At 41.5% G+C, this 110,575-nt stretch overlaps 4 protein-coding genes across 8 annotated transcripts; 1 reads left to right on the top strand and 3 right to left on the bottom strand.

The window, feature by feature from the left end:
* Positions 1-2,328: 2,328 nt before the first annotated feature.
* On the bottom strand, positions 2,329-17,313 carry LOC117762557 (AFG3-like protein 1). Its single transcript, XM_034586931.1, has 16 exons — positions 17,056-17,313; positions 13,341-13,425; positions 12,057-12,139; positions 11,106-11,255; positions 10,767-10,838; positions 10,208-10,332; positions 9,456-9,726; positions 8,774-8,911; positions 8,131-8,284; positions 7,934-8,041; positions 6,776-6,901; positions 6,323-6,433; positions 6,014-6,129; positions 4,014-4,214; positions 3,714-3,908; positions 2,329-2,687 (listed from the first exon to the last, which is right to left on the bottom strand). Exons 1-16 carry the CDS (start codon positions 17,185-17,187, stop codon positions 2,460-2,462), a joined length of 2,295 nt encoding a protein of 764 aa, XP_034442822.1. The 5' UTR covers positions 17,188-17,313; the 3' UTR covers positions 2,329-2,459.
* Positions 17,314-18,153: 840 nt separating this feature from the next.
* On the bottom strand, positions 18,154-22,038 carry LOC117762559 (5-hydroxyisourate hydrolase-like). The gene is made up of 4 exons (XM_034586934.1): positions 21,929-22,038; positions 20,565-20,701; positions 19,625-19,760; positions 18,154-19,036 (listed from the first exon to the last, which is right to left on the bottom strand). Exons 2-4 carry the CDS (start codon positions 20,696-20,698, stop codon positions 18,947-18,949), a joined length of 360 nt encoding a protein of 119 aa, XP_034442825.1. The 5' UTR covers positions 20,699-20,701; positions 21,929-22,038; the 3' UTR covers positions 18,154-18,946.
* Positions 22,039-25,205: 3,167 nt separating this feature from the next.
* Positions 25,206-64,974, top strand: mon2 (MON2 homolog, regulator of endosome-to-Golgi trafficking). 4 transcript variants are annotated; one of them, XM_034586924.1, is made up of 36 exons: positions 25,206-25,721; positions 33,595-33,658; positions 35,921-36,048; positions 39,299-39,430; positions 39,639-39,768; positions 40,630-40,727; positions 41,122-41,247; positions 41,518-41,712; positions 42,126-42,250; positions 42,900-43,039; positions 43,497-43,650; positions 44,589-44,779; positions 45,511-45,592; positions 45,943-46,124; positions 47,109-47,221; positions 47,360-47,464; positions 48,250-48,330; positions 48,438-48,511; positions 48,820-48,910; positions 49,171-49,272; positions 50,522-50,524; positions 51,349-51,459; positions 52,220-52,395; positions 52,564-52,726; positions 53,195-53,488; positions 53,820-54,018; positions 55,331-55,974; positions 56,822-56,965; positions 57,850-57,867; positions 58,407-58,535; positions 60,968-61,158; positions 61,271-61,331; positions 61,747-61,870; positions 62,153-62,360; positions 63,799-63,881; positions 64,295-64,974. In XM_034586924.1, exons 1-36 carry the CDS (start codon positions 25,614-25,616, stop codon positions 64,456-64,458), a joined length of 5,133 nt encoding a protein of 1,710 aa, XP_034442815.1. In that variant the 5' UTR covers positions 25,206-25,613; the 3' UTR covers positions 64,459-64,974. The 4 variants fall into 4 exon arrangements, with proteins under 4 accessions (XP_034442815.1, XP_034442816.1, XP_034442817.1 ...); XM_034586925.1 differs by lacking the exon at positions 50,522-50,524; XM_034586926.1 differs by lacking the exon at positions 57,850-57,867 and having other exon boundaries at positions 25,207-25,721.
* An 8,771-nt stretch (positions 64,975-73,745) lies between these two features.
* On the bottom strand, positions 73,746-108,934 carry ppm1h (protein phosphatase, Mg2+/Mn2+ dependent, 1H). Of its 2 annotated transcripts, XM_034587941.1 has the most exons (11): positions 108,488-108,934; positions 99,491-99,656; positions 98,368-98,415; positions 96,768-97,124; positions 88,047-88,159; positions 87,636-87,720; positions 87,303-87,421; positions 80,267-80,330; positions 78,427-78,534; positions 76,655-76,806; positions 73,746-76,329 (listed from the first exon to the last, which is right to left on the bottom strand). In XM_034587941.1, the coding sequence occupies exons 1-11, from the start codon at positions 108,727-108,729 to the stop codon at positions 76,182-76,184; spliced, it is 1,602 nt and encodes a 533-aa protein (XP_034443832.1). In that variant the 5' UTR covers positions 108,730-108,934; the 3' UTR covers positions 73,746-76,181. The 2 variants fall into 2 exon arrangements, with proteins under 2 accessions (XP_034443832.1, XP_034443831.1); XM_034587940.1 differs by lacking the exon at positions 98,368-98,415 and having other exon boundaries at positions 108,488-108,729.
* Positions 108,935-110,575: the final 1,641 nt, after the last annotated feature.

Here is a 110,575-nt window from a genome sequence, read left to right as displayed (position 1 = left end):
AATTGTCCCCGCTGGTTGTGTATGACTGATGTTAGAATGGGTCACAGGCTTCTAGTAGACCAGCATAATAAAGCTGTCATAGAAAGTCATGATAAGTTGTAACTAAAATTACCACACGGCGGTTGTTTGCTTCGCCAACCAGTGCAGTTTCCATGTATATATTTCTACACAACTTTGTTCCAGATTAAGTCCAAGTGACAACTGATCAAAAGTTGAAGAAATTTCCTCAAGCCGTCTCGAGATATATTCAAGAGGCCAAAAACACATTCTTTGAAACCACTTTGAACTTTGACCTCTGTAATCTAATCAGTTAATTGTGCCAGATGTGATGAAATTCCCTACGGCCAGAGAGAAGACAACATCAAAAGTGTCAAGGTTAAATATAACAAAGGAATTTATTTCAACAGTCATTTTGCTTTGACTAAGTTGACAGAAGTTACTCTTCTAATCAGACCTCAGCTCTTTGACACGGTTCATGCACGAGAGGGTGTGACTGATTCAGATTCTTGGAAACTCGATTAGTCATTAAAACATTTCACTTAAAACAAGACTAAGCAGCTGTTTAATGTCAGAATGTTCACGTGTCAGTCACACCCTCCTGCAGATAAAGTGAGGTCACCCCCTGCTGGACAGGTGTAGTAATGACAAAGATGACAATACATTCAGAAGGAGAAAAAAATCCCCCATAGTAACTTTTATTGATAATACTTATGCTGTGGGCCCTGATCGCAGTAATTTCTACTTCAGCCAAATATTTCCTAGACTTCCCAGAATGCCTATTGATAAAAGGCCTGCAACAGTAAGATTTGAACAGAAGTTCACGCAAACCTTTGTGTGATTTCATCCCTTTTGTAAAGGACGGGCCTCAACAAGTCTGTTAAAAATAAAATTTGAACGCCTTAAATTTTGTTAAACATCATGGATATATTTGTCATGTGGATTTGTCCTCCTGTAATATACCAAGTAGCTGCATTTAGATCCAATCAAGTCAAAAATGTGCAATACGTTTAAATTTAATTACTTTAGATCAGAAAATTATGAGGAAGATGTTTTTACGTATAACAGGTGATAACTCCGTTTTACATTTCTGTACACATTTAGGAGAAACTCCTAAGTAATAAAAGGCTTTAGTTACTAAATGCAGTGTTTAGAATTTCCTCTGGAGAACAGAGGCAGACATCAGGCTGAGAAGAGAAGTGTAATTGGTTATGCTCTCTTCAAGGGAAATGTTGTAAAAACACAAAAAACAAATACAGCAAGCCTTTTACTCCGATAGAGAAATCCATGTTGAAGATGAAGCAGTCACTATGCCTGAAGATGTTAGAAACAGATTTTTTGATCAATGTTTTCGGGGGATTTTTGTTTCAACAGCAAATGTTCCAGCAGAAATTCTTCGGCAAGCACTGAAAAATTAAAGCTGTTATTCACTGGGCTGATGTGATGTAGCAGCTTCCTGTCGAGTCATTATCACACAGAATTTATACAAACATTTACACATCATTTTACAGCATCGAGGTGTTTCTGTAGAAAATACATCCAAACTGACCTGTACACTGAAACATGTCAGTGTTAGGAGTTAACACAGGAAAACAGCCGCACCAACTTTGAAATGTTGTAAATACAACTGCAGGAAACAAAAAATAAAAATAAATAAAAACGTCAAATCAACTCGCAAGATATTGTAACCTGTAAAAAGGTTTTTGAAATTAGCTGCAGAAAGGTTGAACTTGGCTCCTCTCTCATTACAAGGAAGGCAGTCAGTCAGAAAGCAGAACTGCCTTTATGAAATAAATAAAAAGATATAATCAGTCTGTTATCACGCTGTAAATATGAATCATTTACAGTCCATTCAGGAAGATTAAAATCTGATCGTGGTTGGTCTCCTGTTTGATGGGTGTGTTAAGGCATTCTGGAGCAAATTCATGTCCAATAATGAAACATGTCATTTCATTTGCCCTGTTCCTTCATTTTATTTAGGGGAAAAAAAAAAAAAAAAAAAAAAAAAAACTGTTGAGGGGATACACTGGATGAAGCTGTGAACTTGCTGCTATCAGGAATTAGAGTTGTTCATTTGAGGGTTTGAATCATTAAAAAGGTCCAGTGTGTAAGATTTAGGTGAAAGGAATCTATACATAAAATAATCCTGTGTTTTCACTATTGTGTAATCATCTAAATTGTACGAATTGTTTTTTTCTTTACCCTACAATGAGCCCCTTATATTTAAATACTTTATATTAACACTGGGAGCGGGTCCTATCTATTCTTCCATGTTTGGAAGGGGAGGGTGAGGTCAGGGGTATTCAGCTGCAACATGCAACCTCACCACTAGATGTCCCTAAATTCTACACACTGGACCTTTGAACTTACTCATTTATGAATGAATCACCTCCCAGGCTCTGTAAAAGTAAATCCACACCGAGTTGAGTTTTTGCAGCTGAGATGAAAAATGACTTCCTGCTCTACACAGCATGCTGTTTTTCCTGAGCCGGGCTTGTCTCTTCGGCATTCCCTCCTCTGTCCTGGTTCCAGTCTCGGAGGCCCTCCGGCAAGCTTGTGTCCTCCTCAAAGCTCCCAGTCCCCTCCACAAAGTCCTCGTACGTTGACTTCTCTTCAAATGGCCGCGGGCCCAGCAGCTCCAACATGTCCCCCTTGTCCAGAACCTCTTTCTCCAGGAGACGCTGCCCCACCTGATGAGAAAAATCAGGATTGAATCTTGTGTTTTTTTGTCCCAAAAAAAATAATGATTATAATAATAATGTCATTATTAAGGCACTTTTCAACACAAGTAACAAAGTGCTTTACAATAATTTGAAACTCACAATCCGTATAATAATAATAATAATAATAATAATTACAATAAAGATACAGATAAAAAGAGCAATAGACATCACGTGATAAAAGCTTTTTTATAAAAATGTTTCTTTAGAAGTAAAATAAAACGGGTAAGAGATGCTATCTCTTCCGGCAGACTTTTCCAAAGTGTAGGGGACCTGACGGCAAAGGTTATGTCTCCTTTTGATTTCAGCCTAGAATCAAAATGAGTTCTGAAATATAGGGAGGGGCCAGTTCATGCCTGGCTTTAAAAGTTATTTAAAGAATCGTAATTATGTCTAAGCTAAAAAACACTGGTAATTGGTGACATTTATCATCTGTATTGTAAATTAGTTGAAAGGTCTATAGCAAAAGGTAATAAAGGTGAGCAACTACTTATTTTACTATCCTACTAATTATCAGAAATTGGTCTGTCCAGTTCTAGCTGACAACCTCAAGTTGAAATGAAACATGGAGGATGTTTGTGGAAAGATTTGGCTGTATCTTGAAATCACCACAGGAAACAGCAATGTAAAGTGTACAGTATAGTCATAAATAAAGAAGGAGATAAAGAGTTCTTATATATATTTTTGCTAAATAACTGTTAGACATGAAGTGAATGCAGAGCCTGACCATTACAGAAGATTTCAACCTTTTGTTAAGTTTAAATATTACAACAATACAAGGAAAACATGGAAATACTGCAATATTTCACAACATGTCGACGCTGAAGCTCTTGTATGTTTTTGTGTATTAAAATGTATTTTCCTTATTTGTACCTGGCCTGCATGGTGGCTGTTTGAATCTGGAAATCTTTTTATTGAATATAAATGATACAAATCCCACCGCTCTTATAATCCTACAACACTCCAGTATTAGCAGGTGTTGTATCAGAGTCTCACCATCTCTACCAGGTCCTTCTTTTCCAGAATGAGCTGCATCGTGTGCGCGTAAGCTCGATCCACCAGCTCTCTAACCTCCTGATCTATCAGCTCGGCTGTTGCCTCGCTGTACGGCTTCTCCAGGACCATCTCACCCTGCCGGGGCAGATCGAATGACACCTGCCCAACCTTCTCGCTCATCCCAAACTGCACCACCTGAGGAGCACAGAGGAGAACAAGACGTCATAGCAGGAAAAACCCTGTTCCACTGAATCAGGAGCCCAACAGGCCCAGCAGACCCTGCAGGTGTGTGCCGTGTACCTGAGCGTAGGCAGACTGTGTGATTTTCTTCAGGTCATCCTGAGCGCCGGTGGTGATCCGACCGAAGAACACCTGCTCGGCCACGCGGCCTCCCAGCATCATGCACATCCTGTCAAAGAGCTGCTCTTTGCTGTACAGGTACTGCTCCCTGGGCAGGTACTGAGCGTAACCCAGACCCTTCCCACGTGGAATAATCGACACCTGGACAAAAACAGAAGCATTTGAGCAGGACATTTTGGTTCTTCAAAGCACCAGAGGTAACACATTACCAGTACCATGATTTACACTTTCATCATGAGCAGTTTCAATTTAATGTGACTATTGCTTAAAAGGTTCAGTGTCTAGAGTCTAGTGACATCTACAGGTGAAGTTGCATGTTGCAGCTGAATACCCCTCACCTCACCCTCCCCTTCCAAACATGAAAGAGAACCTGTGCTAACCTTCAGTTGTCATAAAAACTCCAAAAGGTGTTTAGTTTGTCCAGTTTGGTCAACTGTAAAAAACATGGTGGCCTCAATGAATATAAAAGGACCCATTCTAAAGGTAAAGCTAATGTGGTCATTTATTTTTAGCACATCTGATATATGAATTACTCCTGATATGTTAATTGTTGCAGCCATGGTTATAAAATATAAACTTATTTCCACCTTTCTCTCATAAACTGATATCAAGGTTTGATTCCAACTATATCAATAAGGTCATATCTTGGTTGGTTTCAGGCTATAAACAGTGATTAATCTGATGATTGTTTCCTGGATTAATTGATTTATTTTTTGTTTATAAATTGTCAAAGAATTGTAAAATAAATAAAAGAAATTTAAGTCATTATAATTTCCCATAGCCTGTGTTGGTGTCTTCAAAAGTCTGGTTTTGGCTCAACTGTTATAACTGATAACAAACTTATTATGTTTAGCCTGAGGTTTGACAAAGAACCGCATAAAAGCTAGGGTTGGTAATCCTGGAAAACTAGCAAGAGCAGGCTACACTGCAGGCTGCCAATATGCAACTGATACTTATATAATTTTAAAGGCTGAAGATTTTCACCTTCCCACAAATGTAACAAATCCCTGCAAATGTAATAGCTACTGCGTTAGTGGGAAATATTACATTAAAACCTGCAGATTTGTATTACGTTTGTGGTTCATTTGGTTTGTTGGCTGTTATTACGTTGGCGGGTGTTGCAGACGCCATTGAAAAGATGTCAGATGGCAGTGAGTTACTGTGCCGCCTTCTTGTTTACTAGTCTGGTAACTGTTACATCAACAAATAGGGTTAGCCTTTGCTTGAAAAGGGTGGGCAGGAAAATAGTCAAATTCCCAGCCTGAATTATTATCCCTGTCCACCCATGACTACAGCAATTTTTTTTAATGGCGGAAAAATTAGGCGATTAATTATCTATCGATTAACACAATCGTTTCAACTTAAAAAAGCCAACAACAAGGCAACTATACTAGTAATTTTTTGGTTTGTTTGTTGTTGTTTTACTTTCCTGTTTCTTTTGACTTAAATTGCACATTTATCCAACTGAAGCTTTTTACTTGTTTAAATTATTTAGTGCAAACCTAATCTATGTTGAGTGTTTTCATGAACATTAATTCATTCTTTATTATTAAAATAAGATTTTATACAGACATTTGGATTTTATAATTGCACAATGGAAATATTCAGATTGACCCACGCTCAGCTTTGTTCAGGCAGTTTATCACTACAAGAATCACTTTATTAGATACAATTACCTAAAACAGACATGGGGATTTAACTTTATGATTATTCTGAGAACGCTAGTACTAATGTACTAGTATTTTGTCTGTAACACAATACAATTCAACAGCAGCACAAACTACATTCTCCAGAATAATTCCTCAGAGTTTGAACACACACTGGACATTATAACCCTCATGATGGAGGATTTACTGCTGGACTGTTGTGTTAGCCTGCATTGCTTTTAGCTTTTCATAACAACGCATGTGTAGGTGTGTGTAAGTATTGGTAAACTCTACCTTCAGCAGTGGGTCGGCGTGCTGCAGGAACCAGCCCACGATGGCATGGCCGGCCTCGTGATATGCCACAGTCTTCTTCTCTGTGGGCTGTAGGACCTGAGTCTTCTTTTCCAGACCTGAGGACAAACCCAAAATCCAGGACTGAGACTCAAGAGAAACATCAACTGTAATTTATCTACAATATCTACTGATATTAGAGCTGTAATGTCTGCTGGTGAACACTGTGCATATGAAAGGTATGGAAATTACAAAATAAATTGTTCAAATTTAAGCTAAATCTGATTTATCAAATTGTCACATGACACTGACCTCCAATGACTCGGTCGATGGCCTGTTCAAAGTGTTTGCCGTTGACGGATGGGCTCAGGTATCTGGCGGCAATCAGAGCCGCCTCATTGCAGACATTAGCGATGTCAGCTCCTGATTGATTCACAGGGAGAAATATATCCATCAAGACACATCTTAAACAAAAGTCACAGGAAGGTGGTGCTGTTTCCTCATCACCAATTTATCTGATTTATCTAGTTTCCTTAAAACTGAACACGTCAATTTACAATTTAGTCTTGAACTTGCTCGTTTATTGAAATAATACATTTGTATTTTTTGTTGTTTGCTTTCATCTGTTTACGTGTCTGCAACTTGGAAATTATGATTCAATGTAATGAAATAATTTCTAATAATATAACATGTATTTAGGCTGATAACTCTCATACAAAAACTTTGAATGATGGAAACATAAAATGGTTGTGAACTGTTACAGACCAGTGAATCCTGGTGTTGCAGCAGCCATCTTCCTGGCAAGATGGTTTTTGTCCATCGTTGGGTCCAGTTTGATTGGTGTAAGATGAACTTTAAAGATGGATGCCCTCCCCTTGATGTCTGGAGGACCTGAGACAGGAGACATTCATTTAACAAAAGAGTAAAGCCTCAGTCTCAGACAAACACTCACCAACCTTATATGTTAAGCTTAGTGTACCTGCATGGCTCTTCCTTTATGAATGTGTGTATGAATGGCTGAATGTGAATTGTAGTGTAAAGTGTCTTTACTGGTTGTTATGACTAGAAAAGCACGACATAAATGTAGTCCATTCATGTTTCAGCTGAAAGGAAACAAGCTGAAGAATTAAAAGGAAGCACTCTGATACTGTTGACGTGTTGCATTGTGTGCATTGGCTGCCTGAGACCACATTAACCTGCATTTTATCAAATATTTGAAAATGTTTGTGCCTCTGCACCAGCAACAGCCAATATGTTTTCGTATTGTCCGTCCATTTCTCATAAACATGTCATCTCAGGAATTCTCAAACTGAACTGATGACTAGACATGTAACTAAAAGTCAAGTAACATGGATGTTCACTGCATCTTGAAAAGTTGGTGGAGGCAAATGGCCCTAAGGCAGTAATACAAGTGATTAAACAACTTCGTCATTGTGTAACAAACTCATCATTCCAAAAAGCATTTTAATGATTTACTTGGGGGAATTTTTTATTCCTTGAAATCAGTTTATAATATTGGTTTCAAGAAAATATCTGATCGTAAAAGGAGTACATTTATGAAGCATTCTTCTGTTTCTGTTGATCACTCAAAGTGCTGGTGATGTGATACACATCATGATACAGGAGTTACAATTCAATATTTTGCAATATATTGTGATACTGTCAGCAAGGCATCATAGTGCCAATTTATTTGATCAAATTTTAGGAAAACAAGCCATTCAAGGTCAACTATTAATTAAAAGGAGAATTACATTAGCACAAAATCAAACTTTAAAGATATTCAAATGCATTGTTATTTTCTTATATTGCTTGAGACGCCAAGAAGTTAAGACAAACCAGAAATAGTCAAGTGACGTCAGCGGCTCAGTTAAGAAGCATTTTTCAAGTCTGTTCAGGATGTGTATTTGTCAATGCCTACTGTACCTATGTAGATCTGTCTGTCGAAGCGCCCCGGCCTCATCAGAGCAGGATCCAGGATGTCAGGTCTGTTGGTTCCAGCCAGGACCACTACATTAGTAGATGTGTTGAAACCTGCAAGTACATGAGATTCACATTTTAATGACCCCATCAAACTTCTGAGCTGAAATCAGGAATCGGACTCAAGTTATGATTCAGCCTACCGTCCATCTCCACCAGCAGCTGGTTCAGAGTGTTCTCCTGTTCACTCTGACCACCAAAGTTCCCTCCTCCTCTCTTTCTCCCAACAGCATCGATCTCATCGATGAAGAGGATGCAGGGGGCGTTCTTCCTCGCCATGGCAAACATGTCCCTCACCTTCAGTAGAGAAAATTCGTAATGAACTGTTTTTATAGTGTTTTTCTAGTCTTATCGACCAGATTCACCCATTCACACACACATTCACACAGCACAAGTATATGCTGCATTTTTTCTATCACACACAAGTCACACTCTGCTGGCACAGTCATCAGGAGCAATTTTGGGGTTTCAGTAACTTGCCCAAGGACACTTCAGCATGTAGAGATCAAACCACCGACCTTCTAATTAGTGGATGACCCGCTCTAGTTCCAGAGCCACACATGTTTTAACGATGTGATTCTCTTAATGGTAAAACATTTCAGGTGTTGTGGACATGCTGTCAAATTCATTTTGAAGCAACAGGAATCTGGGTTAATTTTTCTGTCTATCTATCCATCCATCACACCTAAACCAGAGAGTTATTAAGGAAAACTAAAAGAAACTTGACTACACATTCACCACAGTCGTCTGGTTCAGTACACGTCTGATGTGATTTCCTTCACTCACCCTGGCTGGACCGACGCCCACAAACATCTCCAGGAACTCAGAGCCGTTGACAGTGATGAAGGGAACGTTGGCTTCTCCAGCTGTGGCTTTGGCCAGCAGAGTCTTCCCCGTCCCAGGAGGACCAGATAGCACAGCACCCTGGGATACCACACACAACATGTCATTCATCATATGTCGTTTCACTGCTCTGGACATTGAACTGCACAAACAAATTTACAACTTCAAAACCACATTAGTTACCCAACAAAGACAAAAACATTATTATTAAAGCTTTGTTAAATTAAAGTAGCAAGATATATGGGTTTCACTTTACCTTATAATAGAAAATGTTTATTGCAAAATATAATGGCTCTAGATTAATGACACCTTCTGCATTCAGAATGGATCTGTATAAGCCATGCTTTCACTCCACAATTCTGTCCACCACATGACCAAGCTTTTCTTGATTTACAGCACAAAATAAGAGAACCCTAACCCCCCCCCCATACAATCTAAACATGAAAAGGAGAGCCTTTTTGTTTTCTCCAGTTTTCCCCAGGCTGCACAAATGGCAGAGGTTGAACAACTCGCATTGACTGTAGAAACTCAATACAAAACGAGACTTATTACATGAGGAGGCAAAGAAGGTGAAGCGCTAGAGTGATAGAAACTGAGCTAAAACAAGAGCCTCAGACAGGGATACCTTGGGGATCTTGGCTCCAAGGTCCAGGTACTGCTGTGGGTTTTTCAGGAAGTTGACAAACTCCAGGATCTCCAGTTTGGCCTCCTCGCAGCCGGCCACATCCTTAAACTTCACGTCAATGCTGTCCTTCATCATTTTGGCTGTTGACTCACTCATGCTGAAGGGCCCGCCCCTCCCGCCACCAGGGCCTCCTCCCATTGGTCCTCGTCGCAGAGTGAACAACAGGAAACCAATCAGCAGCAGGGTGGGGAGCATGCTCATCATAAAAGAGCTGAGAGAACAGAGAGGAATAGTTATTATTAGGGTGGTTCAATGAAAGGATGAACATTGTTGCCATGACAGGGATCAGTACCCACAACACCTGTGATTGTCTGTGTCAGTCCATTATGGTGAAATAAAAATAATACTAAATTATCCAAACAATTTGGTGGGGCATATGTTATTGGCTGCAGGCCGCCAGTTGCCGACCACAGCTGCAATTTATCTGAGGAGGTAGAGGAAGTTCAACTTCCACAGACTGCCTGTTCAGGCCCCACTCCCACAGAGGGAAAAAAATTACGGGGCAATTCTCTGTATGAACGGTATAATGTTATAAAACAGTAGTGGAATCATGACATGAAAAGAAGACTTCTCCAACAACAAAAGTGTGTCAAAGTGTTTCTCTCAAAAACAGATGTTGGGAAAGGGGGGTGGGGTCCATCCTACAGTATAATCAGACCCATACCGTAAACGGGTTCGTGTGTTGAACTCACCCATCGCTCTCAGTGCTGTAGACTACGGTGGCTCGGTGGGACGGCTCCAGGCCGAGCTCCGCGTGCGCCACCTCAAGGTTCCTCTCAAACGTGTCAACGCTGCCGATGTTGAACCAAACGTAGCTCTGCACAGATGATTTCATGTTACTTTTTGATGTCACATAGTTCATGTAATGTTATTTACGGCACAATAACATGTAGCATCATCCAATACCTTTTGATGGCGGATTGATTTTGGTGTGTAATTAATGGATAAATAAATGAATTCCAATTGCACAACATAATAATTCAAATACATGAACAACAAACAAAAGCATCTAGTGAGGCACAATGAACATGTGCTTGGGGCCTTGTGCTATTAATACAAGTCAGTTTCATGACCCCCCCCCCCCCCCATGCTTTGGTGGTCCCCTTGTTACACCAGATTCAATGTGATTTCAGATTTGCCAAAATGCAGCAGACATTCATAAATGTACCAAATATAATTTTGGGGGAGTTAAATTCACATCTCTTATTCAATCTCAGATTTCATTTCAACATGCATTTAGTTTTTTCTCACCGCATCAGCATCAGCTCCCGGCACCAGGATGACTCTGACATACTGTTTGTTGATGACCTCTAACCGGTCCACCTGGACATAAAAAAAGAAAATTATTTTAAAAATCGGTTTTCATTCTCTTCTTTTTTCTTAGAAACTATGCATTTGCTTCTGAGAAATCAAGTCTTTAGCTATAGATTTGTAGTAAATACAGGACCATTAGCATCAGAGCTCCAAGGTGATGTTTTATTTTATTTCTGGTCTGTGGATGTTCAGAATTGACCTGGATTCTAAATCCTGCCTGGCCTGAAGAGAATGATTGAGTACATCACAGTATAATTGTCCCAGAGTGCTCCTCACCAGGCCTCTGCCAAGGAATCGATGGACAAAATCCTTCCAGCTGATCTCTCTGCCACTGTCTCTGAAGAAGAAGTAGAGTAGAGCTGAACTGACACCGGCCACGGTGATCGCCATGTAACGGAAATCCTTCTCATCCCACGGGAAGTCACCCTAAAGAGACAGGTGTGAATGTTAGTGTTAGAAACAGGTTACAAGTTTCATTCCAGCGCCCCGTCCATCCTTAAGACATACTTTTATCTGAAAGTGTTCCTTGATCTTACCGAGGTCTAATTTCCCTACTTCTCTTTCCACATACCATATTGGGTTTTATGCAATTGTTTTTCATCTGTTCCATTTTAAAACTTTTATGACAGGCCTGTTTTAATTTGCTGCCATTGTAAAGCACATTGTAATATGGATTTAGAAAATTGCTCAATAAATAGGTTTATTACAATTAGAAGGAAACTTGATGTCATCACAGCTGTCATTTTAGATTCCACTTGCATATTGAAAAGATAAGTCTGGAGTGACTTGAATTACTGAATGTCTAGGGTTCGTTTCACCTGAGCTAGACACATCTCTTCCGACTACACCTTGGTTAAGAAGATGATGCCTAATAACCATCGTCAACTCTGGTGTTTATATATATATATTTTTTAATAAATAAAGTTTAGTTGCCCTTATATATGGAACTTATATGTAGCACTTGTAGTTTGGCGTTTTTTAAAGACTTACATGATTCTTGCTGTTCTAGGTTTGTACCCTCATGGTTGAATGCACTTATTGTAAGTCGCTTTGGATAAGAGCGTCAGCTAAATGATATGTAATGTAATGTAATGCATATGTCTTGAGCAGCAGGTCACTGGTTAGACGTCTGGCCGGCAAATGTTTTCTTTTTGACAAACAACCTGAGCTGTTGTTTTCACTGACAAGTGTATACATTAAATGTGATGAGATTTTGACTTCACAAACCTTCTGCATTCGGCTCCACCAGTCTTTTCCTGAACCTCCTCTATTCCCTCCTCCTGATCTTCCACCAGCTCCTCCTCCTCCATCTGAAACTCAGATTATTGGTTCTATTATACATCTGTCACACCCATCTCCAGCCTGGTTTCCAGTTCTGTGAATGATTCTATCCCAGCTCTTCTTTCAGTGAAGTAATCAATGTTATTTTTTCAACTGATTCCATCATTTGAAACATAAAGACCTCAACCTGCAGCCAGAACATCTATTAAGAATCAACAGCGTCACATCAAACAGTCTCACAACACAGAAAATGTCAATATTATACATCTTTGCTCTCATCTCTCAGTTGACATGTTTAACATCAGTGCTTGAAATGGTTAGATATTACATATTGTTCATTTAGTTGTTTGTGCTGCTGTCTTAAATGGATAGCTCACCGGGAAATTTTAATTCACTCATTATCTACTCAATATGCCGATGGCAGGGTGGGTGAAGTGTTTGAGTCCACAAAAAAACCTAACATGCCTCCATACTGCTGGTGTAGTGACCAGAAGCCCCGACATTCATATTCGACCCAAAGCGCTGTCATTTACCCCACACGTGACCTTGGGCAAGAGCTTGTGTGCAGTGTGTGTGTGCAGTGTGTGTGTGTGTGTGTGTGTGTGTGTGTGTGTGTGAGAACCTGAACGCTGCTGCAACGAGGATATCAGAGGACATTTCGGCTAAAAACACGGTGTAAATGACACCATTTCGACACAAATATGAATGTGGGGCCTTACGGACACTTGGATGACACCACACAAGCAGTATGTTATATTCTGTTGTTTTATTACTTTTGAAAAATTGATCACCAGTAATTCAATTGTTTTGGATTTGGCTGCAATGCTGGTCACCCCTGAGACTCCAAAAGTGTTTTGTGGACTCAAACACTTCACCCACCCCTCCATGGGCATAGTGGTGGGTAGATAATGGGTGAATTTCAGTGAACTATCCCTTTAAAGTAAATTTTAGTGAATCAACCTGCTGGAACTGATTTAAAAGCATGGTGAATGGTGGCCAATACATGCAAAACATATGTATACATTAAAAGGGAAATGTCCTACATGAAACAAAACCCTTACACTTTAGAAACAACAAATTAACATGCCATGGTAACTTTTCATAACAATTTGCACCAACATATATCCTGTGGGTCCATCTCATTTTCAAGACCTTTAATAATCAAAGATAAAACTTTTGGGATGTACACACTCCACCAGCTTTCTTTGTCTTGGACACAGCAGCTCTTACCTTTGGGTTCACTGGAGTACAGTCGTCGCTGTGCCGTCTGGAATCTGCGACTGAATGGGAAGTGAGCTGGAATCCGATAGCCGTTCTGCAAAAGACCACATTGCCTTTAGTGCAGCTCGTCTATTACTATATATACACAGTATGGCTGTGCAAATATGACCTCTGACAGTTAAACCAACTCTCTCTGAATTTCACTTCTATTTAAAACATCTGACCTCACCTCTGAACTGCATTAGACTCAGTGAGCAGTGGAATACTTAAAATGTAGGGAACAAGGTCAGAATTAGCTCAGAATTATTGATTCACTAGAGCCAAAGAAAAGTAAATAACCTCATTGACATCTATTGCACTTCTGTCCATCCTGGGAGAGGGATCCCTCACATGTGGCTCTCTCTGAGGTTTCTATGTTCTTTTTACCCTGTTAAAAGAATTTTTTTGTAGTTTTTCCTTACTCTTGTTGAGGGTTAAGGGCAGAGGATGTCACACCCTGTTAAAGCCCTATGAGACAAATTGTGATTTGTGAATATGGGCTATACAAATAAAATTTGATTGATTGATTGACAGACATTCTTTTGTAAGCTGGAGCTGTTTTGGTCTAAGTGGGTTTGTGAGGAAATCCTAAGGCTACAGCATGAACTGTTTTTCCAGTCAAAAAATACACAACATGCCGCTAGCATGGTGTTATCCAAGTGTCCGCAAGCCCCGACATTTATATTCAACTCGAAGCTGCGTCATTTACACTGTGTTTTAAGCCTAAAAGTCCAGTTTGTTTCGTGTCGAATATAAACGTCGGGCCTTTCTTCTGCAGTGACGGCTTTTCTAGCATGAAACACCTTGTGCTTTGAGCTGCAATAGAGGGAAACTAACATTATGAGGGAATCTGGTCCTGAAAAGAATGTTACACTGGAAAATATTGATCGATTCATCCTCCTCTTGAAACCACATATTAGCTTCAGTGATTTTAAAATGGATCGGGGAATTTGAACATCAATTATAATGAAATTGGCTTCAGTGACATTTATGTTTCGAGTATTGTCTATATGAAAAGTTCTAAACACCAATAACACTTCAAATCTAGAAATAATGTATATGATAATCATATAACCCCTGACATAAATAAACTGCCCAAAAAAAATTATGGGAACACATAAATCAAACATCAGATCTTGATAACAAATTATTCAAGTTGAAAATCTTTACTGATGTCCATTGTATAATTTGTTAAGAACAAAATGACATACCAACGGTCAATGGAAAACAAAATCATCGACCCATTGAGGGCTGGATGCAAAACCACACTGAAAATCAGAGTAAACAATTTGAATCAAAGGCTAATCCAACTTAAGTGAATTTCATCACGGCAACTCATAATGTGACTCAGTAGTGTGTATAGCCGCCGCGTGCCTGTATGCACTCATGAAAACGTCTGGGCACTCTGCTGGGGGATCTCCTCCCAGACCTGGATCAGGGCATCAGGGAGCTCCTGGACAGTCTGTGGTGGTAGGTGGCGGCGTCAGATACACCGATACAAAACATCCAATAGGTGCTCAATTGGATTTAGGTCAGGGGAACATGAGGACCAGTCAATGGCATCAATGCGTTTGTCATCTAGGAACTGCAGAAACAATCTGGCCACATGAGCCCACTGCACCAGCGTAAGGTCTGACAATCTCTCTGAGGATTTCATCCCAGTACCCAACCGCAGTCAGGGTACCGTTGGCTATGACATGGAGGTCTGTGCTACCCTCCAAGGATATGCCTCCCCAGAACATCACTGCCACCCACCGCCAATCTGGTCATGCTGGATGACGTTACAGGCACCATAACTTTCACCACCGCATCTCCAGACTCTTTCAGGCCTGTCACATGTGCCCAGTGTGAAACTGCTCTCATCTGTGAAGAAAACAGAGCGCAAGTGGCAACCTGCCAATTCTGGTGTTCTATGGTGAATGCCAATCGAGCTGCACGGTGCAGGGCACAGGTCCCACTAGAGGTCCTTGGGCCCTCATACAGTTTGGTTAGAAACATGCACACCAGTAGCCTGCTGAAGGGTCGTTTTGTAAGACTGGCAGTGCTCCTCCTGTTCCTCCTCGCACAAAGGAGCAGATACTGGTCCTGCTGCTGGGTTGATGCCCTTCTACAGCCCTGTCCAGCTCTCCTTGTCTCCTGGTATCTCCTCTATGCTCTTGAGACTGTGCTGGGAGTCACAGCAAACCTTCTTTAGTCCGCACGTATAAATGTGCCATCCTGGAGGAGCTGGACTACCTGTGCAACCTGATTGGACTGCAGGTACCACCTCATGCTACCAGTAGTGATAAGGACACTAGCAGAACACAAAGCTAGAGAAGAATCAGTCAGGAAGGATAAGGAAAGAGCAACCGTCTGTGGTCACCACATGTAAAACCATTCCCATGTTAGGGCTTGTCTTGCTTTTGCCTCTCCATTGTACCTGTTGTTACTTGCATTTGCACCAAAGCAGGTGAAATTGATTCACAATCACTTGTGCTTCCTAAATGGACAGATTGATATCCCTGAAGTTTAACTGACTTGGTGTTATACTGTGATGATTAAGTGTTCCCTTAATTTTGTGAGCATGTCAAGAGACACTAAAAAGACTAAAACAAATGGAACAGGGCTACGTCTTACACTTATTTTATTATAAGTGTGTAAAACAATTGTGAAAAAAAAACTGTTCATCCAAGGTCATCTATTTCAATAACTTGTTTATTATATATACATATATGTTTAGTTTATTTGGCAAAGAGTGAAGGTATCGCAAATACTTGTCAGCTTTTATTTAAGAAGCTCAGACCAACAAATAAGCAACTAAATCCACAAAGTGCTGGAATGGCAGTGGGGCTCACAAACAAGCCCCCTGCATCACACTGACTCTGCCCCCCCGCACATAATTTATAACTTATATATTATTGGCACTATCCCGGAACCAATCACTGCACCTTAGCACCGCACGTGCCCATAACATAACGTATTGTTCTTTCTGTATATATTGTTGTTTTATGTCCGATTTTTGTTTTTATGTCCAAATACACCAACCACACCAAGGCAATTTCCTGTATGTGTAAATATACTTGGCAAAAAAAAAATTCTGATTCTGATTCTGATTCTGAATGTGATACTATCACCCATCGGGACTTTAGAGGCTCTTCTAATGGTTGACTATGCTACTAGCTACTCATAGCTACTTTCTGTCAACACTGGTGTAAATTTCTTTGGCATCATATCCACGCTAAATACTGGTGTAAGTAGTTGTAGTAGTATTAGTAGTAGTAGACGTAGTAGTTGTACGACTACAAGTGACAGACACTTCGCAAGTCGCTTTAAAAGAAAGCTAACTATTGCGTCACAACAATGTCGCAGCATTAAGGTCAGCTAGAAGCGAGCAGTGTTTTCACATAGAAAACATCGGATTCTTCTGGTAACAGACGCTTTCTGATGAGTCAGACTTGTGCCGAATGGAAAACTAGGTTTTCTAAAAGGCATTAGGACTTAAATTGTTTCGTAAGGTTCGTCATATTGTTCTTAACTAAACAAACGTACACTAAACGGAATGGTTTTGTAACGAGGTTTGGCAGCACGCATTCGAACGTGCTACATTTCCCTTATTAAATCTAACTCCATGAGGACATTTAACTGCGGCCTTTTGGGCCGTTTCTCACTCAACATTCCCCCCCCCCAATCCTCCACCTTCACTTACCGGGGCAGCGGAGCTCCGATATGCTGCTGTGAAGAGCCGTCCTGCGCTCACCGCGAAGAGCCGAGCCCGGATTCCCCCAGGCCGGCAGAGAGGCAGAGCGACTGCCGAGAGGAGCCTCAGCACCTGAGACATCCTCCGTCTGTCGCCTGCCCAGCCGCTCAGTCACAAACCCCCGCGGTTCTGCTCGTTTAACTCCCGTCAGGAAGCTTCGCTGTGTCGCTGCTGCAAACGTTATTGAAGAAGAGCAACAGCGTGAAATGTCAACGGGATCATACGACGATGATGTAAAGGACCACGAGCCCGTCTCTGCGCGTGCCTGTCTGAAATGATTGTGACAATGCATGTTTCTTAGCGATTGAAAATTTATTTGGAATCACAAAATACAATTTTACCATTAGATAATATACCTAACTGACATGATGTACGTAAATCCATGTATTTTGTTTAAATATGACTTTATTACATTCAGGTATGAGATGGGCTAACACTGTGTGTCAGCCACAATACACCTTCACTCTGATTGGCTGAGACAGAGACGTTTTCTAATGCTCTTACATGTAACTGTTACAAAAACACGTGGTGACACTATTATCATTACATGTTTAAAAGTTATTGGAAACTTGCACCACTGAAATACTCAATATTCATCTGCAAGAGGTTCTCCATCCTCCATCTTGTTTGTATGTTTTTATGTGTGACACCACACAGTCACATTAAAACAGGATTTAACATGTTTATATTTTGCTCCTTTGTTTTAAAAGTTGTATTTTAAGAAACCTCTTCCACTATTTCTGTGTGTAAAACAATGATCAGAATTATTGTGAAGGGCCATATAATTCAATCACAGGAGAACTGTTAAGGATGCGACCTCTATTAATTGATTCAGAAAGTCAGAAAACAGTGAAAATGTCCTTGATAAATTTCCTGAAGCCCATGTTAGCATTCATGGGTCTTTGTCTGACCAAAAGTCCAAAACACATAATTTTTTATATCAAAGAAAACAAGGGAACTGCCTTAATTCACAGACCAATGGTATAATTTGGCATTTTCTATAAAAATCCTTTTTTTGATTTTTGATTTTTTATCAATCACATATAATTTTTATGTCAACTGATCATCTTAGCCCTTGGGTTCCACTTGATTTCTAGATACAATTGCACAGCCATGTGGAGTAAAGAGCCAACAATATATTTGTCATTACCTTGAAATATTGAAATACTCCCCAGATAAATTACCATTTTAGTGATAACATTGTATTTTCAGTGCCATGCTTTTAGACTGCAATATTGATTTGTCACTGTAATTTAAGTTGAACCATTATCCATGTCTAATTAGAATAATCAATCTAAAGTAGGGAAATTAAGTCAGCTAATGATTTCAGCTGTGGCAGATGCTTCACATTTTTTTACTCAATGAAAATTTTTATATCAATAAGAAATGAATAAATAGATGTAACTTTCCATCTATGTCCATGGCTGGGTCAGGGTGTTGAAGCTGCAGCCGCTTGTCCTCTGAGCTCTGCTTTGGAGCTACCAGTGCTCTAGGAGTTTTGGGAACAATCTGTCACTGAAAAGGGAAAATGTGTTGTTTGGTTTCCTGACTACAACAAAAATAATAAAGAAAAGTTCTACTCTGATGAATGAAATTAAAAAACGTATCTCACGGAATAGAAAAGCCGTCAACTGTAACGTAGGCTGTGTGTGTTGATGTTTCCATGTAAACATGGGCCTTGTTGGTAGTGTAGCCTACCAACTGCATAACTCTTATTTATTTACTTGTTTCTTCGTATTTATGTATGATATATGCTGCATGGCCATGATCTTGTTCTGTCTGCTGTTGTACACTTTTTTTGCACTTGAGAGAGAAAAAATAAAAAGTGAAATGTTCCCTTTCAGCTTCCTCTGTAGGTGCTGTAGGAGAACCGACTCATCAATAATGGGATGTGGAACCTCTGCTGGGGCTCAGTGATGGTGAATACAACCTGAAAACATACAAAAAAGTACTGATAGTAAAAATGTTAAATAAAAAGACACAAAATCACAGGACACATTTTTCTATTTATATTGAAACATGCCAAGTCAGTAAGTATTTGTGAACAGAAATGTCTGAGTGAGACACTCCAAAGTTCTTGCAGCCTTTCTCCACCTGGCCTCCTAGTGTAAGGTCCGTAGAAAGTCAGGAGAATCCTGCTGGGTTCATATATCACAGCGAGTGAGTGGGGGGGTTGATGGAGCTTCTAACACGTGACAGTGTTGTGCATGTGTGAAAGGTAATCTGCAGGTAAACTCCGGAACCAATTCTTTGGACTTTACCTGCAGGTCATGTCTGAAAACGGCTTATGATAAGTGGATCCTTTGTGAGTTATGTCTGTTTGTACACGGTTTGTACTAATAATCACTTAATAATAATAAAACATTTTATTTCTATCGTGCTTTTAAAAGGTACTCAAAGGCTCTTAACATGGTAAAAACAGTGACATTAAAAATAATAACAACAAGGTAACATAATAGCAGCACTGGACTATTTAACAATAACATATTGTTTATGAAAGTGAAATCCAGAAGCTCACCTCTACATACGGATAGAAGGAGGTCTGACCCAGACCCTCCCAGTATGAACCGGTCTCAAAGCGCAGCTTGTACATGCCGGAGGTGAAAGCCTCAGCGCTGATGAGTCCTGGGCAGCGGCCATCTTCATTTGTTGTCCTAAAAATCATTAAACTGCTGAGTCGTGAAGGTTGATTGAAACTCAGAAACTCTCATTAAACAAAGAAAAGCTTTGGCCTATATTCGTTCAGTTTTTTATATTGACAAACAACACATGGCACAACATTAATTATAATATTTAGCATCTTGAAACACAAGATTTAGTGTCAGAGTCATTCCATTGCCCTGTGGACCTTGAATTTCTGTACATCTACTGTGTTCTGCAGATGATACATGCTGTCACTTAGAAGGTAAACAATGACTGCTACTGTACATGCTGCTCAAAGAAAACTTAACAGAAGGACCCCCAAAACTGTTTCTCTAATAATGGATACCTTCTCATAATCATTTCAACAAATCCTTTCAAATGGTGTTTATTTGATTTCTACAAAAAAATATATTCTTTGCTACAAATATATGTGTAAATTTCGGTTTGTTCTTTTAATCAATTCTGGTATCTGTTTGGAGAATTTTTACTGAAATATGGAAAAACCAAGTGATGTCTGGAGTTGTTCCTTTTGGGATGCAGATATTACCTGGGGATGAAAAGGATATTGGCAGCCCTAACAGCCAAAACACTTCCCTGATCTACTCTGGATTATGGCAGCGGGATAGTGAGAGAATGAACCTCACATAAAGTGATTGAGACATGCCCCCTCATTCCCAGTTATATAGTAATGATAAGAACATTGACGATGAATTCAAAATTTAGATTTGAGGTTTAATTGTCTTTCACAAAATAATAAGTTCAGCTGTTAACTGTTCCCTTCAATTCAGTTTCAGCATCGCCCGTTCAAACCCTACCCGACACTCAGCATGTTCCAAATCATCAGCTCGGAGTCTAGGCGATGCAGGCTGACCGCCATCTTGGCTACGGGGATGCCATCTCCAGTGTTCAGCACGTGAGTCGTCAGAGGGTTGGATGCTGCTGCTGCCATGAGCTGTCAGAGAGGAGTGGACAGGTCAGCCTCACCTGTATATTCCTTTCTGTCACACATACAGTCACATCTGGCTTCACATTGAAGTCAGACAATGACGACATTTGATTGATTTCTCCTAACTGGATGATTGCAGCGTTTGCAGGAATGTGATTTAGTACATTTGCATGCACACTACTGTTCCACTATTTGACAAAATGTTACAGGTCATTCAAACAGCATATTTTCTATGACCATTATGAATTCATCTGTTGCACATTTATGGTCATCGTGTGTGTTTAAGTCTATGGTCTGTTCGTATGCATAGCTGGGTGAATGTAAATTCAAACACAGCAGATTTTCTGTAATGTCAAATTTATACTAAACTAATCAACAAAATGAGTTTCTTAATAAATCCCTGGTAAGATGCAGCCCCCTAGATACGAATTGTAGGAAAATTATTTTTTAACATCTGTATTAACTGCTTAGCCACGTTGTTAAAGGGCATTAAGAGCTCTCACTCTATTTATAAACTATTTAAGTTTCTTAGGATTTTCACCAACACCAACACACATTGTCCACATATCTACATCTTTACAAATTAAACATGTGCCCATGAGGGAAAATACAAGAGAAAACAGAAAAGAGACAACATTTCTACTATGCTGATAAACTTATACTATATTAAAATAAATTAATACTATACTAAAATAACTACCCACTACAAAATTCACAATTACACATATTTAAATCATGCTGTAGGAAATGATTCAATCTATTCCAAAACTTAAAAGAAAATCAATGGTTGACGAGTACATAAGCCCTGTGCTTCTCAGTCAAACAAACAAGTCCAAGGACTTTAACATTTGGCCCTTTACTTCCACTGACAAAAATCTCATGATCCAGCATTTAGAATCGTCAATTATTGTTCTATTTTCAAGAGGAGCTGCTTTCTATCTGTTCTGCATATGAAGACGAAGATGGTTCTCAACTTAAAGACTGATTAACTCTGAACTTTTTGGTCGCTGCAGGAGAACTGTGCTGAGTAATAACAACTTGCATCTGTACAGATAATGTGAGGAAAAATAAAAAAAATTGAAATTTTTAGATGTCAGAACACTATAATATACACTTATAGAGTATATACAGTCTATAATATACTGGTGAATAATAATAAAATGCCACGGCATAATGTGAAATAGAGAAACCCTAACGTCTGAGTTTCAGTGTTTGTTGTGAGAGAAGACTCACCTCTGCAGTGTGCTCCTCTCTGCTGCAGCGAATTCAGTTAGTCACCAAAACTCATCCAACCAGTTGCACAAGCCCACTGCCCAGATACACTTACCCAGCATGCACTGCAAACAGACCTCAAAGGTTGTCCTTAGTCAAATAAATCATTAAAACATGGGGGCAGTTTTCCTTCAGTCCACAGCATGTGATTAACTGACTGATGATGATTAACTGATTTAATTAGGACTGTGTAACATACAGTAAAGTCATTCTTTTATTATAGTCCTGTCATATATTGTATCTTCTCAGCAGTATTGCTGTTGTTTCAATAGACACCTCTACTGAGGAGGTTATGTATTCGTTGCTGTTTGTCTGCTGAACTGATTTTATTCAAACTTGAAAATGGGTGAGGTATGAGCCGAAGAGGGCCCACTCACTTTAAGAGTAGATTAAATTAAGGGGTCGGATCAAGGAATATTTTTTCACTTTCTTTAACATTGCGGTGATGGGACCATTAATACTGTTGCAAATGCAAAGATATGCAGAAGCACAAACCAGCTAGCTAAAACTGCAACCCAAAACAACTCTAATTCATATATATCACAATGAACATTTTAGGGTGGATTTCATGCAGGGCTGTTTCTTATGACTATCATTAGTTCAATAGATGAGCATCAGGGAGAATCTAGACCCTAGAACATTGGTTCATTTACCACAATAAGCAAACCCAGAAACAGTGAGAAATCCAAAGACAAAAAAATATGTATTATACACAAAATGAATTGAAATACAAGCTGTGATGTTGGAGACAATCACAATTCTGTGCATTTCACATTACAGCTCCTTGTCATATTTTTTATTATTGTCATTTTCTGTTGCAGTCTATTTTGGCAGGTTTGCAATTCCAAATTGATTTTTAACTACCAGCATAAACTTTGTTGGTAAATATTGTAAAGCCTCTCACTTCCACCTACTCATTCTTCTTCCTCCACAAAACTGTTTTTCAGATTTAACATTTAACAACACTGGTGTTCTTTAGATTCCAAAGCAGCTTTGAGCAAGAAACTAAATTCCCATGAAACACTGAGGAAAACAGAGTGTCTGAATCTGACCTCACTGTTCAGAGATTTCACTCCAGTCTGAAAACACTGAAGACATAAACAGAAGCAACTGTAATGTAGTGTTCTTCTTTCCTCTTCAAGGGAGCTGATCGGGATCAGGTACCAGTACACACAGGCGGACCGGGTCTTGAAGGACTTCCCCGATGAACCCGACAAGCCTGACGGGAGTGAGGGGCTGGATCTGGATGAGGAGGATGGTGGAGAGCAGAGGGAGCACATGGAGGATGTTGAGGAGGAATTTGATGAGTTGTTGGACTGGTTGGATCCCTCCCAGCAGCAGCAGCCCCAAGCCTCTTCCCAGGTCAACGCTGTCAGCAGCTCAACGGTTTGTTCAGCTCAAGCTTTTCCATGATGCCGGTTGATCAGGTTGTTGTTGTTGTTTGATGCGAAAGTTACGAATGGATGTAAATGGTAAATGGTCTGTAAATGGCCTGTATTTATATAGCGCTTTTCTAGTCTTGATGACCACTCAAAGCACTTTACATTAAAGTTTGCCATTCGCCCATTCACACACACAATCATACAGTGCATCTATTAGCAGCGTGTGTCATGTCTTATTTCTGTATATCACAGGAGAGCGTGGGCCCTGACTGTGCTCGTAGTTACCAGCATGTCGTCCATCTAGCCCACTGTCTCATCAAGCGCTGCACCAAGGTGGAGGAGATCGTGCAGGGCTACGGGAGAACCTCCCTTATGCCGACAAAGGCCCTGTGGTGAATCCATCAAGCTACAGTGACCAGTTGACAAAGAGGAGGTTCAAGAAGGACAAAACTGGCACTATCCCTGGCATGGAGAGCATAAAGCGGTGTGTTTGTAGAACCCTGTCATGTGCCTTGGCAACCTTTATATGTCAATTTCTATCATTTCTGTCAACATATCTGTCTTTACATGGTTACAGCTTGTATGGTCGGAACTGGCCACGGCTCAGCAACGTGGCCTGACACCAGCCGGCTGGTGGAGGCCATTTTCATACAGCTTGCAGCAGAACAGTGAGGGGTGTCCAGTGTCCGTGGACTACAACGCCATCCGTAATGCAGTCTGCTCCCACCCGGCACTCACAACCAGGACCAGCATCCAGCTGTTTTCCGTGAACCAGAACACCTTCTCTCAGTGGTGAGACTCTTCTTTATTCACAGTTTATTCACAGATTCAGACCTTTATCATCCTCACAAGTTGCTGACACATTAACGTCATTATGTCTAATGTTCAACACAACTGTTCTTTGTTCACTCTGCAGGAACAAAGGTTTCACAACCAGGCAGGAGTTCACCACACTGGTGGATGGCATCCCCACCATACAGCCCCCTGCTCGGGCTGCGGAGCTCCACCTGCCAGTGAGGACGGGAGGACAAAGGCCCGTCCTGCCACGGCCCATCACCACCATTTATGTTGACATTCCACAAGCTGAAACGTCATAGGCTTAAAACCCACTTCACTTTTATGCCACAAGTGTATTTATTTGTCAATCATAGAGTGCTGAAATTAATTTTCAGTTTAGATGAGGTTAAAACAGGTTCTATGTTCTGTTTCCTTCTCTTAGTGGCATGGCGTTGCAGGGCACATGAACTTCATAAGCTTCTATTAATTCAGTTTAATGTAGTTTATTGGTTTAAGTGTAGATAAGGAAATGCAAAAATGTATTCAATGGCTGTTTATGGCTATGCATGTTTATTGGTGGATTTACAAATGACCTAAACCAATAGTAGATGAAAGGGCCCTTTATTATTGTACTTGTACAATAGAACACCCCCAGTATACATGCACCCAGACATATATCCACGGGCGCTTAAACAACGGTTGGTACCATTCTTGTTTAAATCGTTTTTGCACCCTGTCAGCAAAGTGTTCTGTTTCACTATGGAAAAAATAAAAATGAGCCTCAGTCCTTAACTATCAATAATAATAATTCTTATTCTGCTTCTTTGTTAAATTACACTATATTCGTATACATATATATATATATATATATATATATATATATATTTTTTTTTTACACGTTTTCGCATGCGTACGTGTTGAACGGGGGCTGGACAGGGGCTCTCCGGCTCCGCGGGTCGGTGATACTGGGGTGCAGGGGGGAGCTGTATTGGAGGCTGTATGCAGCTCTTCCGGCAGGGGTCGCTGTAGCCACGACTCTGAATCAGCGGTCTCTGTTTACGGAAGTCCCCGTGACGTGTCACTGTGCACCGGAGCATTGTGGGAAGGGAAGCGGAGCTGACGGCATCTGATGACAGGCTGCTCAACCTGCCAGAGCCCCTCGATCAGTCAGCGCTCTTATAAAACACACATCCGACGGGACGATGCTGCTTCACGGAGCCGGTGTGAACGCGCCGTGACGGGGCCGAACATGTGCCGCTGTCAGCGCCGCTAAGCCGCGGACGGGCGCCCGAAGCAGAGAAGTGGGACACGGTGTCAATGGACCGCGGCGCTGCTCGTTTTCTCGCTCCAGGGAGAAAATAATATAACGTAGCGACGGATTATAATTCCCCCGCCGTGGATGGGCGGTTGGGGGGCGACTGCTCTCCCGCATTCACTCGTCGTGTGAAGTTCCTCGAGATCCAGAGTCGAAGGCGCCGCCGACCAAGATGTCGGTCAGCAGCCCCGAGGCGGTGAAGAAGCTGCTGGAGAACATGCAGACGGACCTGCGCTCCCTGTCCATGGAGTGCAAGAAGAAATTCCCCCCCGTCAAAGAGGTTAGCCCCCGGCTAGCTAGCTGCGCCGAGCCGCCACCTCGGTGCTGCGCCGCTGGTGTCGTTTGTGAATTAGACGTTAGACACGTCATGTGCATTTTCCACTGTAGCCTGTGTGAAGCGGCTCTTCTGTCATCGCTAGGCCTCTGGATGTGGACACCGAGCTGTCCTCACACTGTGTGGGGCGAATTCAAAGTTACATCCGCTGCTGCTCCTTCTGAGGCACCAGGAGTTCCAGTACAACAACATACCGGTGTTTTAATAGCCTGTATCACACGGTTTGGTCACTGGTGTCAGACTGGAGCCTCCATAGAGAGCAGGGAAACTAACGCGACCTCCACTGACTCACGTTTGATTCACATTTGAACTGCGAGGTTTATTCAATGTGAATATGCTTCTGCCGTTATTGAAATTGACTTGGAGCTGCAGTTCCTTAAATGTAATATCCTCCCCAAATTACCCAAAGGGGAAAAAAAGACCACACCTACTACTTAACATTATTTTTCAGAGACATAAGACTTATTTAGGTAAACCAAACCTTCAATGCAGACTTGTATCTTCATTTGAAATAGCGTATAGTGGGTTTTATTGATATAGTTGAAAGTCTGGCAATTTCAATTACATTTTTTTTCAGTGAACTTTATTGGCACGACTTTTACCTGTGTTGCCATAGCACAACGACAATATGGAACACAATCACAGGATCATACTCAAAATACCAGCCTGTCTGTCATTAGACAACAGTAGCTTGCAGCTTTATTTCCCACTTTATAATTATTTACTGCAAGAGACTTTGTGGTGGAGTCACATTATTGTTGAGCCCTGCAAATTTGCAAATGATACACCCCATCATGATCCTTGCTTAAGTAAGATATACACATACTGTTTGTGGACATGTACATAAGGTCTGTTGGTCATTCTGATTTCTGATTATTTTGGTATCGTCACTAGATATGTTGCTGTTATCTTCCACTGCTTTGGGTACCTCAGGCATATGTTCATTTTATTTGAGTGTCTGCAGAAATCAGAGATTAATACCTCAGAACTTCCCCAGCTAACACCACAACAATCATCATGGTTGGATCGATACCTTTAGTGAGAACTCTTCTTGTCATTTGTAAGAAGCAGCCCTTTATTTCTTTATTCTTATACTGTGGCAGTGTTGCATTGATTTCCTAAGACAAATTCCAATTAAGTTATTTTAGGAAACTTTATTGTTTCTAACTTCTGTTATAAAAATACAATGCTTAGCCTGAGGTTGTTTGTCAAGGATCTCATGTTGCACGTTGTGGGTGTATTGACAGAACCAAAGCCATGACTGACTAGTGTTTTTGTTTAATATATTCATTCGTCATAGTGACTTACTGTTTGTGTGAGCTCAGTGGCTTCCTTGTTTAGCAGTGCTGGTTACATTTTGTCGTGACATCATGGCTTGGTGGGCACAGAGTGGTGGGAGGGGGACGGATGCGATGTCTTTTATAGCGTATATGTGTGTTTTGTTAAGAGTGACACGCAGAAGACAGTAAACCCAGCTTTTATGACACCACTTTGCCTCAATCAACAACTTATTATGTGCTCGGCTCTCAGCTGCTTCCACAGGGCTGGGTCAGAGTTGATTAACATCTGGAGTTTTTTTCATTACCCCTGAATGAAAATACTAAAAGAGTAATAGATGTATGTATAAATATGAGGTTGGTGACATAGGATCTTGGGCACAACCTCCTTTCACTTTTTGTTGCTTAGTGGATTGACAGTGCTGCGGTTCCGAATCAGAAGGCTGCTGTTCGTTCATTTTCTTCTCACTAAAATGCACACAGGGTATAGCTTGTGTTTGCCAAAGTTATGTAGTTCAACCGACACCATCTCAGCCGGAGCCTCTTTACCCTAATTCCCTGTAATTCCCCATGTATAGCCTGCTCACTGTTAACTTGCCTATATGTAACAGAGGTCACACAGGTCTTAACATGAAATGTTCTTCTGTATTTGGGGCATTTGCGGTTTTGGAAATATGCATCAACTGCCAGCTTGGTTTGTTTTCTCTCAGGTCTCCACCTTGGATAAAGATAATATTAAAAATGAGAGAAATACCTCAGCGAAGGCTCCCTAGTGCCTTTGTGTTCCTCTCACTGCAAATTGATTCAATCCCTTGACTTGAGAGCTGGATGCTTCGAAATGAGGTGTCACACAGAACCTTGAAAAGCACACAGCTGGTCTCACGTCAAAAGGCTGCTTGCTGGCCCTGGCCTGGAGCCCTTAAGAAACATCTTCTTTAAATATCGATTTATCATCACCCAGGTTTCCTGGTCCGTACAAGCATCTCTCCCTCAAGGCTCACAGGAGGGCAGCGAACCACTTTGATGTCACCCACAACCTGAGCCCACCAGCGCTGTGGTTGATAGTGTTGTGTGATTGGAATGTCCTTTTTCCAATTTAGGCCATCATGATAATATATTAGCTTGGCTGTTACCCCAACAAAACAAGCTGAGGATCACAAGCTGTTGCTTGAATTGAAATTATTTGTACGGCTGTTACAGCACAACCGTGTGGTCCTCATTTACTTCAGTGCTGAAATGTAATATAATCAATCAAATATTTAATTTAAATGTATTAAATTTCTAGATTTAAATAAAGAATTTTAGGTTAAACTTGTTTGATCCTAAACTATCATAGTAATATATATATAGATATATAATATTAATACCAAAGCACTGTATCCCTGTTGCAAAAGAAGCCCAAGGAAGCCCTGTCCTCATTTCCCAGCCAATTTCCCAGTCCATCTCCCACAGTGTCATTGCACCACAGCCAATGTTTTCTCTGGGGTAAGAATGTCTCATAGATTTTTTTTCTTTTTCTTTTATCATAACTTCACACTCAGAACCTCCTTTTCATTGAGCAGCAGTCAGTGAAACCATCAGGGCTTTTGCATTTGGTTGTGCTCTGATGGCTTTTGCATAGTTGAAAAAAAAAAAAACGACCTATCAGACATCCCTCCGCTCTCTCTGTGGATGAGTCAGGTGCTGTCAACTGGATGCGTCTCACAGTGAAATGTGACTGCGTGCTTGTCAGAGGAAAACCTGCAGAATTAATGAAAGCACCACGGGGAACCTTTGTATGGCTCACTTAGCTCAACTCATTTGCTAGACAGGTCATGACGGCTGTACAGAGACAAAATTACAAGCAACACCCTGCAAGGATTTGGTGAACTGACACGTCTGCACTGAAGCTCTGAAACTGAATAATCCTTTTCCATTATATGCAACGTCAGTTCCAAAAAACTGCTGAGTTTAGAGACTCTTGCAGTGTTCTGAGGAAGTCAATCTGTGGTGGGCTTCCCTAATGTTGATTTGCGAAGAAATGAGCTGGCACTCAGACGTGGGTCAGTTCAGCTTTGAGCATCTCCACAAAATGAAGGTCTGGAGAAGAAGTGAATCTGCTGAGCATTTCCTGCTGCAGCCCGGTCCTGACACAATAATAACAATAATGAAACTTAATTTCTATAGCACTTATCTATCTCATCTTTCTATGGTATTTATCTAAACAAAATTACAAAATACATGGGGATACAACAACACAGAACAAAACAGAAAAAATAAGAGATTGCATAAAAGAGTCATTTGACTCAGGAGTGAAAGCCAGTTGTATCCATTCCCATTGAAGAGAGAAGCCTGGTGTTAGTGGGTGTTTTTGACCAGTGGAAAAGGGGCTTTAGTTACCAGCCTTGACTAAGGAAGTAGCATGTGCTGGTTGGAAGATTATTTAATGTCGCTATCGTCCGGTTTTTCAGATTTTCAAATCAAATTTGTTCAGTATTTAGCTAAATTGTTTGCATTTGTGGAATTATAGAAATATTGGCATGGGAAATACTTGAATAATTATTTTACTGTATGAAATAAGATCACCAAAATCATAAAACTGCCTGTTTTAAACAAAATGTACCATCGCTCTAGAACTATAAGCATGCTATGACAATTTTCTATACTTCTTACACCCGATTCTATGAATACATATTAGCTGGTACTGAACACATTTTCAAGCCCTATTGAGTTCATCCTTAGAGACTTAAAGTAAAAGTACAACCGTGTAAACATTCAGCTATAGCAACCATTGAGGCCTTGACAGCATGCCAGTTTCTAAACGTCACTGGTTAACTGGCTGTTTAATGCAAACACAATGATCGTCCTCCAAACTTGGTTAAAATAACGTTTTAAAATGTTACTATCTAGTGCAGTTATTACTGTAGCAACCCATCTACCCTTGAATATAGAAAAAAACCTTTTGACGCAGGTTTTAGCTTTTCAGAAAGACTGATTAGAGCAATCCATCTTCAGATATACCATTAACTGGATATGTCTGTTGTTCATGCTCTCTCTTAAAGTGACATCAGTAGGGGCGAGTGTTTCCCAACACATAGTGGTGACTTCACACTGCAGACAGGTTTCAGAGAGAAGTGAGGCCTATAATTTACAACGGAAAGCGTAAACAGTACTTTCTATGAGGAAGTAGATGGAAAGTGTTTTAACATGCAAAATGAGAGATTTCACTGCCTTTAGTCGTCATTGAACTCCATCAGCCAGTAGGCCAAGATGGATTTTCACTGTGGAGAGATGTTTGTGCACAAAACTTTTAATATGTGCCATATGCAGATATTTATTGTCACTGGATGATTGCTCCACTCGAGGCTGAAAGAAGAGGGAACTCAAACACTCAGCTTCTAATTTGAAGCATTTATAGGTTTCCTCGTTCTCTTATTGGACTGACACACAGTTTCTGCAGAAAAAACAGAAGGAGATGTGCAGTTCACATCCTCAGCCAATCAAAGAGGACTCAATCCCATTAAATCACCTTCATATATAAGAACATACTTGGGGCCAACCGTATCCTCAATGCCAATTGATTCTCGCTGTTTTTATAAAGAGATGGCCACTTAAGTACAAAGGAGGCTCTTGTCACAAGTATTTCAAGGGGACTTGAAACCCTATTTAGAACTTGATTATAAATAGTTTTATTTATAACACTGTGATTGGGAAAAAACATGCTCCTCTGTCCTGCTGCCCTTGGGACAGAGGCTGCAGATTGTCTGGTTGACTCCTCTCGTTTGACTAGATTGACACCTGAAAACCAGCAGCACCCAGCAGTAATTTCTTCAAATATAATGTTTAGTCTGACGAGCAGAGCCCAAACATATTGATTTAACAATGATGAAAAAGGAACAAAAAATTTAATTAAAATTTTTCACTCGATTAAAAATCAATTTAAATAATCCATTTATGCATCCCTAAACTCATCAAACAGCAGCTATAATCTAAATAGCATAAATTTATATGACCAGTGAGAGAGAAAACATTTCCCAGGCATTTATTATATAGTATTGTTTAAGTTGTTTGTTAAAAAATAAACTCACTTCTCTCCCAGACTCTGCAGTACTGCCACTTTATAGTCATTCATCATAGCTGCAGTATCTTAATGTCTCAATCTCTGTTTATATTAATAGCAGCCTCCACAGGGTGGCCGTTATTTGGGACTAAAAAGCTCTCTGTGTTCGCCTCATTGCCCTGTAATGAACTTGGCCTCTGTGAGGAACAATGGAGCAGAGGGAGCCTGGCATTTTTTTCAAGATTAACTTTTTAAGGAGCTGTATGGTAATAGGCCAGTTCTCAGTTTGTATTTGCCAGAGGCTGCTTGTGAACCAGCGATTCAGAAGGTTCTGAGTTGTTGACTTTTAAAGGGCCTTGACCTTGTGGCTCTTCGAATTACTTGTTAAAGCGACTGTTGCATTGTTGGCCAAATATTTTGGGCAGTATTTCTCACCATCAGGGCTGTTCAATCAAAAGTAGAATGATTTGCGCATAATTACATTATACTTTTATCTTATATACACAGAGAAGGGAGTGGTAAAATTGCCTTACAGCTTTGTTTTCCTCATGTTGAATTGGAAATTGTCACTCAGTGGTCATGAAGATAAAAGGGCTTGTAATTCAAAATGATGCTGTATTTATGTAACCACAGACCTTATATGACAATGGGATGGAAACAGTTATAGCACATTCATGCTTGAAATGCAGTCAGACCACATAGTGGCTGCCTGAATAAACACATCAAGGTAATATTTGCTCATTGACTGCGTGCTTGTTCGGTTGAGCAAACAGATGTCAGGTACTTTATATAACTGATGTGACTAGATGCTGCAATTTGCATATGAAGTAATATCTACAGTGGTGATGAATGTTGTTACATCTGCCAAGATAGTCTTGTTTTCATTGCTGCTTGTTTATTTGTCTTTGCAGGACTATGCAAAAAACCCTTTAAAATGTATTTAAACTTAGTGGAAGGGTGAGGTACAGGTCAAGGAAAAGACCACTAACTTCTGGAATCAGGCACATTTAGAAGACTGATATAGCCACTTTTTAACAATAACAAACCCCCACTAATAATTAGCTCCTGCAATGTGGCCACAATTAAGTCAAGTGACTCTGCAATAAACACATGTCTTTATCGGCTCAGGTTCCAATTGGCAGCCATGAAAACGTAACACCCAGGTGAAGGTGATCATTTCTTCTTTATTATTTCGGCGACATTATGACGTGTATTGAACTTCTGGGCGTAGGCATGTAAATAGCCATGAACGTTGGTTACTTACTGTTTACATCTTTGGAATGACGTGCAACGGTGATTTGTGTCGTGCAAGATGCAACACACGTGAACAAGACAGACAGTTTCCAACGCGTTGGTTCTGCTGCGCTTGTGACGCTGGTCATGAATCAAACAAAAAACAGAGAGGCAATTTAGGTTGGTTGAGTTTGAGGAGACTGTTAGGCCTTGGTGGAGGTATGTGCTCTACTGAGTGCCATTTTTATGGCAATGACAAAAACATAGTGAATACTTCATATTTACTTAAAGGGATAGTTCACAGAAAAAATGAAAATACACTCATTCACCACTATGCCGATGGATGGGTGGGTGAAGTGTCTGAGTCCACAAAACACTTTTGGAGTTTCAGGGCTAAACAGCATTGCAGCCACATCCAATACAATTGAAGTAACTTGCAACCACATAACAAAAAATAAACTGAAAAATAAACATAAAATGTCTAGTGCATAGTGGTAAATAGATAATGAGTGAATTTTCATTTTCGATGAGCTATCCCTTTAATTCCTTGCACACCGCCTTTGTTCACTGTAAGATTCATCAGATTAGATGTCAAGAAAAGTTCTCATCCAGTTATTCAATATTATGCTCTTTTAGTCTGCAGTTGTGAGTTCTTCGTCTCAGGGTAACACGTTGCATCTTTTAGATGAAAATTGACAGTTTCTGATACTTGTAGTAACAAGGAAAAAAAACGAGTCAGAAGAGAAGACTGTTTGGGGAGGGAAGAGCGAAAGTGGTTGAATCAGTTGAGACGGAGCCGTGATGGGGATTAATACTGAGGAGAGAAGAAGAGGTTCCAGAGATATGACAGGCTTGTGGTAGAAAGATAAGAGCTTCTATTTTGACTGGTAAATGCTGAAAATCTCTTTCTTTCACACACACTGATTCACATTTAGTCTGTGTCCATGTCATCCCCTCCTCCTACCCTTTCTCTCTCTCGCTCTCTCTTGACAATCCTCCTTTCCCCCTTTTCTAATTCTTAGCATCTTGCCCCTGCCAGACACCTCACTGGGGAAATCACTTTTCTACTGGTGCATCCCTCTCAAGTCGAAGCCCCTTCTTTGTAGATTCACCTGCCCCCCTCTGTCCTTTCTCTTTCTCCCCTGTTGCCATGTATTAGCACAAGTGGTGTCTACTACCTGTAGCATAGTGGTGCTTCACCATCAGCACCGCCTAATACGCATAATATTCATGAGTTAACCTAAATGTCTCCTCTCTCCCTCTCTTGCAGGCTGCAGAGTCTGGCATTGTGAAGATTAAGACCATTGCAGCCAGGAATACAGGCATACTGGCAGGTGAGTGAGAAAGAGAGAAGGGTGGTGGTCGGGCTGGGCGATAAAACGATTAACTATCGCAAGATAACTTGTCCTTGGTAGAAATTTAAGACATGGTCGATAGAACTCATTCCATCCTTGTTTTGACAGACAACACAAACAGCCAATGATAATGCGAATGAATCCTTGCCGAACCAATCATGTGTCTAGAATATAGTTAAACCCAGATCAGGTTAGGTTGACGCACACAGCGCAGAGTGTAGGAGCAGCAGCACACATGTTAATGTTTGGGCTCCTGCAGAGAGGAGGACGACTCTGCATCGATGCAGAGACAGAACATAATCGATTCATGTTTTCCACTACGTTCATTGTTTTAGCGATTTCCCGCCGCTGAATAATTATAACCACATCTGCTTCAGGATCAGACAGACACACATTAAAGGTCCGCTCGTCCTGTGTCAGAGTCTCTGTCGGAGTCTGGTTCCTCCTCACTCCCCCTCTGACCTGCACTCACATGACACTGTAACCATAAACATCATCACTGATCACAAGTTATTAGGACATGTACAGAACTGATGTTTACTTTGTGTTTGTTTGATTCGCTGTGGAGTTTATGAGACACATGTATCAACCTGCTACACAACACGAGACATAACGTGACGTAATGTCAGAACATCAGGGTTAAAGGGACCAGAACGATTCAGAGTCATGATCCGACACACACTCTCCTGCAGACAGAAGAGAAGTTCTTCCCGCAGATTATGACTCAATGCTGTGTTTTAACTTCATTGTTGCAGAAGAAGCGACGCCTCGTTTATCCAGGAACATAAATATTAACTCAACAGGTTTTTATAAAGATCAGTAGTACATGTGAGAGATGAGAAAACATCAGAGGAGCAGAGTCCCTTGTTAATGCACCTCAGTGCAGTTGCGCTGATTTGATATATATCGTGATATATATTAATATTGACTGATATTTAAAAAGATATCATGATAAAACATTTTTCCATATCGCCCAGCCCTAGGTGGTGGTTAACCACCACTGACTATATTGAGTAATTTTCATGAATTCCCCCTCAAGGTTATTGTATATATTTGAGTTGTTTGAATAGAATTTGAACATGTCAATGAGATTTTTATTGATACTGTTCATGTTTTTTTAGTTGGTTAATTAATACACACTATCCAATATGAATGAATATATACAAGCAAACAATAATATTAATGTGTTTATATATGTTTATTTACTTTGTTACTTAATGAAGTCAGTCTGTGGTGAGTCAAGCACATCTTACAGTAAGAACATTACCCTTTTGATTCCTTCACAACACAATATGATCATATTGGTTACTCACGCATTGAACTGTAAGATAACGAAGAGCTGCATATTCATGAATATTAGTGTTCAGGCCTCAGCTTTGTTTGTTAGTTGCCCTGATTGAGGCTATAGAGCCGTTTCAAGTGTGACTGGTCTCTCATCACTTGAATAGGAAATAGTGTCAGTGCTGCCTAGATAAACAAATTCCTGCTTTTTGTAACATTTGCAGAGTTGACAAAAAACCAAAATTTTCTGAATTCCACTGACGACTGTCCAGCTCCAGCTGCCCCCACAGTAACTGCACTGTTATTCACTGCAGCAGTTTTTGTCTATGTTTGCTTTTTGTTAGAAAAAGATTGGTGAAACTTGTTGTGCACATCTGAATCATTGAAGAGACTGAATCCTGTTCACTGTGTTCTGAATAGACGGACCACATGTACAAATACTACACTTTCATTTCATAGTCTTTACATGACATTGTGAACTAATAATAATAACATTATTATTGCTAATGATAATAATAATGATTTTAATAAAGTACGAATATATCTCATATTTTAGAGTAAAAGGTAATTGGATAATCTTTTTGCATAATCTATCAATCAATCAAATATTATTTTTATAGCCCATATTCACAAATCACAATTTGTAATAGTTGCCACTTGTAACTGAGAACATCAGCAAGTATGTGAGTAGGCGTATTGTATGTCAAGCAGTCTAATCATAGTAGCTGCCACTACGATCAGATGCCACCGCGATCCACAATCCATCTAGCCCGACTGATTTAGTTGTGCATTTACGTTTTCATTTTGCATGAATATAAATTGTTTATTTTCTTAATTTTCTGAATATGTTGTTTCAGAATACTGAAATGAAATGTGGTTTTATTCCCAAAATATATCCGTTTACAGATATCCAGAAAATGCATCGTGACATTCATCCTTATCTGTGTCCTTTCCCTGCAGCTCTGAAGGAGAACAGCTCAGAGGTGGTGCAGCCTTTCCTGATGGGCTGTGGCACCAAAGAGCCAAAGATCACCCAGTTGTGTCTGGCTGCCATCCAGAGACTCATGTCCCATGAAGTGGTATCTGAGGTGAGGACAGGGAGCTGGCTCGGTATTTTAAATGAACTCTGATGTATAAATGCAGCACCCTGTGGCCTATGTTCATAGTTGACTTATGTACACGCAAAAAATAGAGATCCATATATTAAAAGCCTAATGGAATATGGTAAAAGAAAAAAATAACATACAGTTGTGTAATTTGAAATATGAAACACTTTTAGGCCTTTCTTGATTCATGGTTGTAAAATACTATTAAACTTTCATAGCAACAAAATATGTTGTTATATAGCTTGAGTCAGAATGTGAATATTTGTCTAACCTGGTGATTATCATCTTCTGAGAGCCAAGTCAATACCTGTGTCCTTTGGGAAATGATTTTCCTGTGTAGTCCTGAAGGAAATGCATTTCTTGTTGAGCTGCCGAATGTTATCAGTGCAGGGGCGTCCTTCTCTGTCATCTCTCCTCAGAGCACCTCCTCTCACCTCGAACTCGCTTACATGTCTGACTAGTACTTACTTTGGTGCATTCCTCTACCTGATCTCCAACACTTTCTTATTAAATAGATTCAGCACTTTTGTTGTATGTGTTTCAAGGACTCCCTCTGTTCTCAAGTTTGAGTGTGGTCCCTCAGTTGTATGTCATTTAGCATAAAGTCATCTGCCATTAGGTTGTGTGATATGCTAAATTTGAGCAATTTGTGAAAATTTAAATTTCTGAAGAACATGAATACAGAGAAAACATCTTCAGACTCGATGTGGGCTAGCGATATTTTCATATCAGTCAAATAAGTCTTCACACACACACACGCACGCGCGCGCACACACACACAACTGACCCTCTGGTTAGTGGACGACCCTCTCTTCATCCTTACCCACAGCCACCCAGAAAACGTTTTTCAAAACTGAGGTAGAGCATTAAAACCAATTCTGTGTTATACTTCCTCATCATGCTTGCACAGTGCATACACAGTATATGTACTGCTATTGATAAAGAATATGTTGCTATAATTATTGCTGTTATTTTATCACCCAGCCCTACTGTGGGTTTGAAATGATAAAATCCACTAATCATTCAGAGTAGATCTTAATTTTTTCCAGCTATATTAGCTTTGTCTCAATCAAATATTGGTATTACTTGCATCTTATGGATTGTCACACTTAGTACAGGACCACTGTTTTTCAATCAGTTATCAATCGGACTGACTCCTGCTTACCAATTCTTGAATTATCAAATATTCCATATTGACATAGAACTCAATGTTCCCAAAGAAACATTCTGTGCACATCGGCTTGCAAATTGGCGTTGACCTACCATTTTAGGCTGGCTCATTCAGATCAATACAGAAATCAATGCAACTCATCAATACCCAATCAGCCATTTTAATATTTGAATGGTTAGTCTGAATGTATTGCTCACTGCTGGCTGTGCGCCTCCCCTCCTCCACTCCTCATTCTGTCCTGCAGTTGTCCATCCTCTAGATTTCCATGGGGTCATCTACAGAGTTTGTGTGTTCTGTGAAACCATTGGCCTAGAAAAATTGTATCTACAGGACATATGTAACTGTAATAATTTCTCAAACATCAGTGTGGTTCAATATAATTTTCACTTGATAAGTAAAGAGGTCTTGAACCTTTCAAACAACTCAGCTGGAGTCAGACCAGAGATCAGAGCTGTTTCAAAGCTGGTACCCTGGAGCTTCAGCACAAGCGCCTTGTTAATACACCATAAAAAGACTGTTATTAAAAGCTTTATTGAGCCATCCCATGCTCTCCACATTCTGATGTCAGGCATTTTTTTTTAATTAGGCTTGCATACGTGTCAAAGCTCCTGCCTTTTGGTGGGGGAGCCTAAGTGCTCACTCCCGGAATAAATACTCTCACAAGAGAAGTGTGACATGAAGGGCTGTGCTGTGAAATTTTTTTAACCACTGTCTTTCTTCTCTTCAGTCGATATTATGCACATTTGGGTAGCAGCTAATCATCATGACTAATTCATGCTGTGGACCATATCAGAAGCTCATTTAAAAAAAAAAAAGGCCCAATTTAAAATCTTCACGTTTTGCTTTGTTTGAGCAACAGTTCAAAACCTTATAATAATTGATTAACAACCATAGAGAAAAATATTTCAAATGTTAAAATAAATATATATATATATATACATATTTATGCCACTTTAACAGCAGCTCTGAAGGTTTAACAGCTACCTAAGGGCCTCACACTACCGTAGTATTGATTCTTGAGGTTTCACTGCAGAGAAACATCTCAGACAGAGAGAGACTTTGTTGATAGTTGATGTCATTTTGTTTCCTTGGGGAAGTTCAAATGTCTCGAAAGAACAAGTTGTAAAAGGACAGCAGAGACACTGAATTGTTGATGGCATCTTGTGGTAACAAGATTTGAAGAGGTTTCACCCTCTGCAGGGAAAACAGATGTGTGCTCCTGAACTACAACTACATAGTGAAATGTGTCTGGAAACATAATTGTTGGTCTTGATTCAATAAAATTCAGTAACTGAGTCGATGTTGAAGCAAATCGTGCACAAATTGCATCTAAACGCCTGTAGGACTGTTTGGGAGTGGTAATAAAGCTTAAACTCTTTGAACAGGGAAACATGCCATGTGAAATCCTGTAGTGTAGCTAAAAATAAAATCACCAGATGGAAAACAATAAGACATCAATTTGATAATCAATTGTTTGAGTGATAATTCATTATCAGTGTTTCATCCACTCAAACGTGAGAATTTTAAGTTTTTTTTTTTCCGAGTCTTGTAAATTTATTATCTTTTGGTTTTATAGTCTCAGTGATTTTTTATTTTATTTATTAATGCTAAAACAACAAAAAATGACATTTTAATCTTCATTGAAAAAAGATGCTGGTTGCAGTCCTAGCATGGACACAAACCGAACTTATATATATTTGTTTTTCCATTTTTTGGAGTAAAGCGTGCTCCTTTGTCTCCAGCCAGTCAGTCACCAAGACAGCTTGACCCAAGAAAGGAGACACAGCGTCACTTAAAGTCAGCATCAAGTGACATAATATCAACTGGCAGCTACATTTGGTGTTTTTGAACTCCGTGACCCCCAGAGCAGGCAGCACCAGCTGCTCCCTCAAGTGTGTTTTTGTGCATGTCTGGTATTATAAGCTGTGTGTGTGTGACCTCAGGTTGATATCTCATTGCTTTTTGTCTATTAAAAGCCTGTGACTGTGATACTGCCTCCTGATGTTCAACTATAAATCTGCGTGAGTGCTGTAATTGAAGTTTTTTTTGTGTGTGTAACAGGCAGCAGCGGGGAACATTATCAACATGTTGTGGCAGCTGATGGAAAATGGTTTGGAGGAGCTGAAACTTCTACAGACGGTCCTTGTCCTGCTGACCACCAACACAGTTGTACATGATGAAGTACTTTCCAAGGTACCAGGCCAACACACCCCTAAATCTCCCAACTCTTTACATGCACCACTCCGTTGAATCTATTCCTATGTACTGTACTGGTGGACTCATGTATTTAATATAGGATGTGCAGCATTATAACACGGTGCCAAATTTCATGATCTATCAAACTGTCCCACTGTGTTCACACAATGCCTTTTATGTTCCACGTCTGCCTTTGTCTGTCCAGGCCATTGTGCTGTGTTTCCGTCTCCACTTCACCAAGGACACCATCACCAACAACACAGCGGCCGCCACCGTCAGGCAGGTCGTCACTGTGGTGTTCGAAAGGATGGTGGCAGAGGACGAGCGTTTCAAAGGTTGGAGGCTGGCGCTGCTATTTGGGTGAAATGGGGAGAGAATATAAGCCTGGTATTAACATCCATCCTGAGAGATCCGATCACAAGTGGACAACATTAGGTTCTTCAGTGTGCACCTGAATGCATCCTGAACGTGTCTCCTGTGACCACTTGTGATCACATCTCACTTTCCCGCTCAAAATGCAATTAATCACTACGTCGTTTGTGTTCGTGATGATCAAGATATTTATTTAATTTTTAACCAATATGAGTACGGATCAGAGTGCGTCAGCTGGGCAGGCGGGTCTCATATTTAGCCCAGGACAGATATGTGTTCACACAGTAAAAAGATTTAGTCCAGACCATCTTCAAATGTGGTCTGAGTGATCAGATCTCACACCATGGGTGCGTTCCTGTACTTTGCGTTAAACATTTGTGATCGGATCACTCGGGACATTATGTACCAGGTCTGAACAGTGTATATAGTGATGGAAGTTCAGTGAGTCAATGCATACAAAATATTCAGAAACGGGAAGTTTGACATTTTCTAAAATTGAGGAATCATGGGACGTAAGACATCCTGAGCTCATCTATATAGAGACTACTGAGTGTGTCAGGATTCATGAGTTTAAATCCAGAGAAAGTTAGTAGCTACAATGAGTAAAGTTCTTTCTACTATTTAATAGAATATAAAATATGAGTACAATCCATGTATTTTGAAAGCATGGAATATGGAATAAAAGGTGGCTGTTATTTCCTTGTATACACTGAAGTTTAATCTGTAGTCTGATCTGACTTTGACTCTGTTAACAGAACTGCTTTACTGTTGTACTATCAATACATTTCTTAAATTCCTAAAATTATTATCCCCCTCCCCCTCAGGCATTGTGGAGCATCCTCCTCCAGTCCAGGGAAACACCAACAGACGGTCTGTTAGTACCCTGAGACCCAGTGCTAAAGATGCATACATGCTGTTCCAGGTAAGCCCACAAGGGGGCAGCAGCCTTCAACACAGCATTGCATTCTCCTTTCATTGGCCAAAGGGTAAAACCCTTGTCTGAGCTGGCTTTGAAACGTGGCTCATGACCTCATCGTGTGTGGACTACAGACAGGAAATCAGAGTAGTTCCCATTTCTGCTAAAAATATTCATCACTACCATGTAATTTCTTGAATCTGTGCTTTTAAATTAAATCTGCACAAAGTCAAAGGTCCCTTGTCCTCAAGTCCCTCGTCATTCCTCACCCACACTGTACTTTTCTGTGATGAGATTTGGTCTGCCAGCAGAACTCAGTGACTGCACTGTTTCAACCACTGTGATGAGTGTAGGACATAACATGCCATTGTTGTGAATGCTGCTCTGTGCCTCTGTGCAGGACTTGTGCCAGCTTGTCAACGCTGATGCCCCCTACTGGCTGGTGGGGATGACAGAGATGACACGGACATTTGGCCTTGAGCTGCTGGAGTCTGTTCTCAATGATTTCCCGGGTGTATTCTTACAGGTATGTACTGTGTCACATATTTGTTGTGGTGTTATTAGATAAGGAATTTGCCTTTTGTACAAACTGCCAGAATAGATGGATAATAAAAATACAGACCTACTCTTTATTTTTAATTAATCAGATATTTCTGTTATTTTATCCACCTCTTGTATATATTTAATATCTTAATGTCAGAGATTGTGTAGTGAAACAAATGTTTTGTAACTGTTGTGTGTCTTTGCATCTCACACCTGATCTTAACGTCCCTCTCTCTCTCTGTTCCATATCCAGCACCAGGAGTTCAGTTTCCTGTTGAAGGAACGAGTGTGTCCACTTGTGATCAAGCTCTTCTCCCCCAACATCAAGTTCCGTCAGGGCAGCAGCAGTGCTGCCTCGCCGGCACCTGTGGAGAAACCGTACTTTCCCATCTGCATGAGGCTCCTGCGTGTAGTGTCAGTCCTCATCAAGCACTTCTACACCCTACTGGTGAGGAACCGATCTGCGTGACGGTCGACTGGCCAGAGCTGCTGTCTGATGGATGGTTTATGAGCGAGGGATTTTCCCCAGAACAGAGCTGATACACTTAATTGATTTGGTCTGATTAGCATTGGATTAGCGTAGCTGTACTTTTTGTCTTAGTTCTGCTCCATGTACCTCAATGAGCATAGCTGCATCTGATTAATTCAGCACTGCAGCTGTTTTTATTTAGTGATATTGTAACAAACCCTGAGGTAAAAATGTGTCTTTTTGCCCATGTCAAGAGGCGTGTCCAGTCAACACCTTCATCAAAGCCTGAATCAGGGATGTTGCCAGAGGCAGTTTTCCAGTAACGGGACAGTCGGTCTATATAACAGGCCACTACTCTGCCCCAGTCTGATCTGTGTGTGTTTGTTTTGCAGGTGACTGAGTGTGAGATTTTTTTGTCTCTACTGGTGAAGTTTCTGGACGGGGAGAAGCCACAGTGGCTGAGAGCAGTGGCCGTAGAATCAGTCCACAGGCTGTGTGTGCAGCCACATTTGTTACGGTGAGGAATATTAAGATCTCAAAAACTCAATAACGAAAATACACCTTTTAGTCAATGAGCACCACAACTTGAAAATGACTTTCCCCTCTTCATGACATGCTAAATGTTTATGTAATTTCAGATTTATCTACCTCAAGAGGTCAAGAAACATGTCGCGCACACGTTCCACTATCATACGAATAACATAAATTATCTCTATGTTGGCAATCTCTACGTTTAATACAAATATACTGTCTTTGCTGTCAGGCAGCACGATAGGTTAAATAGTATAAATTATTTTTAGCAGTTTTATTGTCCAATTAATCTGCTGATCTCTTGCTTTAGAATGTAATGTCTTTACATGTCTTAGATTGCCATGAAATTTTATGAAAACATTTTTTGTTCCATAAAATGAGTTTATTTACATGTTCAAAAATTAATCAACGTTAACACATTAGAATGCTAACAGCTAATATGTACAGCTAAACCTAATGAAAGCTGAGCAAGGTCTAACAGCGTAGATCTGAGCCTGAACAAGTCGAACAAACTCTGAGATGTCCTGAAATTGCACTCTTCCCAGTATAGTTCTGAAGGGAACTATATCAACACCCAAATGTCCAGTTTCTAACTGGGACCTTATCAAATGTTCTGTGTTGTTTTCCTTTTCCAGTTCATTCTGCCAGTCATATGACATGAAGCAGCACTCCACCAAGGTATTCAGAGACATCGTCAATGCCCTGGGCTCCTTCATCCAGTCCCTCTTCATTGTCCCCAATGCAGGCAACACTCCTGTCGTCAGTGCACCTGCTGGTCAGTTCACTGAATTTACAAGTAACAAAGTTCTTATGTTGACCTGCTGAATATTCAGGAACAGATGATCATGAAGTTCTGTAGATCTCAAAGAAATGTGTTCAGATGCACCTGAAATTCAGATCTTGATAAATAAAATACAACATTCAACACATATTCTGTTTTGAAAAGGAAAACTATTTAAGATGAAATGCAAACTTCTGTACAGGTACAATAATTCTGTTTTCAGACATGAACTCCTGACATCTTTCTTCTCCAGAGTTTTTACTCGGGGCTACCAGGACAATCGTGAACAATTTCAGGAAACTCAGACATTTGCGCCCTCACATACAGACCCCTCCGGATAATAATATCTGGATAAAGTCATGAAGATGTTGTGGATATTTTGTGTTCTTCTATGTTATATATGTATATTTGTTATAATGGTTTGACTTATTTAATTTTACTTTATGTTAAGGAGCCTCTGGTTCAGGGGCCCAGGGCACCGCACAGGGCGGCCCAGGGACAGGAGGAGTCGGCGGCAACCTGACGACCCAGGCTGCATTTGAATACCGTGGCACCTGGATCCCCCTCATGACTGTTAGTGTCCAGGGAAGCGCCAAGGCCACTTAGTAAGTCATGATTCCACACATACTTAATAATTCACCTCTCGGCCCGTCCTCATTCATTGTCTTTCATGTGTAATTTAAGACTTTAGACAGAAAGAACAAATGAATATGTTAAGTTGTAGGAAACACCACCTCTGTGCTTCTAATGGGTATATGGAGTTTGCAGTATAATAATTGAGTTAGTTTCACCCTGGAAGCAGTGATCCAGCAGAACAAAATATTTTTCAAACCACAGATGATCAAGGTCTTTAACCTGCTCGAGGAGTGAAAACGCTGCTGTAATTAGTCTTTGATATTTCACAGGAAAGCGAGGTTTAAAATTCCGAGAGTTACGTTTGCCAGAGGCCTTCCTGTAACAAAGGGAGGTGTTCTCTAAATTGTCTTTTCCAACAGTAATAGTCAGTTTACTGTAATTAAGATTCTTGGTGGTGATTTTGGAGCAGACTCAGCATGAAGGAGAATTAGATAAACACTGCAGCAGCTTTTTCTGTACGAGACAAAGCAGCAGAATCCAGGTAAAAAGCTGCGGCCGTGATACAGCTTCAGGCATTTCTCCCGACATTAAGGTCAGACAGGAAGAGTCAGGCGATGCTGAGAGGCAACGGACATGTTCTGTACATGAACACAATCGACACGAATTGCTCAAATAACAGTGATGCACATCAGTATTATGAAATACATCTGGAAACTTGGGACATCTGGCGTACTCGAGTAATTATTGTAGGGGACGGTGGTGTTTAAATGTCAAACAGTAACTGATGTAAACCCATCAACACACAGGACAGGATATTTATGGCTAAACTAAAATGTTGTTTTTCTTTTAACATTTTTTTTCATACTAACATTTTAACAATTAATGCATACAATTCTGTTGATTCTAGCACATACACCCACTTCACCATTATCTTATTTGTCCTGTACCTCTTTTTTTCCTCCACCAGTCTAGAGATGCTGGACAAGGTGGAGCCTCCGTCCATCCCCGAGGGCTACGCCATGTCTGTGGCCTTCAGTGCCCTGCTGGACCTGGTCAGAGGCATTACTTCCATGATAGAGAGAGAACTGGCTGCGGAGGAGGGGGTGGCCGCTGAATTCAGGGAGGCTAACCCTGACCAGAAGTGGCAGCCACAACCTGGTGAGACAGAGCAAGAGGCACAGTGTCAGGCGGTAGACGAGCAAGCTCTCGTAATGCAGTGTAATGTTCAGAGGAGGGTACATACTAAATTTAATTAAGAGTCACATTAGCGTGGTGTGTTAAAGATATTAACTGTATGAATCAATAAGAGATACAGCATCTCACTCAAAAGCAAGATCTTAAGGAGAAATACGTGTTGTATTTTTACTCGACTGCATGATTCCCAAACCCTTTAAGATTGTGGGTGAGAACCATAGACTATTAAAAAAATGGACACAGACACTATATTCTCTTGAATGACCAGCAGAGGGCGACTCCACTGGTAGCAAAAACAAAAGAGTCTCTTAGAAGTCGAAGAGAAATTGAACTTTATTCTCACTTGATTTATAGCATCAGTTAACGTTTTCATTTTTTAGCTTATGGCCTCGATCACTAGCTTTAAGACTTCTTCGATACAGCATGATGTTCATCTTTAAACTTGGGTGGTGGATGTGCAGTGTCCCCAATCTCTCACTGAGGCTCCACCCTCTCCTCCAAATATGGTTACTTCTGCTTCCAGAAAAACAAGATGGCACCGGACAAAATTCCAAACTCGCAACCTCTAAATTGGTTCACAAACCAAGATTGCCACTTGTTCAAAACACTGTAATGACTGCTGGTGGCCATTATAGTGCCTCTGTGACTTTAACTTTTTCAAATAAGATCTCATGAAGCTTGTGTTTGTGTGTCAGGAGCCCACCTGGTGTGGGAGGAGATGGTCAGTGCCTGTTGGTGTGGTCTACTGGCTGCTCTCTCTCTGCTGCTGGACGCAAGGTAAATCTGCCTGTTGCCTTCTGATAGATGTGCTCTCTGTAGTCAGCAGTCATGTTACGTGTTCACGTCAGGGTTTCAAGTCGGGACAAATTTCCCCACTACAAAAATGTAATGTAGTAGAAATGTTATTGCACATATTGCTGTTGTTGACAGATAAGGATATCTTCCTTTTAATGATGATCAAAATCAGCCTTGATAACATTTTTTGGGACATTACCACTCAGTTAGTGTAAGTCAATGCTGATACATGATGAAGAAAGTTAAGCTGATACATCCCAAAAAATATTACAAATGTAATATGAGTATCAGACCACACTGTCTTCCATCCTCCTTTTCCTCTTGTCTCTCAGCACTGATGAGACAGCAACTGAGAACATCCTGAAGGCGGAGCTGACCATGGCCTCGCTGTGTGGTCGTCTGGGACTGGTGACGCCCCGAGATGCCTTCATCACAGCCATCTGCAAGGCCTCACTGCCGCCGCACTATGCTCTGACTCTTCTGAGCTGCAATGCCGCCAACCTCTCCAGTAAAGGTACCGTTCTGCATAGAGAACCAAAGATTTACTAAAAATACTTCATTGCCACTACACACAGAAGCAGAAATATCCCAGATGAGCTGAGTCAAGGGCAACTGGCTTCTAGTTTGTGTTTTAATGGCAAAGTCTACCCACAGGTGCCTCAGATGCCTCATACACAAATGCATTATATATATATACACACACACACACACACACACACACACACACACACACACACACACACACACACACACTGACTCCACTAGTCTCTCTCCCTCTATTCTTTTCTTTCCTTTTCTGGGAAACACTAAAAACTATTCAGGCCTAAGTTTTGTATTTCTGCATCACGACAGAAACAAAAATAATGCTAATACACCCACCCTTTCCAGTTCCCTCTCTCAGCCCTGAGAATGGCCTCTGGTCATGTATATTTATGTTAAATTAATGAGCACCTCTCGTCTCCCATATGGTTCGACGTGCATTCTGTTAAACTGAGCTTAACATGTAAACTGCTGGCACCCTGCCTGTCCCTATAGCCCTGCTCTTATTGCATTAATCCATAACTTTTCACTGTGGCTCCTAATTAGGAACACCAAGGAGAGTGTGTCTGGGGAATGTAGACACACACATACACTCTCTCACACACACACACACACACAGCTGCTCTCAAATCCACCACTTAGACATTCACTATTTGCATATTAGCTTGTAGAGATAAAGTCTGCAAATTGGGTCTCAACTTGTGATGGATGTTTGCCTTGGAGTTAATTAAGGAAGCTTTTCTTGCATGTCGTAAGCTTGTGTGTAGTACTGACTCTCTCAGAAAGACTTGACTCGTGTGTGTGTGTGTGTGTGTGTGTGTGTGTGTGTGTGTGTGTGTGTGTGTGTGTGTGTGTGTGTGTGTGTGTGTGTGTGTGTGTGTGTGTGTGTGTGTGTGTGTGTGTGTGTGTGTGTGTGTGTGTGTGTGTGTGTGTGTGTGTGTGTGTGTGTTCTCCGCAGCCTATTCTATCCAGGGCCAGACCGTGCAGATTATCAGCCCCTCCAGTGAATCTCATCAGCAGGTGGTGGCTGTGGGGCAGCCGCTCAACGCCCAGCCCCAGGGCACGGTGATGGTAAGGACACACATGCACACACAGTTATGAACACACTGTGGTTACACTTGAAATTTACTATTGCTCTTCTGTTTCACCTAACTTCTTGATGGCTTGTGCATCAAAATATAGCGTAACTGTTTGTTCCTGTGTTTGCAGCTGACTGCAAAGAACATCCAGTGTATGCGAACCCTGTTGAACCTCGCACACTGCCACGGGGCGGTGCTCGGCACGTCCTGGCAGCTGGTACTGGCTACACTGCAGGTACTACAATCACCACACACATGAATACACATCTTTATCTAACTAGAGAAGCCAGATTAGACACTAGGCAAAATATTAGGCATGAACTCCGGAAAATGTCCGTACAATCGGGTCTGTACTTTGACCGGAGTTTGCCCTTTACACATGAACAACGCAGCAGGAGATTCTCGCTCAGACCTGTTTACAACAACAGAAAGATCTCTGGAGAGTTCGGGCGATGGGTGAAGCAGGAGGAAGGACTTAACGTCTAAATTCCACCTCAGAGATTATAAACTCACATTTTTGTCAGTGTCTTCTCCGTGTTTAGCCCCTTTTTTGATCCTGAGATATTTTTATTCTTTTCCTTTTTTCTCTTTTGCGTCCGTCATGTGGTAGAAATGTCAGCAGCGTGCACACTCGCTCGTGAATCCTTCAGATTATATCCTTCTGTATTCTCACATGGGCTCATTCGGAGTTATAAGAATGGTGCTGGCAAGTGAAACTCTGGAGGAACTGACTTTTGTGTTCTCACGTACAGCCCCACATTTCAGGAGATTATCCAGAGTTTAGTGCATGTCTGAAAGCAGCTTCAGTATAAACAAGATGTCAAAACGTGTTACTTGACCTGTTTTGAAGCTTTTATTTAGTTTGTACTTTTATATGAAATAGACAAGAGGAGGTTTAGACTTCTATTTATATTTCTCCTAATTTAATTAGCAGTATCCACCAGTATTTCAGTGTACTTTTTTTTTTTTTTTTGATTATGTTGATGTAGTTTCCTTCAGCTTCTCACTTTTCTCACCCAGCATTTGGTGTGGATCCTGGGACTGAAGCCGGGGGTGGGCGGTGCCCTGAAGCCCGGCCGAGCTGTGGAGGGACCCAGCACAGTGAGTGTTTTTTAGAAACCTAACATGCATTACCCTGTGAGTTTCTCAACTCATTGTTGGCGATGAGCTAACTGTCAAGTTTGTGTTTGTGTCTTTTACCTCAACAGGTGCTGACCACAGCAGTGATGACAGACCTGCCCGTCATCTCCAACATCCTGTCCAGACTTTTTGAGAGCTCCCAGTAAGGACCAGTGCTTTATCTGTGAAAACAAACACTACAAACAAACTAAATGTCTAATTATTAATCTGAATAGAAATATCACCTGTGCTGTGATTCATATCTGGTGAATACAAATATTTCTGTGTTGTTTGCAAAGCAGTTTAATGAATGATCAAACAATAGTTTGAATATTTTGAAAAGATCTGTTCATTTACTTAAGAAAGTATTGGATTAAACTGAAGAATAACTACTGTGCTCTAAAAAAGAACTGTTTCCTGTTAAACATCTAAGTCTGTCTGTATAGAACATTTATTTTTTGTGTAATCCAGATACCTAGATGATGTGTCCCTGCATCACCTGATCAACGCTCTGTGTTCACTCTCCCTGGAAGCCATGGAAATGGCTTATGGAAACAACAAGGTAAAGACTTAGTGTAGTTCAGTGTTAAGTTAAACTTGGTTTGTTGATGTTTTGTATATTGCATAATTTTGCTTTGCTGAAATCATCTTGAGTAGTGATAATTCTCTATACTTTTTATGAACATTTAACATTGTGCCGATGCCTGTGACTGCAGTACTTGCACTTGACTTAAAGGAACATGTTAATAAACATGCACACAGCCTCTCCGTATGTATTCAACCAGTGTTCACCGACAGTTTCTATTTTCTTGTCTGATTAAGGAGCCGTCTCTTTTCGCGGTGGCCAAGCTCTTGGAGACTGGTCTCGTCAACATGGATCGTATAGAGATCTTGTGGAGGCCTCTGACTGGCCACTTACTTGAGGTAACATGTCAAGGACATTTTATTAATATAGCCCAACATCACAAAACACTGATTTACTCAAGGAGCTTATAAAGAAGTATGAAGCCCATTAAGTGTAGAGATAAAATATCTGTTCTAAAATCACTGTTTCCATCACTATACACTGTATTATACAAGATACAGTCCAAACAAGGTTTTACAGGAATATTATTGCAAACACTTAAAAAATACATTTTATAATTACTATATATTATATTACCTATAATTACTTAATTTGACCTTGAACAGTACGGTACCTTTTACCTTTACGGTACGGGCCTTTCAGTTCGGTGCAACAAGTCCACCTGCCGAACTTATCTGTGTGCGTACGTATCTCAAATTCCTGGGGACAACTTTAGTGAAGGATCGGATGTGCTGTCGGCTCGTGGTCATAACGACCGCAGACAAACGGGAGTGTGTGTCAAAAAATTTAAATACAATTAATAGTGATAATCATACAATACAATAATGGTGAAGTCTAAGTAGAGTTCATTTTCTACATGCTGCACCTTAATGGATATTTATTTTACTTTTGTAGTAAGGGTTGTATAAAAATAAATAAATCTGTTTCATATTTTCTGGTCCTTGTTTCTACTGTACCGAAAACGTACCGAACCGTGATGTTTTTGTACAGTTACACCCCTAATACATACTTAATTGATCTCAAGGGAAATTTAGGAATAATAAATAAATAAATTAGCACTAGAGACACATTTGTTTGAATTTAATTCTAAGAGCTGCAACAGAAATTGCCACTTTTTTCAACGGTGATGATTTCATGAATGATTTCAAATAATGAATGCTAGACGTTCAATGACTGTCAACATAATTGTCCTCTTCTGTTTGTTTACTTTACTCAGTACTGAGGCTCCAATGATAACTTTTTTCCATCGAATCTGTAGCTCATGAGCCCGTAGAGTAAAATTGTAATTATAGCTGCGTCTAACATTTAATATTGATGAATTTAACAGTTTCATTGTGGTTGCAGAGTATAAAATAGTTTTTTCTACATTTTGGAGAAGCTTGCTGTAGGATGGATAATACCGGCCCATACAGCAATTACTAACACTTACTGTTTTTTACTACACTCCATATTTGTTGTCCTCCTGTCTTCATTCAGTGGGGTTGTCTTTTTATATATTGTATGTGTGTGTGTAAAGGTGTGTTTCGAGGTTTCCTTCACATTTTCTCTGTCTGTCTCCCCTCTCTCTTTTGCAATCCTGTTTTACAGAAGGTAAGTTCAGATGTCTTCCTCCACAATCATCAGCTTACTCGTCCCTCTTTTTGTTCCAATCTGTTCTCTTTCCTGCGCAATCTGGCAACGAGGTTTTGGAATTGAGAGGTTGCTGTGTCAGAATGTGTCCACAGTGAATTTGCTTTGCTGTCAGTGTTTGATTTTTACGTTCTCGTGCGCAGAATGCAATATGAAGCTCTGATTTGTCACAGAAGCTAAAGCTGCACCCGCACAGTGAACTGCATGCTGAGATAAAATGCTGCTGCTTTTTCCTCGCAGGCTTTTTCGAATTCAAATAGTGTCTCTATGTACAGATGTAGATAGATAAAGATTAAAATATAAGGCATTTATTATTATGTAGATCTATGGATGAGAAATTATTGAATAGGTTTTCATTAACCATGTTGGTTCCTCTTAGAATTCAGTTTGACTCTCATAAAATAAGAGTTTGACAAACTTAGTTTACTAAATATGATTCATTATGATTGCAGATGTGCTAAAATATATAATTTTTATTGGGATTATTTAAGCCAAAGACAGGTTTTGTACCACACTAGTATTTAGTATGAGTATTTATTCTGCGGAGCCTCGTCTCTCTGTGTGTATACTTGCTCTCATGATTATACGGCCTGTCACGGCATATCCTGTTATCACAGGGGATCCCAGTCTCTAAAACACAGTCTATGGTTTATTTCACCCACTTGTTTCACACACCCACCCACTGTGACCACTGCTGGGAAACACTGTTGTGAACAGCCTCTGTATCATCTCCGTTGTTCCTGGCATGTGTGTGCATTTGTGTGCATGAATGTCATGTCCTGCAGGTGTGCCAGCACCCGAACTCCAGGATGAGAGAGTGGGGGGCTGAGGCGTTGACGGCGCTCATCAAAGCCGGACTGGCCTACAAACATGACCCCCCATTGGCCCAGAATCAGGTTGGTAACACTGTAAGTGGACGTGATCATGAACACAAAAAAAAGCTGAATAGCTTGCGGGCCAAATTCTTGCACTGAAAAGCTCAGTCACTTTATCTTGTCAATCACTGTTACAGGTTGACTTTTGTATTTACCTTATATATTTTGTATTTGGGGTTCCCGCCAGGCTACTCTCTCTTGGCATATAGGATTTGTCTCAACCCTCACAAAGGATAAAAACATGATATATACCCTTTACATTGAATGACAATTTTCAAAAATATGTGAAAAACCTAGATCTTCATGTATTTATAAATTGCATTGCATTTATTGTATTTATAAAAAGCCCCTTTAACCCCACAGTCCACAAAACAATCAACATAATATAATCCAACTCACAGTCTTTGACAAATAAAACATAAAAGAAATGATGTAGTGCTCATCTAGAACAAGCCAGAAGAACTGATGCTATTAGAACAGCTCATAGCCATTAAATCAATGGCTTTCTTGTAGAAAACAGTGAAATTATACAATAATTCAAGTAAACATTTGTTTTTTATGTCACAATAAGTTTATCTAATATGTACAGTATGTCCCCAAACCTTTTGTAATAAATTAGTTTATTTAACATTCAACTATTCTGAATTTCGAATATCTTAATCATATGTTATGTCTCTCATACTCTGCAATTTTGTAATAGTACAGTTTATAAAGTTAGAATGTGCAGATAGTTGTTTGACAGCTAACACATCAGTCACTATCACTATTCTTTATTCCCAAGCGGCTGCAGCTTCTGTTGCTGAACCCCTTGAAGGAGTTGTCCAACGTGCTCCATGCAGACATCCGCCAGAAACAGCTGGAGAGTGTCCTGCAGATCCTTCAGAGCCAGGGTGACAGCCTGGGGCCCGGCTGGCCCCTCGTGTTGGGGGTCATAGGAGCCATCCGCAATGATCAAGGGTAAGAGCCCGCACAAAAACAGAGCTTTATTCTCATTATATGGATGAAATAGTTTGTTTTTCAGGCAAATTGCTAATATTTTATTCATGTTGTAATCACAGTTGCAATAAAAGTAAATTAAGGAAACTAAACTCGACCAAAATGTCATGTTTTCTTCTTCTCCTTCAGCGAGTCATTGATCCGAACAGCCTTTCAGTGCCTGCAGTTGGTGGTGACAGACTTTTTGCCCACCATGCCTTGCACGTGCCTCCAGATAGTGGTGGATGTAGCCGGCAGCTTCGGCCTGCAGAACCAGGAGCTCAACATCAGCCTCACCTCCATCGGCCTACTGGTGAGATAATGTCTTGTGCCTTTTATTTTTTAAATGTGCGCTTAAACCCACAGGGAAGTTGTCCATTTTCAACATGTAGTCGCATATTAGGAGTTGCGACCAGTAGAAATTTTGTAATTGAACAATTCCAGTGTTCACTCTGGAGTCAGGTTGTGGTCAGGTTGCTGAAACATATTTTTGAATATGTTTTAACAGTTATAACATCATACAAGTCCTTGTTTTACATTGTTGTATCTAATTTAACAGCATTAAACTGCAGCTCTGACGTTTCATGATACTTTATTCAGTATTCAGGACATGCAAAGCCATTTATTGATCTGTTGTTTGCTGGATAATTTCTGTTGGTGTGTGTCAGCTCCTGTGAGATGACATGATTACATTATGATAATAGAAAAGCCAAACTACCAGAGGCATTTTACCAACCTCCCTCTCCACTCTCTGCCCCCTCATCCCTTTTTTTACCCACAGTGGAACATTTCAGACTACTTCTTCCAAAGAGGCGAAGTCATCACGCAGGAGTTGGAGAAGGAGGAAGAAGCGGTGCAGAAGCAGGCGCAAGAGAAAGGAGAGACCCTGAACAGGCCGTTTCACCCCGCCCCTCCCTTCGACTGCCTGTGGCTGTGCCTTTACGCCAAGCTGGGCGAGCTCTGCGTTGACCCACGGCCCGCTGTGCGGAAAAGCGCCGGGCAGACATTGTTCTCCACCATCGCTGCCCACGGGACCCTGCTGCAGCAGCCAACATGGCATATTGTTGTCTGGAAGGTAGCGTGCAGGAATTTTTTCTTATTTTAATTTGATTTAAATATACAAGAGGACGCCATCATCTACATTGTTACTTTGTTAAAATTTACAAAAAGGGTTTCATTTAGGATTTACGGTCTGACAAAATCTAGGATATATATTATTGTCTAATTTTCGTGTGAATGACAACTTTAAATCGATATTTGTGAATGCTATCCTTTTTTTAATTGTTCTCAAAAAATAGCTCTACTTATTCTGTGTTACTGTTTGAAGATGTCATTTACATCATGCACCAGTTTTCACTTTGTGGAAGAAATGGCTACTGGTTGAACTTTTCTGGTGTCTCCACTAGGTGCTGTTCCAACTGCTCGGCTGCGTGAGGACGTCCTCCACCACGGCGGACAAGGAGAAGATCGAGTCCGGAGGCGGCAACATCCTCATTCACCACTCACGCGACACGGCAGAGAAACAGTGGGCGGAAACGTGGGTGCTCACACTCGCCGGGGTGGCGCGCATTTTCAACACGCGGCGGTATCTCCTCCAGCAACTAGGTGAGCACTCATTATCTACACTGACACAGTGTCTAATGCTGCTGCACAGAAAGTAGACTGCGACACATGGCTGCACTTTATCACAGCTGTCAAAGAATGGTAAACAATGAAAATTACATATTGAATAATATTCATAAATCTGTGCCAAGTGTAGAAAAGGTCTACAAACGGCCTGACTGTTTGTACTAGTATATTACTAGCTATTAAGTCACATTAAGCCCCCTGCTGACAGGATTAATATTCCAGGGAGATAGAACTGATAGAACATGAGCTCCTTATTAATTACTCTCATTGCCCCGAACGTCATCTTAGCCGGTGCTAAATTACAAGGGGTGATTAATATCCAGCATATTTACAACCTGCTATACATAAAATCCAACCTGCCCTTCCTACTTACAACCCAGGTAAAATAAATAACCTGCTGGTGATATAATATCAGTGTTTGGGGGGGGACACATGTCCGCATGGAACGAGATAATAAGTCGTGGCCACGAGTTATGAATTTGTTCCTTAATAACAAGACCTGGCAAACTTGGAACTTGGAAGCCACAGCACACCGTGCAAAGCGCAGTAAAATGCTAACTGCGCATTTGGTATTTTGGTGACAGGATGCGCATCTGGAAACGGGGGGAGATTTAGATGAAGTCTCTCTCTCTCTCTCTTTGTCTTTCTCTCTCTCTCTCGCTCTCTCTCTCTTTCTTTCTTTCTCTCTCTCTCTCTCTCTCATACAATAATGTGCATTGAATCTAGTCATGCCATTTGTTGCAGAGACAATGCTTAACATGCTGGTGGTGGGAAAAAGTCATGATTATATTGTGATTGATTGTAAATACAGTAGATTTGTATCTTCTGACAATTGCACAATGTAATAATGACATCGTGTGGTCAGCATCAGGACCCAGTCATATACGAGTTCTTCAGGCAAACCTTCACCTTCCGTTCACTTCCAATCTGCGAGAGGGAGTCGGCTTTTAGTGAGTTTCCTCCTGTGGCAAATCAATGCGCTCGTTCGCATGTTCAACTTCGGTGAACTCTGGTCCCGCAATATTCGCTTCACTTTTGTGTAAACGTGACAGGGCCCTTAGACATACTTCAGAGGGGAGGAGCTTCACTTGGTGCAGAGAGGTGGAGCTGGATCAGCAGTAGATCCAGCCCCACCCATCTGACTCTGCAGTAAGCACCACTTGGGTACACCTGTGCAACTGGGCATGGTTCCGACTATGTGGTTAGTTAAGTTTGTCACATTTTATCTACAGCTGTTACACACTAGCTAACTGATAGTCGCATATTCTTCCGTCTTGTGTATCTACAGGTGATTTCTTTGAGGCGTGGGAGGTGCTGCTGAACCACATTCAGTCGGCTGCTCTGAGTAAAAACAACGAGGTCTCCCTGGCCGCCCTCAAGAGCTTTCAAGAGATCCTACAGATCGTTACACCTGTGAGAGACTCAGACAAAGTATGCGATGCACTCGCTGCTATGGGCGTTCCCCCAGTGCTCATAGACCCTCTCTCGGCGTCCGGTCCTGGCAGACCCCTGGTGCGTTCAGATTCGCTCGTCGAGCGGTTGACACGTTACAACGGTGCTGAACTGCAGGCCCCTCCCCCAGGGGAGGAGTCAGCCTTAGAGGACTCTGCGTTGTGGTGGTCAGCGTGGAACACGTGGTATCGAACGGGAACGGACTGCACGAGGCCGCCCAGTGGCCCGACAGAGAAGCTCTCCTTTATCCCCAGCCAGCCGTTCCTCACAGCGCTGATCCAGATTTTCCCAGCGCTCTACCAGCACATCAAGGCCAACTTCAGCATGGAGGATCTGAAGAAGCTGGGGGTCATCCTTCACGGGGCTGTGTCTGTGCCTATCAGCAGTGATGCCTCACCCTTCATCCTCCCCTCCTACACTGAGGCGGTGCTCACCAGCTTGCAGGAAGCTGTGCTCACCGCTCTGGATATTTTGCAAAAGGTGGGCAAAGGAAATGGAAAGTGAAAACAAAAAGATTTTACCAGAATTTCATATAGTAAATGTTTGACCTTATGCAGTATCTGAAAAAGCATTAAGATGAGAGTCAGTTGAGCTGTCTTGTGGCCAAGGAGTCAAATGCCCAGGCCACAATTGATGCCTGAGTGGAACATGTGCATTACAGACCCTCGTGCTTTTCATTTCGGCGCCATGTTATCAAGTTAGAGCAACCACAGTGCCAACATGAGCTGTGCAACACGTAAGACTTCCTGTACCTGTAAAATCACTCTAGTGTTTCTGTTGACTGGGTTTTTATTACTATTATTGCACACTAGAAGATGCACGGCTTTACATTGTAGAGTCCTGGCATTTAGTTCAGTACATAGGCTTAATCAAGGAAATACATTAGTCATACCAGAAACCTTAGTGTAGCAGCGCAGCAGCAAACACACTCTGCCTGTGAACAACAGACGCCTGTGAGACGCAGCAGATCAGCAACGCAGCTGTCACACAATTTCTCTTAAGATTAAAAATTTGGTTCTCAAATAATTTCAAACAGAGAAAAGCAGCAAATTGTGGAACCAGCAAACCTGCCAATGTTTTTCTTTCTTTTGACTTAAATACTTACTATAATTAGTACAGTTATTTTTTTACCTTTTAATCGACATCTAAATGGATACTGCAACTCCAGTCATAAATACTGTGTCTTTTAGAAATGAAGTTGTACGTGTAAGTTATTTTTGTGTCAGCTCAGCCCATGAAGCAGCGTGTCAGTCTGCTAAATTATGCAACACACAGTCGTGCGGTGGATGTCAGCAGTGTTTGTTCCTCTCTTTCCTCCCTGCTGCAGGCCATCTGTGTGGGCCCCGAGAACCTGCAGGTCATGTACCCAGCCATCTTTGAACAGCTGCTACTCTTCGTGGAGTTCTCCTGCAAGCCTCCTCAGTACGGCAGGATGGAAACCAAACACGTGGCCAATGCCAAATACAACCAGGTAGGGGGTGTAGACTTGGCCTTTCTAACAGCTCAGTTTTCATTTGCTATTTATTTATTTTATTAATGTTTGTTTCATTAAAATGTTGGTTGACGCTCACTGTTATTCATCATCCTTCTCTCCTCGGGTCATTCTCAACAAAATCATCCATTTTCTTTTATGTTCATGAAGCAACCCCCTCCTCCTCCTCCCCCCTACTGTCTGGGCCTTATAAAGCCCCATCATGGCGCCATATGAGATTGACAGGGTTTTCTGGACTCCCCCCCCATCAGCAGTCCTGGGCCATGTTGTCCTCATATTCCCCTTCTTCATGCTTCATCATGCTGGCCACACGGCAGAGAAATGTTTCACTACTTTACTGCTCAAACACCGTTTAACATTCACTCCACAAACAAGTGGAGAGGAGCCGACGTTTGCAACATCATTCTGATACCAGTGTCTTTCTCACTCCTTGTTGCTGTGTGCTCTGCCTTCAGGGGAATGTTTCGAATTATCTTGATCTAACCGGCAGCCTGGTACAATTATGCTAGGAAATGTTAGCGCTGCACACAACAAATCTCAAACCCTGACCCTCAGTCTGTGAGTCCTATATGTGGGCCTCAGACTCATTGAACTGTTTGTTTAGGGTCAAACTAAATCCCCAACAGATGTGATGTGTGGTATTTGCTGCCTTTTTGCATCTTATTTGCTGATGTCAGATCATCTCAAATGTCCTTGGTGCTGGGAGTGAGTGTTTCTGCCCTGAATCAGTCCTGATAATTGAGTCTAATTGAGCCAACATGCCACCAAATGCAAATTTAATCCAAAAAACAAACAAGCACATGTTTAATTGCAATCTTCTCTCGTTCTGTTTCTCGGGACGACTCATTGGATAACCATTTTAGATCCAGCTGTTTGCACCGGTGAGTTCCATCATCTCCTTCAGCCCCCTCTATAGTTGTACTAAACTGTGCTGAATGGTGACGACCTACCTACCCTCTGCGGTATATGAGATATCACATGGCATGGTAGGCTCTCATGTCTCATCTGCATCTCTCACTCACTCCATGCTCCCCCTCTCTGCCTGCCTAACTGGTGGTGATGCCTCTCTGTGCACAGCCCCTGTGCAGTTCCATTTTCAGTTGATTCTGTGTTTGTGGGATGTTCGTATACACGCGTGTGGTTTTGTTTTATCATTTCTTAAAGACACACTTTGTTGTTTTCACTCATTTGTTTGTCTATAATTTCTCAGCTGTACTCATGTACATATTAAAACTTTAACACGGACTTAATATGAATGTAACTTTTAAATGAACGTGTGGTACTTGTACAAAGTGTGTCTTTAAAAACTGCTTTCAGTGTGGCTCTGCCAAAAGGTATGGAAAGTGTTTTTATTAGATTTCCTTGACTAATGTCGATCCGTGTTTTCTTTTTCTTTTGTTAAATCTTCTTTCCTTTACAGGCGGAATGGGTTGCCTTAAACTATGTGCCCTTTGCTGAGCGCTCCCTGGAGGTAGTGGTGGACCTGTACCACAAAACAGCGTGCCACAAAGCTGTCATCAGTGAGAAGGTTCTGCAGAACATCATCAAGGTATGTTTTACTAGAATGGGCTTTTCACTGTTTCCAAGGTTAGAAAAATCTGAATGCCAGGAGTGAACTGTCGTAGACTCTGATTCAGACCTGGAGTTAACATCCATTCACAAGTGGACAACTCTGAGTTGTGGTGTGAACGCACCCGGGACGTATTGGGGACGTATTTGAGGTGCAATCACTCAGACCACATTCGGAGGTGGTCAGAGATGCATGTAGCCAAATTCTTATAGGAGTGTGAACGCAAATGTGCCCAGGGCCACATTGAAGGACCACTGACCGGACTGAACAGAAAGAATTACTTTTCAGTAATCATATAAAATCAGAGAAAATATCAACACTGATAACAAGACAATGATGTTCTTTTTCTTTCCAAAAGAGTTAAATCTTATATGTTTGATTCACTCAGGCCCTGTTGGCTCTGCTCTCTCCCCTCTTTGTAACTCTTTCCGAACATAAACGATGTACATGGATCACAAATGGTCACAGGAGACACATTTAGAAAACATTATGTTGCCAGGTGTGAACAAATGTGCTTGGGGCTGTCCACCTGTGTTCCGATCTCTCACGACGGATCAGGTTTGAAAAAGAAAGAGGCTTCTTCAGTTTATAATTACTTGTTGGGAGACCAACATCTATGGGACAGTTATCAAAACCAGGTGCTGGCGACAGCCAGTGGCCGGAGGCATTATATTTTCGGGTTGTCCGCCAGCGCGATATCTCCAGAATGCCCTGACAGAATTTCCTCACATTTGGTACAAATATTCACTTGTACTCAACGATGTACTGATTAGATTTTGGTGGTCAAAGGTCACTGTGACTTCACATATTACATTTTTTTGCCTTGTGAATGCAGTATTTCTGAAACGACTTGAAGGAATTCTTTCACAATTGGCACATTTACTTGAGCTTGGATTTCATCTTGGTAGCCTAAGGTCAAAGGTCAAGCTCAGAGCGGCATCAAGTATGTCCATGTGTTTCTTGAACATGATATCTTAAGATCAGTTGAGGGAATGTCTTCAAATTTAGTTCAAACTTTCACTTGAACTCAAAGATGAACTGATTCGATTTTGGTGCCTGGAGGTCAAAGGTCACAATGACCTCATGTTACTGTGTTTCAGTTGTCAGAGGTAAAGGTTACAGTGACCTGTGACAATCACAGTATTGTAATTGTAGTTGTGTCAATCATGTGCAGACGTATGAACCAGTTGAAGGGTAGATGTAGCCTCAGGTATTTCACTTTCTGGGCTCGTTGTCAAGACCAGTAATGTCACTTGGTTCATTAGTGCTCCTGGCTTTTCTAATGATGGTTGTAAGAGCTGTTAGAACTCTTAGTGTTTGGGTAAAGACAATATATAAGCATGATTACACATACTAATAAAACAACGCAATGATTATCAGTCAACTTTGGATTCATGTAAAATGGAAAGTAAAGTATTGATTGTCAATACATTACTTTCCGATTATTGATTAATCATTGAATTTAAAATGTTGATTAGCTGGACATACTGCGTTATATGGATTCACTTCTTTGTAAATGATAACCATATGTGAGAGCTGCACTAATCATAAGGCAACAGAGCCAAAGATCATTGTTTTTAGGCCGACAGATGAAGCTAACAGTTTTGAAGGAGGATTATTGTAGTGGGAGCACTGTGGTGTCGGGTGTGACTGTGGTTGTGGTAAATGGTTTAAACGGCTCGTTAGCAGAATTGTCCACAAGGCCCCAGAGAAGTTATTTAGTGAAAATAGGCTTTTCAAACTACATTTAGAAGCATGGGTTAGTGTTTTGTCCGTTTAGGGTACAGACAAGTTTGAAGTGCTTCCTTCAGGTGTTTGTGCTCCTTGTTGGCATATCATCAACTCTGTGTTGCAGGGTTCTGATAACTCAGTGCTTTTGTTCCAGTGAGTTGTGAAAGTCAGAGTATGACCTGGCCTCATGTGACTCCTCAAACAACAGTTGTTAACACATGATCTCCGGTGACTCCAATGCTTTTCAACAACCGTTTTAACAGCGAGAAACACTTTCAGACTAAGTGCCATCAATTGGTCTGGAAATTCATGTTTTTCAGAAGGTTTCCTAGTGGACAGACAACATTTCACCCCCATCTTTTTTTATTTGTCTCCGAAGAACAAAGTGATACTTGTAAAACGTCAGCCTTTGGGAACCCAGATGCTCTCTTAAATTTTCTGGTTTGGAGGAATGAAACCTGAACTGGACCTCTGCCCGATGCAAATACTCAAATACTGCTTCGATGTTAACTCTATGAATTCAAGTCTCTCCAAATTTCAATTTGAAAGAGGTGGTCAATGGCTTTCACGATAACCTCAATTAGTTGTATAGATTTTCACTTGAGGTCTCGCTCTGTGTTACAGGCTCATGATTTATAATTTCTGTCTCTTTCTTTCTGTTTATCCCCTTTATCCTCAAGACTTCAAAAATGCCCTTGGGTTTGAAGTATTCCTGTCCGTCAGAGAGCACCTGGAAGCTTGCTGTTTCGTCCCTGCTAAAGGTTTTGTCTATTGGACTGCCGGTGGCACGCCAGCATGCCTCATCTGGGAAGTTCGACACCATGTGGCCAGAACTGGCCAATGCCTTTGAAGACTTTCTTTTTACCAAAAGGTACAGATTTAGAACGCCTTAACATCAAGTCTATCTATCTATCTATCTATCTATCTATCTATATCATTTTATATGTACGAAGCTCATTGTTTTGGTTGTTTTGCTTCTATAGCACATCTCCAGACAACCTATCTATCCAGGAATTTCAGAAGAATGAAGCTGTGGATGTAGAGGTAAATACTCCTTCTGAACATCCAGTAAAGCAACATGTATTGTTTTATCTTATAATGAAAAAGCAGTGTCATACACGTCCAAGACACCGCCGAAGATGTCAAGAGAGCTTTTGGTGATAAGATCCCACACAAGTGTCCATATGATATAGACAAAAGCATGGGATCTCCGCAGCAGAATTAAAACATTACGTCCTGCCGCTGCCTGCTGCACCCCCCCTCACCTGAAGGGTCCGTAGTAAATGTCTGTGTTGTTTTGAACATGTCTGAGCGGAGAGTCTCCTGCTGTGCTGTCCATGTGGGAAAGGCAAACTCTGGAGAAAGTCCAGAGCCCATCCTCTGGTGTTGATATCTGAAAACGGCTATTGTTTTGTGAATTTATCTGATTTACTATTATTTTATGTTTTCTTCATTTCAGGTAGTCCAGCTGATCAGCACAGAGATTTTACCTTTTGCCAATTTCATCCCCAAAGACTTTGTTGGCCAGATCATGACTATGCTCAATAAAGGTTCCATTCACTCTCAGTCTCCCTCGTTCACAGGTAAGATGTGACTTTGGCAGCTCAAATTATTGCCGCTATGTTGTTTACTTGTATTTCTGCCATTACTGGGACACCAGGGAGACAGCAATTGTTAAAGTTTTTGGCTTCGTTGCAAAAGAGCTCCCTGGGACTCAGAACCAAAAATGTGTTGAGGAAGATAATAAACTTTATTTATATAGCACTTTTAAAAAACAGAGTAAAGTCTGTCCTGTCAATATAAATCACTCCAGAGAGTGGAATCTGCTAAATGTCTAAAAATTTTAATGTTTCCTCTTTCCTCAGAGGCAGAAATAGATGTGCGGATGAGGGAGGAGTTTTCCAAAGTGTGCTTTGAGACGCTGCTGCAGTTTTCCTTCAGCAACAAGGTGTCCACCCCGCAGGAGGGCTATATCTCTCGTATGGCGCTCTCTGTGCTCCTCAAGAGGTCCCAGGACGTCCTGCGGCGTTACGTGGAGGATGAGAGGCTGAGTGGACGCTGCCCCCTGCCCAGGTACACCTTTCCATAGAACTGTGACACTCGTGACTGTAAGCCTCATGATTTAAACACTAATATTTTGCAATGCTAAACAAAGATGATGAATCTTCATACATCTTCTCTTTTGTAAACAACCCCAAACCACTGTACCCCTCTATGTTTCAGTGTTGGTGTAGCTCTTAACTGCAGCACATTTTTTTCCTATTACACAGAGTTAAGTGATGTCCAGAGGGAAATAGCAGCATTAGGACAGAAAATGAGATGATGGGGGTTGTTCAGAAAATCACATAATTAGAATATATATATATATATATATATATATATATATATATATATATATATATATATTTTTTTTTTTAAATGTTGAGAGAGAGAAAATCAGAGAGAAAATCATTCTTACAGTGTAAAGCTCAACCCAAAGGGCATAATAAGTATAATAAGAAAATATGAAAACTAAAATAGTTTTACAATGATATTGGTAACATGAGTATTTATGTGGGGTCTTTAAAAGTCAAAAATGTGATTATCTGAATTTCAGGCCTTAAAAAGTCTTTATACTTTAAAGTATCATGTACTAGATTTTCAATGTATTCAGGTAGGTCTTACTTATGTTAATGTTCATTTAACCCTTCTTCCATCATCCTTTTAAAATTAGTTTATGTATAGTTTGTAATGACTCTGTGTGGTAGTTCTTTATTAATAACACAGATAATAGCATTGTAATAAAGCATTGAATTGATCTCAGTACAATCAGCTTGGCTGTGGGAAAGACTGTTGATACCGAATGCCTCGCCTGTAGTTTGAGAGATAACGTAACATCAATGCTTATTCTCAATGCTTATACTCTATCTTCAGTGATGGGGAAGTGTAAGTAATTCTGAGACTCAGATATTCCTTCTTATGTGTCGTACTTCACATTTGGTTCATTATGTCTTAAAAAGTCTTAAATTATTTAGCTTGTAGAAATGGAAATAACCCTGATTTATACAAATAATATTTTTGGTCACATAAATCAGATATCTTGTAAACACTGTGCTGATCTTAATATGGGCAGATTAATTTTCATTTTTAATTTCACCAGACCACTTTAATATAAATGTCATCTCTTATGTTAAATTATATTATATATTAAGTCATTATCTTCTCATTTAGTTCATTGAATCGTTTGAGCAACATGCTTTTCTCTGTCTGTTCTTTTTTCCTGCTCGTCAGAGCCAAATCCTCTGTGTTGTCAGTTTGTCAGTTTCCTCAGACATCTTTGCGTCAGCTTTTACAAACTGATGATTCTCTTATTCTTCCTAATGTATTCTGTCATTTCACTCATAAGAGTGTGTTGAAAAGAAACAATAAGAGATTTTGATGTTCACTCTCTCTTTGTTCTTTTACTGGTGCCCTTGTTGTAGCATCTACAGTTTTTATAAATGATATCTTTGTTTTTTATTTTGCATTTTAGGCAACAAGTGACAGAGATCATCTTCATCTTGAAAGCTATCAGCACTTTGATGGACTCGCTTAAAAAGACACAGCCAGAAAATGGTGAGTATCAAACTGTGTCAAGGATTAAATAGAAATTGGATAAAGGAGACGTAAAGGGAAAAAAAGTATTAAAACCACAATAATACCAGCGCATCCTATCATTCAGTTAAATGTGTCATAGTACAGTTGGGACTGTTTTTATTTCCAATCTGTGAAGAACTGTTTATATTTCCAGCGAGGTCAATTACAAGAAGTGATTTATTTATCCGGAGTAGATTGGAAGGAGACGTGGTGAAATTACATTTCTGAAGATTCATTTCCATTCGCCTGTGGGAATTTCATAAAGGAAATGATTTCTTTGATTGCCTTCTGTCACCGTTCATATTGTCTTTCTTCCTCTCTCTCCCATCCCCGCTCCTCCTTTCTATTTCTTGCTCCTCTTGTTCTGCGATTCTTTTGGTTACCACCTGCAGTGGATGGCAACACGTGGGCTCAGGTAATTGCCCTGTACCCCACCCTGGTGGAGTGCATCACATGTTCCTCATCTGAGGTGAGCTCGGCCCTGAAAGAGGCCCTTGGGCCGTTTAAAGACTTTATGCAGCCCCCGGTCTCCAGAGTCCAGAACGGGGAGTCCTGACCAGGCTGGCTCTGAGCTCTTTGGTCCTTTTTTATTATGAAGAAGTCTTTGAATGTGTCTTCTCGACCCACGTGCGTCACAAGTGCACGGACATGAACTCCATGCGAGACCCATCTACGGTGACATGAAGCTCCACACAGTGATGAGAGATCTGAGGTCCGCTCCCCGCCCTTCATATGCATCATCGTATGCTTCTCATGTGAGCTGATTATGCCTTTGCCCCCCCTCTCATACAGACTGGCTGCACTCTTGTGTTAACTACAGAGATTTAAAAATAAATTGCAGTGTTGCCTCTGGGTGTGTGGTGGTGATGTTGATGAAAACAAAAAAAAGACAAAAACTGGGGCTATATTGATCGTAAAAATAAATATTTAGACTTTTGCAACATTTTCAACAGTGAGGATTTTATGCAAGACAACAAATCTAACTGTAACATTCCATGTCACCTTTAGCCAGCCATCTGAGAGGGGATGTACTCGTCTGTGTAAAATAAATGGGACAATTCTACAATCAGCTGTGTGCTGTGAGTGTGCTCAATTAGTGTGTGTTAAGTTCCTCACGTACCACAAAAATGCATTAAAAATCGATTTATTCTTGACTGTCCTGATGAAAAAAGGATGATTTTATATCGAGGTCCCGCCGATACATGCTCCCAAGCAATGGCAGGTCCATTTCAGCTGTCATCATAATGTTAAACCCCATTTTTAAAACATCAAATAACTACATAACTAAAACCAAACATACCAGGAAGAAAAAAAACACTTGAATAAACATCAGTGTGATAAGAAAAACCTAAAATGACAGAAAATGAGGAAAATGTATTTGTTGTATACTTTCATTTTTTTTTGTTTGGTCCACGTCCCATCCTCTAACATGGAGGAGGCGCGTTTCTGACCTGTACTGCATCCAGAAGATATAGCTTCACTCTTGGGTAGCTGTCATGTCGTCCATCTTCATACAGAGTCTATGATTTGAATAATCAAATAATGATACAAGTAAAAAGCGTTTGTTGGATGCAGCTTCTCAAGTTTGATGATTTCCTGCTTTTTCTTCTCACACATGACCATAAACTGAATTCTATTTAATGTTTAAACATTACACTTTAGTCCCTGGGTCTTTATAGTTTATGGTGTAAATACTATACCGTAGGGGGGGGTTAGGGCCACTTAAATGGTGAAAATTCAACAAAGTAATATTACAAAAATAAAGTTGTAATGATAAGAGAATAAAATTGGAGTTTTTGGCTACTTGTCATGTTAGAAGGGGAATATCAGAAGATCGGCCGACGCCTGCATTGGAATGAGGAATGTGCAGCGTCTTGCTAACTAATATCAAAGTAAAGATGATGCAAGAAACAGTTTTTATTCTAAAGAAAGAAACAGACTTGGAGGAAGTTGCCTCTTTTGATGAGGAAATGTTTGGTAGTGGTCGACTGTGATGTGAGGGGGTTTCTCAAGAAGCAATGAGATGGGTTCAAGATATTGTTCCCAGAAGGGTGGAACTCCATCGAGCATGGGTTCTCCTTGCTGCTGATTTCCTACTTATGACTTTTCACATTAAATTACAAATCTATTTTTGAAATGTTATTTTTTTTTTCAATTATGACTTCATTCTCATAATATTGTTTTGGAAGATTGTCATTAAATAACAACTATCATAATATAATTACTTTTTTTATTAAATTATGAATCTTTTCTTGTAATATCACAAATGTATTATTTTATATATTGCAACTGTATTCTGCTAATATCTCAACTTAAAGCGTGTAATATTATAGTTTTTTAAAATTGAATAATGCCTTTATTCTGTTAATATTGCGAATTTAACCTTGTAATATTATGTCTTTATTCTTGTAATAATATTATGGCTTTTTTTGTCATTAGATTGCGATTTACTCTCATAGTATAAAGACTTTGTGCTGTTGATATTACGACTTTAATGTGGAAATCTCAATGTGTTTGTTCCTTTAATATGGCCCATATACTCCCTGGTGTGTGTAAGGACCCACCGGACCGCTCCGCGCGTCCCCCGGAGGCCCCCGGGCCGGGGTTTGGGCTCCTGCAGCGGGTCATACGAGGGGAGAGGGCTGGTTTGCTCTGAAGAGAAGGGGAGGGTGATGGAGGGAGGGAGGGAGAGAGAGAGAGGGGGGGGGGAGGGGGAGGTCTGCTTGGGCGGGGTTTCCCTCATATTTTAAGTCTGCACAGAAGACGAGTGAAGCGGGAGAAGGACGCACGGTCTCCGGCTGCCTGCCCCGGAATGTCGCGGTCGCGTCCGAGGCGCTGCGCATCTTCGTTTTTCTACCGTTTCTTCGTCGTCCCTGTCCGCCGGCCTCCTCGCTGTGTGGCCAGACACTGGCTGAGGTAGTAGTTTGTGCTGTTGGTTGGGTTGTGACACTGCCCGCTATGGAGATGACTGCGCAAGCTACTGCCTTGCTAGTGCTGGTGCCCCCGCGTCAGCCGAGGAGAAGAGAGCCCGGCTCGCAGCGCTCTGAACACGGACTCTGCAGGTAACCCGCACCGCTGATGTACAAACAACGCGAGACGGTGTAATGCTTTGCTTTTAAACGGTAAAAAAAAAATGTCCTGAACTGAAAGTGTTCCCGAACTGTATCGTGTGTCATGCAAATAAAACAATGACTATGAGGCGAACGTGGACTTTCTTTGTACGCAGTTTGTATTTTTTTGCACAGATCTAATGTGAGATTTTAGCCGTGTGGTTTCTCTGGTTCCCCTAAAGCCGTGTTTTCTCTTGCAGGGATCGTGCATGTGATAGATGCGCATGTGATATGCAAGTTTGAACCCTTTTGGTTTGCTCGTTTTCTTTTGAACATGCAGGAGGAAGTCGATATGTGCTGTGGATTTGCATCGTTTTCTCGCACCTCGGGCGGAGTGGGCTGCGTGGAGAGCATGTAGGTCAACAGTGCTGTTGCTATGAGGGAGAGGAGTGACGTGGCTCCTGCTGCCCACAGAACTATCCTACAATACATCTGCTCCCATGCACACAGGCTGCCTCTGTGCTTCGACTTCCTTTGTTGATAATGCTGCATACCATCACACACAGATTGTGTGTGTGTGTGTGTGTGTGAGAGAGAGAGAGAGAGAGAGAGAGAGACTGCTGCACCTATTCATCTCCGCTGGCCAGAGCTCAGACATTAATCTGTGCAGCGCTGTTGGTGCTGCTCACCCAATAATCTGATTATTATGCTAAATCTGGGTGGTGTGTGTGTGTGTGCGTGCGTGCGCCTCAGTATTTGGAAGGCAGACACACCACATGACTCGAACCCCCTGCTGAGTTTTCCAGCAGTGATGTCCTCTCTGGGGTCTGGGGGGGAAGCGGGAGCACCGATGTGGGTCATGCACTGTGAGTTAACCTTTTAGGAATCCTCCCTCCGCCGCCCCAACAGCATCTGGCGGCTCCGGTATCACATTAGCACGGCCTGTGGAGGGTTTCATTGATGGGGGGGGGGGGGGGGCTGCGGCCTGCGGCCGGAATGGATAATGAGCTTTGATAGGCTGTGGGTGCCAGGCTGCGCCGGCTGGGTCGATGAAACCATGCCGAGGCTGCAGTCTTGAGTTCAGACCCCCGTAGCTCAGATCGGAGCACGTCGCTCCGGTCACTGAGGATTGAATCCTGCGTTTGACCTTCCAAGGATGTTCCCATGAAATATGTATGAGTACACACTTGATAGTGTGTTAGGCAGAGTTATGTTCACTTCTTCCCACCAGCATTTGTTCAGATATTACACAATAAATCCTACTCCTGCTACTCATTGTAGAGAAAGGCGTGGGTTGAAAAGGAGTTCTGTTCCTTTTTTGCAGAAGAAGCTGGACCGGTAAACAAACTACAGAGGGGACTTTTAGTTCTCCTCAAACTTTTTGAGCAGCAGCCCAGAGGTCTGCATTAAATGCATTCAAACCAGTATCTGTTGTAAAAAAAAAAAAAAAGCCTCTAGGATAAAAACCAAACATCATTTATCATGTTGTGGCGGTAAAGAGAGTCAGCCTATGGACCAGTGAGCAGAGCAGAGGCAGCCCGTGTCCTGCTCATCCATCTTGTGTCAGAGCTCTCATTTGAGCCGGGCTGCAGATAAATCAAACTGGAGGCAGCCAAAGCCCTGGAGCAGTAAATTAAAGCCCCCTGTGGAAAATCTGTCCGCTCACGTGGGTATCACAGCTGCACGGCTGGAGCAGCCGCACCTTTGTCCTGACAGGACGTCAAAACTCATGTCTGTGTGAGTGCGTGTGTTCACCAAATTTTGCTGCTTCTGTAATGCAGCAAGTTTGGGAATGAATAGATCACAATTTTAATATTAACTTATTGAGCCAGAAGCCAAACATTGATGGTTTCTCAAATGTGGTTGTTTTCCTTCAACGGTAATTTTCATTATTGATGACTGCCAATTATTTTCTCAGTCGATCAATCAACACAGGCAGCTGACAAACTCAAGGGAGAACCAGAAAACCAGGTTAGAAACACAAGGACAGTGCCTCCGGGCATCAGGGGGTCACTGAACAGCTTCATATGAACATAATGTGAATCATCTTCTACTGTGGGACCTTCTCGTCTCAACCCAGTTGAGCACCTATGGGAGATTTAGGACCAAAGTGTGAGACAGCGCTCTCCACCTCCATCATCAATACGCCCAAAGGGATGGAATGGTGTTCAAACCCTCCTCCAGAGTGCAGAGACACCCTTACTAAGATCATTTATACTGAGTTCTCTGCTAATTCCTCAACCGTCCGTAGTTTGAAATATGAAACACAAGAAAGTGTTCCGTCAAACAATCCTGATGCACAGTGTGACGTCATTAAAAGTGTGGCTTTGTGTAACTTACAGAAACTCATAACTGTGACGTAGGACCAAGAAACTCAACAGATCAAGGTTGAGAAGCTGGAACCTTCACTTTGTTATTTATTCTGCTTGATTAATATAAATATTTGATCAGTTTTCACAAAAACTTACATTTTCTTTGAAATAATTGATCAATGGATTGTTGCAGCCCTTGGTTTGTTTTGGACTGTTTATAGTTGAGTTGAAACAAATACTTGAGTAAGCCAGTGACGTGATTTTCATCTTAAACTATTTAACTATCAATAATTCTTGTTTTTCCAAGCAAAAATATGAATAGTCTTTGGTACCATTTTCAAATGTAATTTATCCTGTTTTGAGGTTTGTGGTTCAGAGGATGTCGTGACTTGCTCTGAGGAAACTTGGGATTTGTGAATGAGTTCTATAAATGAAATTTGATTGGTTGATTGATTGCCGTTGGTAAAATAAAAATAAATTCACATTTGGTTCCAAGAAATTGTGATGGCGTTTTATTTTTTTGCACTCATCTTATAGACAAAATGGTTGACAGATAAACTGATAATGAAACTGTTAAGTGACAGAACTGCAGGAATCCTACTGGATTTCAACAAACAATATGAAACATCTTTTCACTTAATCCTCAGCTGAAAAGAGGTTTGAAGGCTGTGGCCTCCGCTCTCCCATGTTGCACTGCAGTTAAGAGACGGACTCATCCTTCCAGTGCAAGAGGTGAGTATCTCGCTGCCAGCCCACTCAGCATCTCCCTCAGATCTATCCACGGGTGGGGTGGGAGTGCTGCGACCTTGGAAAAAGCAAGCCACCCACAGGAATGACTGTGTCATCACTGCCGTCGTCCAATCTGGACCACACACACACACGCGGGTGGAGAGTGGGAGTGGAGTGCCAGATCGGTGCTTGCCTGACTGGAGGAGGACCTGTGGGACCAGATGGTCCTTCAGCTCCTGCAGAGGACCCAGGGGTGTGAGACTCCTACAATAACACCTCATGATCCTGTGTGTTTAGAGCTGTGTGTGTGTGTGTGTGTGTGTGTGTGTGTGTGTGTGTGTGTGTGTGTGTGTGTGTAACATGCTTATATTCTAATCATCGCCTGTTGATAGAAACCAAGAATTGAAAAATTATTCACGCAAGTTCTAAAAGGGATTATTTACAATGGTAGACATGATTAGTCAAACTTAGCTATTCAAAAGATTCCACATTCAACAAAAAACTAGAATGAGCACATACATCCAGAAAAACCAAACAGTCCTCTTAACGTCCCAGATTTGTTTCAAGTAGATCCATTCATTATTTTTTTGGGAAGATATCCCCCCCAAAAAAACAGTGTTAAAGAAAGTGAGAAAAACTATTTCTGGTTGGAAAACTAAATGGGTTCTTCCCACAACCCAGTCAACATCCTTTCACCACATTTTGTGTAATCCTGCTCCCAAACAAAGGGTGACAATATAACGTCCAACACAAGAATAAGGTCAACTGAGTCAAAATAACCTGGATATATTAACTTGTATTGTGTAGCAGTGCCTATGAATTGTTCTCTGGTTCAAACAGCCTCAGTGATGAGGCCCACGTATACAGCGGATGTGGAAGTGGTTAAAAGTTCAATACCATTGAAGTCCAACAGGGGCTGGCTCCATGGACTGCCATTCAGAGAACACCAACTGTTCCCTTGAAATACTAAGTCGAGATTAAATAATAATAAAAATAAAATAATATAATTGAGTCGATATTAGGTTTCAAGAGCAGTGAGTTGGGGGCGTGTCTTTTTGATTGACACACAGATGTCATGGATGATTTGGAGACAGCAGTTCAGATGGGATAGTCACACTAAAACAGCCAGTGTTAAAATTAATGTGTTTTTCATAGTATGACAGTTTAAACTGTCTGCTGTGAAAAGGCCATTTTTTACTTTTTATTGCCACCATTTCTGCGTTGTATGTTTGTTAGTTGGCAGGATTACGCAAAAACTACTCAACTGATTTACATTAAATGCAGTGGAGGGGTGGTGGTGAATAGCCCAAAGAAGAACCTGTTACCTTTTGGTGTGGATCTGGATCAAGGGGCAGATCAAACTTTATAAGTAAAAAAATGTATTTCCTTTTTTCAACATTGAGAGATTGGACGTTTTTCACAATTTTCATTGATTTCTCAGATAATCACTCATGGATCTTAATGAAAAGAAATCTGTCATGTTTAGTGGATTGATGTTTGTGAGTGTGTGAAATCTGATGCAGATTCAAATAAAAATCGATCTAATGAAGTTAAATGTCGTTTCATGAGGAGACTTTTGGGCCTTGACGAAGGTATTGTATGTGCCACTTTACTGAGGACTATCCTAGTTCCAACTAATCAGACAGTGGATAGTGTTTGACGTACAATTGTTGACTCAATTATAACAACATGATTCAAATCAAGCTATGTCTTGTGAAACTAAACTCGTTCTAACTACGAAAACTGCAGCTTTCACATTTTTAGTATTTTAGTTGAGTCTAGGGAAGAAACTAAATCTTGGCTTTTATCTGCGGCATCCAAAAATGATCCAGTGTGATCTTTCAAAGAAGGAAAAATATAAATCTTCAGGACACTGCAGCAAAGAGCACTAAAGAGTTGTCGAGTGTCAGAGGCCCAGCAGGTTCCTCTTTCCTTCTCACAACACCAGACTCTGGAATGCATCTCTTTTCACTTCACATACGATACCTCTGTCGTGTCATGAACTATACGACGGCTTAATTCTGCATTTGATTTACGTCTTTGTTCTCAGGAATGTGGTATCACATCACCAGGAAATTACTCCTCATTGTTTCACATCCATTCTAGTGAGAGAGCAGCTAAAAGTCAGGATGAACATCTCGTGCAGTTCTTCTTTTTTTTCGTTACTATCAGTTGTTCATTACTTAGGGCTGTATGTGCTCCAGTGTGGAATTACAGCCCCTCGCAGCAGCCTCCACCATGAAATCCTCTGTCAGGATACTCCATTGAACTGATACCCTTCATCCTTTATCCACATACTGCTTTGGGACTCACTTGACACAGTTCGTCTGACTGGTGTCGTCTTTATTCGATGTAGTTACTGGGGTGGAAGGGATTGAGTTTGTCCCAGTTCAAGCACAGAGCTCCTACAAAATAAAAGTCCTCTTGCTTACAGGACATCAACAAACATTGAGTCATCTTTCTGTTATTTATTACAATCGTCTGTTGACTCCTCTTGGGACCGGGTATTTGTGAACTACAGTTCGGCCTACATGTGTAGCCAAAGCCCTGAGCACATGTTCTTTGCTCTGGAGACAAACCAGAGCCTCCAGAACTCAGTCTCCCAGGGTGCTTCAACGTCCCACAGAGGTGTGAAAACTGACCGGGGACACAAGTTTCAACCACTATTGGTCACTCTGGGCCCCATGACCCATGAGGTCACCAGGCCAATATAAGCCCAGTTCTCCCTTCCTTCTGGCCTCTTTCTACTCAACTCTCCAAGGGGAGAAGTGTGGCTTCTCCAGCTCACATCTCTTTCTGCTCAACTTCAATGGAGGAGAGGTGCAGCTTGCAGCTCACCTCACCAGGGAAACCCCCTCCCAATCCAAGCTCTACCAACCTTCAAGCAGGCCTGCCTGGATCAGACTGCTAAAATCTTCCAAAAGGCAGCGACGCGAGGACCTGCCTAAGAACCAGCACAAGAGCTGCATTGCACAGCAGAACCACAACAGGAGCCATAAACCAGCAAGAGCACTTCACTGGACTTCGAACAGCACATCAACCTTTTTCCCCTTTTCATGGATGGGTAACACAACTGGGCTTAATAATTATACTAGGCTAAGCAAAGACTGTTTATTCGATTCTGTGTGATGTTTATAAGCTTGATTTGTGTTGCTGTGATATTTTGGTTATAAGTTATTTGAAAGTTAATGTTAGTTATGTTATGCTCTTCAGTCTTTCTTTGCACGCACTAGCTGCTTTCTCTAACCTGACACCAACACACACGCATATCTCTTCACACATCTGTTTTTCTTTCACAAATGTTTTAATGAATGTTGCATAAGTGTGAATTTTGCCAACCACTACTGTCAAGTACTCTCTATCCTTCAACTTAGCTAACTATCTATATGGTAATTTTGGTTATAGTAATTATAACCAAATTAATTTAATTGTTAATCAGAGTTCCAAATTTGTAGTTAGTACTTTCATGAGACTTAATCAATAAATTAGCTATCTTTTCCCTTCCTTTGAAGGGTGGTGCCCCGAGGTAACTTTAATCAATTAAAGTTATTATTGAATATTAATATTTGTAATATTAATATTCAATATTTTTTCTAACATTTATTGAATGCCCAAAGGCACACCATTTAATGGTGTCACGTTTAATGTATTATTGCACAACACTCCCTTAAACCTGAGTTAACATCCTGCACTGTGATTTCCAGTGTAAATCACTTTAACTTTTTATCAGTGACACAGCAGAATAATTTGAAAGAAAAGGTCAAGATGTTTTTTAATAAGAGCAGAAAAGGAAAATGTTTTACACTGTTCCCAGTTTTTCAAAACGTTACAAATGACTTCCTACGTTTTTGTTAGAGATGCAGCTTCACTTACAGTGAAGGAAAGGAGAAAAGAATCCACTGGAGAAAAGGATATTCACATTTTTTTACATTTAAATTAACTTACTCGTGTTTCACCAGCTTCAACAGCTCGTACAGCAGGTAAGACACAATCATACAGAAGCTGAAAAGTACAGATAAATGAAGGGAAATGTGGGAAACAACTGAATCAGGGACGGAATATCTTATCTATACTTCCTTTTAACAGACACGTTACAATCGGCATTTCTCACTGTTAAGCCGTTTTCAGACATGATGAGAACTGGCTACTGAATTTACCTGCAGTTTGCCTTTTACACAAGCACAACACAGCAGGAGGTTCTCTGCACAGACTCGTTCACAACAGCTTTTCAGGCGAGAGGTGGAGCAGCAGACAGAGACAGGAAGTGACATATTAACTCCGCTGCGGAGATCACGTCATAATGTTTACATCACCTCGACACCGGTGTCAGCTCTTATCACCACAAACTCTCTTGACATCTTTGTCTGTGTCGTCTCAGCTTTTTACTGGGAGATATTTGTTTTTTTTTGTGTTTTTTCATTTTTGCATCTGTCGCATGTTAGAAGTGTCATCAACCCCCCGACTCGCTCGCGGTGAAGCCAGCGGGGGGGTCCCCTGCTGTGTTCTCACATCGACTTCTCCTGGATTTCTACGGACATTATACTGCTGCGGAGCGTCTCACTCGTTTTCCTTCACACATGCTCCGGAGAAAATACGGAGGAACTGCGGAGTCCAGTGCATGTCTGAAAGCAGCTTTAGAGGGACCTTCATGACTTTATCTTCATAACAAGGGCTTTTTCCTCTTTGTATGCCTCATATGTTGCGTCCTTGTGAACACAATATAAAAAAAAACGCCTTGAGAGAATTTCTTCAAATTTGGTACAAATGTTCAGTTGCACTCATCAATGGACTGATTAGAATGTTTTGGTTGAAGGTCAAAGGCCAAGGTCACTGTGACCCCTACAACACACATATTAGATCTTGTGAATGCCATCAGCTCAGGAACATCTCCAGGAATTCTTTCAAATGTGGTACAAAAAGTCACTTGGACTCAGGGATTAAATCATGAATTTGGTGGTTGAAGATTGAAGTTCAAGGTGACATCACAGAACCCTTTTTGCCTTGTGAACGCTTCATCTCAGAACGCCTCTGGTGAATCCTTTCAACTTTGGCACAAACGTTCACTTTGACTTGATTGGTTGATTAGATTTGGGTGGTCAAAGGTCAAGGTCACAGTGGCCTCACAAAACATGTATTTGCCTCTTGAACATGACATCTGCCTTTAGGAATTTCTTCAAACTTTGACCAGTTATCACTCAACTCAAAGATTCATTGATTAGATTTCAGGGGTTAAAAGTTAAAGATCACTGTGACCTCATAGTATAGATGTCAGGAACACCTGGAGGGACTGAAACTGTACGGGGCAGCAGAGGCATACAACTGCAGGACAGTAATTGTAGTTTTTGCTTTACTGCTTTTCTGAATACATTTTGTTTCACAAAATATTGTAGCTACAGAAGCAAAAATGGGAATGTCAGTTAATAATGGCACAGGCAGCAGCTGAGGACGCAGCGGACGTAGTGTGCAAACAGCCACTGGAGGAGGTCGACAAGAACAGACGAACATTATGAGGTAGATGGCTGATGGTGAAAAAGTGCAACCGAAAAGACTTTGACATGTTTTTCCTTCTGAACTCAGAATGAATTTAAACGCAGGGCTACATTGAACAGTGCAACGAGATGATGGAAGCAGGGTAAACAGGACCCCTCTTGTTTGTTTTCTTCACAAACATGTTACTTCAGTCCTCAGGCTAGTTTTTTACACTGTACAGGTGCTCAACCAAATACACTTATCAAATGTGTTACATCGTCTGGGAGTATTTACAAGTTCACATTTATAAATATTGTGCATTAGTTAGTAACAGCGATCCTGAGATGTATATAACCATCTCGGTTTTCCAGATGGCTTCCTCGGTGAAATACAGAATTCCAAAGATTAGGGGAGAAATCTGTAGTTCAGATTTTCATGATTCAGCAGGTAGGCGTCCGGTAGTTTTTCTATCTATAAAAAGAAGAGAAAAAAAAAGAGGTGGTAAAATCATCCTCAGATGATTAACGGGGGAAAAAATGGCCTGGGCCGAAATCCCACCTCTGACCAGTGAAGTGTCGGATCCCTCAGCGAGAGAGAGGAAGTCCATACTTAAAGCACTTTTATAAACGGAGCACGAGGGAAACTGCAGAAGTGAAATTTGGGAGTTCAAGGCAGGATTTTGAATATTTTGGTGCCGTGTTGCAGTTTCAGTCGCTCTGCTAATTCGGCTTGTTGCCGTACATGAGGGGAATGATGTAGACGGAGATGTCGTCTCCGGAGCCTAATCTGTCGTTGGATATTCTCCAGCCGCGATCCTTCAGCACGCCGCGCGCTCTCATGATGAGGTCCTGAGCTGCCATCGTGTACCTGGCATGACACAGAGCCATAAATGATTAATGGTGATGTACAGTAAGGAACTGGTTGAATCTGAATATATCTGCCCACAGCCAGAGAAAAACATTTAGCAGAACTGTTGGTCTTAGCTCAGAGCAGAAGAAGAGTCAGAGCAGCTCCGTTAATGAAGTCTTACAAGCTTTTCCTTGACATCAGAGAAATGACTTATCTAAATGTTTGGAAATTTGCATAATTGCAACAAGATAACAGTGTTCATCCTGTCCGCATACGACAGGGGGGTGAGAGGAAGTTCAGCGCTGACTGGCGGCTGCTGCTGTGTGATTGAGTGCTAACTTGCCTGTGTTGGTCGTCGGGGTCACAGTTTGACAGGAAAGAGGTGACAGCTTCAGCTGCTTCCTGGTTGGAGAGGACGTCCCACAGACCGTCTGTCCCTAGAACCAGGACGTCGTCGGCTCCGTGCTCGCACTGTGTCATCGGGTAAACTTTGACCTGAAGGATAGAGCAGGGGGTGAGGGGACTTGGACTTATTTTTGTATAGGTTTTCCACTGATCCCCCCCAAAAAATATTTACACTTAAAAACCAAGTGTATACATGCTAATTATTAGAAGGGTGGGACTATGTGTAGAATGTTCACACTTGAACCAAACCACGAACGTCAATGGCTGCGTCCAAAATCACCCACTCACTCACTCACTATTCCCTGCTTCAATATATATTGACTTCTTTATAGAGAACTATAAAGTGAGCTTATCGAGAAAAGAACAAAAATATTTGGGACACTACTCGTAGGATTATAACTTACAACAACAACAACATCTGCCGGTGGAAAATCCCACATTTTAAATGTTTATTTTACACTTAGTATTAATAATTTAATGTAAAAAACATGTTAAATGATCATCTTTAAATGTAGAAATAATCTTGTTTGCCGCAGTCTGTGCTGTGATGCTCTGCTCGTATTTATATTTATAAGACGGGTCGGGCTGTTCCTGTTGCCCTCGCTCCTCTCGTCTCTGCCGCGAGTGCAATGCATGATGGTAGATATTGCTCAGTTAGTGACCATCGGTTGTGTACGTTTTTTCATGATACATTGTGGGAAACAGTGAGTGCACTATTTAGGGTATAACAAATTTCACTAAAAATGAAAGAAGTTGGTAGTTCCCAGAAGCCATTTCAAAATAGCAGCGTCAAAAAAAAACTCTAGACGACTCGATGGGTCACGCCCGCAGCATTTGTTTCTGACCCGGCGCCCACATATGATCGCTCATGTATGATCTGATGACTCCTAATGTCAGGGTCATGCTTTTTGTTTCTGAGCTTATTCATAACCTGAGAGGTCTCAGTATTTCTAACTTGACCTCTCGCAAAAAGGTTTTTTTCATGAACCCTGCAGGGTGAGATTTTTATTTTTTTGTAAATATAAAAGGGTTTTCTGCATTTAACACACAGCGGGACCTCAAATAATCAGGTTTACATATGCTAATAATGTGTTTATGTTCCGTGCTAAATAATAAACATGGATGGAAAAAGTTGGAAAATTAATTTGAAATCGAAACGGAGGCTGAACTACAACTGACCTCAGAGGGAAATAAGTTGAAGATCAAGAGAAGTCATGGGCTTCGTGTCCACTGCGATCATGCATGAATGTTCATGTGTTTTATGTTGACCGTGCAGTTCTCAGTGTGGACTGTGAATGGCCAAAGGCATTACACATTGTTACCTATAAGCTCTCATTTTACAAGGAGGTCGAGGTTATGAGGTAAAGAACAAAAAATAGCTTTCTGTATTTACTGCAGAAATGATAAACATGAGGTTCTGTCTCTTTAGTCTAATCTCTATAGACAGATTCTACAAGCGGATATAGAGATTTTATGGATTTTGAGGTTCGGGAGCCTTCTGGTTTCTGTGTCTAGTTTGACCAATCATGTTTGAGCAGGCTTTGGTGGTCATCTGTGTTTGTGTGGAAAAATGTTCGACCTCGTTGTCAGACGATAGCAGATGGGCTCAGGGATTGTCTTGACTTCACATAAATTTCACTTTTTTGGACAAGAACACACATGGATATATAAAAAGGACATGATGAAGGGTAATACTGAAACGGAGCTTACCTCAGGGCAGCAGGACAAGAAGGGTTTAATGTAGATGTTGGAGTCGTGCACTCTCAGATTGTGGTCGCCAAGACCTCTTGTGACGCCGATGGTCGCCAACACCCGAGCCTGCAGAAGATTGAAAGCATGTAAGACATAACCTTAGTATGAGTGAAATGAACTCAGCTCAGTGTGACAGGTTCAGCCTCTCTAATGGAGCGCTTTTTATTTAGATAAATCAAACGATTTTACATGTTATTATTTTATTTAAATGTTATGTTCTTAAATGAGCTAAGGTCTGTATTGTTTGCTTTAGACATCATTTCTATTAATTATGATGAGACTGAAATTACTCAAATGTCTGAAATTTGTGAGCGTGCCTCATAGCTACAAAAATGTCTGCAATGGAAATGGATACAAACAGCATTCTCTCCCGAGTTAAATGATCCTGCTCCGACTTCGGCTCCGATTGTCAGCGATAGAAACGTGACACCTGGTTAAACGCGCTAATTTGGCCAGATGGCTAGGTGAGAGAGCGCCTCAGTTTTCAGTGCATTCATGACGTCAAACACGAGTCACTGGGGGAAACGCAAACGAAAGGAGTCAAACGCCTTTTTTAAGCAGGTTTACCCGTGTTTAAAAAACCTGCATATGCCCACTAATTTCGGTGTAAGAGAGGTATAAACTGAAGCTGAACCAGACCAAACGATTGTTCTCCAAGCCCCAGACGCCTTCAGACTATTTCGTAAGCTGTGTGAAAATTCCTTTTGATTTCCTTTGTCTGCACAGATTGCCACCGTAGCCTCTAAAAATGGCTGCTGGCACTAAACTGGGGAACTGGGCTAAATTAATCTACTGTACAGTGTGTGACAAAGAGTGGCACAAAAGGACAGGGAGAGGAGCACGTGGTCGAGTGAGGCCTGATTCCGATTGAGTTTGGATCAGTATGCACTGCATACTATGCAGCACAGAGAGGCAGAGAAAAAGGGAGTGTGTGTTTCAAAGTGGCGGCGAAGCTCCTCCGGCGGAGAAGGGGAAACATCCTGGGATTAATTGTTGAGCGCTAGAGCCCAGCAGGCTGCGTGCCGGTCTTTGAAGTGCTCTGGCATTCCTCTCCCTCGCACAAAGCCCCCTCACTCTATCTAGCCATCCATCTCCGCGACGCACTTCAAAGGGAGAGGACGCGACGTGGGCAGGGCAGACCGCGCGGAGGTAAACCTGAACGTGGTTGCTGGCAGAGAGCACTGTGAGGTGACATCTACCCCAGTCATCAGTCAAACCCGGATCTATACTGTCTGTATTAAACAGAGAATCTGGAGAAGGCCACAGAGAAAACATACTCAGATCCATCATGTTTCCTCTCTGACCTTTTCAATGCATCAAGGACGAGACGCCGCACACGCACAGCACTGCTGACGGAGAGGAGAATGTCATGAACGGTGTGCACCGTGCTTTGACCTTTTCGTTTGCATTTCGTGTCAAAACACTGACAAGATTCTCCTGCGAGTCAGTGTTTTGTCGACGTTCTATTCCAATTAACTTATGTAACTTTTTGGGCGCTTTTCATCCGTCTTGTGTCATATTTTCATCATCTAACGTCCCACGACTGACCCCTCAGTGCTGCGTTTTATCTGCTAGGGGACATAAAAAGCACAAAGGCCATCAGAGAAGAGATATTTTCTGTGCCGTAGGTTGGTGCACGATATGAATCCCAGTGGAAAGAGAGGCTTTTTCCGTGAAAGGCTCCTCCACACAGTGATAGTGTTGGGGTTGCTGACTAATGGCGCCCTGGCGAGCTTTGATTACCGGCGAGGCGCACAAGGCCGTGGGAATAACTATCAGAGAGCGGAGCGCTTCTTACCTTCTTCCCTTCGCCGTATATCAGGGGAAACTTGAGGTCATCGTCCTCGATGGTTTTATATGCCCTGCGCAGGGGAGAGAAGACACTTTAATGGGTTTTTGGTTTATGCCAGGCAGTGCACACGTGCCCTGGAGATACATCGACGCCCCGCCCCTCCGCAGGCCTTACTGCCGAGGCGACGAGACAAAGAGTATGCTCGGAGGAAAAAGACAGACAATGAGGAAAGAAATTCACCCAGACGTCACACAGAGACTCAGCATAACACCCTCCTTATTTTTTCTTTCTAACTGATCTTATAAAAATCTTCCTATTGGCAAAAAGTGTGCTATCTATTGATATTTGAGACACTCTTGGTTTACCGTTGGTTTCTGTCTGGCGTGTGTGTGTGTGTGTGTGTGTGTATGTGTGTGTGTGTGTGGGTGTGGGCGTGTGTGCACGTATGCATCTGAATATTCTGGATGTAAAAGAGCTGAATGATGCAAGAGTATCCACGTTCACATTCCCCTGATCTCAGAGCGGTGTTTAAACTTCCCCAAATGATGAATAATTTACCATGTTCAGACTTGGACCAGACGGAGCTGCAGCGCGAGGAGAAAAAGAGAAGAAGCCTGTATAATATGCATTCATGCCAGATCTTACGATATAGACTTTTCACCTCTGCAGCTCCAAACTACTACTGAGTGAGTACAGTCTTTTTTTCATCCGTTTGCACCCAACGGTTTGACTTCAAAAGAAGCAGCTGTGTCTGTATACAGCCCCAGAAACATCACTGATGTGAGCCAATCCTCACTCCAGCTACCCGGACAAAGTTTTCCATTCACAACTCACACCAGGTGCTGTGAATATGAGAATCTGGCTTGTTATGAAGTCACAGTCCTGACCTGGGTCGACATTTATAAATGGATTATATTATTTATTTTAGCCTTTGGACTCCAGGAAATGAAGGAAAGACGTTCACAACTGTCATGAGATGGTTTTTAAAGTCTTTGGATCATAACAAATCAAATAAATTGCAGCTATTCAGCATGAAAGGTTGCTTCAGACAAACCTGACGTGTTATTTTGCAAATATCATGTGACCCGGGCCTGCCCCGCTCACCTTTAGCCGATGCGTTTCAGCTGCTGTGGAGCAGATTAGCAGCGGCCGGGATTGGTTTTTACATTACTGCTGGTTCCACTCAGAGAGACCATATGTTTCCACCTTAGGCGAGCGCTGCTGCTCTCAGCACTTTTTTAACAGTGTGCAGAGCGGAGGGCTATCACAGCGAACAAAAGCCACAACCGCGTGAAATACAGTCGAGTGCGGCCCGAGTCTCTGCTCTCAGCGAGACATAAACAGGCTTTTGAAGTGTTTCCTCACTAATGTTTGCGATGGTAATGATGTAAGAAAAAAAGCTCACTCAAGCGGCGGTTTGATGATGAAATTAAAACGAGTATTAAGAAAGACATTAATTAAACTGGTGCAGGTTTTACCTTCTCTATTTACAGAAAGGGAAGCACGATTTCTGCTGCCATATCTATCGCTTGAGTGCTTCACCTTCAATAAGTCTCCAAAAATAAAGGAACTACAACACAGAGACACACACTTGTCATTATTTCTGAGAGGTCTTGGATGAAATCCCCAGAGCCTGCTGCCGGGGACGGCCTCCCTCTCGAGATGTGTGTTTACAGCCAATGCCACGGCGATAATGAGTGGTGTGACAGAACGAGAAAGACACACATTAATCCTGTTCTGATACCTGATCCCTGCACTGGGACACAGAGTCCAACAAAAAACACAAGCGAGGAGAGAGCTGCTCGAGGGGCCGCGCTGTTTGACCATAATATTCCTGCTTTCATATCCAAGGGCTGTTTGGTCACGTTGCAGCGTCCGACTGACTCAGAGAGAGCGAGCGAGCGGGGGAGGGGAGAGGAGGAAAAGGGATGCAGGGGAGGAGGAGGACAGGGGGTGTTTGGATCATCCTCTCTGCAGGTGGAGGGACGGGCAGGAGAGGAGAAGGGTGATGTCATTTCAGCTGGGTGCAAAGAGGGGGTTAAAGAGAAATGTGAGCAGTGTGTGCTGAGTATCCTCGTCATCCACACACACACACACACACACACACACACACACACACACACACACACACACACACACACACACACACACACACACACACACACACACACACACACACACACACACACACACACACACACACACACACACACACACACACACACACACACACACCAGCTGCTTTCAAACAAGCACTGAAGTCCAGACATTTTCCTGAATTTTTCCAGAGAGGCTGTATGTGAGAATGCAAATAGTCAGTTGTGCGGGACATTTTCCAGAGAGTAAAATGTATGAGTGAAGGCCGCTTTATAGTCGCTGTAGTGTTGCGAGGGCGCATGGGCCAAAAAGGACATCATGGCGTCTTTTGCGATGAGTGCAATGGCTCCAAAACTGGTTGCAGCACTTGGTCATGCACCTCAGAATGTTTGTGTCTGCCATTTGCACGCCTTCGAGGGGAAGACTGGCTGAGTGGGTTTGCCTTTACAAGAATCTCGTCAACTCGTCCTGCAGAGACCACAGAGACAATCTTATGGTGCTGGAATCTTGGAAAGAGATTGCCACTCACTAGGGTTGGGTACCGAAATCCTGTGACAGCCAGGCACCTACACGGCCGGTATGGACTGAATCAAAGAGATTTCGGTACCTCATTTTGGCGCCTATTAACCTTACACTAACTCTGGTGGCAACAAACTCTCTACATGGCTCTGGCAGATCAGTAACGTTAGCCTCCAGTTAGTCGACAGTCGGGCTGTGTTTAATGCAAAGAGATCTGGAACTAGCTGCTGCTTCTGCCTTAGCAATAAAAATGGCCGCTTTTATCATAGACTGTTGTTTTGTGCTTTGTTTGAGAAAAAAAGTACAGGTTCTGGTACGATTTAGGCACCGGGGAAAAAAAACAAACGATACCCATCCCTACACTTCACTTGAGTGTGGAGGAACACGAGAGGTCCCTTTATTGAAACCAAAAATATGTGGCAACCCAGGGAGAAACAAAGCAGCCGCGCTGATTCCGGTGGAGCTGGAATGACTGCAGCCTTCTTTCCCTCATTTCCTGTATCTTTGTCCCCGGAGCATATTGCAACGCGTTAACCTATAAACACCTCTCTGCATGCTGGTAGTTTGCACCATCTATGGAGGTCACGGTGCCACTGAGTATAAACAAGGCTTGAGCTCATGTGAGAATACAGCAGGACAGTTCTGAGCAACTGGTGTCGTCTCTAACACGTTATTTTCTAAGACGTTTGTGTCTGAACACAACAGACACACTCACCTGTTGACAGGCTTTGAGAAGGACGTGGTGTCAGGAACGAATGAGTGAGACAAATTGCCGCAGGTGACGGCTGCGTACCAATAAACGGTATGCTCGACCTTGATGGGCCTTTCATCGAGTCACTGGTGCTTTCAGGGGCAGAGAAAGGCCAGGATTAATGGAAGTGACCCAGTGACTCTCCACATGTACTGTAAACTGTGGGCATCAGTCATGCTGCTACCAAGGCATGGTGGATAAAGAAAGGGCGAGAAGGAGGAGGGAAAGCAAGATAGGAAAAGGCAGAGAGGGGGTGTAAACGTACGACAGTGATGAAGGTATGTGTTAGTCTCCCTCCTCTCTCATGTATTGTCTGTAGGATCAGAGGGAGGACAGACCCTCCAGTGGGCGAAGGCATTAAAGAGACACAACTAAGGTGCTGTTCGTCGCTATTTATCACTTCCCTCCGCTGTGGCCAACACGCCATCATCTTTACATCTCACCAACCATTTTCTTCCTCAGTGTTCCCTCCCCCCTTTATCTCTTTTTCTACATTTGCAGCTTACCTCATTTTACTTACATTTCTCTCTGTCTTTGAAGAAATTTCCTTCTCATCTGTTCTTTTTCTTCCTCCCTCCCTTTCTCTTTCTCTCTCTCTCTCCCTCTGTACTCTCCAGCACTTTCTTGCACATCTTCCCTCGTCCTGGCTGGGCTGTGTTGCTATGGCATTTGGGTTGTGTCGTAAACGGCTGACTGCTCAACATCTATCACTCCTGGACGCCTCGCAAAACAAACAAAAAAATTTGCCCTGCACCCTTGACAACAACAACCATTACTGTTTGCTACACCAAAGCCGAAGCTCGCACTGTGGCCACACCGGCAGAGAGAGAGGGGAGGTAAAGAATGCGAGGGAGGGAGACAGAAAGAAGTGGGCTACAGGCCTGTATGCCTTCATTAGAGCGCGGCCTTGATCATGGATGCTGGATTACGCCCACACACACACACACGCAGCATGTGGGCACACAGGCTACAGGAGAGCATGAACATCCACTGACAGACAGCTGCAGAGACGTAAAAACATGATCATCTCTACCTATAGAGCATCTGAGGAGCACCTATAGGACGACACGGTTAAGTCACGCCCACGCACATCAGAGCAATCCTCCACGCCGAATGACAAGGTACTAATTTCAAGGCTAAGACTTAAGCCCGTGTGAGACTGAAACGGAACTGGGTTGTCGGTAGAACCTGATTAAAAATACATCACAGGCCGTTCGCGCTGCCGAGACAGTAAAGCAGGCGGGCGACTGGTGGCGTGTTCTGAGGAAGCCACCGACTGACCTACATCTGCTCAACCGAGCGGCGCCGCAAAAAAACACCCAGAGGGAGGTGGCGTCAGGAAACATACTGTTCAGTGTTCATCTGTCCTCAGTCACCTGCTCTGTCCTCAGGTTGCTCTCACCATCTTTCCTTCTTCCTCTAAAGCTTCATGCATAAACGCAAACATACACGTGACCCATTCGACAAGTGATGGACGTGATTAAAGCCCTTCATGAAAAAAAGAACATAGATCCAAAAATTTAAAAAACATCATAGCAAAAACAAGTTTGATAAGATTCACATTTACTCAAGTCATTTATTTATGTGCAGTTTTGAGGTACTTCTAGTATTTATACATTTTCTATTTTAATGTTGTGGCACAAGGATTAACAGGAACTAAAAACAAGAGATCACATGTCTACCATATAAGCTTCTCTGTAGCTGGAATTAAAATCCTTATCTTTACAAAAAAAACCTTAATCACCGAGCCCCATCTTATCTCAGAGAGTTCACGATACTGTATTTTACCAAGAGATCACTTCACTCTCCAAATACAGGTTCCTGGAGTCTGTAAGAGTAGAATGGGAGGAAGAGCCTTCTGATACCAGGTTCCTGTGGAACCAGCTCTCTTTCTGGGTTCGGGAGGCAGACACCATCTCTACATTTGAGTTAGACTTAAAAAGTTCCCTCTTGATAAAGCTTATAGTTAGTTCTGGATCAGGTGATCCCTGAACCTTTCCTTGGTTATGCTGCTATAGGCCTAGACTGCAGGGGGAACTCCCATCATGCACTGAGCTCTTCTCTCTCTCTCTGGCTCCAGAGCTGCAGGGTCCAGATCACACTACTTCTCAGTTATTATTACTAGTTAGTGCAAATATCATAGCTAGTGTTTTATTGATAACACAACTACACCTATAGCTACCGCTATTGTTGCTGCCCTTAAACCAGCTTGTCTGACAGAGCTAGAATACAGCTGTGTGTGTGTGCAGCTGTTCCCGGTCTCATGTCTCTCCGCCATTTCTTTGCTTTCAACCAAAGGCAAGATGGATGCGGGAGGGGAGTTCTGCTGGAGGTTTCTTCCTCTCTCCACACTGCCAGGTTTTTGCTCCCTGTGGGAACTGTTGGGGTTCTTTCTATAGGACTGTAAGTTCTTGGACTTACTCCATAAGGTGCCTTGAGATAATGTGTGTTGTAATGTGCACCATACAAATAAAATGTAAGTGAATTGAATCTGACAGCTGTAGCCACTATCTATCCATCCATCCATATGATGATATGAGATATTGCTCAGGATTAAACTACAGTTAGTATATGAATTATCTCCACTTTATCGGCTACAACATGAACATTTCTGCTCACATACGCCTAACGTGACTTGATTAGCTGTGTAGTGATGATTGCTTTACAGAATCTATCTGTGTAAAAATTGACACTTAAAGCTGTTCGTGTAATCGCTCTGTCCGTTTTTATCTCTTCGATGATGGAGTCTCCTCCTTTCCCTCCTTCTCCTCTCTTATTCTCACGTTTCTGTCTTTAAGTAGTCTCCCTTTTCTTCCTTCTTTATTCCCACACCATCCTCCTCAGTCTCTTTGACCTTTTTTTTTTTTTAACTCTCTCCACAGTAAGATAAAAAGTCGGGTCCTTGCGGTGCCCACAGATTCCTAATAGCATTCTTCTCACACACCAGCAGAAATGTCAAGGCCATTTCCTGGCCTCCATCTGACACTGAAGTGTTTGAATGACTTTTTCCATTCCTGTACAGAGAGATTGCTATTGTGGGCTATTTTCAAACTGGCTGCATTATGTGTTGCTCAAATATAAACACTAAGTTAGACGATGTAAAAAAAACTGAACAGGATATTTACCTACAGCAAAGAGGTTATGTTTTCACCCCAGTCCATTTGTTAATTGGTTGTTGTTTTTTTATTTGTGAGCAAGAACACAAACTTCTGGACAGATTTCCATATAACTTTGTGGAAGGATGCAGTATGGGTCAGGGAAGAACCCATTCAACTTTAGGGCATATCCAGGAATTTATTTTCACATTCTTCAAAATTGTGAGATAGGGTGTTTTTCACCATTTCTCAGAGAAAAATTCATAGATCTTGATAAATACAAATCTGACATTTTTAGGGGACTTTAGGGGAGTGTGTGAAATTTGGTGTAGATCCAAATAAAAATCAAGATCTAGTGAATTTAAATATGTTTTTTTAGGGGACTGTTGCCTTGGTGGAGGTATGAACTCCACTGAGTGTTATTCTAGTTAATGTGTGTTTGGAGTTAAATAATGTAACAGGAAGGAACACAATACAGCAATACAAAAAAAAATTCAGACATTGGCATCCTCACAGTTAGCATGCTCTGTCCCCTGTGCATTTTAGATTAAGTGGTGAAATAAATAGTAAAACAACTCACCATCCCGACATGGTGAAGTCACGGTACAACATCCTCTTGCCAACCTCTTTTCTTTGCACTCTCCTGGGGAATTCCAGATGTGTAAACTCGTTCCCTAATAAGTGGGGCTGCATGTACGCCTTTGATATGAAAAGAAAAAAATAAGATTGACATGCCTAGGGGATAGGAAAAACAATTCCATAGACTATAAAGCTTGCAAAGAGAGCAGGCAGTGTGAAGGAGACCGAGAGCAAAGCATGGCTGGTGTCTCAACAGGAGGGGAGGTCAGTGCTGCTAATATCTGACAGCTGTGCTCTCAGAGGAAACGTGCAGAGAAGAGATTTTTTTTCTTACCAGGAACTGGAGTCGCTGTCTCTCTGACTCTGGTGTGAACTCTGCTGACATGGGGATGACTTCCCCGGCTCGGATGATGATCGCTCTGAGGGTGACGAGCAGACAAACCAAATCTCTGTTACTTTAAGCTGGCAGGAGAAGTTGAGCAACAGCGAGAGAAAGAGTGAAAAAAGGCCTAGATGCACGGATGGATGGAAAGAATGGTGGTGATAGCATACTGATGAAATGACAATAAAGTTCATAGTTAACATAATGTTCATAATAATAACAATCTTCATAATTATAATACAGATGAAATATGTATACATACACTATGTGTGTTTTATTATGAGGGTGCACTCATTGTGTGTGTGTGTGTGTGTGTGTGTGTGTGTGTGTGTGTGTGTGTGTGTGTGTGAGGGTGTTTCTCACCTGCTGTCCCCAGCGTTCCCAACGAAGACCTTCCCAAGTACATACACGACCACCAGAGCAGTGCAGCCACCTGAGATGTTGTAGATTGCCTTCTCCTTTTCAATCTGTACATCCTAAACAAACACACATATTCCTTTTAATGATGGAACATAATACACTCATCCTCTGGAAATAATCATGTGTCTAATCAACACGGCCTATGATATAGTTTTTTTCTTCTCATCTTCATTCAAGAGTGTGGTCTTTCAGTTTGAGAGCAGAACTTATCGATTTCACGTTCAGATTTTGAAATGCTTTCACTCAAAACCATCACAGAAATAGCGCCTGCTTGTCCTTATCATATGTACTTCCCATGCTTCATTTAAAACTTTTGAAATAAAATTACATTTATTGTATGTACTACGAACAAAGTAACCACCTGCACAGGACTCTAAAAGAAGTAAAGCTAACACACCCACAACTGTTGAATGAAATTTAATTACATTTTCTTAGAAATGATTGTTGTAGGAATGAAAGGTGCTGCACTCAGGTGGTTTCAGTCCAACCTAACAGATAGACGTCTTTCTCTGTCTCTTTAAATATGTTGACCATCGCGTAAATTATTGAGAAATGTGATGTCTCTTTCCACTCTTTTGCGGACAATGTACAAATCCACTTGCCCTTGAATTTAAAAACGAAGGGTTCACTGCAGCCCCTGCTTTATTTTCTAAATGACATTAAATCATGGATGAGCTTGAACTTCCTCAACCTAAATGAAAACAAGACTGAGGTCATTGTGTTTGGACAAACCCTGAACTGCTGGATGTGGGCACCCTTGGCCTTATAGCCATTAATATTCACTCCTCTGTGAAGAGTCTTGGTGTTTATTTTGACAGTGTTTCAGATTTCCTCCCTTGTTAGGACTAGCTTCTTTCAGTTGAGACTCATAGCGAAGGTAAAGGCCTATCTCCCTCCTAAAGATCTAGAGAGGGTGATCCATGCCTTGATAACTTCTCGACTTGATTCCTGTAATTCTTTGTATGTGGGCTTAGACCAGTCATCCACTCAACGCCTGCAGCTCGTGCAAAATGCTGCTGCTCGCCTCCTGACAGGAAAGAAGAAGACAGACCATATTACACCTGTGTTGTGCTCCCTCCACTGGCTTCCTGTTCGTTACAGGATTGATTTGAAAATGTTGTTGTTAACTTTTAAATCTCTAAATGGACTGATACCGCCTTACCTAGATGAACTTCTTCATATTAGAGAGCTGAGATCAGCCACTCAGCTGCTACTGGATTTGCCTAAAACTAGTTTCATAACTAGAGGTGATCAAGCCTTTGGAGTAGCCGCCCCAAACTTGTGGAACATCTTACCACTCCACATTAGATCTGTTTCCTCTCTTGCACGCTTCTAATCATTGTTGAAGACACATCTCTTCTCTTTGGCCTTCTTTTCGAGTTGAGAACATTATTATCCAAGCAGATTTTATTATCTTTAGTATGATGATATATTGCATGTTGCTGTTTTCTTGTTATACCTTTAACTTGGTCAACCAAGTTGTTTAAATGTGCTTTATAAGTTGACATTGACATTAATAATAATAGTCATCTGGATCCTGCAGCTAATACAGAGGTACTAGAACAAGAGCGGGACATTTTAATTTGTCATCACTACACCTGGCATTCTATTGGCTGGGGAAATTTGACAGACTTGTCGCACAAAAAAATCCAAGAGCAGAGGACATGCAAACATAAGCTGCATGAGCACGAGAAGAAGAGCTCAACCTGGAGCACAAGAAATCAGTCCAAGTAACAAAATATCTGAGTGCAAGCTCATAGGTTGAGCACAAGCGGAGTAAATCTAAGCACAAGCAGGGGCTATTTAAGTGGGAGTGTTGGGTTTTGAGTGAAAGTATTGCAAAGTCTGACTCAAATCATTCTGGTCTCAAACTGAAAGACCACGGCGTTGAGAAACGATAAGACAAAAAAAAAAAAAAAACACATTTAAAAAAATGTTTTCCTATCACGCTGCAGCACATAGCATTTAAGCAAGAACCTGATACGGAGTAAAATATTACCCTGCTACTTAAAACCTGCCATGATGCCATTATTAATTAAAGCAACATAATGAATTCATTCATCAAGAGTGCCAAGGAGCAATAAAACAAAAAGGAAACCAAAAGGATACGAGAGAAAGTTTGGAAGGACTGCTGGTTATTACACCAGTTAATTAGCCCAGATTAATTTGGTGCTAATTAAACCAAAAGAGTGATCTGAAGAAGAAAAAAACCCATGCTATTAATTCATTAATTAGATGAATAATTAACCTGTCAGTGAATTAATCAAAATCCTCACATAAATTTGAACCTGGCTTCTCACACTGCTTGCTTTAACCTCTCCTCTCTCTCTCTCTCTCTCCATCTCTCTGGTTGTTGTTGCTCTGCTCTTAATTGCAGAACAGAAGAAGGAAGTTATACCGGAGAAAATTAATGACCTGCATGGCCTCTTCCCTCACGTCCTTCCATCACCATCAACAGAGTGAATGGCGTGAAAAATGGGTTAGTCCATCCGTGAGATATTTTCCCATGATGGATGCGACTGAAGCACATCGCCTTCTGCTCTGTTGCTGATGACCTCCATCTAATTACGCACTCTCTAAAGTTGTGTGTCTGTGTGTTTACAGCAAGTACAGTATATGCATGTTTTTATACCTCATAGGGAACAAAGGAGGACTGTAGAGTAGGTGTCCATTGTGTACGTGAATCCGACTGCATGGGTGTACAAATAGTTCTGTGTGTATGTGTGTGTGCTTTGTGTACGATTTCGTATGAGTCAGAAAGTCTGTGTGTCTTTGTGTGTGTATGCACACACTCTCAAATGTTGCAGCTGTCTGCTTGAAGAAGCAACACATTTCTCAGGAGCGAGAGGGCATGGAGGGGCATTGAGGACGGATAGACGTGTGTGTGTGTGTGTGTGTGTGTGTGTGTGTGTGTGTGTGTGTGTGGGAGGGAGGTGAACAAATGTGTCCTTCGCACGGGATGAATTATGAATCCATAGTGAGCCATACATATTTATCCTCACTGTACCTCTTGCTGCAGGCACAAGTCTTTAATAATGAAAATGTCTGCATAAACATCTACACCTTTCTCCTCTCCACTTCTGCCAGGAAGCATCCGACGTCTGAGGTAAATAAGAGACAGAGAGACTGAGGCCGTACATGCCACTGCTCAGACACACACATCTCATTCTACTAGACTGTCCTTACAATCTAATGCAAAATGCTTTCCCACATCACATCACATCAGCCATTAAAAATCAATTGACTTTACATATAGTTATCATCTTGTTGGAGCCGTAAAACTAATTTGGTATTATTTGATGGACAGGCAATTATTTTCTAAATTTTAAATTGTTTATGATCTTGAAATAATGGATCAAGATTATTTGAAATACCTGTAAATAATAATGATGGCAGGTTCTAATCCTCCCTCTGATTAGGTCATCCACGTGTGTATAATTAGGGAGGGATGACAGCCTGATACCTTTGTTGAAACTCAACCATGGAGAATATTTTGTTATTTTTGGCTCAATAAATCTAAGCTATTATACGGAAGTGAAGCATCTTCACGAGTGCTTTTATTTTTTAATATTGAATCACAAACGTCCTCCAAAAAGGCGACAAAAGAAGCTGGAAACGGAGTAAAGGAGCCGCTGTAACACATCCAGCTAACACAATTATAACAGCAAATCTGCCACTCTAGCAACAAGGATATAATATACTCAGGGAAAAGGAAAAGGTCAGGGACACACTAAAGTACAGCAAAGACATGCACAAAAAGTGTAATTATGCAGTACACGCCCACACATCTCACCCGATAAAACTAGATTAACTATATGTTAATGTAGTGAAAGTTTTATTTTAAAAAGCCTCAGGGAAACGTAAAAAACAAAAAAGTATCTCTCAACCGAACTATTATCGAAAAATAGTTTTAGTTCTTTGAGCTACTTCCTTAATGATAAGTTATGTGTTAGAAACACATAACTTATCTTAACATCTTGATCGCCACCTGATGGCTCGGTGCAGTATAGGTCATTTACGATGCCTTCTATCTTTATTGGCCATGGACCACATTATAATGTCGTTGTACAATTATGGTTTCTGTCATTTTAGGTTATGAAGGCTTATTTGTAACTTTTCACTGCCGCAAACAACAACACACCTCATGCTAAAAAAGCAGAAACATTTGGAAGAGTTGCTTATTTGCTTTCAGTCAGAGTGACAGAAAATTGATAAAACTGTCACGTCTGTCATAGCTGAAGCCAGGAGGCCAGACAGCAGCGTAACGTGACTCTTTCCTAATGTCCAGGAAAAACCACAACAACACATCTAAATATAGGAATAGTTTGACATTTTACAAGCCATTGTATGTTCAATGACAATATTGATCTCATGAATGTAAATGGGAAACTACATCCAGTGGCTGGTTATCTAAATTAGCACAAAGGCCGAGAAATAGCACAATCAGGGACAGTTAGCCTGGATTTGTCCAAAAATAAGACTTTAAGACTAAAATGGCAGCACCTTTGAAACTGATATACGTTATTTCATGTTTATTTAATCCAATAAACAAACTAAAATAGAGAGAATACACATTGTTTTACATTGTTTTGTACGCAGGGTTATGTGTTTTTGGTGACTAACACTGACTCTGCTCTGTGTGCTGTGAAACCACACTGTGAGCAGTTTGCTATTTTTACACTTTTACACATATAATTCAATTTATGTAGCATGTTAAATATTGAGCTTTATAGGCTATAGGCACACTGGCTGTTTCCCTCAACCTCAACACACACAGGGGCGACATGTGCTGCCCTGAGGAGGCCGAGGAGCTCCTCTCATTTCCCTCCTGGCCCAACAAACCCTCAGAGTGATAAGACTCTGGCTCTGAGCTACACGTTGTTTTTTTCTTTTTTTTCTGTTTATCCCTGAGTGTTTATCAGGCCGGAGCAGCCACTCCACACAAACCGGCCACTTTCACAGGAATGCAGCGAGTCCTGTCAGAGGCGGATTAAAGGTGGATCCCTCTGATAAGATACTGCGGGTGCGGTGAACTCGGACTGAGACTTTGAGCAACACACTTTTCAAAGATTCTTTGACATTTCCTTTTTTAAAATTTTTTTTAAATGAGCCTCAGGAAAAAAATATATAAAACACAAGGGGCTGTTGGTGATGTTAGTGTCGACTAGTAAACTGGAAAACTCTTACAGACACATTTTTATTGGTGTGCTTTCTTCTTGCTCAAATTGCTTTTACAATAATTGTTTCCTAATGGTACATTCCTACATTCCTACACCTTGTATCTGTGTTTTGAAAGTTTAATAATGTTTATTATATTATTATTAATTGTATTAATCACTCAATTTAACCTGATTATATACATTTTTTTATATAAATGACAGAGAATCATAAAGCCTTTAGATAAAAAACGCTGTAACCACCTGGTAAAACTAAGTATAACACTGATCAGTAGCTGTAAGGTTAGTGGTATGACAGTCAAAGAGGCTGTGACTGAAGTTGCAAAGCTTGAAATTGTGGATTTCAGTGCAATTCCCCTTTAAGAAAGAGGGGAGACACTGGGTGAAAAGTGCAGATTCAGAGCCGGATAAAGAGCTGGAGAGGCAAATGAGAGGAGAGAGGAGGAGCAGAGGGAAACGTGGATTCCTGCAGACTGCTTTGAGTCTTGTGCAACAGAGAAGGACAAAGAGAGAAACAGAAAGAGAAGTAATTGCAATGTGAGGGTAGATTATGTACTGTGGGTAAGAAGTGGGCCGTAATTTTTATATTCTATGACCTGAATCCTGTGCAAAATCAGGATTTCCGCCATGTTATTTTAACCAACGTTACTGTCCGACAGTAGTTCTATTATTATCCAAAGTATTTACATAAACACAAGCCTCATGACTCTGTGGAACAAACTGATCATTGACCCAAAATCCACAATAGATCCTTTATTGAATGATCCACAGACTCAAGTGCTCATTACTTATCCCTTTTTATGGCCAATGCAGCTTGGTACAAATAGCTAACTGAACACTTCCACCTAGTGGTTAAAAAGTGGAAGCACCAGCACTCACACAGAACAAATGTTGGCTTTTAGCAAAGACTTTGTGATGTGGACACATGGGTGAAGAATTACTGGAAGATCGTTCAGAGCGTCTGTGTGAAATCATTTACAAAGCCAGACAGGTTTGCAGCAGCAAAACAATGTAGAGTAGATACTTAATTGATTTTATTCAATTAATTATTCATAAATCTATAAATATTTTTTCATTTTATCACACAGGGCCTGTGTATTTGCCTTATTGCTTCAGTTTTTCACTTTGTACTCATTAATGCGTATTAGTATATGTGTTTTCAGCTGAAACTATTATTCGACTGATGGAAATGAGCAACTATTTCCTTTGGAGCAAATGTAATCTTTCACTGTAACAGTTGTTATTCTGTCGTGACCCGGCCCAGGGTAAACCCAGCAGGGACTGTTGATGGAAAACCCTGATGCTGAAACTGAGGCCGGTGACCTTTGACCTGTCCCCCTCAAAGACTGTCAGGCAAGTCCACACTGTTTTGATTGGCTCTGGTCTCGATCTTTTGGCCTCTGTATGAGTTAAGTCTCCTTCATCCACTTACAACACAGCCAGATGGTGAGTGTGTGTGTGTGTGTGTGTGTGTGTGTGTGTGTGTGTGTGTGTGTGTGTGTGTGTGTGTGTGTGTGTGTGTGAATGTGCATGTGTATGTGTGTGGAAGGGGTAGAGTGCACCATTTCCCCTGGCTGTTTGCTGGCTGGCTGACTTACTGACACTACATGCTTCCAGCTTGAGAGGAACAGTCATACATTATGAATTTGCAGAGGGTGGAGTGTGAGAGAAGAACGTGTGTATCTGTCCTCAGAGTGTTTGTACAGTCTCATGTGTGTGACCACACTTCACCCTGGTGCACCTCATCACCTTCGACCTTAACATTTCATTAGATAACATTTCATTTCAGCTGAAGCTTTTATACAAAGCGACTTACAATAAGTGCATTCAACCATGAGGGTACAAACCCAGGACTGCCAGAGGAGGGTGACACCCAAATCCTTATGTATACAACACTACCCATCTAATTTTAGCTTGATGGCTGTATAGACAACTAGAATTGCACTTTGAGTGCATATTACCTCTGACCCAACCGTCCCCTTATGAAACCACATTTACATTCACTAGATCTGTATTTATTTTTGGATCTGAATCAAATTGCAAACACTCATAGATATCAGTAAAAACAGTCATTTTAAAAAACGACACCCACAGCTCTCCCCTATAGATAATAAGTGTTTGATGCACAACATACAGAAACTCTGTTATTTTAAATACCATTTCCATAACAGGTTAGGACATGGTGATGATGATGATTACTACATGTGTCGGTTGTGTACTTTATGTATTCTGCATGTATAGGTCTAACTGAACATGTTTGATCTGATAACCAATCAGAGGACACTGGGATGTCTATGTGCATTTAGTTTGTCCTTCTAATTAAAGTGAATCAATAGAAATTGACTTAGGAAGCAATTAGTTGAATGGATGTTAAGTAAAACTGAATGATCCGTGTGTGCACAGTTACTGGTCAATGTTTAAATGATAATAAAAGATATAAAAGTTTCTATCATCATGAAAATGATTTAAAGCTGTGTTGGTAAGGTAAATAGAAAATTTAAAGGTTAACAGAATGTAGGAACTTCTCGCTACAAAAAAAACCCTTTTTCTTATTGTATTTTTCTTTTTCTACCACAATCTGTTTAGTGAAGGACTGTCCTGTGAAATATATTCAAAATATCCAAAGGGAGGATGCATAGTATAAAAAGGCCAGTCAAGGGAATAGTGTAAAACACATTTTGTCTTGTGAACTGATCATAAGTAGAAATATTTGCTTTCAACATGAATGACTTTCAAATTATTTAATTTAAACATTAAAGAAGACAATAATCATCTAGAAATTTCAAGCAAATATTGGAACCAATCTAAAGGAAATAAATTAGTGCAAACTAAATATATCTTATCCGTATGTGTTGACCCTTGATATGAAAAATTAGAAAACCATCCATTTATCCATTATCAATGACATCTATCCTTTTAGTGTCATGTGAGACCTGGAGCCAATCCAAGTTGACATTGGGCGAGAGGCAGGACACACCCTGGGCAGGTCGCCAGCGAATCATAGGGCTAATATAGAGACAAACAACCATTCACACCTATACTGTCAATTTAGAGTCCCCAATGAACCAAACCCAACCTACATGTCTTTGGCCTGTGGGAGGAAGCTGGTGTTCCCAGCTAAAATCCACACAGACACAAGAGGAACATTCAAACTTCAAACAGAAAGTCCCCAGGCGAAACAGGGAGCTTTGAGGCAACAGTGCTACAAACTGCACCAACATGCTGCCCTGATTTCTGTTCACACTGTACTGCAGAACACTTCTGTCAAATCTCTAAATGTCTTAAATGTTTTTTAAGATTGTCGGAAGTTGAATTGTTGGTTTTCTTTGTGCGAGAGGCTTAGCAGTCCCACAGGAACACGTTTTTTATATTCTGTCATTTGAATGGAGCGAGTAGTATTTGAATTTCACATTGGGGAGTTTATGTAAGACCTTATCACAGTGACAACTTTCACATGTCTCCTTTATACCCAGGACATGTCTCTTACCATGTCTTTGAAGGCATTCTCGATGGCTCCGATCACCAGGCTCTCGTGCAAAACTTTCTTCTCCGTGAAGAAGCGTGTAGGTGGCGTGCTGGGTGACCCCGGAGCCCCTGCAGCGCCCCGGAGAGACGCAGCCCTGGTGAGGGCGCGTTGGGATGTGGGGGTGAGATGGTGATTGATGGGCTCCTCGCCCAGGCATGTGGGTGGCAGCAGGTTCGGAGTGCAGAGGATCTCCATCACCTCCTGAAGGTGCAGGGCGATGTGGTGATGGAGCCGGCGGGAGGCCATGACAGCTGCCCCGGAGCCGGCGTGGCCATCGAACAACGCCCAGTAGTGGAAGGTCAGGTCTTCAGAGCCGTCCTGGATACAGACATCAGATACAGAGTCCAACCCAGTGTCAGTTATCAGAGGAGTCAACATTTTCATCTCTGAGCTGTTTTATCTGACAATATCTAAGTGGAGTTCTGTCTGTAGCTTAACGTTCTGTGGTCATAAGCAGTGTTTGCAGTTTCCTTGGTTCAAATATAGAATGGTTTCTCAACAGTTATTAAGAAGTTGTTTTCAGCAGGTTAATTATTCCAAATGGGACTCATGATAGTTACAATTATTCAGGATAATTAATGATCAATAACGTTTAATGACTTATCATCCATTATTATGTGTAAAAAAACAAAACAATTATCTTGCAGTCATATGATGAACAGCCGACCCAGAGACTTGGGACCCACTAACGACCCATAGGTCCTCACTCAAGATAACACAAGGACAAATTAACGTCCCTTGGAATCATTTGACAGCCATTATTTTTTTTACAATTCGACTTAGTTACGTGAATAACAACTTGAGATAAACTTTATTAAAAATATTTTCACCATGTCAACCTAGAAAACCCAGATATCATGATCATTTAAGAAGATGAATCTGGAAACTGTTCATGGTCTTGCGGGGGTCCATAGACTCCCATTTGAGGACCACTGCCGTAGGTGTTCAGTGGAAACGCTTTCAGGGGCTGCAGCTGTCACTTCAATGACAGCCTCTGATCTGAGCGTGTACTTCCTCTTGGTGGTGCAAGAGGTCCATGAATGGATGAACTCATTCTGCTTCCTCTGGCACCAATGCTTCAATCTACAGGCTTTAATAGATCTGACATGCATGTTCCTAAAGTCCATCTACAAAAGGCCTCCTCCCACATAACGTCATACATAAAGTCCCCTGTGATGTGGTTCATTCATCACACGCCTTTGAGCCCTCAAAAAGTGCCGCAACTGTCTCATCCTCCGCCCTCCTGCAACCAGTGATCATGCTTTTATTCTTTTCGATACTAATAACTCTTAAGCCCTGTGCATGAAGGTGCTCGGAAACATACAGTATGTAAGGGAGGGGCTGAGTTCAGCAGGGTCAGGGTTTACACAGTATATTGCATTTTTCTGGTCACTGAGTGTGGATCATTGCTTATTTCTGCACACACTAAAGCTCAGATTTTCTAAATATAGTGCATGCTGGAGCTACGGCGTGAGGCTATGAAGCAAAGAGCACTAGAAACAGCTCGACACTACTCTTATGGGTCTAGTATCACTGCAGCAGTGAGTCATGAGGTACTTGCATGGGTTTTCTGCAGGCTCTCGGTAGGGCTTGGTGAAGTACTGGTGGGCTGAGAGTAAACATTAGCAGCAGTGTTACTTATATAAATATGAGGAAATTAAATATATTACAAATCAAATTACAAAGTGTTTTAAGAGAACTATATAATGAGCAAACATAAATCACAGTGCGCTTGTAAAATCAGAAAGACAAAGTGAGATACACATCAGTATAAAGTGACAGAGTCAGTGACTGAGCTAAGTGTGTCATTATCCTGTGTAAGTGCACAGCTCCCCAAGACAAACAGAAGTGGCTTCACATTTTATAATCATGTAGTTTTCCTTCATGCATGACATTTTGTGTTGTGTGCGAGAACACAAAGTAAACTTGAATTCCCTCTTAGTGAGTAAATGTGCTCATGTTTGCCTTGGCTGTCACTGTATGCCCCAATAAACTGCTGATGGGACGGGATGAGGGGACAGTGGGTCCCAACAACAGGCCCCAGGGACATTCAAGGACTTTACATTCACTCTGAGCTCAAATGTAGAAGCTCTTGAAGAGTTTTAACACGTCATCAAAACGTAGGGTTACGACGTATCAGGGCCAACTCAAGGGAAAACACTAAACGAGTAAAGTAATAATACCAAAATAAAGTTTTTTTATTGCAAGAAATAGTAGAAAATCTATGGAAATAAAGTAATAATAATAAGTGTCAAGTTAGAGGGGGAATATCAGAAGATCAGCCTGTCGCAAGATTTAAAATGAGGAATGTGGAACATCTTGTGAAGTTATCATTTAGTATAGATTTCACAAATAACAATATATTTTCTTTTGGCTCTTTTTTGAAAAGATTCCTGTAATATTACAACTGTCTTATCAAGTGCAACAAAATTCTTATAATATTACGATTTTATTCTCATATTCTCAGAATTAACAAGCCAATACTCGTTCCCTGTTCTTTTAAGTTCTCAGGCTGAGGTATAGAACTGAGGTCTTATTTGTTCTTGTTTAAATGTTTTGTCTATAACTATAAGTACTTGAAGGATAATACGACTTGTTAACCTATATTTTTTGAGTTGTTAAGATGGATAAGGTGGAATGGTTGATTACTTCCCAATGGATCCAGACACATTCGTTTGACTCACCAGGTTCTCCCGGGGACCCGGGGCCTCTCCGTTGGGCAGGGAGGACCTCCTGCGGGTCTGGGGGGTCCGGTTGGGTGTGCTGCTTCCTGCCGGTCTCCGTTTCACCATCAGCACTTCACAGCAGGCCTGGTCCTCATTTAATGTGCTCTTCCCTGCATTGATCACTCTGGATGGAGAGGAGATAACAGGACACACATATTGAAGCCATGATTCATCTTAACACTTCACCTGATATAAAGAGATAACAAAAACTCTTTGAATTATGAACAAATAAAATATTTTAAAAACTGGAGTCATGAGATCAAAATGCTACAATACCTTCAATAATTTCAGCAGACGTTATGTGTGTACTATTCATGATATAAATAGGGAAGCGAGTTAATATGTTCAAAAACTAAGAGACCCTGAGGGATGAACAATTTCTGTGACATCATCTGTCATCTTCCCTCACATCACTTCAAGTACAGCCCTCCATCAGAATCACAGAGTGTTCAGCAGCAGCTGCGTCTTCATTTCAACTTTTCACAAGGTTACTGGGCCTCTCTGTGTTTATTAATGCAGAGACACAATCTCCTGAATGTGGAGGGATGACAGAGGGACGCCCGCAGACACTCTGCTGCGGGACTCTTGCTCAACGCGTCTGCTGGACACATGACTGCTGATGCAGCAGATTTACAGGCGATAGAAGATGACCTTTCATCTAAATGTGATGGTTTTGCCTCCATGGCAGCAGTGAATAAAGTGAGATACGGTGAATGAAAGGCAGCAGATGTACACTGACCTAACATACACAATTCAATTTGAGTCCAGTGCCAGGAAGACACATGAATACTGCATTATACGACACCTGGCAGATGGTGCACCGCTGCTGCGAGCTGCTGTAGTCATGGACAAGCACACGCTGCTTAACAATACTCCAGGCATTCTTAATTTAGCCACACCGCAGGAGATGTTAACTCCACAGTGGCCCTTTTAAAACTCTGCACAGAATACCTTATGAAATTAGAGCACGGGGAGTTAAATAATCAAGCTGCATGCGGGAAGAAGTGTGAAAAACAAACAAGTATCTTTGTGGAAATTAGGTCAATTTTTTCTTGTTTTCCTTCTGTAATTATACGACACAAAAGACCAATTGAAATTTCAGAAATACAGCAAGATTTGCATCTATTCTTAATTGTCTGCAGAGAGGCAGTCATGATTACTTCCCTATGGGGGATCCTATATAAATAGCCCTAATTGGTCACAGGGACTAACACGCAGAGCAGAGATCGTCCGTCTACAGCTAAGAAAACACACTGGGTCGTCAAAACCACAGGATATTAACTGTGGAGGCCTTCACTCAGTAAGATTGATTTTGATTGGTGTGTTACACAACGTGCTCTCCACGTCCCCCGTGCTAAAGACTAATAATAACATACTCCCCTACAGTGTGTCAGTAAGACAGGTTTCAATGGAACATTTGCTTTCCCCTCACAGCTATAACCCAGATACTGTGGATATCTGTTGTCCTTTTCATTACAGTCCAGGCAAGAGCTTCACGTCCCGTCACAGTGGTGCTGTGAAGTTGTTGGTGGTGCTGTGGTTAGCACTGTTATCTCGCAGCAGTTAGGTTCCCGGTTTGAATCCTGGTTCGAGCAGCGTCTTTCTGTGTGGAGATTACATGTTCTCCCCGTGTTTGTGTATGAGACAAAACAGGTTTTGGTCTGGACTTTTTTTCAGGGCTCGACAGAAAAGGTTCTAGCTGTCCACGTGCTACATATTTCTCAGGTCCACTTACGATGTCTCGCTAGGGATTTTGACCACGTCTCAAAGTCTTCATCAACACGTGGAGGCTGCTCAGTTGTAATGGAGATGGCTCTGTTGTCATTACATGCATTCATTTCTCCATACACACATTATTCAGTGATGCAGACCATGCACTGTAGTTAAAAAATCCAGCAAAAGATAAATCGACCTTAAGTTTAGATTTATTGCTGCAACACTATTATTTCCCGGGTCAAGAATGAACTTTCATACTCAAATGTCACCGTTAATCAAGTTGTAAATCTAACTGTGGTGTTGCTTATTAATAGATTAGCAAACCTGCTTCATATTTAAAACCAAGTGTTTCTGTTTTATTGTTCTTTACTGCAGAATGTGTTCCACAGCACAACAGATGTTTTTAGATGTCCAACTTTCCAGGTGACCGTTGGTTTCAGTTCACTTTTGTAATCAAATGGGAAAGATTTGATAATTTGATAAAGATGGATAATTTATCACAGTTAACATTTAGTTGGCCTTAATTGTTGATTTTATTATTACAGTGAAGTAATGGAAGGATAAAGAAAATATCTCCACTGTTTGGTATTAGAGAATAAGATCACTACACAGGCTTTGTTGCCAGAGAGACAAGTCCTACATAAAGAAAGTTGCCAGCTCTTATTTATACAGTTAAAGTTTTTCTACAAGCTTAAAAACAAAAAAAACATTTAAAATCAGTCTGAAACATGGTCAGCACTGATGTAAAGTACACGGTGTATGTTTGTGAGATCTTTCTCTTTTCCTGAAATTCATATTACGAAAGGAGGCTATAAACTTCATGCGCCACAATGCGTGTCTGAGGCCGCGCACTGCAGGGAATGACGACCGTTTGACCCTGGAAGATCACAAGATTCACAGCAGTTGAGCTTTCAAGTTTTTCAACTCCGATATGAGACGAGAAGCCGTCCAGACCCCCGAGGCCTGAGCTGTATCTGAGAGCAGGGCTGTCATATTCAGTTACCTCATTTCATTTCTTCACATTCGAGACCATCACATGACCTTAATTATCCTGTCAGAGCTGGAGTCCGCTGTGCTCCTGCTTTGCTTTGTTTTGTTTTTTTCCTCAGTAACACTGCTTCAAAAGAATCAGGAACCCGCAGGTCATTTTAGGGATATTATTACATTATAAACCTACATATACGGACATAATAGTTCTAAATGCAACAAGAAGGGAACTCGGTAGAGTGCATACCTCCACCAAGGCCCAACAGTCCCCTTGTGTAACCACATTCATCACTTTTTTTACTCCGCACCAAGTTAATCGGCACCAAATTGCACAAAATATCAGTCCCCCGAACAGATGGTAATGAAACTGAAAAAAAAACATTCTGGATCCATCCCCGGGTTTTATTCCAAAATGATGAAGGGCTTTTTTTTTTATTGTCTTATGTACAACAAGTTGTGCAAAAATAATAAGAAGCTTTATCTGTGATGGAAATAGTCATGAAATGTAGCCCTATATCAATCAATCAATCCAAGTTTATATTTGTACAGCCCATATTCACGAATCACAATTTGTCTCATAGGGCTTTAACAAGGTAGGACATCCTTTCCCCTAACCCTCAACAAGAGTAAGAAACAACTACCAAGAAAAACTCTTTTAACAGGGGAAAAAGAAGGTAGAAACCTCAGAGAGAGCCACGTGTGAGGGATCCCTCTCCCAGGACGGACAGAAGTGCAGTAGATGCCACGTAATATATATATACAATACTTGTAAGAGAGTGATAATGGTTCATTCATCTTGTTGTGCAACCAAAGCAAACATGAGCAATACCAAGTTGTTGAAAAAAATAAACTGACCCGAAGGCTATGACTACTACAGACACACTGTTCACAGCATAAGTAATTACTAAAAAACAGTAATTTTTCAAAGCTTTTTATGCCAGCTATTGAATCACTTCATTATCTATAATAGAGTTTTTACACTTAAAAAAAAAAAAACAGTTTAATCAAAAAAAGAGTTCTTTTAAGATATTGATTAAAATAATCCTAAAAAGAGATTGCGGTGCGCACAAATTGTTACACTGCTTTAGCCGTGCAATAAGAAAGCTCACACTGAATGCTGTTGGTTCTGTGTTGATGAAGCAGAAACGACCCGAGAACATGTGCTACATCATGTGACTGAGCACTGGGAAGCTTTGCATGAATGAAGTGACGCTCGTGTGCTTCCATTCCACAGCTGAGGGTAACACTAACTTTATTAAGATCCTTTACAATGGAACAAAATATGTTAGAACCTTAGAGAAAAAGACCAACTACTCTAACTACAGTAGAATGACACTAAGCAGAGCACATACCTCCGCCAAGGACCAACAATCCCCTTAAATTCAGTCAAGTTGCACCTAATTTCACACTCATAGATATCAGTTCCCTTAATGTGTCAGATTTCATCAAGATCAATGAATTATTCCCTGGGAAACCACTTCCTTCCACCATGATAATACGCCAAGTTGTTGTTTTTGCATAATCTTTCTTACAATCAAACAGGCAGGGGTGAAAAAATTACCTCCTTGGCAGAGGTATAAATATAGAAGGACAACTCACATATTCATGGTCTGTTCATGGAATTAGATCAGATTTGTTAAACATGCATTCCATGAATTCTTTCACCGATACCACACTGTTAAACACCTTGTAAATCTCACCTCCTCGTCTCTGTTCCCTTCACACAGACTTGCACACCACCTATGTCCCCTTGCTGCCTTCTATGCAGACACAGCACCGACGTGCCCTAACACAATCATGTCTGCTGACCTGCAGCCAAAACACACAGTGCACAGAGCGAGTGTTTCGCTCACAGACGTATTGATTAGGCATTGATCGGATTGCTGCTGAGGTTGCAGGGGTATGTTATTGGTACCGAGTCAGTGGGAAACCTTTGTCACAACTTCTGCTGTGCTCTCCCAGTGTCACCACTCCCCTCTGCCAAGACGCAATTGGATTAGTTGAGGAAGAAGAAGGAAAAAAATGGAGGAGAGAAGCAGCTGAGGAAGAAAAGGCGACGCGTGTTTGGACCATGTTTTGTTGCTCCCATCATCACAATCGAATTATTTAACGCTTCTCCGTGAACATCTTCTTCAGAACACTATAGAAAAGAATTAGCTTTGGCATTATCATCCCATGCACGACTGGACCAAAGGAGTTGTGCTTGTGTTTTATCCCAACTGTCTGCTTTGATTGATTCTTGTGGGCACAATGTGAAGCTAGATATAAAATGGGGGCCATTGTTGCTTTTTGTGTCCCACGTTCACCGATCTCATACAAAGAACTAAGTACTATCCATCCCTCCAGCCGGAACCAATCCCTGCTGACATTGAGTGAAGGGCAGGGCACACCCCTGAAAGGACGCAAGCGATCGCAGGGCTGATTGTGTTCTGTGTGATCGGATCTATAGACGTATTGAGGATACATTTGGGTGCACTCACACATGCACTTAGCGCTGTCCAACTGTATCACTCACTCAGGATGGATGCAGGATTTATCGAGTCATTCAACCATTCACGCCTACTGGCAAGAGTCCGCAATTTACCAAAGCTGCGTGGTTTTGGACTGTGGGCGGAATCAATAATCCACCGTAAAAAGTATATTATAAATATCGTGGAGTTTATATTCATGGCAGAGTTGGGTATGTATTGGGAGTCGACATGGTCACCTTGGTGAACCCCTCTAAAAACTGAAAAGACTTCCTGTGTGAAGGTGACATCCAGGGCAGCATCCCCTCTACTTTTAGAAAGAGTAAGCAACAAAAGAGAGCACGGTAAGTGGTCAGTGCTGGAGAGGGCAGCTGCAGTATATGTAGCCTGTCTACAGAAGTGAGGCCTGTACGTGCGCTGTAAAAGTAGAAGAAAGGGTGATGCAAGTGAGAGTGAGCAATCGTCACTGATCCATTCAAATGATCATGCTCACTGGACCTGACAGTGCGCCCACTCACAGAGACTGTGCATCGGAGTCCTCCTCATGAAGCGGAGCTGCTCTTCCTGTCAGTGAGAGCAACACACTGACCCTGGATAACCCTGAGGCTCAGACAGGCCCGCTCACACAAACACAGGGGTGTGAGGGAAGGAAAGCACGAGACTACGCAGTTCATCGTGCACAGTCTCAGCACGTGGGTTAAATAGTCAGGATGTTTGTGTAAGGTGGAAACCAAAAAGTGAGGGTTTCTAAGATCTGATTGTGAAGCATCCATTTTGTATTGTTCTTTTTCTAGTCACTAGATACAAACTGTATGTTAATCACTGTATGGTATATCTAACAAACAGGTATGAACAGGACTATAGCCATGTCAGAGGCTCTGTGAGATTGTGAGACTTTAGGCACAGCAGCGTTTCGAGCTAGATTCTAATGTCCGCATGCTAACAAGCTAAGAGTGATGTTTAGCCAGTACAATGTTTAGGCTCCAATGTGTAAATAAACTTAAGTTTCAGGCAGCATATGTGCCAGAGGAGAAGTCATAATGATGCATCGTCTGGGAATCGCAAATTTCTTTACAAGCTTGTGTGCCAAATCCTAGTCAGGGATCCCGAAAGAAATTAGGGTTTATCCTCTGGGCACCGTGAAAATACTGTATGTATGCATTCCAAAGCAATCCAGCAGTTGACAGATATTTCGGTCCATGCAAGTAGTGGACAAGTGATGGTCTTAAATTGTCACCCCTAGAGCCACATCATTAGCAGAGCAGAGCTAAGTAACTGCTCACATAGAATTTTATGGGAATGACTGCAATTTTTACCAGAACTGACAGAATACACACACCTTCAGTGCTCAACTTGTATTTTCCACTCAAACCATGTTTTCATCAGTGCAAAGAATTAATTAAAACCATATATTATGTCGTCCTGTTGGTCAGACATGAATATCGTATGGACCAATCTACTGTCTGTCCAGTGTGTGCCCTATACCTCTCGCCCAATGTCAGCTAGGGTGGGCTCCAGCTCCTCAACAACAAAAGGATACGTGGCATGGATGGATGGGTGGAATAACTTTCTATTACCTTCAGGCTGAAGAGCTGCAAACAGTTGCCACCCAGCATAAGATCTCAAGATGCATTACAAGTATTTATCTTTTTTACAGAGTGATCCAGTATCTGACCATGTTAAAACTGTCCTGAGAGGATTTGTATGGATCACATCATGTCATATAGGATCAGGTTTTCTCCGCTGGCAGTGAGATTTCATGACAACAAAGCCGGCGGGTCAGCCCACTGTTGACAAATCCCAAGTACAGTCCTGGCTGATGCCACGCCAAGCTGGCACACACACACACACACACACACACACACACACACACACACACACACACACACACACACACACACACACACACACACACACACACACACACACACACACACACACACACACACACATTCATGAAGTCCGGTTGTTCAACTCATCCCATATCCTGTTTCAATATGCAAATGTGAAGAAGAAAAAACACCACAGTGTGTTCTTCAAATTCTAAAACAACAATAACTCGGGTAAATATATATGAACACGATAGCAAACATCATTCAACCCACTTTAGAACATATATGAGTTGGAGATGGTTTCTGAACAAAGAAGCAAATTATCATCCTTTCTTTTCTGTCTTCAGATGAAAATTATTCACAGGAGATTGCAAAAGATAGAAAACTAGAAAAAGTTTATTATATATTGACTTTATTATATTTCTAAGTTGTGTCCTGTCAAAGGTGAATGTCCCGGACATGAAAAGTAAACTCTTGTTTGTGTGTAGTGACTTTGCATACTTCTCTCAGCTGTATGCAAATGCCAGCCCCCTAGTAAAATATCAGTAAAATGTCTGAGTGAGTCCATGTGAAAATGCAGCAGGAAAATGTCTGGAAAATTCACTGCGAGACAGTGAGGTGAGAAATGTGTTGATGACGTTTCTGACATGAGACCTTCACAAAAAAAATCTGAGGATATTCACAATCATATGATTTAAAATGTGCACCTAACTGAATGAGGAATTGAACGCAGATGTTGATCATATAATTGCCCCCTCCGTGGCCCTTTCTGGCCCCTGATCTAGAAATATCCTAGAACCACCACTGTTCTGCCCCCTGCAGGCTCTACCCAGGTGCCGGACGTATCCCTGTTGTTGTGAACGCCTCTTACCCGCACAATCTCCTGGCTTGTATGTGAAAGGCAAAGTCCAGGAAATGTCGAGATCTAACTTTTGGGTTCATGTTTAAAAACAGGCTGTGTTTTGTCCTCTTTTACTTGTGTGGTGTTTATGTTTGTTTTGGTATGTTGTTGCTTGAGATGCGTCTGTCTTTGTTTGTTACCTGCTTTGGGACTACAGATGTAAATTAGCGTTCTTGCTAGAATCTGGCATGTTTACATGGAGTGTTCTTAAACTGATGTTCATTAACATGCTCTGTCCCTATCAAATGAATAAATAAACCATACAAGTCTTCATTTCAGCCATTTTTTGCAGAGGCCACACTAACATCACAGTTCATAACAACTTTTCATGAGCCACTGCATTATATCCTCTGACGATTATAAGCCCACGTGTTAAAATAGCATTCAGGAGGATCCAGGGACCCCAACGGATTCTCCAATATGTGATATCAACAGCACAACAGGTGAATCTTATGGGTCCGGCTGCAGCTCTGCACTCAGCTATTCAGTGGGAGGAGGAAAACAGTGTGTGACAGGGCAAACATTGACTGAGCAAATAATGAAGAAAAGCTGCCATCCAATGTGTCTATACGGCTGTAATCCGGTTTTACTGGCTCTACAGACACATGCAGATTTGAAGAAAAGCCTAAAGTAAAATATTGGTAACAGGTCTGGGTTAGGATGGAGTAGTTTATTATTGATCTGATCATGTAACACTATCTTACTCCATATTCTACAATGAGTCAACACCAGTGACCTGATTATAAACAAATGACGTCAGCTATGCTTCCACGGTAATGATGTCCTCCGATGAGGCCACTATAGATTATAGATTATCTGGTTTATCATGTGCTGTGGCCCCATGGGAGACAGTGGTGTTTATGTTGTAGAATACACAGGCCATCTGCTGCACCTTGGCTTGATTCTACTGTAATCTAGGCCCCGCATGGATCCTGCTGGAAGAAGACAGGAGAACAAACAGCGGCTGGTGTTGGTGTTTACGCCCTGATGACTGGGTTCTGGTCCAGGAAGGATGCGGTGGAAAAACATGGACGCACACAGGTCTACTCACTCTGCGTAGCCGGTGGACCACGGCAGCCGCTTGGTCTCCTTCAGGATGAGGATCGGTCTCGCGATGTGATCCGCCGAGCACTCGATCTCGTCGGGCGAGAGTCCCAGGAACTCCGGTCTGCTGTACGGGAACCGGAGCGGCAGGTCCGAGCCTCCGCCGCCGCCTGGGTGCTCTCCGTTGGTGCCCCCGGCCATCACGCCTCCCATGAAGCTGGCCACCGCAGACTTCACCCGCGTGAGCATGGTCCAGAGTGGGTCCTGGCGAAGCGACTGCGTGAGGAGGAGGAGGAGGAGGAGGAGCAGGAGCAGGAGGAGGAGGAGGAGGAGGAAGATGCTCCCCGCGCCCAACCGATCCCTGCAGCGGCGTAAAAGGTAGACACGCCGTGAAGACTCATCCAGCCCCTCGGTGAACACGGAACTAAAACACACACTCACACACACACACACAGAGAGAGAGAGACAGACAGGGAGAGAGACAGGGAAAGAGGGAGGGAGGCTCGCTGGTCATGTGACAAACCGGTCGCTGCTGGTGGATTCCGTCGCACTGATGAGCAGCTTAGTTCCACTCACACTGCCGGAGGTCAAAGGTGAGTGGATCCCAGAGAGACGCCTCCCTCCCTGGGCAAGGTGCAGTGGGTGCTGACCCATGTTCGGAGGAGTGGACCCCCTCATTCACCTAACACACACATTCATTCATCATGCAATAATAATATCACCAATCTCTGTTGTGTTGACATCTATACATATTTGATTCTGATTCTGTATTAAGAGCCATATGTAGGGTCAGGTGCTATACTTCCATTCCCTGTACAACAAACTGGGCTTGTCTTGCTGGTTTGATGAAGGTGACAAAATCCCCAAACATTGTTATGACAGGATACAAAGATGTATTTATATGTTATGTGGGCTAAACTACAGGCTTTTTGCTCACCAAGAGGTCATACGCAGAATGTTCAGTGTTATCTTTAGATCACTCAATCCATTTTTATCTGTATAGCCCATATTCAGACATCACAACTTGCCTCATGGGGTTTAACAATCTGTGCAACATGTGACATCCTCTGACATTAACCCTCAACGAGAGGGAGGACAAACGACAAAAAGCCACTTTCTACAGAAGTGAAAATAGATGTTGTGTAAAGCAGCATCAACTAAATGACAATATTTACAACATTCATGAGAAAAGACAGTGTCCAGCAGAAATGGAGAGGTGTTTATATAAGTATTCATGCAAAAAGAATATGTCTGACAGAGACATAGTGACATCACTGATGTTCGGGGTCCAAGAACAAAACAGAGAAGTCCAATGCCAGAAATTCATATCGAAGAAATTAGCATTTAGGGGGGATACTGCTGCGTAAACAAATGAAATATAGAGAGAATGTGGAAACCCCAGCTGGGCCCTTAGACCACAAACATAAGTAATTTTAATATAATTTTATGTATCAGACTTCTGAAACATGTCACCAGTTTTAAGCAAATACAAGCAATTACTGTACATGAAGAAAATGTGAAGAAATGTCACAAATATAAAAACAAACAGCTGTTTAACAGAGCCCAGCAAACATGACACGTTTTGCCTCCCAAAGAGACTTGATATACTATAATCCTGAGTGTTACCATCCCTCATCACTGTTTCAAGACTGAAAATAAGGATTCTTCATATATGCAGCTTATTTGCCCTACAAGAAAGGATAGAGGATCTCTCTCTCTCTCTCTCTCTCTCTCTCTCTCTCTCTCTCTCTCTCTCTCTCTCTCTCTCTCTCACACACACACAAACAGACAGAGAAGACAGTGTGAGTGCAGTCAGCTGACTTTGGCATGCTCTCTACCTGATAAAACAGTCATTGTAAATAAGAGGAACGGGCAGCCAAAGAACTGAGCAGAGGTCAAATAGGCAATTTATATACATGAAGCATAATCTGTCTCATAGCAATAAATATAATTATGTTTAAGTATATTTTAAGGAAAGGTCTGAGATGTTATACTGACTGGGACAGCTGCATTTCCTCAAAGTGAGTTCACGGGACTTAAAAAGAGATGTTATTGCAAATGCCACACATCTGGTTAGTTTGATGAAATACCACGT

Source organism: Hippoglossus hippoglossus, chromosome 6, assembly GCF_009819705.1.
Source record: "Hippoglossus hippoglossus isolate fHipHip1 chromosome 6, fHipHip1.pri, whole genome shotgun sequence".
Lineage (NCBI taxonomy): Eukaryota > Metazoa > Chordata > Actinopteri > Pleuronectiformes > Pleuronectidae > Hippoglossus > Hippoglossus hippoglossus.
The sequence above is the reverse complement of the archived record's forward strand: the minus strand, read 5'-3'. Positions and strand labels throughout refer to the sequence as shown.

Excerpts from the sequence above, each read along its gene's own strand:
- LOC117762557 (XM_034586931.1), bottom strand. The coding sequence starts at position 17,187 with ATGTCTCAGGTGCTGAGGCTCCTCTCGGCAGTCGCTCTGCCTCTCTGC. Across the intron at positions 6,434-6,775 it reads TGCAACACCAGGATTCACTG|GAGCTGACATCGCTAATGTC; the intron begins GTCTGTAACAGT and ends TGAATCAATCAG. Across the intron at positions 3,909-4,013 it reads CACAGTCTGCCTACGCTCAG|GTGGTGCAGTTTGGGATGAG; the intron begins GTACACGGCACA and ends TGTGCTCCTCAG.
- mon2 (XM_034586924.1), top strand. The coding sequence starts at position 25,614 with ATGTCGGTCAGCAGCCCCGAGGCGGTGAAGAAGCTGCTGGAGAACATG. Across the intron at positions 43,040-43,496 it reads TGTCGTCAGTGCACCTGCTG|GAGCCTCTGGTTCAGGGGCC; the intron begins GTCAGTTCACTG and ends CTTTATGTTAAG. Across the intron at positions 52,396-52,563 it reads GCCATCCGCAATGATCAAGG|CGAGTCATTGATCCGAACAG; the intron begins GTAAGAGCCCGC and ends CTTCTCCTTCAG.
- LOC117762559 (XM_034586934.1), bottom strand. The coding sequence starts at position 20,698 with ATGGCAGCAGCAGCATCCAACCCTCTGACGACTCACGTGCTGAACACT. Across the intron at positions 19,761-20,564 it reads TGGAACATGCTGAGTGTCGG|GACAACAAATGAAGATGGCC; the intron begins GTAGGGTTTGAA and ends AATGATTTTTAG. Across the intron at positions 19,037-19,624 it reads CCTTCTATCCGTATGTAGAG|GTTGTATTCACCATCACTGA; the intron begins GTGAGCTTCTGG and ends GTATGTTTTCAG.
- ppm1h (XM_034587941.1), bottom strand. The coding sequence starts at position 108,729 with ATGCTCACGCGGGTGAAGTCTGCGGTGGCCAGCTTCATGGGAGGCGTG. Across the intron at positions 97,125-98,367 it reads AGAGCCTGCAGAAAACCCAT|GACGGCTCTGAAGACCTGAC; the intron begins GCAAGTACCTCA and ends GTCTGTATCCAG. Across the intron at positions 88,160-96,767 it reads AGAATGCCTTCAAAGACATG|GATGTACAGATTGAAAAGGA; the intron begins GTAAGAGACATG and ends GTGTTTGTTTAG.